At 32.8% G+C, this 144,179-nt stretch overlaps 4 protein-coding genes and 2 long non-coding RNA genes across 7 annotated transcripts; 2 read left to right on the top strand and 4 right to left on the bottom strand.

Moving 5' to 3' along the window:
- Positions 1-23,595: 23,595 nt before the first annotated feature.
- LOC134681947 (uncharacterized) lies at positions 23,596-33,119 on the bottom strand. The gene is made up of 3 exons (XR_010100727.1): positions 33,045-33,119; positions 32,539-32,623; positions 23,596-23,693 (listed from the first exon to the last, which is right to left on the bottom strand). It is a non-coding gene; the product is annotated as an uncharacterized LOC134681947 (long non-coding RNA).
- A 24,943-nt stretch (positions 33,120-58,062) lies between these two features.
- On the bottom strand, positions 58,063-60,756 carry LOC134681946 (uncharacterized). Its single transcript, XM_063541578.1, has 2 exons — positions 60,736-60,756; positions 58,063-59,166 (listed from the first exon to the last, which is right to left on the bottom strand). The coding sequence occupies exons 1-2, from the start codon at positions 60,754-60,756 to the stop codon at positions 58,603-58,605; spliced, it is 585 nt and encodes a 194-aa protein (XP_063397648.1). The 3' UTR covers positions 58,063-58,602.
- Positions 60,757-70,361: 9,605 nt separating this feature from the next.
- On the top strand, positions 70,362-71,543 carry LOC134727712 (uncharacterized protein K02A2.6-like). Its single transcript, XM_063592096.1, has one exon. The coding sequence runs from the start codon at positions 70,362-70,364 to the stop codon at positions 71,541-71,543; it is 1,182 nt and encodes a 393-aa protein (XP_063448166.1).
- A 1,781-nt stretch (positions 71,544-73,324) lies between these two features.
- On the bottom strand, positions 73,325-91,447 carry LOC134681037 (fibrinogen-like protein A). Its single transcript, XM_063540412.1, has 8 exons — positions 91,046-91,447; positions 90,376-90,444; positions 88,311-88,391; positions 86,745-86,819; positions 79,173-79,306; positions 76,935-77,031; positions 75,492-75,653; positions 73,325-74,648 (listed from the first exon to the last, which is right to left on the bottom strand). Exons 1-8 carry the CDS (start codon positions 91,227-91,229, stop codon positions 74,386-74,388), a joined length of 1,065 nt encoding a protein of 354 aa, XP_063396482.1. The 5' UTR covers positions 91,230-91,447; the 3' UTR covers positions 73,325-74,385.
- An 11,663-nt stretch (positions 91,448-103,110) lies between these two features.
- Positions 103,111-113,656, bottom strand: LOC134681035 (perlucin-like). Of its 2 annotated transcripts, XM_063540410.1 has the most exons (7): positions 113,345-113,656; positions 112,341-112,382; positions 111,755-111,826; positions 110,366-110,431; positions 108,206-108,297; positions 103,889-103,979; positions 103,111-103,417 (listed from the first exon to the last, which is right to left on the bottom strand). In XM_063540410.1, the coding sequence occupies exons 1-7, from the start codon at positions 113,499-113,501 to the stop codon at positions 103,188-103,190; spliced, it is 750 nt and encodes a 249-aa protein (XP_063396480.1). In that variant the 5' UTR covers positions 113,502-113,656; the 3' UTR covers positions 103,111-103,187. The 2 variants fall into 2 exon arrangements, with proteins under 2 accessions (XP_063396480.1, XP_063396481.1); XM_063540411.1 differs by lacking the exon at positions 112,341-112,382.
- Positions 113,657-128,707: 15,051 nt separating this feature from the next.
- On the top strand, positions 128,708-139,485 carry LOC134681034 (uncharacterized). The gene is made up of 3 exons (XR_010100556.1): positions 128,708-128,898; positions 136,215-136,295; positions 139,451-139,485. It is a non-coding gene; the product is annotated as an uncharacterized LOC134681034 (long non-coding RNA).
- The last annotated feature ends 4,694 nt before the right edge of the window (positions 139,486-144,179 follow it).

Here is a 144,179-nt window from a genome sequence, read left to right as displayed (position 1 = left end):
ACAAATGTTTTTATGCATAACGATACTTCCAAAGTTAAGTAATGGCGTAAGAAAATTCAAAACCGGAAGTGAACGTCCTGTATTAGCCCTAGGGCTAATACGGCTTTTTTCCCGCTTTTTTCTGTGTTGGCCCTGTTTTTTTTCCGTATTGGCCCTGTTCGAAGAGCAATATTAAATCTTGATTTATATCGACAGTGGAACGTTTTTAGTATTGCACATGCTGATTTATCCATATTAGGGCTTATTTGCTCATATCATTTAATAATATATAGAATAATCCAATTCCCCATACAGTATCAAAGGCTTGTTTTTAAATCAATAAATGCAGCATTAACTTTCATATGGGATGAGAGCGAACATCGAAAAGTGACCAAATACAGTAAATTTTATATGCATGGGGGTGAGTGCGAAGCTCGAATTCCCATATGACAATTATTGACCCAATATATATCGTATTAGGTCACTAGCACACTGTATAACGAATTGATATTACCGACTATCTTAACATGTTGTATTTAAACTAGTGGCCTATCATAGAGGAGCGAAAGATACCAAAGGGACAGTCAAACTCATAGATATAAAAACGACAACAAAAACAACTTGCAAGCTTAAAAAAATAATGTGTGTTTTGAATTTATTTCAATCGTTCATCATTTCTTCGTTGTTGTTGCAACCTGTAAGATTGTTCCTCAACACCGTGTTGTTTTAACAAAGAGATAAGATAAGATAATTTTTATTAACCAATCATGGTGCCCAAAATTTGAGCTATACATTCAAATGAATGAATTACTAAATAAAGCACAGAAAATGATTAGAATGATAAAAGTACATTTAGACAACAAAAAAACAAAAAACAAAAAAACCACAAGAATACACATGTACACTAATTAACCTGATATAAACCAAGTTATTGACAAAACATAGTTGGTATGGGTGCCACTGTGACCTGGAGAAATTACATAATTCTTTATAGTACTAGGTCTATGGGAGACAACTCCTGATCAATTTTATTTCCTATATATATCTATATATATTTTCTTCTATTTTTTTTTTCCCCCTTTCAAACAACAATATTTTCTATAATTTTCTTTCGTTCTTCAAAAAGGGAGTGCAATAAATTAGATAAGTTTGAAGAGATGTACATCCCCTACTTACCGTGTACTATTAAGTCCTATTGTCAGAAACAATTAACGTGTAAACAAACATTTAAGAGCGGGGGCAGGACCTTTTTCGGGACGTCAGGATCTTTTGACAACTGTTTCGAACAAAAAAAATATTTTGAAATGGGAACGCATGGAATATATAGAAACAAAGATATTAAAATAAATCATAAACGTTCTACACGAGATTCTGTGTTAAAATTGCCTGTCGCAGTTACTTTTGTTTACAACTTTAAAAAAAGACATTATTAATGAAATGAAACAAATTTACACTGTGAAAAGGCACCGATTATACTCACCCCTTCAGCGAAAAAGCAAATATTTTATCAATATTCAACAGTCTACATGAACATTATGAACTGCATATCCAAAGCTATGCAGCATAGTAGAATGCAATTCAATGTCAATAAACCGAATGACAGACCTTTTTGTAAGTTATATATTCAAAGATATATTTTCTAAAAATTAACTCTACTGAAGCATTCAAATCTCCTGCACGCTTAAATGTATATAATCAATGAACAACCATTTGATTTTTTTTTGTTGTTAAAAAAATCAAAAACATTTCCTTTGTTAACTGATAATTCTTAATAAAAAAAAATATGACAGCAATACATGTACGATAAGAAGGTTATTTTTGGATCCGCACTTAGCACACACTGGTCACGCATAGCAAATTTCTACACCGAAATCCGAAAGATGTTTAGCAGACTTTCGCCTTTATCTTACATTGGTTGCAATGCAGTATAATTATTTCCTTTAAAAAAAAACCACCCCGATAAGTCTCATCTGAGGGTAATCCTTGGTACCTGAAGCAAAATGTTTTGAAAGACCAGGTACAAATCTTTAAAATTCATACAGTTTTGAATGTGTGAAGTGTGCCTGTATCATGCCTACATGGATATGTGTAAACCAAAATTTGTTCCTGTAAAAAAAAAGGTCCAGTGAAACTAATTTCACAGGAAATATGTTCTGGGAAAACTTTTTACAGACAAATTCTATATAATTTGTTCCATCTCTTTGAAATAAGTTCCACACTTTACCTGGTGAAATAAGTTCTGGGTTGGTGAAATTGTTCCTTATCTAGTGAAATTAGTTCGGGGTTTGTGAGATTTGTTCGTTACTTGGTGAAATAAGTTCTGGTGGTTTTGTGAGATTTGTTCCCATCTTGTGAAACAAGTTTCTTGTCTGTGAAATATGTTCCACTGGTTAAACAAGTTATCTTATATACTAAGCACTTTTCCTCAATGAGTTTAAAGTCATTAGAAAAAAACATGTATTGTATTGATATTATAATAAATAAAAAGTGTAAACATCCAATTGGATCATCTGGGACAGGAGGATTGGGAAAGATCTTGGATAATTTAGGGTGTTTGGCAATAGTTTGATCAAACGTGAAAGGTAAGTAAAGGCTGGATTGTATGTTAGAAAAAACGGGACTATTTTGCTGCGCCTCTTCCGTTTGTACTGTAAGAGGTCATTGCGGCTGTTATTGTTAGCGCGCGCAAACCCCTTATCTATGTCCAATTTCTTATAAACTCGTTTTGTCAAAAATCCGCGAAGTTCCTGTTACCGTTAGTGACAGTCTCCTCAGAAGAGAAAATTCGCTTGACTGTACGGGATACTTTCTGTACAGTGTTTGGGGTGACAGCTTTTGGGGAGAAAGGTACTGATGTTTATCTGTGGGTTTACAGTAGAGGTCTGTTGATATGACACCGTCCTTCATAGATGTGGTTGTGTCTAAGAAAGATATCTTAGAGTCGGAAATTTCATACGTAAATTTATTTGAATGGTAAGCGTTGTTTGCATATATATATTATACAACTCGTCTAAACATCAACCCAACAATGTTAGATCTGTAAATTTGCTTTCGCAAATTTTTGGTTCTTCCCTCGCAGGGATTCGAACCCATGCTACTGTGATATCGTGACACCAAATCGCCTGCACTGCAGCCGTCCCGCTAGACCACACGACCACCTAGGCTCTACAAATAATATATTTAACAAGTCTAAAAGAATACAACATCACCAAAAACACAATAAAACGAACAATATGTTAGATATTTTGGATAACAGATATCCTTCTTCGGTAATTGCACGATGACAAATGAATCATGTCAATTCAAATTAAGACTCTATCCAAATCTTGAAAGATAATGAACATCGCTTTTATAGTCTTCTAAATATCGAAGACACAAAGTGGTCTTTTTAAAAATGATTTAAATTTATAAAGGAAACAACAAACAAAATAGTTCGAATATTTATATTGGAAAAAGTAACGGTGTGTAAATCATAACATTTATTTTATTTCAAGTAAAATCAAACTGTTGAATTTTCCCGCTGCGAGCAAATTTTTAGTTTTGGTCGCATTTTTAAAATCAATAAATCTTGTATTCTTGTTGGAAGCTGCACTTTGTAGTTTATACTCTTTTTTAATGCCACACAAATCAAACACAGACAAAATAAAATGGTAGGTTCAAGAAATAATTGATGCAAACTATACTTTATTGTAGTTTTAACATTGGTAGGCATTATATTCGTGATTATTTTTGCCCGAACGATATCGAAAAACTATTATAAAAAGTGTACTAGTTCAGTGAAAATGTACGTCATATTTATCTCCTAAACAAATAAATAAACAAAAATTAATTAACATACAACTCTACCAAAGGCCAGAAACTCCTTACTTGTATGATTTTGTAAAAAAATGCATCTTTTTAAAATAGTCGAAAACAAAATTGTCTGTCCAATGGAAAAGTCGGAGCCCAAAAAGGATGAACGGTGCATTATAGAAACATAGAAGCTGGTTGCAAAAGTTGACGACAAGATATATTTTATAACTTGAGTATGGCCTAATACTATTAACCTGAAATAAATATATTTATAGCAATTCCCTTATTATGAAAGATCTACATGTTGCCTTGGGCTCTTTTTTTTTGTCCTTTGGTTCGGTTTTTGTCTCAATGACAACTCATTCTTTTCATAGATATAACTGCATGTTAAAATCAGAATATGTAGTGTGATAGACAATCAGACACATTCTTTCCAGGGACCAACAGGCGTTAGCAAGCTATTATAGGTCCCCGTATGGCCTTCGACCATTAGCAAAATACACACTTTATAGAATGAAAGCTACAAGAGGTCTTGGCATGAAAAAAACAAACACAAAAGACGAGCGAGAAAAAAAATAGGGATACCGCATAAAAATTGGAAACTGGTCCGCAACATTACTTTAGTCAACTCACTTAGTTGAAATTGAAGACCTGGCGAATTTTAGCCTTTTGCAATGGATGTGTTTGGACATTTTTATAAATCAAGTCTTGGTTTTAAATTATTTGCAAGTAATTTTTAAGTCATGAACAAATAATCACTCACAGAAAGACGTCAAATCCATCAAAAAAAAATACACGACCGACAACGCACAGAATATCATGTATGTGTTCCGGACCATATGAGTATTTGGACCATACGCATATATCATGACCATACGGATATACTCATATGTTCCAACCATACAAGTATGGTCCGATCGTACGCGTATGACGGGTATTGTCATGCGCGAATGGTCCAAATACTCATAAGGTCCGGAACATATTTTATTTGCGATCACAAAATGCACGAAGACGTCTATTTCTATGTAAATTGGGTCGATTTTAATATGAATAAGATGAATGCGTTTCTGTTGCCAAGTGTTGTTCAAAAGTATAGTAGCAGTATAGCAGAACAGTTTAAGTTTCCTACATACACCAAATGATACATTTTGCCAATACAATAACGTAAATGCATGCAAATTTCACAAGGTTTAATCCAAATAGCTTTCTTACTATCCAATAACTTTCAAGTACGAAAAAGACTGGGCAGAAGTATATTTTGTCTTTATGTTTCGTATTTGCACATCTTTTGAAAGTGGATTATGCATTCGTTCTTAAATAAAATTAGACCAGATAAAAGTTAGAAGATTACATAACTCGATAATAGCAATTGTGAAATCGCTTGGACATCCGAAAAAGATAATCAATCAATACATGCATTGCAACTTTTAAAGCCAGTAAGTCGTTCTTTTTTCTGAAAGAACATGGCTTTGCGATATCATATTATGAAAATTGATTGTCGAAACATTACAAAAACACAAGTAAAGGACGTTTGATTAATCAATATTAATCAAAACACAAATTCCTGATTAGTATTTCGAATTATTTTATATAGGCGTTGAGAACCTTTGGTAAATGTCTATATTAAGGACGTCGTGAGCAATGGGCGTTATAGACGAACGTTCACCTAATCTGTCCCAGTCAATGGGATATTAAAGTGCGCCAATCAATGTCCACAGCCACACTGTTATGAATTCGATTCTATATATCTCCAATTCTTCGTCAATTTATCCCTTTCTGCACCCATTGTATCAAAAATTGAATCAACGTGTGGTCCATTTGATCTCAGTACTTCATTGGCTACAATCCGATTATTCATTGGCTACAATCCGATTATGACGTCGAATTTTCTTGCAAGCCTCGCGTTTTAAATTTGAAAATTTAACTGTCTCGAGTGGATAAATATCGTATTACACTCGATGCAGTGGTAGAATCTATATTTATCATAACTCTACTCATGGGTTTAATACTGCTGCGAAGAATAACTATATATAGGCAAACATTATTTTAAGGCATACATGTACATATATTTTTCAATAAACTCATCACAGATGCCAGGATTAAATTTTGTATTTACGCCAGACGCGCTTATCGTCTACAAAAGACTCACCAGTGACGCTCGAATCCAAAAAAAATAAGAAGGACAAATAAAGTTGAAGGCCATTCAGGGACACAATTCCTAAATGTTTCGCCAAGGTAATCTATTCCTGAGGGAGAAAAGCCTTAGTATTTCAAATGTTTTTGAAAAAAAAATATATAAATAGGACCATATCAATGAAAAATCATGTCAGCTCGATAACATGCAGCCAAACATATGATTTATATCACGAATTCATCTCTACGCCATCATTATGGTCATGTTCATGATTTCAAGGGGGATATGTTATTTATAGGTCTCTAAGTTGTCATAATCTTTAGGTAAGGGATTCTTTTGAAAAAGAAAATTAAAATACCATATGTAACCAACATCATTTCCCCATGTTCCCGATGCACTAAAAACGTACCAAAATCTATATGAGTTCATTGTGTGTGTCCCTGACTAACACATTTAAACAATGTACATGTATCATAATAAACTTATCATAGATTATAGGCTTAACTTGTACGCTAAAAGACTCATTAATGCCATTACGGATAAGTAGAATTTAAAATGCCAAATGAATAAAGTACGAAGTTTATTAAGTTAACGAGCTTTGAGAACCTGAAATGGTTTGCCAAATATAACTGAGGTATAATACATTCATATAATATTAATAAACACATAAATATCAATCAATATCCAGCAATACAAATTATGAGCTAGACACTGAATCTTACAACCAAAAAAAGTACAAAATATACTATTTAGATTTACAATAATCATGTAGACTTTTAACTCGGAATTGGACAAGTTATATAAAAAAAACCTAAAATGAACAAAATTATTTATCAACTACTAGTATAAAGTTACATAAAATGAACACAACTGGGTAAAACGCTGTATATCTGCCGTTTAAAAAATATCGATTGCTTTTGATAGGGACGGATCAACAGATTGACTAGAAACAATTTGAATACTTATAACAGTGTTGGATACATGTGGTTTTGAACCATATATACCAAGACTTATGTAATATATGTTTTGAATAAGCATAGAACACATATATTCAAATTCTGTTTCAACTTTGAACACAGCTTTCTCATTCCCTGTCTTTAATTGATCCACTTGACATTTTAGATTCCAAACGCTTCCTTTTACATGCGCATCCTGCTGACACAGATTCTAAAACTTCTTCAAACTGCATTCGAGAATCAGTTTCATTAGAACATTTAGTGGCTCGCATTACCAGTGGATAATAGAATACCTCTGAACATTCAAAGCTTCTTTCACCTTTATTCACACCATCATTAAGACTACATTCAGAACATCTACATTTCGCCTGAAGTAACATTTTTGGAATTCTGTTATCGTCTACGTCTAGTGCATAATAGTGGGGACATGGATTATCATTCCTTTCAAGCGGACACATTTTGGGAATCCATTCAAAGTTAAGTGTTCTGTTTGATTTAAATTCAGCAGGGATCTGTCGATCTGTCTTTTTATTATGTTTATATAATAAATTAAAACTATCAGAAAAATAAGAACCTCTCTTGATAAAATAGTCTGATTTTATTTTCCTCATTGTTGCTTTGTTAGGACGTTTACACGTTAACGGCATCGCAATGGCAGATACAAATGGTGCAGCCACATTGTACATTACAACATATAAAAGAAGATTCTACAAAACACAAATCTATTGTATTAATAAAGAACATTTTACAGGAGGAAGATACAAATACAAAATTCGATAAAAAATAATGAATGATAGGAATAATGAATTGCTAGATTTTTTATTGTATTGCATGAATATTACCTTTGTACACAATATATCTCTGTGTTTGTCTTGAAAGGTATGCTGTGTTTTAATTGGGTTTTTTTTTTATGCAAAAAGAAATTAATTTCTAAAGATAAATTGTCATTATGTATTTCTGTCTGATGAATTTGTGCATGAGCTTACTTGTGTCATTTTTATAAATGTCGGTACAGTGAACTATTGATTTACTTGCTTTTCATTTTATTATAATGCTTTAATTTATAAGTAGTACATTAACTTCATCGACTGCATATGTTTCCTGAAGTTTTCCTTTGCCTCCCTTATCAATGACATATCACCATTTACTACTTTTAAAATGTAGTGATACATCGGGTCAAATGAATGACACAGCGAGAAAATGCAAAACAGCAAACAATATCTTAGGCTATTTTTCCATTTATGTTAAGTTTTTTCTCCTTATGCTCGCTTCTTGATGATAAACATATTTTTTGTTGATATATGCGATAGTTATGTAATGTTATAAGATTATACATTTGTGTAATTGTTCTCTTACCTTATCTAGTAACATGTTTACTCAATTTGTTATTATGGGATTTTGGTTGAGATAAGATAATATAAGCTTATATACTCGCCATAGTTTAGGACTTTTTACTTTTAATTTATTTTCTTTTGCTTTTAAAATGTTTTCCACAAAAAAGGAACATTTCTCTTTAGTCATTTGCAACTTTTTCTTTTTATCTATTTGTGATCTATAAGTGATCAATTATTAGATAAATTTCTACATCAGAAAACAAATAATATTTTTCTTCCGTGTTTACTATTAAAAAATAATATCCAAGAGATACAGTTCTATAGTACTAGAAATTACTAGCTGCTTGAATCGATCCCCTTGTTATTGAATTATAATTGTATTTCCTATTTTGAAAAAAAAATAAAGATTTTTTTTTGCGGAAGACAATTACCGGAAGGACTTCCTTAAGTACATTTTCTTGTGGTTTATTGCACAAATGACTTGTAACAAATACATATGAGGATTTTACGCTTTTCACATAAACACTTGTCATGAAAGTACAGTATGATTTCCGGATATTGCCTCCTGATTACATAAATCAAATACATAAATAAATACAAGTACCATAAGATAAGATATAACTAAATTAGATATACATAACTATACAATGATTTGTAATTGTTATCCAGGAGACAACTGCCAACCAGAAACCGAAGGACTGGAATATATACAACTATAGGACAACAATTAGCAAGACCCGGAACGCCATAAAATGACCAGCATGCAAATGTTATATAATTCGAAAACCAAAAATCAAAGATTTGTTATAATCGTAAGAATAAAGTATAGAACACCCCTCCTTGCTTATATCTATACCCTCTTCCTCCATCTATTATAAATCATGTACTACTTTCTTTTATTCTCTATCCTGTATTTTGTGTCTCTTACTATTTTTAAAAGTGTCTGTTTTTCATTAGTGAATTACCATATTCCAAATGTGGGTTGAGTAGATTTTTTGGGTGTTTAAAAAAACCTTCATCAAATATACAAGTCTTATATGTTTGTACGCCAGACTCGCATTTCGTCTACAAAGGGTGTAATCAACAGTTTTCTATGACGTCATATGTTAAGGGACCATGTATAAGTGACCTTTAGTGGTGGAATTGTTGACAAAGATACTTGTATAAGACTTGTATAAAATAGTTCTATCGAGAGAAAATGTGTGGGGGGGGGGGATGCCTATTCTGAATATGAAATTCCTGAAATCAGGTCATGTGCATAATATGTAACAAATATTTGTTCCGGCATGACATTTTTTTTCTGTTTTCTGCCGGAACAACCATAGGAAATATGTTCCAGCACTATAAAATTTGTTCCTGAAATATTAAAATAAGTTCCGGAACAAAAATCACAGCTCCATGAGTTTTTTTCCAATATTAATTTAAAAAAAAAATGAAATAAGTTCCTGTGATATTAGTTTTGAACGAAGATATTTCATAGAAATCAATCAATATGTTCTGCTTTAACCTATTGCATAGGAAAATAATTACCTTTAAGATATTGCACAACAAAATATTTTATTGTTACACTTAAAAAAATCATAATGCAAGCTGGATGCTGTACTGTGCTTGCATGGAGTACATTTGCAATTGAAAGCATCAATATAGGATGAAGATAAGGAATAAAAAGCAATGATAATGTACTAAAGTATATGATATTCGACCATCTTGTTTCCTGTTGATCTGTCATGGGTGTTCTTATCATACATGTACGTAGCTAAGGTCATAGCACAGTTTCAAAAGAGTGTGTCTTTTGTTTCTTTTATGTCTTTTATTATTGATAAAAAAACTTTGTCATTTTCAGTTTAATACAAATGTTCATCTTTAACTATAATACTTTTTTTTATGAATGACCTTTATTATCATTGTTTATTCTACTCTTTCCTGGTTTTTAAGTGTCATTTTTAGTATTATTAATTGTTTATGTTATTAAAGTTTTGCTTTACCTTAGCTTTTTCGGAGACCAGCAAGTCTGAAAGACTTATTTTGTTAGAGCTAACGTCTCCTCAAATAAAAGCTGTCTAATTGCAGGATGGTGCAAGTCCTGGGTAACAGACGTTGTCTGACTTGTCAACAAATACTGAATACTCAAACATTTACTTGCCACTCGACGAGGTCTGTGTACAACATATTTTGCAATGTAACTAGCAAAACCCTGAATGTTGTATACCTCCTTCAGTGTCGATGTGGCGAGACAGAGCAGCCATTCAACAAACGCATGATGGTCAGCGAAGTGACTACACTTGTAAGCCCGACCTACCCGTAAGTCGTCATTTGAGATCACCTGGGCACACACAAGCTGATCTCAAAAACCTTACCATCACACTAATAGACCACAATGAGGCTTGGTCAAAGGTCGACAGAGTCGCTCGGGAAAGATTTTGGATAAGAAAGTTGCGGACAGTTTCCCCAGAGGGTATAAATGAAAAAACATAGACTGAGTCCCTCATTTTCCTGTCATCACTTGTTTTCAATTACTCCGGCTTTAGTACTGGCTTTACAGTTCGTTTTATTTTTTAAATACCAGTTTAAATTACAGGGCTCTTTTCATTCGGGATGGATGTATAAGTACGCAGCCACATTCAATTATTTTACCTCATTAGATAAAACTAATTTTTCTAATCATTATTATACTGCTATTCGTTTGGGAGTCTTAAATATGTAGTTTCTGTTGCAATTGCCCTACCGTTGTCAAATTAGAAATATTATATATACCAACTTGGATCGGTTAGGACATTTTTTTTTATTTTTATTTTTTTGAGGACTGCCCTCAATGCAGTTATAACATCTAAACTGTCACAACCTTTGGATTTAGAGTTGTGCCAGTTCACATCGAAAATAACTATTTTCATTTGGCATATCTTTGTAATCTTTGCCCCGTGTTTGGAAATTTTAAAATTGTATCAGCGTCTGTGGTGTTCGCTTAAATTGTATAAATTCAAGATTTAGAAAAAGATTCTCAGTTTGAATATATTGACATGATTCATTTGACATCGTGCTATTATTGAAGAAGGATATCTGTTATCCGAAATATCAAATATTTGTTCATTTTATAGTTTTTTAATGGATATATATATATATATAACAAGTCAAAAAGGGTACAACATCACCATTAAAAAACTATAAAATGAACAAATATTTGATATTTCGGATAACAGATATCCTTCTTCAATAATATCACGATGTCAAATGAATCATGTCAATATATTCAAACTGAGAATCTTTTTCTAAATCTTGAATTTATACAATTTAAGCGAACACCACAGACGCTGATACAATTTTAAAATTTCCAAACACGGCGCAAAGATTACAAAGATATGCCAAATGAAAATAGTTATTTTCGATGTGAACTGGCACAACTCTAATTATATATATATATATATATATATATGAAGCCAAAGGTGATTGTGGGGTCTAGCAGAACGGCTACAATGCAGGCGATTTGGTGTTACATGGGTTCGAATCTCGGCGAGGGAAGAACAAAAATTTTGCGAAAGCAAATTAACAGATCTAACATTGTTGGGTTGATGTTTAGACGATTAGACGAGTTGTATAAAGATAATGTACACAGCCATGTATCAGCATCACTGCTGGTGATCCGATGGATAAATCTGTTGTAGAGTTGTCACTGACTAAGACGTGCTTATAAATATAATTATTTGTTGTGACTGTATCTTTCATTAATTTGTGGGATCCTTTACTATAGATAATTTAGCTGATCTGTAAAAAAAACATTTCCATTCCTTATATATCATGTGTGACGTGGAAAGGTAACACCGGCATCCGAAGGATTCATTTTTTTATGAAGCCAAGGTGGTCGTGTGGTCTAGCGGGACGGCTACAATGCATGTGATTTGGTGTCACGATATCTCAGCAGCATGGGTTCGAATCCCGGCGAGGGAAGAACAAAAATTTGCGAAAGCAAATTTACAGATCTAACCTTGTTGGGTTGATGTTTAGACGAGTTGTATATACATAATGTACACAGCCATGTATCACCATCACTGCTGGTGATCCGATGGATAAATCTGTTGTAGAGTTGTCCCTGACTCAGACGTACTTATAAATATAATTGTTATCGGTGGCTGTATCTTACATTTATTTGTGGGATCCTTTACTTTAGATAATTTAGCTGATCTGTAACAATAACATCTCCATGCCTTATATATCATGTACTGTAGTAGGACGCTAGATTAAAACTGACGTGGAAAGGTAACACCCGGCCTCCGAAAACTTTATTTTTTATGAAGCCTGGGTGGTCGTGTGGTCTATCGGGACGGCTACAACGCAGGTGATTTGGTGTCACGATATCTAAGCAGCATGGCTTCGAATCCCGGCGAGGGAAGAACAAAAAATTTGCGAAAGCAAATTTACAGATCTAACATTGTTGGGTTGATGTTTAGACGAGTTGTATATACATAATGTACACATCCATGTATCCCCATCATTGCTGGTGATCCGATTGATTAATCTGTTGTAGAGTTGCCACTGACTTAGACGTACTTTTAAATATAATTATTTTCTGTGACTGTATCTTTCTCTTTGACTGATTTCATGCTATAGATTAATTCATCGTTCAGCCTGTATGAGAATACTTGTTTGTTGGCTTGATTAGCTATCGAAATGGTTCATCTCCCTTATCTTACTATCCAATGTTGAAATTCTTTTCTTTTTTATGCATGGACCACATGCTGAACACATGCAGAACCCACCTTCACTTAAAGTCAATTGAAAGGTTACGTTTATATGAAGTTATTAAATGGCTGAATTATGGAAGACAACAATACATCAGTGACGTTTTAGCTTAGTTTGACGAAATTGAGCCAAGTTTACTGCTATTAGCGACATTTTGTTTCTTTGTTGCACTTTTATAAATGTTTGAAACAAAGAAAATCAAATCTTATTTTTTTCTAATTCGTTTCATGCACCTGAAAAAAAGGTGTTTATTTAAATTTAAAAATTCTTGTACATCTATTCCTCGAAATTGAAAAAAAATAGAAAAGCAAATCATCAAAATACAGAATGTGTAGTAACTATACCTTATAATACTCAATCTGAAGAAAAGGGAACAGAAAAATAGAATGTATACTTAAAAACGATTTTTTAGATAATGATTCACGATATATCTTTTTTAATCTTATCTGATATTCAAGTTATTTCGATAGAATACTTGTACTGGTTGTTCGTCTACGTGACTTGTATTTATCAATTGTATTCTTTTGATGAGTTATATAGGGACATTTTCAGATTATATCAACCGAGGAGGAACAGGTCCATATATAACGTATTGACTGAGTGAAAGTCCTTAATTTATATATAACATTATTAATTTATAATGTATTGGGAAAATGGCGTTCAATGTTTTTTCTGTGTATATTTAAATTGTAATTTTGCGAGAATATTTCATGTTGAAATTTTAATATTCTTTATTCAAATTCATAGCTTGTGGCATTAACTTTCTTGTAGCCTTACCGTCTGCATTTAACATAAAATTCTTGAAATCTTCTGATAAATTAAAATTTCTTTACGTCTGCTGCAGCGCTTTCTCTACGGTTCATGACGTCATTAATCTATTTTTTTATTATATTTCCCGTCAATATACATATAAATAGAAACATAGAGCCAATACACTTTTAAAAAAAAAAAAGAAAAAAAGCTTTGGATTCGTAAAACAACCTTTAGAACACGTGATCGCAATATCCAATGAGAACAGTATAGTGCTACACCATATGTAATATTATAACTTATATTTCTTTTACAACAAAATCAATTACGTTTTGAGGACGTTGTGACGAAACTGTTATACTTTGTGATATGGTGTGAAAATATTCCTAACGAGCTTATTCTAATAACTTATTTAGTCTAACTGAGATGAACTTGGACACTTTTTTCTTCATCTTTCATTTCGTGTTTATTTGAAATACAGTTAGTTGAAATATTAATTGACAAACAGTTTCGTCCTTCTTTTTTTGTTTGTTAAAGAACTTGATGTAGCTAGGACACATATTTGTGAAAAGTCATGAAAAGGGAAAACATTAATTGGACTTTTAAACTATAAACTATAAATTGCTCTAAGTTCTCGATATAAATACACAAATCCTTAAATTTGCTTACTCTGCAATTTCTTTGACATTTTTCAAGACTGTTTTCAAACAGGCCAACATCCGCTTTTCGGTTTTATTGACTTTAAATAAGTTGTATATCACAAGGAGTATATCTAGTCATTATAGTTGTACAACATTAAAGGAAACAAATACAATATTTGCGTGAAAATTGGTAACTAAGTATGAATATTTTGGTAATACAAATAATCCTTTACTCTAAATTGCGCTTTTTATTTTCCGAGTATATCTTAACAAATACAAAAAAAAACCAGGTGGAACTAAAATTTTGTCAATAATCAATTAAGGATGTACACCTCTGAGGAGCCAAAAATTTCTAGAATTAAACTTTTTTTCTTAACCTGATTTTTAGGTTTATAAGACTGTAACAAAACAATTGGTGAAGAAAAAATCATATGGTGGTGTGCTTCTTTTTTTGCTACGGCCCTTTGAAAATGCCCAATTTTGATGATTTTCTCACTTTTCATCGATTTTTACCTATTTTTGGGCTATTATCGTGAAAAAAATCACAGTTCCACAATTAAACTTTTTTTCATACTTTCCATAAAGATGAAGTGGACCAATCTGAATAAATTTAACTTACAAAAACTATAGGTAGGTGTTAATATAAGAAAGTTTTATCATATTTTGATGCTTTTTTGTGTAAAATTTACCATACTGCCAATTTTGTATTTTTATGATTTTTCTCATTTTAAAGAACAAAATGCATATTAATTAAACTTTTTTGTTATAAATGATTGAAAAAATACATATCTAAGAAATTTGAAAAGACCAAAATGAGACGGGATGTATATTAATCTTGTAAACTCATTTTTTGTATCCCTCACCCATTTTCTCAAAATTTTGACTAAAAATACTGACTTGAATGGTCGTAAAATTTGAAAACTGGATTATTCAAAAACCGTTCATGGTAAATACACAATTTTTTCACAGAGTTATGTTTGATTATAATATTTTTAAAATTCATTGATATTTTCCACTTCTATCATATGTTTTGGAAATAATTTAAGAACGAGATCTCAACGAGATTGAACGAGACTGAAAAGTCAGAAGAATACATCCTTAAGGTGTATAAATTGAATACATAACTAAATGTCTTCCACTTCCTTGGTACACTTTGACCTACACATGGTAGCTTGAATGTGTCTACTATATATGATGAATAGAAAGGTTCCAGACCAATTAAATTCGAAACCATTTCGTAAAGTTCTTCCCAAAGGGTCAGTGACTCAGAAGTGACTCAGAAAGGGAGTCAAGCCGTAGCCGGCAGTACTGCAGTAGGCTCTTCAAAACAACAAAACAACGCCGCAAGAGTTACCGATCAGTGACTTAGAAATGGCGACAGGCCGTAACCGGTAGTACAGCAGGCTCCTAAAAACAACAAAACCACATGTGGCAAGAGTTACCGATCAGTGACTCAAAAATGGAGTTGGGTCGTAACCGACAGTAAAAAAACAATTTCTACAAGAATACCTGCAGTACTAAAGAAAATATCTTTAAGACCTCCTACAACACTGCAAGAGTTATCAGGGTCAGTGAATCAGAAATGGAGTAAGGCCGTAATCGAAAGAAATACAGCAGGCTCTTCAAGACGACTAAAAAACATTTTTTAAATAAATTAATAAATGAAAATAAATATATAAAAAGCTAACAATAAATAAATAAATGAATTCATATATCTTAGTATAAAAATTAAGAAAATAAAATTATTTTTCATTTGCACAAGTATTGACACAGACGCAAATTGTCAGTGGGGTTAAAGGTCGTTACAAATGTATTGAAAGCTAGACTGGAAATGTGTATTAACAAATTGAGTTGATGTGTTCATGTCTTCATTCAAATGCATTGACTGATAAAAAAAAAGGGGGACTTCAACTTCCACCTCTCTCTATGAATTAATTGTTTTGGGTGTTTGAATATGGAGTTGGTTAATAAATAGCTGCACTATAAGCGCATGATATGTCTTGATTCCTTTTAAGCTTGCTTAAAGGTTGAACTATTTTGTTTTGTACAATTATTAGTCTACATGTATTTGTTTTCTCATTTCATTTGTTTTATATTTGTCATTTTAAGGTCTTTTATAGCTGACTGTGCTGTATGAGCTTTTGTCATTGCTGAAGGCTATTTGGGGACCTGTAGTTGTTAATCTTGTTTTAAATTTTGGAATGTAGCTGAAGTCAACAGACATAGACAATTCACCCAAGTTTTATAAAATGATGTGGAAGTGTTTATGTGAATAATTGAGATGGGAAATGAGGAAAGTGTCAAAATGACAACAACCCAACCATAGAGTAGACAACAGCTGAAGGCCTCCAATGGGTTTTCAATGTAGCCAGAAACTCCTGCACTTATAGGTGTCCAAAAACTATAAAATCCCTTCTTTTTTTTAGCATATATAAAAATTCATAACACAGAAATGTATAATCTGAAATTTATTACAATCAAAAGGGACCTTAGGTCAATAGTGTAAACAATTCACCAAAGTTTAATTAAAGGTGATGGATGCATTTTTGTGTTATTGTTCAAAATTGAAAAATTCTCTCTTTTTTAAGGATAAAATCTCTCTTCATAACATGGAAATAAAATTTCTAAAATTTATAAAATCGATGTGGAGCTAATGTCAATAGATATAAACATTTCAACAAAGTTTCTTGAAAGTAGGGGAAAGTGTTTTCTAGTTATTGTCTGAAGTGTGGATGATGGACTGATAGACAACAGTATACTATAATATGTTGTGTGTGAGACATTGGTATAATAAAATGGTTTTGAATGAATAATGATTAGAAACTGTTTAATGCAGTTATTGAGGGAACGACAGTGAAGAAATTGCTGAGATCAATGCGTTTAAATCCTAAGAATTCAATTTTTGTTGAAATGAAACAAAGTTCAATTTTTGACCCTTTGGATCTTAATGTAGACCAATTTGAAAACGGGACAATCCTGTGCAATTGAATATTTCTGGCTATTGGCAATACTGTGCAATTGAAAATTTCTTGCTATTGCGCAATATTGTGCAATTAGATATTTCTTGCTATTGTGCAATACTGTGCAATTGAACATTTCTTGCTATTGCACAATACTGTGCAATTGAACATTTCTTGCTATTGAACAATACTGTGCAATTGAAGATTTCTTGCTATTGCAGAATACTGCGCAATTGAAAATTTCTTGCTATTGCACAATACTTAGTATAATAATTTTTGACCCCGATTTGTACCAACTTGAAAACTGGGCCCATAATCAAAAATATAAGTACATGTTAAGACTCACCATATCAAAGAACCCCAAGAATTAAATTTTTATTAATATCAAGCTTATTTTAATTGTGGACCCTTTGGACTTTAATGTAGACCAATTAGAAAACAGGACCTATAATTAAGAATTTGGACATGGTTAGATTTGGCATATCAAAGAGGCACAATACCGTAATTCATTTTTTTGATGAAATCAAACAAAGTTTAATTTTGGCCCCTTATTCCTTGGGACCAAAACTCCAAAATTAATCCAAACCTTCCTTTTGGGGTCATAAACCATTATAGATTTCTATTAACTTATACTAAAGTTATTGTTCAAAAACCAAGAAAAATACTTATTTGGGGCCTGTTTTTGGCCCCTAAATCCTACACTGTTGGAACTAAAATTACCAAAATCTATCCCAACCCTCCTTATGTGGCCATAGACTTTATGTTTAAATATCATAGATTTCTGTTTACTAATACTTAAGTTATAGAGCAAAAACCAAGAACAATGCTAATTTGGCCCCTTATTCCTAAACTGTTGAGACCAAAATACCCCAAATCAATTCCACCCTTCCTTTCATGGTCATAAATCTTGTGTCTAAATTTCATATATTTCTATTTTACTTTTACTGAAGTTAGAGTGCGAAAACCGAATGTCTTTTGATGAAGACGATGATGCCAACGTGATACCAATGTACAACCAAAAAGTTTGCAATTTTTGCGGTTTTATAAAAATGATCTCAAATCAAATTTTTAATGGAGTTTGCAACAGTAATTATTCAACTACTCATTTTAATACATCATAAAGTATTAAAGTGTAAATGTCATACAGTCATGGTGATGATGCCTCCGCTAGCATATAACGTTATTAAGGTACATAAATCAAGAACTGTAAAAGTGAAGCTGCTAAAAATTGAACTTAAACCGAGTTTAGAGGTACTGGTAATAAGCATTGTGTATATATATTTTATATAGATTAGACCGTTGGTTTTCCCGTTTGAATGGTTTTACACTAGTAATTTTGGGGCCCTTTATAGCTTGTTGTTTGGTGTGAGCCAAGGCTCCGTGTTGAAGGCCGTACTTTAACCTATAATGGTTTACTTTTTAAATTGTTATTTGGATGGAGAGTTGTCTGATTGGCACTCACACCACATCTTCCTATATCTATTGTATACACATTTCACTAAATTTAGTAGAGACAAACTTGAGAAATTTTTCCATTTGTGAAAGGGGATAACCCTAGAATGATAATCAAAGTGCTTGTAATCACTGAATGGCTATTAAAGACTGCTTAAATTTATCAGTTGGTAGTAAAGTGAATTTTGCATTGTATATTGTATATATAGCATTATTTTAAGTCGATTCAACAACTATTCTGGACAGAGAAAGATAACTCCAATTTTCAAAGAAGATTTCATAAAGCAATGGTTTTAGGTAATATTAATTCAACAACCATTCTGGACAAAGAAAGATAACTCCAATTTATTGTCTTGAATCTACAAAAATGTTTGTTTTTGGCCCTCAATTCCTCGACTGTTTGCTCCATAACCCACAAAATAGACCCCAAACTTCTACTTATGGTATTAAATAGTATGGTACAGTTTCAGAACAATTGAAATACTTATACACAACTTGTTGTACTGACACAAGATTAATGCTTGTTTTGGGCACCTTTGGAACCCTTATTCATAAACCTTAGGGACTATATATATATATAACCGCCCCAAAACAATCCCAAGCTTCCTTTTATGATTATAAATATTATGTTATAATTTAATGGCTTCCTTTTTACTTGTACTGAAGTTATTATCTGGAAACCATCTGTCTTGGGAAGACGACGACAGGATACCTACATGTATTTCAACTGCAAAAATTTCTGTGGTTGTATAAAAATTTCAAATATGTACAATGAAATATAGTTTTAGAAATTGATAAGCCTAGATAGGCCTTATATTTTTCCCCCCACATAGTTGAAGGACCATTTACACTCAGGACCGAGTCATAAGTAGGCAGTACAGTCTACAGATGTATTAAAACAACCTAGCATCATATTGCTAGTAGTGGGAGTAGCATTCTCGGGTAAATTTGTTCTTTTTTTTATAATTTAATTGGTTCAAATCAAAATAGAATGCTTTTATCTCCCTAATACTTACATTGTAAATAGAGGTGGTACTACTTTGACAAATCCTTGTACATGAGAGTTTTCTGTCAAATCTTTATTTCACAAAGAATGAATTGTATCTATACTATTAAACGAGAAGACCTCATTTTTGGTGTCGCTTCTCTTCCTTCCACAATAAATCAAGCATCATGCCTCTGTGTCCTATATGTAACATGCATAGTCGCATTTGTCATCCATTCTTATGCTTATTCAGATTGAGTTATTTTGGGAGAAAAAGGACAAAAAAGTAATCCGGAAATGATTCCGTCATCAGACTGACTTTTAGTCATAGATAAGACTTCCTGTTTGAAACATGCACAAATACAACTAATCGTATGATAATAATAATAATAATAATAATAGTAAAAATTTCTATAGCGCCCTATATAACAATAAAATCACTCTAAGGCGCTTTACATATATATATACATGATAAAAATATAATAAGTTAACCACAAAACAAAATGGAATAAAAAATGTTATGTTTAAATGAATTAAAAACGTATATATGAAAGATATATGAACATAAATAATTATATTGATAGAAAAATAATAGAATTAAAATCAATAATAAGTACCAAAAAAAATAAAAAAAATTAAAACATAGAAAGCGAAAATATATTAAAAATTTAGCAGAAAGATTATAATAAATAATTGAAATGGTCATGAAAACTTTTGCTAGAATAAAAATTATACGAAGAAAACAAAAAACAAAAATCACAGCACATTTTCAAATAAAAAGAATAAGAATTAAGATAACAGCTTATTAAACGCAAGTCTGTAAAAATATGTCTTCAATTGTTTTTTAAAACACTGAACAGATTTAGAGTGACGAATTTGTACAGGTAGATTGTTCCATAGGGTAGCGGCAGCACGATTAAATTGTCTTTCACCGTACGTTTTTGTTAGGACATGTGGCAGTTCGAGTCTAAGGCTGCCCTCTGATCGTAGTGCCCTAGTTGTTGTTTGGAGATGTAATAGTTCCTGTATATAGTCCGGGGCAGTTCCTTGCAGTGCCGTGTACGTATAGACAAGGATTTTGAACTTTGGCCGGAATTCAACAGGGAGCCAGTGCAGTCCAGCGAGAATAGGTGTAATGTGTTCTCTTTTCCTAGTTTTCGTAACAAGACGGGCTCCAGTGTTCTGAACTCTCTGTAACCTTTCAATTTGACACTTGTTAACGCCGAAGAGTAGACTATTTGCGTAGTCAAGTCTGGAAGTTACAAGGGAATTAACCAGAGTTTTACAAGCATCCGTAGAGATGAAATGTCGGATTCGTCCAATGTTGCACAGATGGTAATTACATGATTTTACGATAGACGCAACTTGTTTTTCCATGGTAAGACGGCTGTCAAAATAAACACCAAGATTACGTACCGATGTGACACTATTGATGACATTTTCACCTACTTTAAGTTGGAAAACAGGCATGTTCTTCGACTGATGTTTCGATGAAAAGACGATCAGTTCCGTTTTATCCTGGTTTAGTTTCAACAGATTGTTTGACATCCAAATGCCAATTTCTTCCAAACACAATTCAAGTCTTTTAACGTAGTTGTTCCAGTCATCGAGCGGTTTGATTGTCATGTAGACCTGTGTGTCATCTGCATAGCAGTGAAATTTGAAACCATGACGACGGCATATATTTCCAATTGGTCTCGAAAAAAGACAATACAGTTTTGGTCCGAGAACTGAACCTTGAGGAACTCCGAATGGCAGATGACTGGCGTTTGATCTATCCGACCCTATAACGACTCGCTGGTTCCTGTTGGTAAGATAAGAACGAATCCAATTTAATGCTTTTCCAGTTATCCCATACGAATGTTCGAGCCGTTGAAACAATATTGAATGATCGATCACATCGAATGCTGCTGAAAGATCAAGTAATACCAACACCATTGATAATTGTCCATCTAGTGCTTCCACGATATCATGGTTAACACGAAGCAGGGCTGTCTCAGTTGAATGATGTGGCCTATACGCTGATTGTAAAGGATCACGAAGCCTGTGGTTGTCAAGATGCTGATCAAGACGTTTATCCACTACTTTTTCCGACAATTTTGAGATGAAAGGAAGATTAGAGACTGGTCTATAATTCCGAAACAATTCCTTATCAAGTCCAGGTTTTTTTAACAAAGGTCTTACTAGCGCCTCTTTAAATGTTGAAGGCACTACTGATTGTTCAAGCGAAGTGTTAATGATGTTACCGATAAATGGAACCACAGCATCCATATTTTGTTTCAAAATATGCGTCGGCAGAGGGTCAAGCTCGCATGACTTGTTCGGTGACTTGCTGATGATTTTAAAAACTTCATCGTTAGTTGTGCGTTTGAAACAAACCAAAGGCTCACCATTAAACGGAGTGTCTTCAGCCAAAGATAACTCTTTGTTAAAGGAATGTTGCTGACTTAATACGTTTCTGATTGTGGTGACCTTATTGATAAAGAAATGTGCGAACTTATTAGACAGTTCTGTGTTCGATGTTGCGGTTGGTAGAACAATATCATGCAGCTTACCCATCAATGAGTTTGACAATTTAAAAAGTTGTTTGTGATCACCTGAGCAATCCTCGATTTTCTTGGAGAAGTTTGATGTAAAAGTTTGCCAGTATTTGAACATCTTTCTTTGAAGATTTGTCGGTGTATCTCTAAACCAGTTTCTCGCCATTTATATGATAGATAACAAAAAAGAAAAATAGATAAGCCAATCAGAGCGTTCTCCATTTCATGGTGTTTACATTAATATGTTTACATATTGCAAGAACCACAACTATTACACCTCCTAAGAGAGGACAATTATTGTTCGCGTTTATCTACATGTAAACTACGATTATACTTCTTTAATATATAGAGAATCTCTGTATTCTGTCTACTGTTTTTTTTTAAATGTTCATTATTCAGGGGGTCATACCAGTTGCATTTATATTAAAATAAGTAAAACATGTGACACAAGTACAACCAATCGTAGAGCGTTCGCCATATCACGGTGTTTTGATCGCAAAAATCACAACTATTATATCCTTTTTCGCGTTTACGATTATACTACTTTAATATATAGAGACTCTCTGTATTCTGTCAGGCAATTTCTATATATAATTTATTGTTAAAAGGGAAAATAGTGATTTGGCAAAAATGAAAGTAACTTGAAGGTAGAGATTAGAGGGAGGCAGGACCTTTTTCGGGGCGTCAGGATCGGGTGTCTTTAAGCTCGGGATTCGGGGATTGATCCTTACGGGATCCGGGAATATATTTTTCGATTTCGGGATATTAATTCCTGAAGTTTAAATTCTGCATCTCGGGATTTCATGGTTTTAAGCCCGGGATTTCGGGATCAGGACCCCTCCGATCGACAACCCCTCAAATTAGCCTTAGTCGCTATTAGTCATTTATACATGATTTAAATCCAACCATTGGCATATTAATAATGCTCTAAAAAAAAAAGCACTGATGGATTGTCATAGAAGCATATTTTTTAGACTAATAATGGTCTATATATAAGCAGTTACATCTATTTCATGTTGGAAACGGTGCAAATTTTTAATTTGATTTGACTTTTACCAAAAGAAGCATTGTAGCAAAGGAGAAGAATAATTGTGGTCGTAAACCAGAAACACGAATATATTAATTGAATTTAACAGAAAGGAAACAAATATCGGACTTTGGAAAAAGGGATATACCTTTTATGTAATTCTCAATACATAATATCTTTTACAAAAAATCATCCTACAACAGTTCACAAGCTGTATATGCCCGCGATTTCGCGGGTGTTTTCTAGTAACAATGAACTGAGCTCAAAGCAAAGTACTTTAATTAATAATACACTTAGACAAAGAGCTAAATCCAGTGATATACTTTGTACTACAGGTCCTTCATTAACATCCATTGACCAAAACCATATCTCAACAACATTCCATACTACATGGTTGGATTCGGAAGTCCTGAAAAAGACATGATTTTTTTTAACATATTTTAAGTATATATACACAGGTTAAAACTTTCTGGTTGTATAATCATTCCGTGTCTAGCAACTATCAATTTGCTTAATGCACATATTGATATATGTTGAGTGTACCTCTGTTGGAAATAAGAACACACAAACCTCCACCTAGTTTTAGTCAATGGACAAAACATTCAAAACTATAAAATATTATAGATCTAAGATTTGTCAGTGTCTATTTACCATTGCCACTGAATCAGTGATATATGTATTGTACACATAATTATATACATGCAAGACTAAAATTATAAAGTACATACATGTTTGTATATAAGACTAAAACTGACATTCAGTCTTTACAACATCTTCATTCCCAAAGTCATTTTCAAATCTGACTTCATGGTAAAATAAGATTCCATATCTACAACCAATTAAAAGGAAAAATCCCTCTGATAGACTAGCATTTAAATCCGATTTCTAAAATGGAAGCTAGGTCACCTTGGAACTTAGAACTAAAACCAGTTGCTTCGCAGGGCGCAGCATTATATGACCGCAGATGTAGAACCCTGAATAGATGGGACAAGTATGGACACAACTCTTAAGTTTGATACAGCTTTAAATGTGGATTGTGATTAAATAGTTGACACAACATAGGTTTATGTCACATTATGATTTGGACACTTTGGACCTTAATGTAGACCAATTTGAAAACTGGACCAAAAATTAAGAATCTACATACACAGTTAGATTTGGAATATCAAACAACCCCATTTATTCAATTTTTGATGAAATCAAACAAAGTTTAATTTTGGACCCCGATTTGGACCAACTTGAAAACTGGGCCAAAAATTAAAAATCTAAATACATTTTTAGATTCAGCATATTAAAGAACCCCAAGGATTAAATTTTTGTCAAAATCAAACAAAGTTTAAGTTTGGACCCTTTGGACCTTAATGTAAACCAATTTGAAAACGGGACCAAAAATTAAGAATCTACATACACAGTTAGATTTGGCATATCAAAGAACCCCAATTATTCATTTTTTGATGAAATCAAACAAAGTTTAACTTTGGACCCTTTGGGCCCAAAATTCCTAAACTGTTGGGACCAAAATTCCTAAACTGTTGGGACCAAAACTCCCAAAATCAATACCAACCTTCCTTTTATGGTTATAAACCTTGTGTTTAAATTTCATAGATTGTTATTCACTTATACTAAAGTTATAATGTACTGATTTTAAGTCAAATTTCTTAAGAAAGTTTGCAACAATAACTGCTGATTTAAATACATCATACAATATTAAAATGTAATAAAAAGTGCTTGTTATCACTGAATGGTAAAGATTGTTTTAATTTATTTGTTGGCAGTAAAAATGAAAATACATTGTATATTGTATAAAACTATGATTAAAGTTGATTCAACTACTATTCTATACAAAGAAAGATAACTCTTATTGAAAAAAAATAATTGCTATTTCACAATATTGTGCAATTAGATATTTCTTGCTCTTGTGCAATACTGTGCAATTGAAAATTTCTTGCTATTGCACAATACTTAATATGATAGTTTGGAATCCTGATTTGGACCAACTTGAAAACTGGGCCCATAATCAAAAATCAAAGTACATGTTTAGATAAAGCATATCAATGAAGCCAAAGAATTTAATTTTTGTTAAAATCAAACTTAGTTTAATTTTGGACCCTTTGGACCTTAATTTATTCAATTTTTGATGAAATCAAACAAAGTTAAATTTTGGACCCCAATTTGGACCAACTTGAAAACTGGGCCAATAATTAAAAATCTAAGTACATTTTTATATACAGCATATTAAAGAACCCCAAGGATTAATTTTTTGTCAAAATCAAACAAAGTTTAAGTTTGGACCCTTTGGACCTTAATGTAAACGAATTTGAAAACGAGACCAAAAATTAAGAATCTACATGCACAGTTAGATTTGGCATATCAAAGAACCCCAATTATTCATTTTTAGGAATTCTTTGGGCCCCAAATTCCTAAACTGTTGGGACCAAAACTCCCAAAATCAATACCAACCTTCCTTTTATGGTCATAAACCTTGTGTTTAAATTTCATAGATTTCTATTCACTTGTACTAAAGTTATAATGTACTGATTTCAATTCAAATTTCTAATGAAGTTTGCAACAATAACTGCTGATTTAAATACATCATACAATATTAAAATGTAATAAAAAGTGCTTGTTATCACTGAATGGTAAAGATTGTTTTAATTTATTTGTTGGTAGTAAAAATGAAAATACATTGTACAGTCTTCATGCTGAGTGGCAGCCCAGGCTAGTAAAATTGCTCTCGGGCCTGTAAAATTCATATCTACAGGCCAACAGAATCTAACTAAAACAAGTGAAACTGCGAGCTACTGCTCACTGATGATACCCCCGCCGCAAGTGGATAATATTAATAGTGTAAAAATATGCAAGTATTCGGTAAACAGGAAGTTGTCGAGTGATGAATCTGAAAACGCATCACACGGTATAGGTGACTTATATAAATCCTGAAACCAAATTTCAGAAATCCTTGTATTGTAGTTCCTGAGAAAAATGTGACGAAAATTTTCAACTTGGCTATCATGTGTAAAATCATACAAGTGTTCGGTAAACAGGAAGTTGTCGAGTGATGAATCTGAAAACGCATCACACGGTAAAGCTGACTTATATAAATCGTGAAACCAAATTTCAGAAATCCTTGTATTGTAGTTCCTGAGAAAAATGTGACGAAAATTTTCAACTTGGCTATCATGTGTAAAATCATACAAGTGTTCGGTAAACAGGAAGTTGTCGAGTGATGAATCTGAAAACACATCACACGGTAAAGCTGACTTATATAAATCGTGGAAACCAAATTTCAGAAATCCTTGTATTGCAGTTCCTGAGAAAAATGTGACGAAAATTTTCAACTTGGCTATCATGTGTAAAATCATACAAGTGTTCGGTAAACAGGAAGTTGTCAAGTGATGAATCTGAAAACACATCACATGGTATGGCTGACATATATAAATGTTGATACCAAATTACAGAAAGGGTGGATGTGTAGTTCCTGAGAAAAATGTGACGAAAGTTTTGTGGGACGGACTGACTGACGGACTGATGGACGGTACGACGGTACGACGGACGGACGGACTGACAGACAGAGGTTAAACAGTATACCCCCCTTTTTTTAAAGCGGGGGTATAATTATTCAAAAATTGAGCTCCGGGCCTGTAGATTTTAAAGTTCGTCGTGAAGACTGATTGTATATTGTATAAAACTATGATTAAAGTTGATTCAACTACTATACTATACAAAGAAAGATAACTCCAATTGAAAAAAATAATTGCTATTTCACAATATTGTGCAATTAGATATTTCTAGCTATTGTGCAATACTGTGCAATTGAAAATTTCTTGCTATGGCACAATACTTAATATGATAATTTGGAATCCTGATTTAGACCAACTTGAAAACTGGGCCCATAATCAAAAATCAAAGTACATGTTTAGATAAAGCATATCAAAGAAGCTAAAGAATTTAATTTTTGTTAAAATCAAACTTAGTTTAATTTTGGACCCTTTGGACCTTAATGTAGACCAATTTGAAAACTGGACCAAAAATTAAGAATCTATATACACAGTTAGATTTGGAATATCAAAGAACCCCATTTATTCAATTTTTGATGAAATCAAACAAAGTTTATTTTAGGACCCCAGTTTGGACCAACTTGAAAACTGGGCCAATAATTAAAAATCTAAGTACATTTTTAGATTCAGCATATTAAAGAACCCCAAGGATTAATTTTTTGTCAAAATCAAACAAAGTTTAAGTTTGGACCCTTTGGGCCCCAAATTCCTAAACTGTTATGACCATAACTCCCAAAATCAATACAACCTTCTTTTTATGGTCATAAACCTTGTGTTTAAATTTCATAGATTTCTATTCACTTATACTAAAGTTATTATGTGAAGACCAAGAAAAATGTTTATTTGGGCCCCTTTTTGGCCCCAAATTCCTAAACTGTTGGGATCTCAACTCCCCAAATCAATACCAACCTTCCTTTTTTGGTCATAAACCTTGTGTCAAAATTTCATAGATTTCTATTTACTTAAACTAAAGTTATTGTGCAAAAACCAAGAATAATGCTTATTTCGGCCCTTTTTTGGCCCCTAATTCCTAAACTGTTAGAACCAAAACTCCCAAAATCAATCCCAACCTTCCATTGGTGGTCATAAACCTTGTGTCAAAATTTCATAGATTTCTATTTACTTAAACTAAAGTTACTGTGCGAAAACCAAGAAAATGCTTATTTGGGCCCTTTTTGGCCCCTAATTCCTAAAATGTTCGGATAAAAACTCTCTAAATCAATCCTAACCTTCCTTTTGTGGTCATAAACGTTGTGTTAAAATTTCATAGATTTCTATTCACTTTTACTAAAGTTAGAGTGCGAAAACTAGTATTCGGACGGCGACGACGCCAACGTGATGGCAATATACGACGAAATTTTTTTCAAATGTAAAATACTGTATATCCAGTGGCGGATCCAGAAATTTTCTTAAAGTAAGTGGGGGCCCACTGACTGACCTATTTTCTTAAAGTAAGTGGGGGCCCACTGATTGACCTAAGAGGGGGCTCGCTCAAGTCATGATTCAGTGATTCCCTATATAAGCAACCAATTTTTTTCTCAAAAAGCAGGGCCCCCCCCCCCCTAAATCCGCCTCTGATATCAACCTCTAGATGTCTTTCAATTACATTCAGTTTAGTGTGGGTTGATCTTTGATGGTTGTACATGTTACAACCAGATTCCCGGCAGGGGGCAACTTTGTAAGACCGCAGAGGTTCAAGCTTAGATTTTGAAATAAGGGGGAAAATGTTACCTTTTCAATTTATAAAACAGGCTCAACATCATTTCTATACACATATAAACATATTCTAAATTGTGGACACACCTTCATTATATATTCTACTTCAATTAGTGGAGGAGATCAAATTAAAAAGTTGCAATGGTTAAATACTCCAATCACAGTCTTTCCTGCTAAAATCTCATGTGTAGAATGTGATAGACGGTTTTTGGGTCTATATATTGTCCTTGATATTGAGGTTATTTTGACACAGCAAAATATAAAGAAAATGTAAACTATGATCTGGAAATTGACTTCGTTTTCGCAAAATAAGCCCACTTAAACTGAACTTTAAATTCAAAAGACCTCTAAATGGCTAACAGATATTGCTATATAAAAGAATAGTCCATGATTATACATGTACATGATATTAAAAAATTCATGAAATTTACACTGATTCTGTCAGTTGAATGGACTAGAATGAGATAAGTTATATACATGATAAACATAAAGGTTTTTTCCAACAGTTGTGGTGTAAATTAAATTAGTTGTATTTTATGGTTGATATATTTATGTATATACATGTATGTAAATCATTGGCTCTTCAACCAATGATATTTTACAATATCGATTATTTGTTGATTTTTCTATTGTTGGTATTTTCAGCATACTAAAAATGTTTTAACACAACACGAGCGCAAGCTTGATAGGGTGTCCTCACACAGGGTTTCCGCTGGCGGTCACCATTTTCCCAATTTGCGAAAAAATAATACTTGTGGCGATAAAAATTCGTCATTTGCTAAAGAATTTGGCGAAAGAAATATATAGAAAGATTTATTTTCTTCCTTCTTGTTTATTTAATTTTTTCGAGTTTCTCGGACTTTAACTTATCAGACAATACTCGGAATTCACCTTTACCTCAAAGGACTAATTAATAAAGGTGTTGATTGAATTGTTTGACAAAATGATATGGTTGAATGGCTTCCACTAAATGTCACATACAGGAGTTATTTACCACTTTTCGACTCACGTGTTTGAAGAACTCTTTTGACGTCTCCTCTCCATGTAAAGATAGTTTAGAAAAGAAAGCTGTTGTTGTGACAATAAATGTTAAAGGGCAAGAAAAATCTCGATCTAAAACTTTAATTATCCTTTGACTTTGATGTAAGTAATTGATCAGGGAGAATACTTCGTTTGAGTGACACGCATGTTTCAAGCATAGTTTTACGTCTCAACTTTCTCATTTAAGATGGTCAAGAAAAGATGGTCAAGATGGTCGTTATGAAGAAGGGGGGGATGCATTCTGGCGTCACAATTTCAAATGACATAGGATAACATATGATCTGTCCATATACATGTATGAGGGTAGAAATGGGGGTATCTTATTGAAGTATTCTTGCCAAATGAAGATTAAACAGTAATTCTTAGACATGACCATAAAAGAGGGGGGATAGGACCTTTATCGGGACTCCGGGATCGGGTGTTTTTAAGCTCGGGATTATCCCCCCTCATAAAATGTACACTTTTTTCCAGACGATTAAAAAATCAGCTGAATTTGACAAATCACACTATTTGTTTTCCAAAAATAACCGTAATTGGATGGGGGTTCTGTGTATTCACATTATTTGAACAACTCTCCTTGGGCCGAGAAAAAAAAAGATCCGTGTTTCAGGTAACCCCACCGACCCTATTTTTTAGCCCCGACCCTAACTTTTTTATTCGATCTTTCAAAAAAAAAAAAAAAAAAAAAAATTATCAACAGACCCTGTTTTTGACACAGGCTTCTGATAAATGACATAATATTTTTTCTCTCTTGCTTCTTCTTGCATAGAAAGCCAGTAAAAGATTTTATTAATATCAAAAGGTATTCCAAATAGGTTAAAAATCCAAGAAATTTGCACAGCAGGTGCTTCAAAAACATTGCAAATGGCCCAAGACCACAATTAACGAATGTAGTTCCTTTTAATTAGAGTGTATTTTTCCTTATTTTTTTTCTATCCCTTCCCCACTCATTTCTTAGATTTTATTGGGTGGAAATGAAAGATGAGAGGTGAAATAATTTTTTGGATGTTGTATTTAAACTGACTTTGATATGGAATGAGTGATTTGGCCAAGTGCAAAAATGTCATATTTACAGTTTTCGGAACATCTCTTGACTTGTCCATAGGGGTATGGATGTACATTGGCTAAATTTGTAAAAGTGATTGCTTCAATCTTTCTGAATTTTGGATATATTTTTGCCTATTTTGGACTAGTGCTATACATAAGACACACAAAAAATTTGACAAAAGTGCATGGTGCAATGTTTTTAATGATAAAAAATGTTCTAAAGAAATGATAGAGAAATTAATTGTGGTCTGTGGGCAAATGGCACACTTCCGGTTTTTGAAACTAATTATGGATCCGGACTTGGAAAAAACATGATAAATACTCAATAACTCAAATATGAAATTTTTAATCATCACCAAAAAGTATACAGATATTAAGATTAATGTAACTAAGAAGTGTTTAAAGTTTTAAGCCATAATCAAGAATTGTTTTTGAGATACGGTGTGACATGTGAAAAAAACACACCCCTGTTTAAGTTACAATGTGCCGTAACTCAAAAAGTTTTAATCTTATTTTCACCAAAAAGTATACAGATCATGTGACCATCATAAGAAACAACTATATTAAGTTTCATGAAATTTGGATAAGTCGTTCTCAAGTTACGGTGCCACATGTTTACGCTGGACAGACAGACGGACACCGGACATTTGTATACCATAATACATCCCGTCTTTGACGGACGTATAAAAATCAGTACTAAGCGTGCATGTTACGCTAGAAACATATTCAAAGAATAAAGTTTTATAACTTCTTAATGTCATATCAAAATTTATCAAAACCTAAAGGGGAGTTACATGTATCTTACTTCCTATATTTTTTCGTGGATGTCAATACACCTAATCGCTATTTATTCCATACCGGATAAATTCTAAAATTACACAACTTTTTCATCCAGTTGAAGCTATCTTGGGGCCGTTGAAACAATTCACCATGCACAATACTTTTTAATGAGACCCGTTTTAACTTATTGTAAATACTTTAAACAAAATAATTTTTTACTTCAATTTTAATTTCGAAAAAAAGTGGATCATACTCTATTAAAGTTTCTTGATGATCGCTTTCTAAAGTTTTTCCTCCCTCAGCTCTTTACTAAAAAACCTTTATTTTCGGCCGCATGACCCAAACAGGAAGTTGTACATACAGTGTATGACTGTTTTTCCCAGATTGGACTAAATAGCGATAATTAAATAAGGTGTAATTTCCGGGATTGTTGAAAACTTGCATATTCATCACTATCTGATTTTGTGGTTTTAACAATCCAGACAGACAAATAGCAATAAGGTGTTTAGGATAACATGACCTAAAACCTCCTTCATATAAGACAAAAAACATGGGAACTCATACTGAATGGTCAAATGTGTTAAATATGAAAATTTCAGTTAAGATGGTAAAATCACAAATATAACTTATGTAGACTTGTCTTCTAATTCTAAAGACTATTAAAAAAAAACCACACACACACAACTCGGAACTATTTCTAATTCACTTGGACTACTGATATGCAAATCTATAAACAAAAAGAAAAATATCATAAAATAGTGATTGAAAGATTCATAACACTTTGAAAGGATAATTCAGACACGTGTTGTACGGGGAGCATGTTTGTTAACAAATAATAATGTCACTTGATCGCGCACTGACCTCGCATGTTACCCGTATACTTCACCAAAAAATTCAGTTAAGATGGTTAAATCACAAATCAGCCGGTAATGTAAATGGACTATAAGTATGACTTTTGAGCAAATTTAAAGGGAAATGACGGGGAAGGGGCAAATTAGCGTTCAAGGGGAGCAAATGCTGTTTAAATTGGTAAGCGGGTTTTAAATATAGAGGGAAAGTGGAGTCATCTTTTTAGACTTAAGTTACATGTAAATATAACTTATGTAGACTTACCTTCTATTTCTATAGACTATTAAAACAAAAAACCACACACAACTCGGAACTATTTCTAATTCACTTGGACCACTGATATGCAAACCTAAAAACAAAAAGAAAAATATCATAAAATAGTGATTGAAAGATTCATAACACTTTGAAAGGATAATTCAGACACGTGTTACACGGGGACCATGTTTGTTTACAAATAATAATGTCACGTGATCGCGCACTGACCTCGCATGCTGCATCGCCCTTACAATTCACTAATACATGTACATAACCATTTTCATGCAAACATGCAACGTGAATGTGATTGGTTATCAAATAATACAAAAATAATGCATGAACCGTTGAAGAAATTATTTCATCAAATAGATTGGATTTTCACTTTCGACACGAATAGGTCAAGTTGACATTCCTGTCATCGGAGATAGTATTGAGATAAATGGGATAAAACAGACCGTCAAAAAGGTCTAGAGAAGCACATCAGTAGAACCTTAACATAAATAAGTAATACTTACCAAAATTTCTCTAATTGATAACCTATAGAACTGAAATTTCACAAAAATACCGGTAAATAATTTTGTTGATTGTGATGATGCTGGTTAAATTGGCGCTAAATAAATATTCTTACTCCTATTGCTTCATGTAAAAAAAAATGTATAGAATTGAATTCGACTACAGTTCAGCATAAAAAACGTGAATATGCAAAAGCCAGGTAATATGTTAATGATAAAGTGTGTATAAATTTTCGTAAACGAAGTTACCCGTATACTTCACCAAGAATTATATTTGAGCGCAAAGTTCTGTATGTGTGATTTGGTTGGTTTATGTAACATTAGACTGGGATCCTGGCTAATCTTGACCTTACGACGCGCAGCTAGATTGGGCCGGATCCCAGGCTAATGTAATATCGTAGAACTCAGGGTAACGGAATTTTTTGCGTTGCTATTAGATCATTGAGGCCATCTACATTGAGGCCATCTATTTTTATTGCAGGTTCCACATATTTAAATCGGAATTATAGAAAAAATGGAATGTTGTGAGCAGAATCAAAACAGAAATGATTAACACTGCAACATTTCCAGCAAAATATAAATAGGATGGAGGATCTGTGTATTCACATTATTTGTAAAACTCTCCTTATTCATGTGAAGCGTGTGCTTTATACATCGAGGCTTATTATGCTAATCATCGACGACACAGTACTTCAACCAATCAGACAATGTTTATTTGGGGCATTCGATCGATTTTAACTCAGATTTTGGAATATTTCAATCAAAATTATAGAAAAATGGAATGTTGTTAGTACATATAAAATAGAAAATGATGAATACTTTTAGCTAAAGATAATTTGGATGGGGGTTCTGTGTATTCACATTATTTGCACAACTCTCCTTACTGATGTCATATTTTGGAATTTCCGTGACCTAAATGGTTCGCGAAAATTAATATTTTTATATATAGTATAGTAAATATATCTAGTGCTACCTCCAATTAAACTATTGAAGTTATGCTAACTAAACATAACTCGGTTATATAACCTTTTACGCGCGTCTGGCTTACTAAATTATCATCCTGGTACCTTTGATAACTATTTATACCACTGGGTCGATGCCACTGCTGGTTGACGTTTCGTCCCCGAGGGTATCACCAGCCAAGTAGTCACAATTCGGTGTTGACATGAATATCAATAATGTGTTCATTTTTATAAATTTCCTGTATACAAAACTTTCAACTTTTTGAAAAACTAAGGATTTTCTTATCCCAGGCATGCATTACCTTAGCCGTATTAGGCACCACTTTTTAGGAATTTTGGATCCTCAATGCTCTTCAACTTTGGCTTTATAAGTTTTTTTATTTGAGCGTCACTGATGATTCTTGTGTAGACGAAACGCGCGTCTGGCGTACTTAGTTATAATCCTGGTACCTTTGACTATTTAACTATTTACGGTGGGTTTTTTTTTCAAATTCGCGGTACGAAAATTATTCAAAATATGCATACACCATTTGGTTTTTTATTTATTTTATTTCCTTTTTTTACTTATCTTTTTTTTTGTACAAACAAAACATTTTACTAATTATGTTTTGTAAAACTCACATACACATATTTAGGCCTATTTCGAACAAAATATTTGGCAAATTAATACAGATTAATACAAATTAATACAATTTGGCCGGCGTTTTGCATTTGCGCCGATCTGCATTTCATTTGCGCCGATTTTTATAATATATAACTGTTGTCTCCTGTTTTAAATCAAGAAGTAAAAACCTAAGATAAAAGCACTTTGTTTATACTAAAATGACGAATTCAAAATATAAGACAGCATTCAAATCCATAAAAACGGAATACATTCAAATCATTAATCTGTTTTTGCCGAGTATGTATAGTAGGCAAACACATCTAATATATTCCTTTCTTATGATTTCTTCTCTTCTATATTTGGCGTAATTGTCGATAAAGAAGGTCATCTTTTTTTGTCTGACATACGTACTTGTGGGGGCATTTCTAGAGTTCGCATTTTTTCACAAGGGAGCTATTAAACCAAGAGTTCCACATGGTGAAGTTGAAATCATACCTTCGTTAATTTTATAGACGCCATCACGAATTGGTTGACCCTTATGAAATGTGTACTTTTACATTGCCTACGAATGTATGAAATTTGTCATCAGAAGGAGCGGAGCGTCAGACAATGTCAAACGTGAAGCAGTCATCGATTTCATTTATGAAAAGGAATGGTAACCCGAAACATTTGGATAGCCATTTACCAATTGCAATGTCACTTGATTTGTCTTTATACTCTGTGCTCGGCCAATGTAAAAGTATGAACTTACCTGTAACTTACCTGTTAAACAATTAGGAAAAAATATAAAATCGGCGCAAATGAAATAATGAAATCGGCGCAAATGAAAGAATGAAAAATTTCAAAATCGGCGCAAATGTCATACGCCCAATTTGGCATTTCAAATGTATCCACTGTTAGTCTGTTTGCTAAGTCTAGCTTTTCTCCTGTTCCTACTTTTGGTGGCTCCATTTAATTATCTTTTTTTTTCATTTATTTACTTTTTTATTTTTGTTTTCTTTTGTTTTTTTTATATTAGTTCTATTTTCATTTATAATTTATTTTTATTCGTCATTTTATTTTTTTACTAGCTATTCTATCCTTCAAATTTTTTACTCACTTTAATGTTTTATCAATAATAGTTTTTTTCGTATTTATCATTTGTAATGATTCAATTATCTTATGGTAACTTTAAAATTATTTAAATGCAAAAAAGGTGCTACCGAAAGCCGATCCTGCAAGGGCTGTATTATGGCCGGTGTTTGTGTTGTGAATTTCATGCAAAAAAGTCAAATTATATCGCCTCGAACACATTTATTAACATGTCAGTTAAAGGGATCTTGATACTAAACTACAGTAGACTGTATAGAAAAATGATACACAAATTATTCATTTTGCAGATTTTTCATTCGGTCAGTTTTGTACAAATTTCGCACAGTGTTTGATATCATGTCGAAATATGCGTAGTTCGCCGATATTTGTGACTTTTTGAATGATATATTGTAGGAAATGTTGTTCTCGTTGAACAGAGCTTAAATATAAATATATATATATATATATAAGTAGCATTCTACTTTCCGAGATAATATCAATTGATATTTCATGAATTAGAGTTATTATGCCAGCGAAGGAACACCTCGGGTGATAGATTTTTTCTCACCGCTTTGAAGACCCATTGGTTACCTGTTATCTGCTCTTTGATCGGGTTGTTGTCTCGTTAACATATTCGCCATCTCTATTTCCATTTTCCATTTTATTTTAAAATTTATAAAAAAGTATATAATGTATAAAATGAATAAAATGTACGGTGCAAATAAATACCTTAAACCTGCGAAACCAGATAATAAAAATAAATTATCGTCCAATAACATGTGATTTACATTTTTTGCCAAATATACGAATTTATATAATATCTTTATTTGCAAAACAAACACAAACCAATTTTGGTCATGGCAAATACATTTGTACATAGACGCAAATACATTTGTACATAGACGCAAATACATTTGTACATAGACGCAAATACATTTGTACATATACAAAACAAACATAATGAAAAACTCGATAATAATAAAATACATGTTAAAAACAGTTATTGGTCTCCTTTCCTCATGCAGTTCTAACGACTCATTTATAAAAGAAACAACTGTTTTTATATCATTTGGTGTTGATGGATTTAGTATAAACACGAGTTTATCAGTTAAGGTAAGTGTTTTTAAATTGACATATTTTGGTATATGATATTTAAGTAAGATTTACCTTTTATTTTATTAATTTTACAGTTTAAAAAAAATGGAATTCATCATTTAAGATATTACAAATTTTACGTTTTCTTTCGCTTCGTGGTATTTTTGTAAATCGTCCAGTTTCTATAAAAAAAAAAAAAAAAAAAGACAATGATCGCTAAAGGTTAACATTTTTCTTGTTTCTTTATTTGGGTGCGATAGGTAGTATTCCATTTGGTCATTTATATTAGATTTAAGAAATTTATATAAATAAATTTTATTATTTTCATTCAGGTCATTTATATTATCATCAATAAGAGTTTGATAATAGTTCATATAATCTTTTTTTTAATCGGGATATATATAACTGTGATGTTATTAAAGTAAAAAAAATCAGTTTGTATTTTTAACATTTTATTTTGTTTATTCTCTTTCCATCTTATTTTGATAAAAACTTATGATATTGTGTTCCATTTGTTTCCTTTTTGAATGTATATATGTTCCAGACCGTATGAGTCTTTGGACCGTAAGCGTACGGTCTGGACCGTTTGCGTACTTTTTCAAAATACGCATACGGTCTGACTAATATTAAGAAGTTGGTCAAGTTTATTAGATACAAATGTATATAACGGATCAACAAAACTTTTATCTCAAATTAATATAAAAAGTTCAATAGTAATTGAAATAAAAAAAAATAATATTATAACTTTAAAAAAAAAATCAAGCTTATTTAATCTGTTAATCTCCTGTATTTAGCATGTCAGTAATTCATTAATTGCAGCCCAGTTTGCTCATTGAAATTGAAGTTGTCGGAAATAAGCATAGAGCGGGAGGACAATAGTTTTAGAATATTTCGGAACTTTACAAAAAAATGCATATGCAAAGGATTATGCATGAACAAAACATATTAGAATAAACAAGTATTAAAGTTCAATTGTTCGCTTATTCACTGTACCCATCTAACTGTAATAATAACAATTTGTATAACTATAAATATAGATTTTGATAAATATTTGTTTAAATTTAACCCATATGACCCCGGCCAAAACATATATGGTCAGCTGGACCGTACGCGTATACTCATACGGCCCGACCGTACGCGTATGGTCGGACCGTACGAGTAACCTATACGGTCCGGACCGTACGCGTACGGTCCAAATACTCGTATGGTCTGGAACATATACATAGTTAATTCATTAGGTTAAAAGTCACGGCCGACACTCGGCTAACCGAGAGATAGGTCGGTTAATCTATATTGAGTATACGGCTATATCAGCGGTGGGTCTGTTAATCGGGTTGGCTAAAGTCTGTTAAGAGTAAAACTCACAATTTAATGTTAAACTCTGTTAAATAAACAGATTTTTGGCATATTATGAGAATCTCATCAAAAAAAGAAAAGTGTCTGACAAAATGATATCATAGAACATTTTCCACCAGTAAAAAAAATGCATAGCCTGCGCAATTTTAAGTAAAACGAAAAGGCGTCGCGCAAGTATGTGTTTTTTATGCTTGTACGCATAGCAATATTTTGGATGAAAGGCTAAAAATAATTTTTAGATATGATTTAAAGGACACAAAATAGCACTTTGGTTCTAAAATATTAATTGTCATTGATAAATATTTCATAATTGTTATATAAGTCGAGTTATACCACATTTTACTGAATATTAGGGGAATACAGTCTGTTAATGGGTTGGACAATTTAAATCGTGTCAGTTAAGAGTTATTTAGCCACGACAATAGTCTTACTACCTTGAGTTTATATTTTCACATTGAAAAAAATGAGATGTACTTGTGACGAAAAAATTACAATACGATGCAACAGTATCCTTAAAGAAAGAGCACTTTTTAATATTTAAAAAAAAAATTCTTTGCATTTCATTTAAGGTAACACGATACCGAATGACGTTACGCCATGAGTTATCGTTCCTGACGTTATCGAATAACGTTCACACATACAAGCCAATGCAGCGGGTTTTGTGTGACATTTTTAACGGTAACTTTCCCAAGATGCAGAGTGCCGAGAGATGCAATACGTAGCTGTTATTTAACTTAGATTGTTTTATCGTTTTCTGGCAATCATTCTGCTCATTGTTAATCTTTAAAAAGTATTACTTTAATTTTTATAATAATCTGTTTCTTTTATATTTTAGCATCTGCACGCTTTGTTAACTATATATGTTTTTATGCATTACAGACACAGTTTTTTCACTTTATTTTTATTCTTGGTATATATATATATATATAGGAAGATGTGGTGCACTTATTCATGATTCACGCCGTATCCTCGTGAAATTTAGTTTTGAAAGTAGAAATTTAAATTATAGAAGCTTAGGATGATGTGTAAAAAAAACGGGGAATTTTACAAATATTTATTCGTTTTAAAATGGTCATGAAAAACATCCGGCGCTCGTAAAAATTGGAATTCATTTGGATGAGAATACGGATATAATTAAGGGGAAAAGCACAATGCAAGCAGATGTTGAAAATCCTACAGAAAATAGTTTGTTTGTATGGAACTTGAAAAAGTGGTTATTTGGCCGCATAACTTTTCCTATGTTCCATGTGTCTCTGAAATTCATTGGTCTGTACAGAGTAAATTCGTTATAGTTTTTTTTGAAATATTTGAAAATACAGTGCCAGCTTTGTAATCGTATAAACCAGGCCTACTCAGGACTGACAGCAACATCGGAATGAAGCATTCGAAAGTTAACGTAGGCTGAGAAATACATGGGGACTTGATTCGGCAGAAATAAAAGAACAAAATTCAGGTTTCATTACAGTCTGAATAAAGCCAGCCCCGAGTTCCTACTTGCGTCTACAAACGCAAGTTGATAGTTGGGGCTGACTGTAGTCAGACCGGTTCCGTCTTCCCTTATTCCGTTATATTTTTTTTCTCGAAATTTACATGCAAACGACTGACTTTTTATAATTCAAACGGCAAGAGACTGTAAAAAAGCTAGACCTAGAAATCATTTAGATTCTATATTTGTGTTAATTACGCTGGCAGGGGTATTCCGTGTTTTTTTCGTTTTGAGTTGGAAATAATGTACATGTACAAGTTGGGTGACAAAACAACTGAAAGAAAACTAACAAAGTTACCTTTGGCTCTGAGGGGCATTTTGATCGCATACTAGGCGTCAGAAAAGGCCTGGAAAGTTTCTTTCTTAAGATTAATTTTTAGAACAAGTATACAAGTATATATGTACATGTCTAGCGCCGGTTAAAATTTTCCCGACCATCATCGCGGATTCAATTGCAAAACCTACCTATTGTATTTATTGTTAACTTGTTCTCGTCCTGAACATGCATGAAATATTTTCCACTGGACGTTAACCAACCAATAACCAAAGCAATCAATCCTACAATTTACCCCCGTCACTTGGAACTTTAGTTGTTAAAATTTAAATCATTGCCTCTATTTTTTTCAAAAAATTCGACAAAGTTTAAACGCAGACCGCGAGGAAGACCAAAATTGAACAGTAACGCAAAACTAAATATCTACGCTACCGCTTGCTCATTATCGAAGTGGGATAACATGAGACTTTATTTGTGAAAGTACAAGTACAAATAAAAAAAAATATTTTGTACATGTACTTGCTATTTGTACAAAAGTTGGCTGATAGAATGATAAATGGAGATATGTGGTATGCAATTCATAGGATAGCAACAGCTGTGCATTTATTGAACGACATCAACACCAAAGACATCAAGAAAATCGTCACTAATGCCAATTGGAATAGTGTCTTTACACTTCTTATTTGTAGTTTTAGTAAACGTTGGAAAATTTTGAGTATGTGTAGTAAAATTGTCACAGTAACATTTCAGTCTCTTGGTAAATATTAGTGTATGTCTTAAAACTTTTGCTCTTCTCTAGAAAATTCAAACCATTATGAAATATAAGGAGATGCGGTAAAATGTCCAATTAATCAACTTTCCACCAAAGACGAAATGACGGAAATGCTAGCCTTCTTACATTGCTACTACATTTCAGATCTCCAATCACAATTCCATTATAAGAACTGCATATTAGAAAATATACATTGTCACCAAACTACTTATAGAGCACGTATCATCATATTATTTTTAACGTTTGTTCGTTCGACCGTTAATCCCGCACTTAGTATATATAGGGTTAATTCGGCTAATTATTTAGGACTACAGTCATTTTGCTTCAGCTTTAAAACTATGTATCTGGTGTTATTACTCATATTATAGGTGCGCATATCGTCTGGATTTTCTTTTTGTTTCATGACAGGTTTGCTGGATTAGGCATTATGATAAAATACAAAGGCACACAGAGTACAGACTCCGACTTAAATCTTAAACAGGTTGAATTTCAAGCTGGAACTTTTAAATTTCGCAGTTGGTTTACTTATATAAAGAATGCATATATGATCTTAAGATTTGTAACAGTTATTTAAATATTTTTTCACAAATGACAGAATGTTGAAATTTGTGAAATTTTGCATACAGTCCCTCCCCGTTATCGATTTCTTCTACTTACTTAATGTAGTAAGCGGAATATTACCGTAAACGACTGAATTATTTGGGTTAATTAAACAGTTTGCAAGGTTTCTCCGACTTGCGGTGCAAACAAGTACCACATTTACACCACACAGAGTACACTATACTACATGTTTTGTATTTACCAAGTCAAGAATATGACAGCCGTTTATCATTCTTTTGATGTTTTTTCATCTTTTTATTTCGTCATTTTTTAAGGGTTTTTTTCGTTTTGATTTTTTTTTTAGTTAAGTTAGTTTATTTTTTGGAATGTGTATTTTATCAGGATCATTAGTTTTCCTCATAATTTTCACAAATAACAGAGTTTTTAACCTTTCTTGACTGGTGCATCAAATGTTTCTTTTATAAACAACTGTTTTCAAATTGTATAATATCGTGCCGAACATGCATGAACTATTTGCCACTGAACGTTAAACAACCATCACACCGAGCAATTAAAAACTGTTAAATGAATCATTTTTTTTAAATACTATACATCACGGGATGCAGTGATGATACCACCATTGTCTAATATGATTGAGTTAAAAATCAGTAATTCGGACGAATCTCATGTGAAATATTTTATGTAATTTTCACGTAAACTTAACAAAAATCTGGTTTTGTGGTTTTAATCAAATTTTAGATCAAAGATATTATTTAATTAATTTTATTTCAAATATGTACGTGCTTTCAACGTGTACAAAATTCCGGTGATTTATGCATGAACTTTTATCACAAGATTCACATAGAACCTGTTCACGCAAGTTTCAATACATTTAGTATTTGCTCGTTTGATGTGAAAATCAGACGATATTATTAATTCATATGAGTGAAATTCCATGTGCAGGACGAAATAAAATTATATCTGATTCAGTAGAATTTTATATTGCATTACTAGGAACTTCACGACAGTCGACATGGGAAATGAAAATAAAATATACCATTCAGATCCCGACACAATTTTTTCTCCATTTCTTTGAGAAGGAATAACGTTATATTCTGTACGCTATAACGTCACACGTTTTTGGTCACATTTTAGGCCTATCGATCAACTTTGAAGCCATTTATTTCAAAAACAAGGATGGTGACATATGAATTTCTATACGTGTATGGATTCACTATGCAATCCTGGATATTATGTTAGTTTTTTGTTTTCCTCCGTATATAAGAAAATAGCCATCCATTCGAAAATCTAAAAAGGTAAGCCGAAAAAAGGGCATTTCCCCTATATACCTAAGTAAATTTGTCGCCAAAATTGACGTTTTCCTATGAAAATTACAAAAAAACAAAAATGGTGACCCCCATTTTTTATTACATATTCCGATGTAACTCGATTCAAAGTACATGTATGCCAAAAATTTTGGAAATCGGGAGATATGCCATTCGGTATCGTGTTACCTTAAAGGGTGTGTCACTTCAATATAGCGTTATATGGACTGATTGGCCGCTCGAATTCGCATGAATTTATTATTTACGCCAAGTTATCAATCAGCCTTATTTTTTGGTCTGTCAAAGTCTGTAACATCTATGAAACTATCATGTGTTGCAATGCAGCTGGTTAGATTTAATGCGTTTTCTTTGAAATACTAAGGCCTTTCTACCTCAGGAATAGATTACCTTATGCCGGCGTCACACATTGGCATATAGACCGGCGTGCACCAAACGTACAGAGAAAATTGACAAAGTCGGTATACGTTAGTTGCACGCCATAGGAACGCTTAGCAATCGTTCAAAGCGCGTTGCAAAAGTTTGAAGTACGTCTAAATAAAAAGGTAACATTGAGAAAGGAAATGGTGGATGTGTCAAAGCGACGACAACCCGACCATAGAGCAGGCAACAGACAAAGGCCACCAATGGGTCTTGAATGTACATAGAAACTCCCGCATCCGTAGGCGTCCTTAAGCTGCCACCTTACAAAATATGTATACTAGTACAGTGATAATGGGCATCATAATTAACTCCGAATTATACACAAGAAACTAAAATTAAAAATCGTATAAGACTAACAAAGGTCACAGGCTCCTGACTTAGGACAGGCTCAAAATTGCGGAGGGGATAAACATGTTAATGATATATCAACCCTCCCCCTATACCTCTAGCCACTGAAAGAAAGTTAATACGCTTGATAAACGCTACAACCCGAGGAAATTTGTATGCAGCATAAAAAACATACAACATACGCCAACATACGTTTTTTGAACGCCGGATAAACGCTTAGCCTTAGGTACGCTTCTAGTACGCCCAATACACGCTTAAAGCTCGTTTTGCACACGTTACAAATATGATTGACAGGTTAAATGCATCCAAAATTACTAGCATATTGGCAGCGTAAATGATTTTTAACAAGCTGGAGCTATACGCTGATGTGTGACGCCGGCATTAGTTGAATTTCTTCAATTCTTTCTACTTCGTTTTTAGCCTTTTAAACATTTTATCGAGCGTCACTGATGAGTTTGTCGTAGACTAAACGCGTGTCTGCCGTAAATATAAGGCGTAAATATCAAATTTCAATCCTGGTATCTATGAGGAGTTTATTTCCGGTATGTATTTTCCTTTGTACCGAGTCATCATTCTCATTTTCTGCCGCATAAGGAAATGTCTGTACCAAGTTTTCAAACGTGGTTCTAAACAAGAAATTGACATTAATAAATTTTTTTTACATATTTGTGTTGGGTGCTGATTTAATGTGTAACAAAAACACAATTTTATATTCCTGTAAATCACAATAAATGCATAATATTAATTTTATTTTTCGAGTAATGATGTATTCCTATGATATCGTAAGTCATTTAGCCGACTCGCAGTCCGCAAACGTTCTTGTTTTTCTATCGAGTGACCTTCAAGGTGGTGTTTGTTTGCATTTTAAGCATATTTCAGTTCATTTGATAAAAAAAAATCAAAAGTGAAAACTAAATTATGCATATCAACCCTCCCCCTATACCTCTAGCCACTGAAAGAAAGTTAATACGCTTGATAAACGCTACAACCCGAGGAAATTTGTATGCAGCATAAAAAACATCTTATAATATTAAACGTTTAATTTGAGTTTTCCGCGATGTACGATCACTACAAAGTAACTACCAATCGATTTATCAGTACTGAATGAAAACGTTTGGAAACTTAATGTGATGATACAGTGCGTGTAATATCAGATGCATCAATGGCATCATATAAACTTATGTTTCATTGTTCATGTGTTGTTTCCATATAATCTAGCCACTAATCTTGAGCCTATCCCTTTATTCAGATAAAACCCCATATAGCAATAAAATATACTTATAATGTCATTCATAACTCTTAACAGACCAATTAACAGACCGGGTTTTATACATCCGACCCATTAACAGACCATATTTTTATCAAAAATTGATTTATGTCACCAAAATACAGTTTTTCGTGTAGATTTTTCACATATTGATGTTAATATGGTAAACAAACATAATGCCTGTCTCTTTTCGATGTTCAAAAGATTGCATGCAAGTAAACTCAACCAACTTGTCATTTTTGTGTACATTTTGTGTGTTAAATGTGTATAAATTTACTGATGAGTAACTCGCCTTTTCATTTTATAGATCGTTTATTGAAGCTAGAAAAAAAATAATTACACCACTGGATTCAGTACTTCAAATCATTTTGTCAGACATGAATAGTTTTTATGATATAAATAAAATTAAAAAGTTATACAATGAAACGTATAGTGACCTTGCACTGATTTTCACGATAAAACCTGATTAACAGACTTTAGCCAACCCGATTAACAGACCCACCGCCGATATAGCCGCATATTCAATATAGATTAACCGACCTATCTCTCGGTTAGCCGAGTGTCGGCCGTGAAAGTAATCCCATTGGCATTTAGATTTGCAGAAGTATTATTGTTTCATTTAAAGTATTGATTTAATTGATTTTGTGTGAAATTCAAGATTAAAACATTATCTCGCTACGTTTCTTCACATATTTCTTTTTAAAGTGGAATATAGTTAATTTTCAAGTCAAATTCGCATTGAACAACTTGATTTATTGTGTGTTTTCGCTACAGTGACACATATTTCTGCGAGATCAAGGATTTGTATTGGTGGACATACTTTACAAATCCTTGGTCTCACTATGGATTAACAAGGCGTTGTCGTGGAAATATTTTTGTCACATGCTGGATTTTAGATTTCCACAACCCTGCCCTATACATCAGCTACAAATTCTCAATAATACTGTTAATATAACTTTGTTTAATTGTAATTGCAGTAAGGATAGATGTATCGTAGCAGGAGGCGGAGTACAGCACTGCCAAAGAAATGTAATTATTAAAAAAAAAAAACACGTCGTGAGTGGTTTTCAGCGCTGCATTAATCGAAATAATCTTTATTAAGATTGATTTCAAGGTTGATCCCCTAGTGGATAATCTGTGATTATAAGTTTGATTATTGTTTCCTTTTCATGCATCTGTTCTAATAACTGCTTCTATCTTTTGTTCTGCAGTCACATATGTAATGATTATATATACGATATCAACCAATAAAAAGATCGATTACATCTTTTATTATGCAATAATATCGGAAGTTTAAAACTGTATGTGTATTGGGGTGTCAGTTTAATTTAAACAAACATTATACCGGAAACTAGGTAAGTTTCCCTTAAATATTATGTTACTTTTGCCATCATATTTAAAGTTTGTATCAGATACAAATCTTCAGTTTCACTTGAAAGTGATTAAGATAAAAATGTACTTTGATTATTTAAAGGTAAGGACCAAGATACCAAAGAATTGAAGATAAATCCTTTTCCAGTATTTGTTATTGCTCTACTATATGGGATATAATTTAACCTCTCTATCTCTCTCTTTGATAGAAATATGTCAAATATGCATTTTTTATCACAAACATGTTATTCTATTAAAAAAAACCTTACATTACATTTTTTTTAATTATATAAAAAAAAATTGAACTTATCAATATGAGAATAAAAAAACTAAAATCCATGTCAAAAAGGCGCCACACTATAAAAAGAATCTCCACTTACGTAGTTACTAAATTTTTAAGTGCAAGACCAAATAATTACACCAAGAAAAGTGTTGGTAGATTCTGTTCATCTGTAGATTTTACTAAAATTCTAAATATTTCATATTACAACAAAACCTAATTATCAGGATGATTATCGAGAAAAAGTGATTAAATATTTATTGTTAAAGTATTTTTTGGCGATAAAACAATAATTATTTTTGCTCATTTTCACTAATAAAATTGAAATATATAATGAACACATTCAATTAAAAAAAATTAATGCTATCTTTTCAACTGTAGAAATGTTCTGCTATATTTTTATCACTCACCTCCAACTTGTGCCTCTATCTAAACAACGAATTTTATCAAAAGTCCCGGAAAGTAATGCCATGAATTATATTTATAGATTATCGTTGATTATCTCAACGAGATTGATTTTCTCGCTTGAACTGGTACAGCGAAAGTGAGAAAAGCAATCGAGTTGAGATGACCAATGATAATCTGTTTATCGCTATTTTACCTATGACGACGTTGTCAATTTCAATGTTAATTTCGTTAACAACGCCACGTGGCCTCCTTAGTTTCTAGCGATAATTTTTCCATCTCAAGCGAGAAGCATGATATGAAAATTATCACAAAAAAAGATCAAAGGAAAAATGCACAAAATAGCGATAAATAGAGAATAATACATGGCAAAATCCGTATCATATGTCGTATCATCCCGAGACATCAATATCAGCCAAAGGGCCTTTAGGCCCGAGGGATGATATTGGTCGAGGGTGATACGGCATGTGATACGGATTTTGCCATGTATTATACGCTTTATCATATATTTCAACAGTAGAGTATTACATTATATGAACTGTTTTCTGATCCATAGCTTTGGGTAACCTTCAGTTCTACTTTTGTCTTGTTTCAAAGGCCTTAAAAGAACTGCTCCATTACTTATCCGAAGCACCTTACAATTTGCGTGCTGTTGTTTTAAAAGAATATTTTGTTTATTTTTGTATTTATTTGTGTGTTTTGTAATTTTTATAGTTGCATTTAGTGTGCCAAAAATATGAAAACTTGACGTTCGTGACGTCACATACCTAACAATGACGTCATTCGAAAAATTGACCTATTTTGAGGAAAAAATTTCTTGAGCCAAAAAAAATAAAACTGACTTTATGTTAAAAAAAAATTAAAAAAGTAGGGGTGTGATTAAGGGTAGGAGTGCGATAAAGGGTAGGGGTGTGATAAAGGGTATGCGATAAAGGGTGCGCATCAAAGTTGCGCGATATGGATTAAACAGCAGGCTATTTATCACATATGCAAAACTACTGTATTTACTACTAAACATATGATAAATAGAGAATAATACATGGCAAAATCCGTATCATATGTCGTATCATCCCGAGACATCAATATCAGCCCGAGGGCCTTTAGGCCCGAGGGATGATATTGGTCGAGGGTGATACGGCATGTGATACGGATTTTGCCATGTATTATACGCTTTATCATATATTTCAACAGAAGAGTTTTATATTATATGAACTGTTTTCTGATCCATAGCAATGGGTTACCTTCAGTTCTGCTTTTGTCTTGTTTCAAAGCTTTAAAATAATTGCTCAATTATTTATACGAAGCACCTAGGTTACCTTACAATCTGTTGTTTTGAAGAAAAAAAAAGGTATGCGATACGGATTTTACCATGCGATACGGGGCATGCGATACGGGTTTAGCCATGCGATACGGGGTATGCGATACAGGGTAGGTGATACAGACTGGAAAAAAGAACCTTTATTAGATATACAAAATAGCTGTATTTTGTACTAAATATATGATAAATATATATATCATTTGGCTGATCGTTTATTTCTTTGTAACTTGCCCACTACACTTGACTGCAATATTTAATCTTCACTAAAGCACTATGGAGCGGACATTGTTTCAATTATGGGTATAAAAGATCACGAATGGATTGCACTTGTAAATATTTCCACGATAGGATCAAAATGGCAAATTGTTTGTTTTATATATTGATTTACAAATATTACTTTTTTTGCAGATTTTTACTAGTTTCAACGTAGTAATTATAAATATTATGGTAATATTGATACTGCAAACATGTGTGGCTTCAACATCGCCCTGTAGACACCCAGAAAAAAGGAAGTTGCGGAAAATTAAAACTGAGTTTTTAAAAAATAGAAGCAGAACTTATTCTGATAGTTTTAATATGTTATATATAAATGAGAAAAAGAACTATTATCAAATTGACGACAAGTTTAAGTCTCAAAGAACTATGCATATTAGCTGGCTTAATAAAAATTGTCCAAAATACGATTATGAAAATCCTTGTCCGCATTACTTTGCACTCGATGTAGACGACAATAGGATTCCGAAAGTTTTATTGCAAGCAAAATGCAAATGTTCCGAATGTTTACAAAAAGACGGGAATAGACCAAAACATCATGATCAGACAGGATTAGGTTGTCGTGAGATATATCATTATTCTGTGGTAATGAGGGCAACGAAATGTTCAGATGAAGGGGAAATGTTATTTGAAGAGGTATATGAACCTATTTCTGTTGGATGTGCTTGTAAACGACCAAAACGAATAACAATGTCAAATGATTCAATTGAGAATCGAATTAATTGAATGAGCAAAGATTTGTAAACCCTACCTCCGTATTTTCCAAAGGTTACCTGAAAATTCCTACCGTAAAATGATATGGTTACAGGAAACGAATACATATCAAGTATTCCACGAATTTGAGTTTCAAGGAGTAGCCAAGCGATGACAAGATGAAAGCACCACTGCCAAAGAAATATGCAATAATTTGTGTATATGGTTTTAATTGTTTTGTAAAATGTTAACAGTTATAGTTGATATGTTGATGACCCTATGACAATATGGCTCTCAAACTCAGTATATGTGTTCATGTTATGATTTTATGTGTTCCTTTTTCATTTGTGTGTAATAAAGTGTTATTGCAAAACTGGTGTTGTGTAATTGATTATATTTTTGTACTTCTACTCTTACCGCGAAACTCGAACTATTTTTTTTTATCTAAAAAACTAATATGTAAATGTTGTTTGCACACCTTAAAAACTCTAAACGAAGAGATATGCAACGCCTTAGGGTCAGGTCAGGAAAAGAGTCCTTATACGATATTATGTGTATTCAAAAAATTAGTATATATACTGATAAACATAACGGTTTGAGGAATTTAAATGTTACCTTGATCTGTTTTATCAATGTTAAACATCCTTGGCATAGTCACGGATACTTCCGTATTTACAAATGTATAATTATGTACGTCTCCTATTTTAAACAAGATAATACGGATAGTTACCATTACGTATATGTTTACATTATATTTTCTCTTTGATGCGTGTTCCTATCGTTTGAGTATATCATGGAAGTAAGGAAGGAGAATTATATGACAATCAATTTTCATAATAAAGAAATAATTGTATCGCGTATAATATGATTTTAATGTTCATACGAGGCCCTTTTATACCTGCGTATAATTAATTTTGTACGAGGCCCTTTTATACCTGCGTATAATATGATTTTAATTGTGTACGAGGCCCTTTTATACCTTCATATGCGTGTTTGCCTAAATGAAAGGTGAATATTATTTAAAACATCTTGATAAAAATATGATTTTTGCAAATAATCTACCAAGCTTATTTGCTTGTGTGAATCATGACCTGATCCCCGTTGCTACTGTTCATCATTAACCTTCTGTTTTTCTTTTAATAAATGTAACTATAACTTAAAAGGATAATAAAATCAAAATATACAATTGTCTGCTTTAGAACCAAACCAACTGGCAAGTTTTTCTTGCAAATACATAAAATTTGCAAATTATGATTGGTTCATAGTTTTTATACCATGTGCTACAATTGAAGGACGTTATGTAAGTTCTTACAGAAACACCTTACAATAATAAAGCGGCTTCCTGGGTAAAAAAAAAAGTGATATACAGATACAGTGATCTCTACTAAATCAATTTACCTGTTGTTAAACGACACAATGAATTAATATTTGCTATAAACAGTCACTTCCTCTTCCGGGTAACTAAACGCTGTTTCCGATTAATCTTATCTGGATTATAAACTGAACACATATGACAATTTAGATATTCAAAGCTTATTAAAATAGTTATTAAAGGTACCATGATTATAATTTTATAACCAGACGCGCGTTTCGTCTATATACAACTCATCAGTGACGCTCAGTTTAAAATAATTATAAAACCAAACAAGTACAACTATTTTTAAGTTGGCGTTCCTGCTAGTAGAACTGCCTTTTATCTGATAATATATATTTTTACAATTGATTATTTAGATGGTAACAACATGTTTGTTCCATTGTTTTTTGTTTTTTTTAATTTTGTTCTCTACCTTTTTCGGTTGATTTCGTATAACTTCTGTACGGATATGATTTATAACAAACCTTTCTAATAGTGTCCGTTCATACATTTTTTAAATTATAAGAAACTAAGATATCAACTTCCTCTGGTAAAAAGATTACCTCAGTCGAATGAGTTTATTTTTAGGTCCTTTTTATCATAGACCTCTCCATCGGTTTAGGTTACATTGTATATCACATTCTTGGCTTTCTTATATTCGGCTTTCATCTTTGCTGATGATGATAAATCAAGAAAAGCGCTTCTCACGCATACAGTTTTTAAAGAGCTGTTTTAACATTTTATAATGTTTATATCGTACACCGTCCTAAATTTGCGCCCTTAATCTAGGTCGACGAACTATGCATATAAAAAACTACATTTGTACGTTATATGGAACACCGTAACTGCCTTATGGTACTTCATTCTTTATCATGATGAGGTTTTTCTCTATTATGATAAGATTTTTCTCTATTAGGATGAGCTTTTTCTCTATTAGGATGAGCTTTTTCTTTATTATGATGAGCTTTTACTTCATTATGATGAGCTTTTTCTCTATTGTATAATGAGCTTTTTCTTTATTATGATGAGGTTCTTCTCTATTATGATGAGCTTTTTCTCTATTAAGATGAGCTTTTTCTTTATTCTGATGAGCTTTTTCTCTATTATAATGAGGAAAATTTCTTTATGATGAGGTTTTTTTTCTAAAATTATGATGGGCTGTTAAAAGGGAATCATGGGAAATTTAGAGAATTATGATCAAACAAACAAAAATGGCAGAATCAGAAATGTTGAAATTTCTTCGGAAAGTTGGATTGCTCCATGTGCAGGAAATGTTTGATAAAGAAAAATAACACCACATTTTGTCAGCTAGTTTTCATAATATGAACTGCAATATCTTGGAGATACCATTCTAGCGCATATGATGACACTGCGAATGGAATGCATCAAGTACGGAAACATGAATCCTGTGAAAACTGATAGTTTAGATGACCATCCAAAATACCATATTGACAAAAATGTACTAAAATCGTTGTTGGATTATGAAATCAAGATAAAGGACATTTGAAATCTGTAAGAACTCGCAGAAAGAACAATATATTGACGGATACAATATATTGACGGATGGCTCATTTTGGACTACAGAAAAGAGATTTTTCTGACATTGAAGATGGCAACTTTGACAGTTTACTTTCTTGCATTGTAGTTGACCTTTTTCGTTGTGGCGAACGCACGTTGCGTGAAATACTGAAAGGACAAAGAATTAAAGTACAAAGATTGAGATTAAGAGGTGCCATTCATAGCAGATACTTCGCTGGTATACCCAAGAGAGAAAGACCGGTCGATTGCACAGACGTGTATGCAACGTTACGGCACCGAATCAATTATGGCAGATAGACACTTACCATAAATTAGGAAGATGGAGATTCATCATACTGGGTGGAGTTGATGGGTTTAGTAGGCTTATTATGTTTCTAAATTGTCGTGACAACACTTCCGCCACTGTATTGAGTAGCTTCCTCTCTGGAGTGGGTTTTTGTATAGGTTCTGTCAGCTGTGGCGAATCCATAAACTTTCATAAATGGATCCCACTGACTGCCTTCGAGGAGGCCCCCTCTAAATCCGCCTCTGGTCAGATAAGATACTAGAAAATGTATCGGTGGCGGATTTAATGTTGACAAAACATGGTGGCGGCAGTATGATTACAGACCAAATCGTTAACGAGGGTGTTTTGTGCTACATGTTTTTCAAAAACCAGGGAAATCCCGATCCACTATTTTAACTGCATCTGATAGCCGTGCACTGCAATTACATGGATGAAATTAACAGAAGACTTGATATTTGGACTCAAACATGGGCAAACCATAGAATGAGAACAACAAAATCATTTCCTGTCAATTTTTGAATCGCGTCAAATACAGAATCCAGTTGATACACAACTCAGTGAACGAGATTTAGTTGATTGTGGATTAGAGGGAAACATTGAGGCGTCTTATCTTATGGACAATGGAAGGCCAATTATTGAGCCAATGAACATTGAAATTAATGACCGACGAACAATGAGAGTAGATTACAATAGGACAGGTACCAACTTTGACATTGATGACTTTCTGCACAAGCCTGATTGAAATTTCAGTATTTTTTTGCGTACAATAACAATGCTATAAATGATCATTGTCTATTACCTGGTCTGTTTCCCCCAGTTTTAGTCTTGTTTTTGTAATATTCATCATAGAACTCATCTGGTACACCTATATAAAAAGAAAATGTTGTATGATTGCCAATTAGACAACTATCCACAAGATACTAAATGACACAGAAACTATCAACTATAGGTCACCTTACGGTCTTCGACAATAAGCGAATTCAATACTGCATAGTTCGCTATAAAAGGCCCCAAAAAGACAATATAAAACACTTCAGACGAGAAAACTAACGGCTCATGTATGTAAAAAAAAATGAAAAGAAAAAATAACACATATGGTACACATAAACAAACGACAACAACTGAATTCCTGGGTCTTGATTTTGGACAGGCACATACATACAGCTGTCAAACATGTTAGCGGGATCACTTCTTGTCCTTCTTAACAACAAAAAGACAAACAAAAACTAATAAATAAAATCATGCATCTAAGACTAAATTATCAATCAGTATACATCAAACATCCAAACGTCAATAAAAAGTCGGAGAAAAACCTGACTTCAGTGTGCTATGCTAAGATACAGGAGTCGACATACTGCAGATCCATGAATGTGTATATGTATATAAAAATAATATTTAGTTTGCTTTAAATTTTACTGATAACAGAATCAATATCAATACCAATAAATCTATATTTAATGATCTAATTACAGTGCTGAATTGGTAACCTTCCAGAATGAGTTAATTTAAATGATTAATAAGCCTGGTGTCTGCTCTATGGTCGGGTTGTTGTCGCTTTGACAAATTCCCCATTTCTTTTCTCAATTTTATTACCAGGATCGTTTAGAATTTTTTTGGCACGATAAACAACATTTCTGTAAAAATGAGGATGTGCTACAAGTATCCCGTTTGAAATAAGATTTAAGGTACAAGCAAACTTTAAAACCTAATCTTTATATCTATATATTGAAGTAAATGTTTTAAGTATTTATGGTAACGAAATCCCTAACTTATGCCTAGTCGTGAGGACCATAGTTGATTGCAGAAGTGAGAAGCAGTGTCATCATATGCGCTGGAATGGTAACTCCTAAATATTCCAGTTCATATTTTGAAATAGGTATTATAAGAAGATGTGGTATGAGTGCCAATGAGACAACTCTCAATCCAAATAACAATTTATAAAAGTAAACCATTATAGGTCAAGGTACGGCCTTCAACACGGAGCTTGTCTCACACCGAACAACAAGCTATGAAGGACCCCAAAATTTCAAGTGTAAAACCATGCAAATGGGAATACCAACCGTCTTATCTATATAAAAAAAACGAGAAACACATTTGAAATACCCAAACAAATGACAACTGCTACATCAGATTATTGCATGCTGACAAAATATGGTGTTTGATCTTAATTCTCTAAATTTCCCATGATTCACTCTAACAGCTCATCATAATAGAGAAAAACTCATCATAATAAAGAAAAAGCTCATCATAATAGAGAAAAAGCTCATCATAATAAAGAAAAAGCTCATCATAATAAAGAAAAAGCTCATCATAATAGAGAAAATGCTCATCATAATAAAGAAAAAGCTCATCATAATAAAGAAAAAGCTCATCATTATAAAGAAAAAGCTCATCATGATAGAAAAAAAACTCATCATAATAAAGAAAAAGCTCATCATAATAAAGAAAAAGCTCATCATAATAGAGAAAATGCTCATCATAATAAAGAAAAAGCTCATCATAATAAAGAAAAAGCTCATCATTATAAAGAAAAAGCTCATCATGATAGAAAAAAAAACCTCATCATAATAAAGAAAAAGCTCATCATAATAAAGAAAAACCTCATCATAAAAGAGATAAACCTCATCATAATAAAAAAAAAACTCATCATGATAAAGAAAGAAGTACCATAAGGTAGTAACGGCGTTCCATATTATGAGTTATCACAAATATTTCCGAGTTTGTATGGTTTCAGATAAATTTCGGCACAATGAAATCGGTCTGTTACTGAAGAAGAGTAGATACAGCTTTGATAAGCTGCTATTTGGAAAATGTAAATTTTAGTTTCCTGTACCAAGTCAGAAATATGACAATTCTTGTTCATTCGTTTTTGAAGCGTTTTGTTATTTGATTTTGCCATATGATTTTGGACTTTTCGAATTGATTTTCCTCAGTTCAGTAATTTTGTGATTTTACTTTTTCCTCGATATATTTACCTGCTTGTTGTATTATTTATATGGTTAGTTCAGTCTGCATCAGATGAGATTGCGACACCTAAGTACTTGTGAGTTATCAACAGTTTTAACATTTTAACCATAACATATGTGTTATAATTGCCAACTCTTTGATATATTTGTTTTACAATTACCCATAATTCATCAGAGAGTCAACCAATAACTTACTTGTTATTTGGATGGAGAGTTGTCTCATTGGCACTCACACCACTGCTTCCTATATCTATTAAATCAGTTATTTTTGTTGTTGTTATTTTTTTTTTTTATGTCACAAGTATCATATTACTTAGATGACAAAAAAAGAATTATTAAATTATAAAATTTTGTACTTCTATTTTTTCTGCGAAACTCGAACTCAATTTTTTTTACCGCTTGGATTGGAATTATCTATAACAAAATAATACGTAAATGTTGTTAGCTCATCTTAAAAACCTCGAAACGACGTAATATGCAACTTCTTTGTGTCAGGTCAGGTAAAGAATCCTTATATGATCTCATGTGTATTATAGATAACGATTTGAGGAGTTTAATTGTTACCTCGATCTGTTTTATCAATGTTAAACATCCTTGGCATAGTCACTGATACTTCCGTATTTATAAATGTATAATAATGTACAAACGGTCGACAGGTCTCCTCGTTTAAACAAGGACAGTTACACTTTCGCATATGTTAACATATGTTAACATTATATTTTCTTTTTGATGCGTGTTCATACCGTCATGCAAGGAAGGAAGGAGAACAATGTGATAATCAATTTTCAAAATTAAAAAACAATTGTATCGCGTATATGATTTTTACATCGGACGACCGTGCGGTCTTGCTCTCTTTCAATGACCAATTACTCTGCATGGGAGATTAAACGTTTGGCGGAAAAAAAAGGAATACCTACTGAAATCCAATCTATTAGGAATATCGAATCATAACAGAAGAAGGTCCACCATGCTCTTTCACTGCACTATTACATGCATTAATAAAGTAAAAATGAATGATGTACAAATGATTTTTTTTTTATATATAAATGTAAATATATATCATACTAACCATCACAAGTGACAAAGTCTGTGAAATTTTAATTATTTAATGTTTTTTTCATTATTTAACACAAATAAAAACGGAAAATATGCTAAATCAGATGGATCCATCTTTCAACTAACCATTACATTAAACTTGTTCGTTTCGCTGCTGGAAAAAAGCCACATATTACAAAAACATAATTAAATATCCGATATAAGGATAATGAAATCAAAATATACAATTGTCAACTTGCAAACCAAACGGTAAAATTTATCTCGCGAATGTATAAAATTTGGAAGTTATGATTGATTCAAGACAGTTTTTATACCATGTGCTACAATAGAAAGGACGTTATGTAAGTTCTTACAGGAACACTTTTTAATGATTAGAGGCTTCCTGGATTAAAAAAAATATATATACAGATACACTGATCTATACCAAATCAATTAACCTCAATTAACCTGTTGTTAAACGATACCATTGAATTTAGAAAAAACTTTAACTTTTTAGTTGACGTTTTACGTAGCATTTTCTCATCAAGTTGGACTGACTTTTATCAGCTAATGTATATTTTACATTTAATAGTATTATCTAAAGGATTATCATGGTTTTGATATTCTCCGTATTGGTATTTTTTTGTACCTTATTCTTTTGATAATGGACAATTTCTGAACTGACATGATTGATAAAAATATTTTCTAAAATTGTCCGATTATAAATTTTGAAATTAAAAGAAACGAAGATTTAAACTCTTTCTGGTAAAAAAAGACCTTAGATGAATGTGTCTTTTTTATTTAATTTTATCATAGAGCTTTTTCTGTGGAAAAAAGATTGTTTTAAAGACAAATTTAGGAAGTACAAAATACTACAATTGTACGTCATATCACTAATATTTCCGAGTTTGTATGGTTTCAGATGATATTCGACTGAAAGAAATCGGTCTGTTTCTTAAAGGAGCACTAGCTACGATATATATACAAACATAAAGTATGATTTTTTTTTAGATTAATCATTAATTGAATTGGAATAATGAAATAATAATTTGCTTTTAGCAATCAATTTGCTTTAATTTTGTTGAAATAAGCGATTATACATAATTTTTGACGGATTCACTTGCAAGTGAATACGTCATCATCATTCTAACCGATATTCATGTGAACTCAATTTAACCCCCTAGCTAGAGACTGACAACGCATGCATTGTACGTGAACTGGTTATTTAAAGAAACAAAATGTCAACAATGAAAGTGAAACTACGGTAAATCATTTGATTACTAATTCGATCCACATAAATCATTCTTATACGGTTAAAAAACAATAAGAAACTTATATTTGTAATCTATAAATTCAAATCAAACAGACCTATAAAAATCCAATTGCACGTGCTGGTTTAACCTATTCATATCTTTATTTGTGTTTACATCGCTTATATGGTCATCTGAGGTCAAATCAATGGTTAATTAGATGGCATCTGGATTTTAATACACACGAAACGAACCTACATATCATCTACCCCATGCTCCGTAAACTGTTTATTTTAAACGTTTGATAGATTGGATAAATGTTTTACATTGTTATTAATCAAATGTGAGAATTTGAGTCAAATTGGTGACCATGAATTTGACAGCTAGTGCCCCTTTAAGTAGTATAGATATAGTTTTGATATTTGAACTTGTTTATTTGGAAAGTGTGAATTTTGGTTTCCTCGGTTTATTTACCTGTTTGTTGTTTTATTTGTATGGTTAGTAGAAGAGATTGCGACACCTAAGTTGCGACACCTAAGTACTTGTGATTTGTCAACAATTTCAACATTTTAAATCATCAGACAGTCAACCTATAACTTACTAAATAAAACACGACATAATTACATAAATATAAAAAAAATCTTTATTTCTTAAATCAATAAAACAATCTATAAATATATTTGATGACTAGAAATATAATGTTTGGCAGTGAAGGCAAGTTTAAACAATAGGTCATATAAAAGGTTATAGGAAATGGTCGATTTTACCATCGTTCCAGAATGAGTCGACATGATAACCTTTTGTAATGAAATCTCTTTTCCGGTTGACTGATTAGATCTGTCTTTGTCTTTTCCAGTAAAGTCTAATGGTATAATTCTTTCTTTTTACTCTATTTTGTTTATGCGCTTTACTTCCTACTCCATTGTCGAAACTCAGTAACGAAAAACAAGTCTTTTCTTGTTTGTTTCTAAACTTAAATTCCAGTGACAATTCTTTCAGGGTACATTTGATTGACAATTGTATTTTTAGAGTAAAATTTTCTGGATTTCAACTAGACTTAATCGAAGACGTGGATTTTTCATGGACGTATCATTTTACTCAATAAACGTCCGCGATTTATTCTCATATAATGAGTACACATATTATAACTCAACTAGTTAATATTTGATATATCTTCGGTATTTTCTGAAAAAGAAAAATTGCAAGCGTTCTTGTTAATTCTAATACAGAAAACCCACAAGCATACTTTTCTATTCGTGTACCCGAACTTGACGTCGATTAGTACAGCGACATGCTACAGCCACTGGTTCCCAAACTTCGCCATACTTGAAATAACCATTTACACAATCGGTAACACGAAGAACACGGCTGTAGTAATCTACAGTTTCACATCCAGCATATGAACTGTTTTGAAATGAGCCATATGAATTGAGCTCCAGGCACTTAGAACATTTACATCTAGCTTGGAGAATTACTTCTGGTATCCTATTATTGTCTACATCCAAGACAAAGTAATGCGGACACGATTCTTCTACATATTTATTTCTTGGGCATCTCCCTTCTTTTGGGTCATCACTAATGTTTCGTTTACGGATATATTTTTGTCCTTCATTGGTTGACCTTCGAAGAGTTTGTTGTGTAAGGTGTGTTAAAGATCCAAAACTATCATGTAACCTTCTCTTAAGTTTATGAAAGAACTCAGCTCGTATCCGTCTCATTGTTCGTCTACTTGGCCGGGAACATTTATTGATACTGGCACTTGTAACAATCATAATGTAGTCCAACAGTAAAATAAAAACAATTAATGTAGAAATCTGAAAAAAATAAACAAAAGATAAAGTTCGATCCTAATCACAAGCCAATGTGTTGAATTGTTAAAGTTAAAGAAATGGTGGCGTAAAGACACATAAATTATTTTAAAAGTTTTTGTGTACGATGTTAAAAAAAACATCTTCTCCAAACCATTCCCTCCTTTCCAATATTTATCATTCAGGTGTCCATTTCTGTTTCCCCCTTTCTTCAGTAGTTTTTGCTTATCACGGGTTTTTTTGTGCTCCAATTTCTCTTTTGATTCGGTGAAATTGTTTGTTACTAATAATGTAACTAAAATATAACCTCGGTTTTGAAAAAAAATCCTTCAAAGAAGCGGTATCTACGAAAGTGATGTTTTGGAGATAGATCGCGGTAATTTCAAATTATGAATAAAAACCATACATTTCATTTCAGGGCATCAAGTAACGTAATTCAGGTGGACAGAGTGTCACCATGGTAACAATATACATTTTTTAATACTTTTAATCTGCGTGAAAAACATTATGTGTTTTATCTTATTATGACAACTGTTTTAAATATATACAGAACATTTTATACAATTTAATTTGTTTTTCTAATATGACATATACGGGGAAAACACCAGATGACCTTTAAATACTTTCATAAAGGAATGTGATGATTATTTATTTATTTTGTTTTGAAGAAGGAATACTATGAATATAGTTTTTCTGTTTTATTGATAAATTTCTTTTATTAGTTTTCTTACATGTACAATAATAGTTTTCCGTGTATAATCACACACACACATTCTTGCTGGTCAGGAAAGGTTATGTAGCCTCGTACTGAACCAATATGTTAGTTTTTGCGTTTTAACTCATCTACAAGTAATATTGAATCCCTATTAATTTTATGCAACTTCTTTTTTTAATCTAAATTCGTCGGTCTACGACGGCTACAATAACCACGATTAAATGTTAAATTTTAATAATAAAAAGAAATTTAAAATAAAAGCCTTGATTACAGTTAAAAAAGAGTAATATGAATATGAACGAATTTTTAACGCAGTTTTTGTCGAGACGATATCATTTGACCTTCTTGGTAAAAAAAAAATGACCTCGAAGGGTCGTTAAGATTGGCTTTCTTTCGTATTCTATTTACAATTTGTACTAAATCGTGGGAAAAATTATTAACTATTTATTTTTTTTGAAAACCATAAATACTGCACATTAACTACACGAGAAGCGAAAAATAAATAATCACAAGAGTTAAAAGCAATTTTTTTTTATCTGTACGAAAGCCGAGAAGGCTCACCTTTATTAAAAAACATATTTCCGAATTCTGAATTCCGAATTCTGAATTCTGAATGCTGAATTTCGAATGTTGAATTCTGAATTCCGAATGTTGAATTCTGAATTATAGGTGAGCCTTATCGACTTTCACATATCTGCCTGTAACTCCGATAAGAAAAACCAGATTTTGTTGTATCTGCAGAATAGGGTTTAAAGTAAGTTCTTTCCATAAGAATTCATTCAAGATTATTTTTTTTCATTAATACCCAGCGCAGCGTCCACATTACAGTTATTCAATATACCAGGTATGATCGTGCTTACCTGTTGCAAACGAAGTCTCATTATTAAATGTTTACCTGTACTAAAGGTAGGTATCTATTTATATAACTCGTTGATATTGTACATCCTGATTTTCTTTTTTCTCATTTGACAAATGTTCGTCCATTGAAAGATAGTTGTTATGACCTGCCCGTTTTCCCCCAAATACTTATCATTGGCTCGTACCTTCCGCTACTTTTGAACAATTAATTTTTTTTTTAAATAGAGTAACAAATAAGTTATAATAAATAGATTTCGTACGTTAATCAAAAATGAAATAAATCAAATAGTTCGATGTTATTCCATCCCAGTAAGAAGCTTTGAGTATACTTAATTAATTGTTAATAGTAACCGAGAGATCTATATACATAAGTAATGAGATGTGGTATCATTGCATTCGAGTTCACAAACTGTCAGTTAATTCCCCCCCCCCTTTTTTTTCTATCTCTTAACAGACTTCAAATCAAAATGTCTTCACAAGTGCCTAAAAGCTTAACATCATGAATGCATACGTATTAATCGCTAACAAAATAGTTCCGCCTGTTAGATAATTTCATTTGTCAAATCCGTATATAGCAACCTACAATCTTAACCCATCTACCTCATGTTCTATAACTGTATAAACTATGATACAAGTTTTAGTGTACTCAGTGGCGGATCCAGAGGGGGGGTTCCGGGGGTGCGCACCCCCCCTTTATTTTTGCCGATCAATGCATTTGTATCGGGACATATGTTTTGCACCCCCCCCCCCCTTTTTGCCCTGGGTTAGCACCCCCCCCCCCTTTCGAAAATTCCTGCATCCGCCCCTGGTACTGGTGAGACTTTATTAATAAAGGTATACATTGATATTTGCTGTAGATCATATGGTTATTGTTCATATCAATATATGCACTTGTGTGTATTATTAGCTTTAAAATTGAAAAAGGAAATGGTGAATATGTCAAAGCGACAACAACCCGACCATAGAGCAGACAACAGCCGAGTTAAAGAAATGCTAAAGGCGAAGCTGAAGGTAATAGTTGGAAATGAAAAGACAGAGTTGCTTGTATCCTAATTGTCAGTGTGTTATTAAACATGAATTAACACATTTTTCAATATACATCATCTGGAGAAAAGGCAAGCACAGGATGCACATAAAGATGACATTTTGTTGTTCATATATTTTTTGAAAGTATCTTATTTATAGTAATCAGAATCAGGAGTTTTGTGTTAAAATTTCATTTCATATCATTGCGGCTTAGTAAAAAAATTATTACTGTGCACCAAAGTATACCGATAAATGACGAAGACGACTTACTACAATTTTGTTTTAGTTCTATTAAATTGTAACTGTGTATCATGATTTTCTTCTTTTTTTATACATAGCTCCTGATTAGAAATTCATTAATTTGAAAGCAGACTTCGAAAACGACGATTATTGAAACTTGCATTCATCAAAATCCCTTAAAATCCAAACAACATGAATATTCAATGATTTAATTTTTGTCCGATCAAAAAGAATTCTGAAAAGATCTTTTGAAGTATGGTTGCAACACAATTTACCTGGTAAGTAGTCTTTGAAAACTTTAACTGGCAGTTTATAGCATTTGGAAATATTAATTGACAATTAGTCTGTGAAAGGATTATGAAATAGAACAAATATAATACATTTATTATTATTTAAATAAACAATCTTGCTATAACAGACTGTAAGTTAGTGTGTTATTATACAGAAAAAAGCAGAATCACGATCGTCTAGTAATTTCTCAAAATGTGTGGTCTTCAGAAAAACTCGGAAAATGTTTTGCGCATGTAATAAGTATTTGTAACTCTCAATTGGTATAGTCTTTTTCAGACAATTTCGTAGAAATAGTTTAAATTTATTTGTCTATAATTAAAAAAAAAAAGGAAATACATATTACTGAAAACTCTTATATGTTTTATGAATCAATGGCATACTATTATTCTTTGCATTAGGATTAACATAAATAATGATAAATCTTCTATTTGTATCATAACCAGTCTTTAGCAATCGTTAATATCAAAATTGTGTTTGAGTCACATTGAATTTTGAAGCAGTCATTGCAGTCTGTGCTTCAGATCTTTTGCTAGAATATCTTTAAAAGTCCATATTTTAAAGCAGATTTATACGCCTTTCTATCTTAAGATGAAAAAGAGACAAACGGGATATTCAAACTGATAAGTCGAATGAATCTAAACTGACAATTTTACTGCAAAGGTTTAATTGGCAATGAACCAAATGCTATATCTAGTTCTTTGCCATGCAATCAGCTAACTATAGTACAAATAACAGGTACACAAATACACTTTTGCTTAGTATTGTTTTCAATTTTACATAAAAATGTAGATACTGCTGTTGGTAGACTTTAAGTCCCCGGGGTACAATCAGTTCAGTAGTCAAATTTATCGGTACTGACATGATTTATGTCAAACCTTTCTTTTACAAATTTGAAAAAAAATTGAAAAGACTACGGTTTATCCACTTTCGGGCAAAGTTGATCTTTGGTGGATTTGGCTATAAGTTGGGTTTCTTTTCTCTTTCATATAGATCTTAAAGCCCCAGTCCCTCTAGAACACGATCGCACCACGATTACCGCAATCTAAAATAAATTCCGATCGCTGTGATGTCGTGGTATAAGCGGCATGAAAAAGTAAATTGTCGTTGCTTACACGATGCTACTTCGTCCTCATTACGCTTCTACAATAATCCCGCTACGTTTAAAACATGTTCTCACCGCGCTTATTCTGTGACCTTGCTACGCTTATCAAGATCTTTCTACGCTCATAACGTTCTCACTGCGACCATACCACGAGTTCTCCGATTGCAACACGATCTTACCACGCTTCTACTGAGATTATAGATCGTTCTTACCACGATTAAACTACGTTCATACCGCGATCTTACACGTTCTCAGCAATAACGTCAACATCGTGTTCCAATCCTTCTATTTTTTATTAATACATAGATTTCTCAGAAACAATACAGACTAAGTCAGTCAAGCCACCAAAATCCGCTAAAACACGTGGGCATGGTGGTAGGGGTTGATATAGAGGTAGAAGGAGCTCTGATAGAAACGTATCCTGATCAACCAGAGATGTCGGACCGACAAATCCAACCTAAATTACAACCTATTGCTGGTCCATAAGGCTCAAATGACGATATTTTAGTGTACGATAGCAGAGATGACACAGATATGTTATTGATATAGGAAGATGTGGTATGAGTGCCAATGAGACAACTCTCCATTCAATTAAATAAAGATAGACAACAGTAGTATACCGCTGTTCAAAACTCATAAATCCATGGACAAAAAACAAAATCGGGGTAGCAAACTAAAACCGAGGGAAACGCATTAAATATAAGAGAACAACGACATAACACCGAAACGTAACACACACAGAAACGGACCAAGCATCAGACAAAACACCACGAGAATAAAAAATATAACATGAAAACCAAATACATGAATTTGGGATAGACAAGTACCGTGCCGCGTCTTATCTCAATATCTCAAAAATAAGAGAAAACACAAACGACTCAACGTTAAAATGCAACACACACATAAACGAACCATTATATAACAATGGCCATCTTCCTGACTTGGTACAGGACACTTTTAAAGGGGAATGAAAGTGGTGGGTTGAACCTGGTTTTGTGGCATGCCAAACCTCGCACTTTAATGGCAAAATTAAATATAACATTGAGATGACAACATAATATTACAGGACTACAATACAAATAAATAGGAGAACATATTAGACAAAGAAAAACATGATTAATAGATAACAAAAAGCATCAGGTTTACAATTCAATACGCCAAAAACGCGCCTTGTCCACACAAAAATTAACAGTGACGCCCAGATATAAAAGATCGAAAGTGAAAAAAGTACAAAGTTGTACAGCACTGAAAATCAAAAGTTGAAAAGGTTTCGCCAAATACGGCATTGTTTTTATGCCCGGGATAAGAACATTCTTATTATATAAAGGTTTCGCCAAATACGGCATTGTTTTTATGCCCGGGATAAGAACATTCTTATTATATAAAGGTTTCGCCAAATACGGCATTGTTTTTATGCCCGGGATAAGAACGTTCTTATTATATAAAGGTTTCGCCAAATACGGCATTGTTTTTATGCCCGGGATAAGAACATTCTTATTATATAAAGGTTTCGCCAAATACGGCATTGTTTATATGCCCGGGATAAGAACATTCTTATTATATAAAGGTTTCGCCAAATACGGCATTGTTTTTATGTCCGGGATAAGAACATTCTTATTATATAAAGGTTTCGCCAAATACGGCATTGTTTTTATGCCTGGGATAAGAACATTCTTATTATATAAAGGTTTCGCCAAATTCGGCATTGTTTTTATGCCCGGGATAAGAACATTCTTATTATATAAAGGTTTCGCTAAATACGGCATTGTTTTTATGCCCGGGATAAGAACATTCTTATTATATAAAGGTTTCGCTAAATACGGCATTGTTTTTATGCCCGGGATAAGAACATTCTTATTATATAAAGGTTTCGCCAAATACGGCATTGTTTTTATGCCTGGGATAAGAACATTCTTATTATATAAAGGTTTCGCCAAATACGGCATTGTTTTTATGCCCGGGATAAGAACATTCTTATTATATAAAGGTTTCGCCAAATACGGCATTGTTTTTATGCCCGTGATAAGAACATTCTTATTATATAAAGGTTTCGCCAAATACGGCATTGTTTTTATGCCTGGGATAAGAACATTCTTATTATATAAAGGTTTCGCCAAATACGGCATTGTTTTTATGCCCGGGATAAGAACATTCTTATTATATAAAGGTTTCGCCAAATACGGCATTGTTTTTATGCCCGTGATAAGAACATTCTTATTATATAAAGGTTTCGCCAAATACGGCATTGTTTTTATGCCCGGGATAAGAACATTCTTATTATATAAAGAATTCGCCAAATACGGCATTGTTTTTATGCCCGGGATAAGAACTAACAATTTATAAAAGTAAACCATTATAAGCCAAGTTTCTGCTTCCAAAACGGAGCCTTGGCTCACACCGAGCAGCAAGCTATAAAGTGCCCCCAAAATTACTAATGTAAAACCATTCAAACGGGAAAACTAACGGTCTAATCTATATAAAAACAAGACGTATTGTTGAGCCTTTAGAGAAAATGGACAAGAAGTCCTAATTACATACAGACAGATAAATCCTAGAGAGATTTAATATATTTTATGTAAAAATGACAATTATAATGGTGGTCGTAGTATGAATGTAGTGAGATCGTAAGAAAAGCGTGATGAGGACGACAAGGGCGTTCTACACTGCGACAGTCGTACTATGATCGTGAACAGCGTGGTATAGTCGTAGTGGAAGTGTAGTTGGTTCGCGGTGAGAACGTATTGGTCGTAGTGAGGTCGTAATAACGTCGCTGTGAGATTGTAGCGCAGTTTCTCCAAATAGAATCACGCTTTCGCTACGCTCTCGCTACGATGGTACAGCGACTTTTGCGATCTTAGTACGATCTTGGTGCGCTCTTAGTACGATCTTAGTGCGCTCTTATTACGCTTCTACTACGATCTGATTTCTCCACGACTGCACCACGATTGTTTTGAACATGTTCAAAGTTGCCCACGCTCATCACGTTTTAAAGAGCTCACCACGACCGTGATACGACCTTACTGCGATCTACACGATCGTACTTTGATCATCAAAAATTGCATTTCTTTCACAGATCGTAGTGCGATCGTGGCCTAGTGGGACTGCGGTATTAAAGAGGGACGCAAGATACCAAAGAGACAGTCAAACTCATAAATCGAAAACAAACTGACAACGCCATGACTTAAAATGAAAAAGACAAATAGATAAAAAAAATAGTACACATGACACAACATAGATAACTAAAACAAATAAGCAACAAGAACCCCACCAAAAACTAGGGATGATCTCAGGTGCTCCGGAAGGGTAAACATATCCTACTTCATATGTGGCACCCGTCGTATTGCTTATTTGATAAAAACCCGGTAAATAGTCTTATTCGATAGGTCACATTCATGAAAGGGAAGGGGATTGTAGTTACGACGTAAGGAACATATCCGATATCATTTGTGAAACGGTATTTTTAGTTCTGGTACCTATGATTAGTTTATCCATAACGGTCAACCTACTCGTGATGGCGTCCGTAAATCTTACGAAGGTGTTATTTCAGCTTCACCATTTGGTTTAATAGCTTCCTTGTGAGCATCAAATCTATCAAGAAAATCATGCTAGAAAATGCAAGCAAGGGAATATCGTATCAATTGGGAGATATATACCCCGTATGCAGGTGCGGCTGGAATGTTGCTACTTAGAAATGGAAAGCTGAAATCATCTCTTTTGTCGTAAAGTTTTGTTTTCAACCGACCCTCATTTTTAGGTGTAAGTCAAGATATGAGACCGACTTAACTGTATCTGTAGTATCCTGTATCTCTAGTTCGATGGGATAGATGCGTTCCTCATAGTTACCAAATTTTGAATTGTTTAGTGAAAGAACATCATCTATATAGCGGGGTAGAGTTAAAGGATGTTGCTAACTTCTTATCTTTCTTCCCAAGAAGTTCCTGTTTGAAGTCTCATAATCATAAAGCAACAAGTCGGAAAGAAGAGAGGCCAATTTTTTCTCATTGGAATGCCGATGAAAAACACGTCTTCCGAACGTAACAAATATGTTGTCAGTCAAGAAATCAAGCATCTTGATAATGTCAGTTTCAGAGAATTTTTTTGTTTGAATCAGAGTGATCCTTTACAAAGCAGGATTTATCCCTCCCTAAGACAAAATACTTGTATCTACGTTAGCCATTCTTTTTTATGAAACAAAGCAATACCAACTCTTGCAATTTGTCTTTTAGTTTGGAATGTGTAACATTATTCTTACATAGTACTTAACGTACTTTGATTTACGTTTGTTGAGTTACTTCCCTTTGGTATCAGTCTGAACCCCATACATTATTTTATATATTATTCGTGTGGAATACTAATGAACACCTGCTTCTTGTCATTCTTATTATCGCCATATATTATACGGCCTCAGAGAATATTACATGGTGCCAGATAATTACGGGAAATGGATCTTAACGGAGTACCACAGCCTCAGATGAACTGGGATTCAACAAATCTAGTTGATATTTGGAAAAAATTCAAACAACACGTGGGACTTATCCTCGATGGACCGCTCGCCGAAAAAGACGAGAAGGTAAAAACTACTTATCTACTATTGTGGGTTGGTGAAAAAGGAAGAGATATTTATAACACATGGCAATTAAGTGAAGACGATGCAAAGAAACTTTCTGTCCATTTTGACAAGTTTCTTAGATATGTTCAACCAAAGCATAACTCTTTACTTTCAAGGTGTACATTTAGACATGAAACACAAAGTAGTCACACTGTTGAGCAGTTTTTTACTCGACTGAAGCTCATTGCTAAAGACTGTAATTTTAAGGACACTGACGAGATGATCAGAGACAGTCTTATTTTCTGGACAAGTTCGCCTAAAGTGAAGGAGGAACTGTTAAACGAAGGTGACACATTGACATTGGGAAAAGCCATTCAGATCGCGCAGGCATTTGAGTATAGTCAAGGACAACTAAAGGAGATGAAAAATTTAGAACCGTCTACAGTCTTACACGAATTAAATTTTCCGAGACACTCGCAGTATAACAGTGCCTCATCTAGAAAGAACTACAAGACGTCTGACCGAACTAGGACGGGTCCAGTCAACCAAGATCGTGTTAAAGTCAAACCCCATCGTTATTATTCACAGCAAGGATGTGGAAATTGTGAGAAGAATCTCCAAACACGAAGAATGTCCGGCGAAGGGAAAGAAGTGCAACAGTTGCCAAAAGTGTAATTATTTTGCCAAAGTATGCAGATCCAAACAAAGGGTAGACGAAGTAGTGCTAGACACAGATAGTTACAGTGACCAAGAGTTTTTTATTGATAGTATAAATGAACATAATACCTTCATTATTGATAAGAATAAGGTAAAGAGAGATCAAGCTTTTGCTACAATTAATGTTTGTTCAAAACCAATTAAGTTTAAGCTTGACACTGGTTCTCAAGTAAATATTTTGCCTAAACATATATTTGAAAGTCTCAAATTCAATGGCACTCTCAAAAAGTCCCCTCGTATCTTGACTGCTTATAATGGTAATGCCCTGCCCTCACTTGGCATCTGTTGTCTCCCTTGTGAACATGGTTCTGTTAATAGTAAATTAGAATTCTACTGTCTAGATACTAAATCCACACCAATATTAGGCATGCAGTCTTGCTTGGATTATGAATTGATAAAATTGGTATACAGCACTGAAACTACGTGTACTTCTGACTCTGACCCAATGACTAAGTCGTCAGTGTTAAAAGAATATTCAGATATTTTCAAAGGTGTCGGTCTTGTTTCAGGCAAAGCAACAATACACATTGATTCGGAGGTACCCCCAGTTGTACATCCCCCACGGCGCGTTCCTGTAGCGTTACGTGGTCGTTTAAAGTCCGAATTAGATCGCATGGAGAACGCAGACATCATTTGTAAAGTAAACGGTCCCACGCATTGGGTTAATTCCCTTGTCGTTGTCGAAACACCTAATGGTAAGCTAAGAGTATGCCTAGACCCAAAAGATCTGAACTCTGCGATTCAGCGTCCGCACTATCCGATGCGAACATTAGAGGATATTCTGCCTCAATTATCGAACGCTCATTATTTTACTAAACTTGATGTCCGATCAGGTTATTGGACCATTAGTCTTGACGAGCCGTCTTCGTATTTTACTACCTTAATACACCGTACGATCGTTACCGTTTCAAGCGTTTGCCATTTGGTCTCAATTGCTCACAAGACCTTTTTCAAGCGAAGATTGACGAGAACTACGCAGAACTTAACGGTGTGGTCGCGATCGTCGACGACATACTGGTTTACGGATCAACCCGGGAAGAACACGATTCAAACCTGCGGCGAGTATTACAGATCTCTCGCGAAAAAGACATGAAACTTAACGATGATAAATAAGAGGTTGGGGTCACTGAGGTTACTTATTTTGGTCATGTTATAACATCATCTGGTCTGAGGGCAGATCCTCACAAGGTCCTGGCTATCTCGGATATGCCACCCCTTCTAACAAAGCTGAAGTTTAGACTATATTGGGTATGGTCAATTATCTTTCAAAATTTGCGACCAACTTAGCGGAAATCACTAGCCCAATGCGAGCCATATTGAATAAAGATGTTGAATTTGCATGGGACGAACCTCAAATCGCGGCATTTCAAAAGGTCAAGGAGATTTTGACGAGGTCACCCGGTCCGATTCTTTCTTATTATGACCCGACCAAAGACTTAACTTTACAAGTTGACGCATCCAAATACGGTCTAGGTGCAATCTTTCTGCAAGACGACAAACCGGTAGCTTACGCTTCAAAATCCTTAACAACATCAGAAATAAATTACGCACAGATAGAAAAAGAAATGTACGCAATTGTTTTTGGGTGTACCAGATTTCACCAATACATTTATGGCCGTAGTATCAGGGTTGAAACGGATCATTAACCGCTTGTTTCAATTATGAAGTAACCATTATTAGACGCCCCCGCAAGATTGCAACGCATGATTTTACGGTTACAGCGTTATGAACTCGATGTTGTGCATTTGCCCGGAAAATGTATCCCCGTGGCTGATACCCTGTCGCGCAAGTTTCTATCGGACACTTACCCTGGTCTTTCTGATAGTTTTGAGGCACAAGTTCACATGATTTTTTCTAGTCTACCGATTAGTGATAGAAAGATAAAGGAAATCGAAAAGGCCACGTTGTCAGACCCCCAGTTTGATATTTTAAAATCTGTTATTCTTGAAGGTTGGCCACAATGTCGTAGTGAATGCCCAGCACAAATTTTAGAATTTTGGAACCATAGAGATGAACTTTCTGTGAATAGTGGTATTATTTTCAAGGGACACAAAATTGTTATTCCAACTAGTTTGAGGGCCCTCATGTTAGACAAAATTCATACGGGGCACATTGGAGTAGAGAAATGTATTCGCAGAGCTCGTGATGTTCTCTTTTGGCCTAAAATGTCATTGCATATCTCGGACATGGTGTTAAAGTGTTCAGTTTGTTTGGAACGTAGAAATTCTAATGTTAAAGAACCATCAGAACCGCACAAAATTCCACAATATCCTTGGCAAGTTGTAGCAACTGATCTTTTTTATTGGAATAATGCCGATTACATTGTAATAGTTGATTATTATAGTCTCTATTTAGAGGTCCATAAACTTTATGGTACTACAAGTACAACTGTTATTAATAAGTTGAAGGGAACATTTTCTAGACTTGGTATTCCTGAGACCGTTGTTTCTGACAATGGTCATCAGTATTCATCCCAAGAGTTTAGTGAATTTGCGAAAAAATGGGATTTTAAACATGTAACATCCAGTCCCCATTACCCTCAATCTAATGGGTTGGCAGAGAAAACGGTACAAACTGTAAAAAACATGTTTAATAAATGTAAAAAGGATGGTAAGGACCCATATGTAGCGCTCTTGGAGCATCGCACAACTCCTTTGGATATCGGATATACCCCTTCACAGTTACTGATGTGCAGAAAACTCAGATCAGTTCTACCTGTCACTCAAGAGGGACTTATACCAAAAACACCTATTTATAACGAAGTTCAGAATAAAATTGATTGTAAAAAGTCTTATGAAAAAAAATATTATGACAAGGGCTCAAAACCACTAAAATCTTTAAATTCCGGAGATTCTGTCAGAATAAGGGGAAGTAATGGACTCTGAAACCTGCTATTATCTCTAGCCAACACCCTGCTAGTAGGTCTTACATCGTAGAAAGTCAAGATGGTGGTATTTATAGACTCAATAGAAGTCATATAATAGGAATCAGAGAGGACGTACCCCTTACTACTGTTGAAAATGCCCCTGTTCGTTACGAACCGCAGTGCAACTTAACTCCCCCTGAAGTAGCCGAACCTACTTTGAACATAAATAACTCGCCCCAAATTACGAGCGATACAGAAACTTCAGAAACCCAACAATTTCTTTCTGATGGTTTATACATTACAAGATCTGGACGTAAAGTAAAGCCTAAAATCATTGAGTCAATGTATTTGCCTGTATATGCGCATATTTTTTCTAATTCATATATGGTGTATACATGCATTTTGAGTATTTTTATGCTTGTGTTATGAACTTTATTATGCTAGGACAATTATTGAACACTGACTTTATATTGGAACATTAATTTGAATGTGTCTATTGTATTTGTATAGCTTGTACATTTTATTTTATTTTTATTTGTGTTGAGAAGGGAGATGTATTATTATTCTTATATATAGTACTTAACGTACTTTGATTTACGTTTCTTGAGTTACTTTGGTATCAGTCTGACATGATTTATGTAAACCCCATATATTATTTTATATATTATTCGTGTGGAATACAAATGAACACCTGCTTCTTGTCATTCTTATTATCGCCATATATATACGGCCTCAGAGAATATTACAGAATGTGGAATACTTGTGTAAAGTGTAAAAAAGTCAAATGCGTTAATACTATAACAAGATGAAAGAGAGTTTGATTGTTTGTACTCTAAAAGATCTTTTGAATTTTTAAGTATCCACATTTGATTCACACCACCTCTAGAAAAGGTAGTTTCACAATAACTTTGAAACCCTTCTGTGATTGCTGTTAAAATAGATGTTAATAATGTAGAAAGAGGTTTCGTGGAGCCCTTGGAAGTTGTTTCACGTTCCTGGTGAAACCACTAAGTAAATTTAGAAAAACGCGTCGGACGCATGCAATTTATATATTTTTTCTCTCACTTTTTAAACACTCACTAAGTTTTTATCCCATGATAACATAGATGTGCTTGACACTTAGGCTTAACAAATTATGATTAAACTATAAATACGCCAATAGGTGAGTTGTGTCAAATACGGTTCTTCCTAGGAAGTATTTTCGTCTTTACAAAATTATGCAATTCGACATTTAAAAGATTATAAACGTATTTGACCTATCAAATGTCTTTTGTTGACTTTAAAGCAGGTAATATCATAACATGTCATGTACAAGTGGAAAGATAAATATAGATTAGAATAACTCGGGATTTTAAAAAAAAGGTTATACAACACTACAGGAATTATCGGTTTGGTTTTTTTAAATATTGAGACACAAAAACACATCTTCAGGAATCAACCTGAAATTTGAGAAGGATGAACAAAAAGAACGAGCATTTTTTTTTAAATTTAATTTTGATTTAAGCATGCACACTTTGCAAAGTTTTATCAAGTTAGATCTATAAAATGTTGGCAGCATTAATGTCATGAGTCAAAGCCATGTTCATCATTAAATACGTGTCTTTTCCTCAAATCTATTATGTGACGTAATGACACTATAAACATAACACATATCTGAGGGGGTGATAGAGCAGACTGTTACCTCGAAAAAACATTGTTAACCGCGGCCAATCAAAATATGGCACTTTAACGTAAAGTATAATAATCAAATCTGTGTCCGTTTACTAAAATATTTGTCCTGTAACATATTGAAACTCAACAAGTGGGGCTGTATGTTTATTCAAATCCGTGTCCTTTACATAAAGTAGGCTTTCAGAAATGAGACATTGGACAAGGACATATATAATGCGGTGTAGGTCAAGCGCTCAACTGTCCCCTAACTTGAGATCGCTGTAACACCTCACAAAGAGTGTAAACTAAAAAAAAATCCGTTTGAATACATTTTGCTCAACAGATCAGTACAAATAACGAAATATAAAAGAAACATCAAACCAAAAACGAAAAGACACACAGTAACGACTAATGAGAACTCAAATTTGTTCACCGTTTACCATTCAATGATTTGTTACATATTTGAAGAACCGAAAAAGCAAAGAAAATGTTTCTGATTTAAACAAAAATATAGTAATTTGACAATAAGGTAAGAACTGACTGACAAATTACTGTTAAGGATAGAAAATGCTTTGATTTTATAATTTATGCGAGAAATTGTAAGCTCCTGATATTTAAAATATCAATTTAATTCGAACATAAACTCGTACTGATTTCTCTTTCTCCTATGACGATTTGATCATTCTGACGTAAACTCATTGGTAATTATAACGTTAAAAGGGACAGATTTGAGAGAAAAAAAAGACATACATTTGTATATATCTGAAGTAATGGCGCAATATACAATAGGACAGAGATGTGAGAAAAGGCCGAATAAATCTTTGCTTAACGAGAAAAAGATACAGGGAAGATTGGTGATACATTTTCTCTTTGTTGTTTTATATTTTTCTAAATGCTTACTATGAAAAAAGTATAATCACAAAAATACTGAACTTCAAGGAAAATTCAAAATGGGAAAGCCCCTAATCAAATTGCAAAACTAAAAGCTGAAACAAAAAGACAACAACTGACATTTTCCTGACTTATTTTGGTACAGGCATTTTTTTTACATAGAAAATGGATTTAATGCATGTGTTAAAAAAGTATTAAATATCAAAGAAATAAAATTCAGTATAAGTATTATTCATTATTAAGTTTTCTTTAACACTTTTTTTCATTTAATGCATCGTCGAAGTGTGTCTTTAATATAAAAACCAACATGAAGTCACAGATCAAACTTTCCGGCGAAGCTTCATTGATGCAGTTTTCATTGAGTAGTAGTCACCCTTAAACTTTTCCCAATTGATACCCATGTTCTTTTCCACCATCGCGGCACCATCGGTTCCTTTGATATATTGGCCATTGAGAGAGGAATGGCTACAGTTCTCGTACCACCATGCACCTTTATTTGACCCGGCGCAGTCTTTACGCTGTACATCATTATCTTGGTCGCGCGTACTGAACTTCACCTCGTGGTGTAAAGCTAGGCCATCACCTGCAAGGAAAACATATACAAATTTAAATGTATTTACTATCCATATTTTCTTTTATAATATTATAATTTATATTTCAATTTCAATTTCATTAAAATTTCAGATCATTGTAAATCAAGAATTGTATTTCTCCATCAAGCATAGCTCCTTATAAGGGTTGAACTTTATTTTTTATTCTGTTTTGCTTTATTAATTCTAAAATGCGTGTATCAGATTAAATATTTTAAATATTTTGGCCCAGAGCATCACTGAAGATATGTTGCTTGTCGAAATTCTCATCTGGTGAAATAAATTTATACTATTAATTTTGTTAATACTGAATGAATATCCTCTCGTCCAAATTGACCAACCATCACCTGATGATAACCCCGCCGAAATATTTCGGTAAATAAGACGTTGTTCAGTGAGGAATCCTTGTATTTTAGGTCCTTGGGAAAATTTTACGAAAATTTCAACTTGGCTGTCATGAGTTAATTGATACAAATGTTCGGTAAACAGGAAGAATAACTGACTCATATAAACCTCGAAACTTAATTTCAGAAATCCATGTAATGTAGTTCCTGAGAGAAATGCGACGGAAGTATTCAGGAAAAGTTTGAATAGAGAGGAAAGTTGATACTTAGCAGATTTTCTTAATTTTTTATGAACTGAAAAAACTATTGTAGTCGATTATATTTGAGTTCGATATTTTATCAAGATGTTAAACTCTCACTGTGTCTTTTATTGTGTTACATCTTTAGGATAATGACTCATCAAAGTATATATCACACTTTTATATTTTTCATACTTATCCTAAATCGTGATACTTCTTGTGAATTATTCGGAATAATATCGTCTGCTCTTACCAGCATCTCCACTGTAACCTTCTACATAAAGTGTATACTTTGATGAGGAATCACCGAGCCTAAATGTTGAGTATTTAGCGTATCTTGTCTCGTTGTCCCAGGCCATTACATCAACTCGAAGTTCTGTCGGTTCTTGTGTGAGTACATGTAGCTTTTTATTGCCTGGAACGTCAATTAGTAAAAAAAATCATGCCCATCGATACTGTACTTGGATTTGTAACAAAATCATAATCTACTAATTAAAAGTAATGAACATATATTGTTTATAAAAAAGTACTACTCTGTCATGTGACATATTAACGAGCATCAGTGTAATAGAAAGTAATATTGTAACACTGTAATACTATAAGTATCACATTTAATGGTATAGTTTTCAAGTAGAATGGCAGCTTGAACCCTCAATACATTTAGAACTTAATTTGAACAATAATTAAGTTAGTTCAGATATTGTGTTTCATTATTATACATTTATTTTGATTGGCTAACGACAATCTTGCGTCATTCTTCATTTCAAAATGCATGATTATGAACCGATTCAAAAATAAAGTGCACAGGTTAATAAAAGAAAAACTTGATAGTAATCGTGGACTAATGATTATAGCGAAAAAATGTAATTACATATATTATAAGTATTGAAAACATTTATTTAGTAATTTTATAGGGTTGTAAAAGAATTGACCGTGCGTACAATTTTTAGAATGAAGCGCTTCATACAAAATGTACTTCGGTCAACGCTTTTACATCAAATGATTTTACAAAAAGAAGCATTCAATTCTTAATTTAAACAAAAGGCGTACACAAAATGGAAGAATTCATGTACCGTTAATTGTATTGCAACTTATCGATCTAAAATATACTATTTTAACAGATATTTCAAACGTCATTAACATACAACATATAACTTGCGTTTCTCATTTGCTTATTACCAGGTAATGGGATTTCAATTGTTTGTTATTTATTCATATATATGTTGCAACATTCCCGCAGCTCCTTCATATATATAGTGTTTCTCTCAGTTGATTAGATATTCCGGAGCTTTCGGGTTTTTTTTCATAGTTTCATTAATATAGTGTTGCAAATATCAAGTAGGAACAACTTCCTAAGTTTTACGAATGTCAACACGATTTGGGTGATCATTATGGAATATCTAAGACGCAGATGACAACGAATATGTGCAAATTCTCGTACCCAAAATCAAGTCTTCTTTTCCTCGAATGTGACATCACCGAATTAGACTTATCACATAATGTACTTGCATGCAGACAATAAGTCACAATATTACTTACCTGGATACATAAGCTTTAGCTATCCTGTATAAGTATATTATATACATTTGTTGTAATAAATTAATTTAAAAATAGTTTCATTATACAGGTTATGTTTTCATTGTAGCATTATAAACAAAGATCTAAAAACAATTCTGAATGTTTAAAAAAATATTACCTAACCAGAATTCCCTATTGATGTCACCAAACCCGTTTTCATACGACACCCAATCTTTAAAAAAATCTATTGTGCCGTCTATTCTCCGTTGAAAAACCTGTAAAAAAAGAAGCAAAACTGTTTGTCCATATCTAAATTAATCCGTTGTTGTGAAACTCAGTCATCACCGCAGAATTATATTTCCTCCCAATCTTTGCTTTTTTTTCTTGCTTTTTTTATCCATAGTTTTGTATAATATCCAATAGGGTTAACCTTGCTACATTATGTCGGACTTGTCTCAAAACAGGAGCCTGTGTTTGAAGTTGGTTTATTTAATTTGATTTTCGCAAATTGTTTTGTACGTGAACTTGACTCGTTTGACTAGTTTCATCTTCGATTATATCGGAGCTTTTCATAGCCAACTATGCGCTGTATGATTTACTCAATGGGAAGGCCATGCCGGTTTCGTAGAGTCGATTGCATCTTCGTTGGTGTCTGGTTGAAATTTGACTTCATTGGCAATGAAACCACATCTTTTGTTGATATTCTTTTTAATTTTGAAAATTACTTTGTCAACAGAAGTATCAATCACAGATTTAATCGACCATTTTTTACATTTGAAAATGCCTGTACCAAGTCAGGTATATGCCAGTTCTTATCCATTCGTTTTTGATGCGTATTATCATTCGATTTTGCCATGTGATTATGGACTTTCCAAATTGATTTTCCTCTAAGTTTAGTATTTTTGTGATTTTACTTTTTTCTAGATTAGGTACATCTTTATAAGCTGATCTTATTAGGTAACAAAATGAAACTACGTACGGGAAATTATAATAATTACATAGTAAATTGTTAAGTTAATTTTGAAAGGAGTCCGTTAACCTTCAAAATAGGATGACATTATTTGCAATTAGCGCTATGTTAACAGGAAATTGTTTCAGCAAGTATCAACAGATTGAACAATATTTAAAGGCAATGGGTTTCTTCCATTTATCATTAGATATTTCATATAGTTTTTGTTGTATAATGTGTTTTCGCATATTGCCCAATATTGCCCAATATTGCATTCCCTATTCTCTTTCCTTCAAGTTATGTGCGAGTTATAAATGACATGAGTATAATTATATTTGTAGACAAGTAGCTGAGAGATGAACAAGTTGGTGGAAATGAACATTGCGTTCTTACTTCAAGTATCAGAGGGGTTTTTACGAAAAATATTCCAACAAAATGGGATCGCACGTTATACTGAAATGTTTATGACTTACAAAATGTACGAGTACTTTTTACTAGAACGATTTTTCGTGGAATTTATTGCAGAATTACATTAGACAAATAATCCTCAATGGTTTGAAACATTTGGTATCGTGTTGTTATTTTAGAAAATTTTGTTGTAGTACTATTATATAATTTGGACCGCACAGGATATCATATTGCACACGCAATCTCGTGAACATGATATACTGCAGCTATTATAAAGTTTTGAAGTTATAAAGTAGTTCATACTCGAATGAACTGGAAAAAAAACATCAGTTATATAGCAATAAGAATTTATGACATTGCATGGTAAATTCAATTATATGTTCAAAACTGTCGCTTTCACATGACCGGTTGTAAGAACATTACTTGTACCAGTTTGTGTGTAATAATGTGGTTTCGGATGCATGGAATGTTTAGAGTAACTCTTTGTGCATGCATGAGATTTTTATGATTAAAGTAAATATATCTCCAACAATAGTTTATTTCTGAAATTAGAATAAACAAAAACAAAAACAAAAACAAACACAAACTCAAACACAAACACAAAAGCGAAAACAAAAACAATAAACAAATAAACAAATAAAATATAAACAAACTCTTTATATAGATTTATTTGGTGTTACCGTTTGAAGGGTTTTACACTAGAAATTTTGGGGATCCTTCATAGCTTGCTGTTCCGTGTTGGAGACCGTACTTTGACCTTTAATGATTTACTTTTATAAATTGTGATTTGGATTAAGAAATGTCACATTGTAACTCATACCACATATTCTTATATGTATATACTTTCTTTAGAGCAAAGAAGAAAGGAGTCTAGCTTGAGTTTTAATTGGTATAAAACATGTTCAGAACACAGAAATGTACTGAGGGTAAAAAAATAAATTAATATAAATGTGCGATGTTAGGGCTTTATGTACTTCATCTTTCAATAAATTTGTAGAGATCGACTTAAAATCCGATTTGCTACTCATCTACATTAATAATGCATTTATAACTACTGACCAGCCATCCTCCACCATCATTTGTCATATCACAGTACACATCAAATGGTTTGAATCCTATTGGTGTTATACTGTAAATACCATTTGTTGTCATACCACTCTGTTGCCAGTCAACACAATCTCTCATTACGTCATCTGTATAAAAAGGAATTTTAAAAGTGTGACATAGGACATTATATACGAAAGCCTATAAGGCCCATAAAGACAATTAGAAAACTCTCGCATACTGATTACGAGATAACTATCGCGTTATTACGAGATAATTATAGCGTAATTACGAGATAACTATTATTACTATAAATAGCAGCAAAAATGTCCAACCAGGAAAGATCTACAAATAAGTCAAATTATTTCTAATAAAATAAGAATAGTAATCATTTCATTAATGATTGATTGCTTGATTGTTGGTTTATTAACAGTGGCAAATATTTATGTATGTATTCTCAGGATGAGAAAAAATTGATAATAAATATAAAAGATGGATCCTGTAAAAGGAGTCTTCCGCAAAAAAGGTCGAGGACATTTAGACTGCCACTTGATAATGAGGGTATATTGGATAGGGATAAAAATTGGTCACACCTTCTACACGAGGCACCAAATTGTATACTAGTATCCTGCACGGCCAAACGTACGCTTTTTTTTTTTATATTCACTGGTATATAGAACATATGCTTACAATACAATAGAAACCTTGTTAAAGAGGGCATTTAACATGAATATATTTTTCACACTTGGGTTTAAGTTCTCTTATTTTTTTTTTAGGATAAAACAAAAGTTTGGAAAATAATAACAATCAACTGTATGTAAATTTACATTATTTTCCTGTTCTAAGAAGTTTGAGCCTTTGAGTGAAATAAGTACACTCAGGTTAAATAAGAAATACGTATTTGCCATTATTTAGATGAAGTCAAATATAAATATTGTATGTGACGTGCATACGTGAAGTTTGATAATATTTTTTATGAGATAGAAAATGATGATTATATAACGGAAAAGTTCCAAAACGTTGTTAAGCCAAGGGGTGGAGTTGGGATATTGGGTTTTCAATTCCATGAAAATGCTCCTTTCGGCATGCGTCTCATACAGCCTCTGACAACCAAAGTCCAACTCCAACCTTCACGAGTGGTTTATTATCTGTTAACCTGGTGGAACTGTTTCAACTGACTGGAGAAGGGGCGCAGGCGATCCACTGGTGCCTCAAAACCAGATAGCCTTGGGCAGATAGGGCTCGTCAACCTTGGAGGGTAGCCCATCTAGGAGAAGGAAAACTTGACTCAAAACCTCCGTTGCCTTGCGTCCATACCCTTATGACAGGGAAAGGCTTCAGGAGACAACCTCGAGAAAAATCCAGATTAGGAATCTGCGACATCCTTCCTTCCTGTACTTCCAGGATCAGAACATTTGTTCAGAAGTTAAGGGCGAGGCACCTTTATTTCGTCTTGTAGAGTCAGGGGACGAACAATGAGAGCTACTGGTCGGAAAAACACCAAGCCAAAGTTGAAAGAACAACCAGTCATTAACATCATGCACTCGCATGCAGAAGGGGCATCTAACAAAAAAGATGAGCTGCAGCATTTTCTACATGAAAACAATGTTTACATCTGCTGTATTCAGGAAACACACTTGCAAGAAGGAAAACCTTTAAAATTTTAAAGTCAGAGGATACCAAGTTTTCAGCAGTGACAAAAAAGAAAGAAAGAAAGAAAGAAGGTGTTATGACTCTAGTAAGAAACAACATAAATGCCACAGCGATTAGAACATTTATTGAGGAAGCAGAATATCTTGAAAGCAAAGTCACCATCGGGCAAAGCTCTTACAATTTTGTCAACTTCTACTGTCCAAATGATAAAAAAAACTTTCCCTAGGTACCATACAGATATCAGACAGTAACTTTCTAATGGTAGGAGATTTTAACAGCCCATCTCATGGCTGGGGATACAACACAATAGATAAAAGAGGAGAAAACATAGAAGATTGGCAAGATGAACACCATATTATTCTTGTTAATGATCCAACCTTCTATTCTCGCCGATGGCACACTACAACTACACCAGACCTAGCTTACTGTACTGACGATATGCACCAGAATATCAGTATAAAGGTGTTTGACCAATAAGGGGGCAGTGACCATCGCCCAGTTATACTATTAATCAGAGGAACAAAAACACCTAGTAATGCTCAATTACTAAGATGGAATTACATGAAGAGAAAATTTGAAACAAGAGCCAATGAACTTACAAAGGACATAGTTACCGAAGGAAAGAACATCAACAATGTTGTCAAGATATTCAATGCAAGCATAGTTAGAGCGGCAAACGAAAGTATACCAAGGGGTGTGAGAAAGGACTACAAGCCATACTGGTCCAATGAAATTCAGGAAACACATGATGCACTCACAAGACCAAGAGAAGAGGCTGAATCAAACCCCAGCAAGGAGAATAACATCATACTCCAACAAAGCAAGGTAAAACATGTCAAAACAAAACTTGAATGCATGAGAAGAGGATGGAGAAAAAAAATCATCTCTGAATATGGAGAAGGATACAACAAAGCTGTGGAACTTTACAAAAGCTTTTAATTATGAGGGAAGTAAAGGCCAAAAGGATAAAACAACTAAATGATTGAAAGAAAAGCTGCTACAAATGCATTTGCAAAAGGTTATGAAGAAGTTAGCAATACCAACATTCCAACCTCACGAAAAAAAAAGATAAGAACAGAAATTAGAGAAAGACAGAAAACACCAGCACATGAGATCATGCAGACTGACATCACAATGTCTGAAATGAAACAATCAATAATGAAAGTGAAAGAGTGAAAAAACAATTCGCTTTTTGCAGCCAAAAAGGTTCAATTTTGTCAATTTTGACAACCAAAGTCCAACTCCAACCTTCACGAGTGGTTTATTATCTGTTAACCTGGTGGAACTGTTTCAACTGACTGGAGAAGGGGCGCAGGCGATCCACTGGTGCCTCAAAACCAGATAGCCTTGGGCAGATAGGGCTCGTCAACCTTGGAGGGTAGCCCATCTAGGAGAAGGAAAACTTGACTCAAAACCTCCGTTGCCTTGCGTCCATACCCTTATGACAGGGAAAGGCTTCAGGAGACAACCTCGAGAAAAATCCAGATTAGGAATCTGCGACATCCTTCCTTCCTGTACTTCCAGGATCAGAACATTTGTTCAGAAGTTAAGGGCGAGGCACCTTTATTTCGTCTTGTAGAGTCAGGGGACGAACAATGAGAGCTACTGGTCGGAAAAACACCAAGCCAAAGTTGAAAGAACAACCAGTCATTAACATCATGCACTCGCATGCAGAAGGGGCATCTAACAAAAAAGATGAGCTGCAGCATTTTCTACATGAAAACAATGTTTACATCTGCTGTATTCAGGAAACACACTTGCAAGAAGGAAAACCTTTAAAATTTTAAAGTCAGAGGATACCAAGTTTTCAGCAGTGACAAAAAAGAAAGAAAGAAAGAAAGAAGGTGTTATGACTCTAGTAAGAAACAACATAAATGCCACAGCGATTAGAACATTTATTGAGGAAGCAGAATATCTTGAAAGCAAAGTCACCATCGGGCAAAGCTCTTACAATTTTGTCAACTTCTACTGTCCAAATGATAAAAAAAACTTTCCCTAGGTACCATACAGATATCAGACAGTAACTTTCTAATGGTAGGAGATTTTAACAGCCCATCTCATGGCTGGGGATACAACACAATAGATAAAAGAGGAGAAAACATAGAAGATTGGCAAGATGAACACCATATTATTCTTGTTAATGATCCAACCTTCTATTCTCGCCGATGGCACACTACAACTACACCAGACCTAGCTTACTGTACTGACGATATGCACCAGAATATCAGTATAAAGGTGTTTGACCAATAAGGGGGCAGTGACCATCGCCCAGTTATACTATTAATCAGAGGAACAAAAACACCTAGTAATGCTCAATTACTAAGATGGAATTACATGAAGAGAAAATTTGAAACAAGAGCCAATGAACTTACAAAGGACATAGTTACCGAAGGAAAGAACATCAACAATGTTGTCAAGATATTCAATGCAAGCATAGTTAGAGCGGCAAACGAAAGTATACCAAGGGGTGTGAGAAAGGACTACAAGCCATACTGGTCCAATGAAATTCAGGAAACACATGATGCACTCACAAGACCAAGAGAAGAGGCTGAATCAAACCCCAGCAAGGAGAATAACATCATACTCCAACAAAGCAAGGTAAAACATGTCAAAACAAAACTTGAATGCATGAGAAGAGGATGGAGAAAAAAAATCATCTCTGAATATGGAGAAGGATACAACAAAGCTGTGGAACTTTACAAAAGCTTTTAATTATGAGGGAAGTAAAGGCCAAAAGGATAAAACAACTAAATGATTGAAAGAAAAGCTGCTACAAATGCATTTGCAAAAGGTTATGAAGAAGTTAGCAATACCAACATTCCAACCTCACGAAAAAAAAAGATAAGAACAGAAATTAGAGAAAGACAGAAAACACCAGCACATGAGATCATGCAGACTGACATCACAATGTCTGAAATGAAACAATCAATAATGAAAGTGAAAGAGTGAAAAAACAATTCGCTTTTTGCAGCCAAAAAGGTTCAATTTTGTCAAATTACGCTAAGAAACATTATTCACTTGCAAGTGAATGAGTCTACCTCCAAATCCGTGTTCATGTGAACTTCAATTTAACCCCTAGCTAGAGATTGACAACGCATGCATTGTACGTGTACTGGTTATTTAAAGAAAAAGAATGTCAACAATGAAAGTGAAACTACGGTAAATAATTTGATTACTAATTCGAGGCACCTAAAATCATTCTTATACGGTTAAAAACAATGAGAAACATCTATGTTTAATCTATTAAAAAATCAAACAGACCTATATAAAATCCAATTGCATGTGTTGGTTTAATCTATTCATATCATTATTTATGTTTATATCGCTTATATGGTTATCTGAGGTCAAATCGATAGTTAATTAGATGGCGTCTGAAGTAAAATACACACGAAATTAACCTTTATATTATCTACCCCATGCTCTGTAAACTGTTTATTTAAGACTTTTGATAGTTTGGATAAATGTTTTACATTGTTATAAATCAAATATGAGAATTTGAGTCATATCATTGACCATGAAGTTGACAGCTAGTGCCCCTTTAATACTTTGCTGGACATATTCAATCTTAGCTGGAGACAAGGTCAAGGACTTTGTACTTTATAAATATTTTGATTTGAGCGTCACTGATGAGTCTTATGTAGACGAAACGCGCGTCTGGCGTTCTAAATTATAATCCTGGTACCTTTGATAACTATCAAGTCCCACAATGCTGGAAGGAAGCAATAATGATGCCAATACTGAAGAAAGGAAAGAACAAGTCAAAATCCTCAAGTTATCGTACAAGCAGCTGTTGTAAATTGTTGGAGCGCATAATAAACAAGCGCATGCACATGTATTTAGAATCAGAGAACATTATTGGACACGATCAAGCTGGTTTTAGGCAATGCAAAAGCACAGAAGACCAGACTACACATTTATCGCAGGTAGTATAAGAAGCCTTCCAATCAAAGAAAGTAACATTGGCTGTCTTTGTATATCTTCAAAGAGCATTTGATAAGGTATGGATAGATGGAGAATGGAATGCATAGATATAGCATAAGTGGAAGAATGTACAAATGGACCAAATGTAACTTGTACAGTAGAAGAGCAAGAGTGCTGGTAGATGGGCAATGTGGATAGAAAATACTCTTAAAACAAGGGGTCCCACAAGGAGGAGTATCGCCATCAACTCTATTCATACTCTTTATGAACTACATAGTACCAGAGCTACCAAAAGGGGAACAATCAGCACCTTATGCAGACGATCTTGTTTTATGTTGCTCAGATGAGTATGCATCTACAGCTAAATACAGAATACAAACAGCCTTAGATATGATAGTCACATGGGCTAAGCAGTGGTATGTTACCACTTAAAATGGAAGACCAACAAACATACCTTGGGGTAACTTTTGACAAAAGAATGAGGTGGAAGCAACATATAACATCAACTGAAGCTATGGCTAGGAGAAAATTGAACATCATGAGGAGACTTGCAGGAACAAAATGGGGTGCAAATGAAAAAATCTTGAAATCTGTCTACCAAAGAAATGTACGACCACACTTTGAATACGGATCTAGCACATGGATGACTGAAGCCAAGTCTCATCATCAGACTTTAGACAAAGTTCAGATTCAGGCACTACGTATCATCAAGGGTGCTATAAATCAACACCAATATAAAGTATGGAGGATATTACAAACATACCACCATTAGGTAGGAGCAGGGAGTGCAAAGCCATGATACAGGCCACCAAATATCAGTGTTCACAAGACCACCCAATAAATACTAGACTGAAACAACTCTCATCAGGCAGATTCCAAAGATCCAGCTTTACATTAGAGACAAAAGCATTACAAAGAAAACAACCTAAATATATAAAACCCATAGCTTTCACACGGGATAATGACCTGTGTGAAGATAAACTTTGAAATGTCACCATCCAGACCTCAGTTCCGCTCATTACCACCAAATATGAACAGACTAGCAATGTAAATAAAACACTGACAATGAGCATGCTTGAAGATGAAGAAGAGTACCCTTCAGAAACCTGGGTTAGAGTATACACAGATAGGTCTGCTACAAGTGCATCAACAAAAGGAGGGGCCGGTATATACATTAAGTACCCAAATGGAGATCAACAATCTGAGGCAATACCAACAGGCCTACATTGTTCAAACTACAAAGCTGAAGAACAAGCCCTTACTCATGCTGCACACTCCATAAAAAAAATCGATAATACAACTCCTGTAGTATTCCTGACTGATGCCCTCTATGTGCAACAAGCTTTGAAGAACGACAAACTACCTCAACTCCTACAAGCTTTATACAACATCAAAAGTCTGACAACAGTAATTCAGTGGATCCATTCACACTGTGGAGTTTGGGGTAATGAACAAGCTGATAAGTTAGCAAAGAATGGTGCTGAACAACAGGAAGAAAATCCAGCCTGTATCACTGAGATGAAGACTATTATCAAATCTCTGTTCAACACTCCACAGCAACAAGACAGTTACCATCAGCTCACAAGATCTGAACAAACCATCATATTCAGACTGAGGACAGGACACAACAGACTTAACCAACATCTACACAAAATCATGAAAGTCGTCCCATCTCCAATGTGTACTTGTGGAGAAGCAGAGCAGGATACGGCACACCTCTTACAGTCATGCAAGATCCATCAGGAATTCAGAGAGAAGATATGGCACTCAGAAACAACAATCAAAGAGAAACTATACGGATCAGTGGATGCCCTACAGAAGATCACTAGATTTGCTGAGGAGATTGGTATTCCAGTGTAAGGCGACCGATAGGAAAAAGAAGACGAACGGACTTGCATACTGAAATCCATTTAACTGCACCCTTCCTAACTACATGTATCACAAGTATGGAATACAAATCTAAAAATGTTAAATGTATCAATAGAGTACGCGTATATCATATATGTAACATACTGTTTGAAGTTTTGTTCTTTATGTCTGCTAGCAGCTTAACTATTTCTTCTTTGGAATCCTTCATTGATAGTAAAGCTGAAAATAAGTGATTATGCATACTTAATTTTAACGCTCTTTAGACATTTGAGGCATAGTAATAAAACCAAAATGATAAAAACAATTTAAAGCAAGCATTACTGCATACATTTATAATCAATAATTGAAAACAAAATATTGTAAGAGTGGCACTAGCTACAATAAACAAGATAGGTTATATAAAAAATCTAAAGTATGATTTAAGGGAAATAGTGAAATAATAATTCACTTTTAGCAGTCAGTATGTTTTAATTTTGTTAAAGCTCAGAAACATTGATGATTAGTATTCCCTTGCAAGTCAATAATTCGACCTCCTTGAACCCGTATTCATTCGAACTTCAATTTAACCTCTAAGATAGAGATGGAAAATGCACGAATCGTGCGTGTTCGGTTGTTCAAAGGAAAAGAATGTGAAACAAAGGTGAATCATTTAATTGACCGATTCGATCTTCAGAAATCATTCTTATACAATTAAAAACGACGATTAACATATATTTTTAATCTATAATATAAAATTAAACAGACCTAGAAAAAAGAACGAAACGCAGCTACATAAAATCGAGCCTATGTCCTGTAAATTGTTTATTTAAGACTTTTTATATTTTAGATATAAATATTTTACATATGTACCCATATTTTGAATATTTTATTTATTGTGTTTGTTTATTTAACGCATCAATGTAAATATAACGGAATTTGATGAGACTGTCATTAAAGTGAGAGGGTAAGCGCTATAGAACCAGGTTTAATCCATCATTTTCTACATTTGAAAATGACTGTACCCAGTCAGGAATATGACAGTTTTTGTCCATTCGTTTTTGATGCGTTTTGTTATTTGATTTTGCCATGTGATTATGGATTTTCCGCATCGATTTTCCACTAAGTTCAGTATTTTTGTGATTTTACTTTTTACATGGTTATAAATCAAATATGAGAATTTAAGTCAAATCGGTGAACACGAATTTGACAGTTAGTGACCTTTTAAATCATAAACCTGTGACATATTTTGCAAGAAACTTGAAGAGTAATGTGTGTGCTTCAAACATTGCTTTGCAGTGGACAGAAATTTAAAATCCACAATATTTCATACAAATTCGAAAATTAGCCTTAAACAACAATTTTTAGAGTTATGCACAATGGGGAAAAATGTATGGAAACTAACATTATTGATTCAATTGTTGGCGATCTTTAAAAATATGCTACTGTTTTTGAAAGATATGTATTTAAAATATTTTGTTTTAGTTAATGCCATTTGGCAGATAAAGTGGAGATATCTTTTTTACTTGTGATACGGTAAGGGTTTATTCATTTCTAATAGTTGCTTACTTTTATGTCATTTGGTGTCTGGAGGAAAGTGTTTTCACTTGCAATTATACAGCATCTTCTATTTTACATAGATATATAGGAAGATGTGATGTGAGTTCCAATGAGACAACTCTTCATCCAAATAACAATTTATAAAAGTAAACCATAACGTTCATATGTGTTTACCTTTTTCGCTCTCATTTTTGAATTTGTGGAGCAAAGCAATTAGTTCAGCATGATCTTCTTTTGAGTATAAAATATAATTATCTGAAAAATAAAATTTTATTTAGTTCCTTAAGAATGAATCTGCATGAAATGTTAGGGTGTTGAATACCTACGTATTTCCGTTTCTTTTTATTTGCTAACCAAGTACATTTTTGTAGACTACCAGATTCTAATCGTCAACAATCCCTTGGTGTATTGCGTCTATTGATATACTTTGTTTGGTAATATTTTCATCTGTTCACAATTAATATATGTGTTCCTGACCTAGGAGAATTAACTGAAGTAATCTATCTTCTTATACATAGCTCTGATTCGTTGTCATATTCTCTTTACCTTTGGTCTTTTGTTTTATTTTATTAGCTCTTCAATATTTGTATTAGGTATTTGAATTTAAGTTATAACTGCCTCAAATGGATGCACTCACCGACTCTGTTATATATATTTTTCGACTACAATAGGACAAATACAATTATTAATAAAAACTTAAGTCGAAGTTTAATATAAAGTGCTTGTTTTTATTTTTTGTATTTCCCTATTTTGTGCCCTTTTGTGCTACTAGTCATAAAAAGAAACCACACTTTCATCATTTCGTTTTATTTATGTTCATCAGTAACGCTGTCAATTCCAAAATTATGAAAGCCATGGATGCATTACTAAAGGCTCTAAAGAGTCATATAGCTCAACTAGGTGTATGTTTATGTACATCTTCAAAAATGGAAGCTCTCCAACATTATGGACTAGAATAAAGTACATGATCGTGTATTGCTGATCATCTTTTCTGTTTACATTTTCTCTGTATTTTCAATAGTTTTGCCCAAAACACAAAAAACGGTAAAACAAATTAATCATTTAAATCTTTATTCAGGGGTAAACATTCCTAAATGGGATCATAAGACGATTTGAATCATTTATCCGCTGAAGCTTTTGGATTACCACACTTTCATTTTTATAAATTTTCTGTTTACAAAACTTTGAATTTTTCGAAAAACTAAGGATTTTCTACCCCAGGAGTAGATTACCTTAGTCGTATTTGGCACAACTTTTTGGAATTTTGGATCCTCAATGCTCTTCAACTTTGTATTTATTTGGCTTTTTAACTATTTTGATCTGAGCGTCACTGATGAGTCTTATGTAGACGAAACGCGCGTTTGGCGTATAAAATTATAATCCTGGTACTTTTGATAACTATTTGCTACATCGATTTTCCTCTATATATTTTAATTTTCAAGATGGGAGGCAAAACATGAAACCAAATTGTAAAATTCGTCATTTAAGGTCAATAACTATTAAAAGTCAGTGATCAAAACTTGACATCCCACATTGGAGACGAGCTAGAAACCGAAAGACCATCGAACTTAGATAGTTATTTATAGATATAGGTACCACGAGACCATCGAACTAAGATAAATATATATCAAATGCGCAGTATCAAGTTTATAACAAAATATGCTAATGTGTCATAAATATTTGTGTCATTTACAGAACATATGTATCTAGACATATTCTTATTAATTACTAAACTTCGTATAAGTGACCATGCATGGTCTTGAAATAGAAAATAATCGTTATAATAAAATTCTTCGAGAACAAAGACTGGGTAAAACCTGCAAAGTCATCGAAGATGAATTTCATTTCATTTTTTATTGCAGGATGAACGAAAATATCAGACAAAATTTATATAATGATAAACAATTAGATGATAAACGTTTTATTCATTTTCCTGATGATCAAAAATTATTTTATATATCCATCTTCATTAAAAGGTTATTAGAATTGAGGACAGAGATCGTATTGTAACATGGATATTGAATATCGTATTATTATAAATTTATCACTTATGGTTTTATGTCTATTGATTTAACTTTCGTATACATTATTTTGTTTTTTATGTTGTTGTTTGTTTACAATTGTATTGCCACAAACATTGTGGCAATAAAAGTTTAAACATAGCTGTTTAATGACAATTAATAAAATTATTAAATATATAATTAGTATACAATTTTGTTTTATAGATCAACTTCATTACCTTTACTTATCGTTGTATTTCCATCAATTGTTTCACTTTGTTGACGTTGTGCTGCATTCATTGATCCAACTGCAAAAAAATCGAAACGTTATTATATTACAGACATGTACAAGTCGTAAACAGTCATATTTTCTTGACCAATAAAAGGTAATGACACCTATTTCAAAATTAAACAAAATGGGAGCACAATCAAAAAAGTTTTCTAAATTTCTCTGGATTTATTTCACAACAGGTACATTTTTAAAATAATATCTTCCAACCCGGCTTTCATATAAATTTGAGTTTCACAGCCCGACAATTGAAATCTCCATCATGCTGAACCAATTGATATCTTGAAATAAATGTAATGTAGTTGTCTGAGTATTTCATAACGTCATTCTATCTCTATCGCCCCTCGGATATAATTAAATCGATCATGTGACTTTTGTTTACATATATGGATCAACAAGTGGTTGAAAAAATTTAGTTCTTCCGTATTATAATTAAACTCTGCTTTTTTTTTAAGTATTCTCTTGCACAACGATTTAATTAGTTGTGAATAAGTTTTAAAAAAACCTTATAATTCATGTCAAGAAAACGGCAAAAATTGAACCATGGATTCAATAACAAAAGCGTTGCTTTTAGTAGAGTATCATAAATAGAGTAGATAGAAATATGAAAAAATTCTCACCATTTGTCTGAACGTTTCCTTGTGCATTGTTCTTTCCCAGAGAGAAGAAAAGATAACTTATTCCAACAGTTACAAAACATCCAACAATCAAACCACCAGCAGTGTATATAAATGTTCTATTACGAACCCAGAATGTACGTTTCTGACTTTCAATGAGATGTTCGTCCATACCCAAATTATCCATTATATCTATTTCAGTATACGCTGGTCTACTATTTACTTCAGAATCAGGTTAAAACATAGGTGGTGAGGTGACGTGTATATACTTTAAAACTCACACGTTACTTTTCTCCAGATGGTACTTAAATTACATTTGAACGTGGTTTGTTAAGAGTACCAAGTAAGGATTTATAAAATGACATCCCGTAATAATACACATTCAAGCAGTTACATCCGACGATGATAATCTTTAAGCGCTTTGGTTAATACACTGGGTCAAATTCGTTTATTTACATTAATAAGACGATGGACTTTAAGTCGTTCTTAAAACTGATCACAAACACATGAATGTGATGAATAACATTATATCATATATGTAAATGACAGCAGCCCATTGAACCACTAAACACAAGTGTTATCTTGTTAGATGCTTTTAACAAACAGTTGACAATTTTCTATTCACAACTGATTTCGAAGAGGGGCCGGTTAACACCAGTATTTGTGCACTAACGTTTTCCCGACAAACAATTCAAAGAAGTCACCACTTTGTTATAACATGGTGCAGTAATTGCCACTGTGACAACATCGCAACATTACATCAATACAACAAAGCTATTTTATTGACTCCAATGTACATTGTACAACTAAAACACAGCCATTGATGAGGTTTCTGAACTTGTAATAGAACTGGATTACACCAGTGAATGGACACTTACCCGAAAAAAAACCCATTAAAAGTAAATTAACCATTTAAAACATCATGATTTAGTAGTTTACCGTTGTGATAACATGGTAAATTACATAAATACAACGTCAAAGGTAACTAAAAAAAACACGTCCAGACGTCCATCTAAACAACGTTGTCACAACTGTTCATTCAAAACGTCAACTAGAAACACTATTTAAAAGATATAAATAAATTTAGCATGTCTCTTTTAAACAGGAGAGCATCACCAATAAACACCACCAGTAATTTTTTTTCGGATTTCGTAGAGAGGCCAGATAACACCAGTATTTGTGTAAAATCCCGACTACATCGCAAGATGAGGTATGATGTCAATGTCACATCTCTCAAAAAGACACAAAAAGACACAGAAATTAACAACAACTTGTCACCGTACGGCTTCCAGCATGTCTTTTTAAAACAGGAAAGCATCATTATACAACTAAAAAGTAAAGGAACAAAAATACCGAACTCCGGTGAAAATTTCAAATGAAAAGTCCTTTACTAAATGGCAATATCAAAAGCTGATACGCAACAAACGAATGGATAACATGTGTCATAATTTTGACTTGATACAGACATTGTCTTATGTAGAAAATAAGGGTTTAAATCTAGTGTTATTACTAGCTTAACCACTTATATGAGAGTTGCATAAAATTCCGTTATATTGACAACGATGTGTGAACAAACAAACAGACATAATAGTTGAAATTGTCCAAAATAGTGGCACAGCAGTCACTATTTTGTTACAATGTTAATCACTTTAATATAAACAAATATGTCATCAAAGAAAAACAAAAACGCATATAGACAAAGCACATTAAAACAAAAGAAAACACAAAAATTACCCGTCTGATTTGTTAGCGGGACCGGATTACACCAATATGTTTGCACTAGCCCGACCAAAATCTCAATGTAGTTAACACTTTATAACACTATTGTGAAGTAGTTAACCGTTGTGACAAAATCGCAAAATTTAAGAAATATAACGTTATTTGGTGGACTCCAGGAGATATCCAGACGACCGACCAAACACCTTTGTCGCAACGCAAATATTTAAGCTACTATATACGAATCAAGAATTTTATTGTACATTTGTGACTATCATTTATTTTTTCTAAGGATGCTTCTTTTGTGGGAATACCTCCTTCAGAGTCATCATTCAGACAACACACTCTTCGAGTTTCACTCTAAGCGAAAATCTTGATGAAGGCTATATTCGTCTAACCACCATCTAGATGATGGAAAATGGGAAATAGCTTCATAGTATACCAGTATACTTTAAAGGTCCACTGTCCTCTGATATATCACAGGATCCTCTTTGTACATGCAAGGCAACCATATTCGTAAAATCTTGAAGATGCTACGAATATAATGTGGCGTGACCAAACATCTTTTGTTGTCAGTGAAGTGGTAATTGTAGAAATCAGCTTACTCAAAAGGCTGTTTTAGTTGATTTATACGATTAGGATGATGATTTAACTACCGGTGATAAATCTCAATTCCTAAAATTTTATTGGGTTTATTTTTGCTGTGGCCGCCGACTTTACTTGGATTCGGAGTAGATTTTTCTTTCTCTTAAAAAAAATTACAGCAGTCTCCGAACTTGACTAGGGTGATGCACTTTCATATTAACTGGAAATATTTGTGTATTGAATATTTCAGAAGTATTTCATACCAAGCAATTCTTTCTTGGTGATCAGTAACCGTTTCAAATGAAATAGCATATTGCGAATCGTGATAACTTGTTATTAACATATACATCGGGCTTTAAAAGTCCGTTTTATATTCCATTGTAAGTGTTGATTTATAAAAGGGGGACATTTGCAATGTGTCATTGCCCTTCCATCAATTGCCTTGTTCAAATAAAAAAATATATCTTAATATACTATCGTGTTCATGCTAATGTATCATATGTGCATCAAGAATATTTTTTATAGAAACAACATTATTTATGGTCGATATAACCAATAATGAATTTCATCACCTTTTCCTTGAATCACGGATCGGGTGCTAACTTTACAGTTCTTATTTCTCCTATGTTTATAATGCATGTTAAGAAAAAGAATTTCTTTATTTTTTGTCAATTATTATTGCACAGCTGAATAAGTAATATATATATTTTTGTCGATAATTGCCGTGAATATTTTTTTTCTTAATTTCTTGTTGAAAGCATTACTAGACTCTAACACTCAGTCATAACCATGACAAGCTGAATGTGTGCAACATATCCAGAGCATGATTCCATAGAGTTGTGTGCTCATTTATCAAGCGGGATCACTGACACATTGTCAAAATTGTCCAAAATAATGCGATTTTTTAAAACCAACTTCTTACCTTTGACCACAGTTTCTCAAATCGGCACTCTTTTGGCAGTCTACGAGATGCTTATATCAAACGGCATAGTATTTATCTACAAAATTAGACCAAAATAAGCCGTGAGTTGTTCCCGTTCATTTTTTTTGGTGATTTTAATGGCTTTTCACCTTACAATGAAACATTAATATTTTCTAATCTGTAGTGAAAGAAGGAAAATAAGAACTTCGTTTGATAATATAAATTTCAATGATCTATTTCTTTATTTGCATCTTTCTTTCGCTACTGAGAACTGGACAAATACTGTCCCGAATCCTTTTGTTCAGTGTTTTTTTTTTACTTCCAACTTTACCTACAGTACTTAAATTATTTGTATTAGCATTAAAATTAAAAGAAATAAACAGTTAAAAGTCTTTTACTCTCATACTACAAAAGTACGTTTTCTAGTGGGCAGTGGTAAAATTAGTCGGAATATGTTACTGTATACCGTTTAGTATACCATTCAATCATTTCTGCATGTGATATTGCAAGATTCAGAGGGATTCGTTTAACTTTAATCTGAAGTAACAAACATTAATACATTAATTCATCTTTTACGAACAAAATATACATCTATTATTACTTTTAATAGCTTTAAAAGGGAATTCAAATTAGGAGAGATGTTTTTAAAAAATAACAAAAGAAAGCCGCCTAGAAATTATATAAAACTGTCAGTACTATAATTAATTAATCACACAAATGAGAAAACAAAAGGTAAAAGAATACCACAGAATTGTGTTGCATGCATATTAACACCGAAACTATTCATTACCTGCGAAAACAAATGTCTTCAAAAGAATGCTTTTATTTCATGTCTAGATAAGTTTTGCCTTACGTCTAACAGCGACCTATAACAAAAAGAGATATTTCGTGACATCAAAGTTGCCCTTGTAATATATGTTGGACTAATTAAAAAAAAAGAATCACAACAGCACAAAAAACATTTAGATTATAAATTAATATACTTTGAAGAATCTTTAGTTTGATTTGTAACAATATATCATTTGTATCAAAATTATGAAGTTCCGGATGCATGTCTTCAACATTGTGCTTTTAACTCACGTCTAATCATTCAATCAAGAATCTAACCAAGCTGATAAGGTAACATACAAATAGACACATACTGCATTAAAGTCTCACCTGATGCACATTGATATAAAACATTGACATGTAGAAAAGGTAAACAACATTGTATACTTAAGCCACTCTAAAAAGATGTTACGAGAGACTGATATTGTATTTTTATTTCATGTTTTGTTAAAGTACCGATCAAGGTTTGACGAGTACAGTGTTGAGATATTGGAAATCCATACATACCCTCAAAGTGTTATCCATGAAGATAAATGGTCGGAGCCATATATATTAGAAGTCCTTTATTCTCCCTTAGTACAAATTTTGAATAGTTTTGAAAACGTGCGTCTGGCCAAAATACAAAATTTCAAGCCTGGTGTCTGACTGGTTTATTTACAACCACTGTGTTGATGCCACTGCTGCTGGCGTTTTATTTCCCGTGGGTATCACCAGTCCAGTAGTCAGCATTTGTGTGTTGACATAAATTATCTTTGATATGCTCCTAATTATAAATAAACTGTTTAAAAAACAGTGAGAAATACTAAGGCCTTTTTTACCTCAGAATTACCTAAGTTGTATTTAGCAAAACTTTTAGGAATCGTTGGTCCTCAATTCAATGCTCTTTAACTTCGTATTAATTGGCCTTTAAAAAAACAATATTCGAGTGTCACTGATGAGTCTTTGAAGTCGAAACGCGCCAAAATACAAAATTTCATGGCTGGTGATAATTGAAAAATAAAATAACATTGTCCAAGAATGGATGAAAAACAATAATATGTCATAAGAAATGCAAGATTATGCCAGAAATAAAGCGTCCGAAAGTGTCAATGACTTTAAGTGCGAAATAAACCATCCTTTCAACAGATTTATAGTAAAATTATTTGCCTCAAACACTCATAACATCTGTTTTTGATGTTTCGTTTTTATTTTTTGTGGTTTGGACATTGGCGTTTACCTAAAATATCTTTTACATTCTTCTTGTGTGTATATGAATAAAGAGAAACGCTAGATTAAATTCAATGATGCATTAACTCATAACACAATAAAAGAAAACAATTGTGAGAAGGTAGTGTCATGCAATGTTTCTAGTTTTTAGTTTGATGATGTTTTGTTAATGGAAATAATCAAATCAAATCAAATCAAACTTTTATTGCCATATAAACCCACTTATAAGATTTGTGAACAAAACACCATTAACATAATGACAAGAAAAAAGCATATTTAATCTTATTAAACAAACTAATGAAAATAGTTCCAAATTTAATTATGAGTCACCTATCCTTAGTGCCAATGTCTTTTTATATAAAGGAACCTATGCTTTCTACCTGTTTTTGTTTTGATGGACAAAGAATATTTATCAATTTTTCTATTTCATTGGGCTATTAAAATTTTCTATACTTTTAGTCTTTGTTAATTTTTCAATAAAAACTGGTCTAAAAAGTAAAATCACAAAAATACTGAACTCAGAGGAAAATCAATTTGGAAAGTCCATAATCACATGGCAAAATCAAAAAACAAAACGCATCAAAAACGAATGGACAAGAACTGTCATATTCCTGACTTGGTACAGGCATTTTCTAATGGTAGTGTTTTTCCTGCAAAACAAAAGAAAATGTTTTTCATCCTCAAGTGTATTGCAGGACTGACACGACCGGTTTTCACTGAAATTTTTTAGGTGTCTCCCTTTTTCTATTGATAACTTATGATCCCTTAGTCTTAATTTAGTGATATAACCTCTATTTTCAAATATATTAGAATTCAGATATGTTTCTATTGTATAACTTTGTTGATAATATTGAGCGTGCCAATGTTCTAAACACAATTTAATTATGCCTCGTTTATCACTATTCAGTTATATATATTTTCCTTGCAAGTTCATAGGACATTTACCTGCGATTTTATTAAAAGTACAGGTTTTGTGCTATTATCTTAATTAAACATCGCATTTTAGCGATATTTGTCTGTGAATTTCAGTAATTTTTGGAAAATGTGACCAAATGAAAAAAATAATCTTTAGTTGTTCGATTATACATAATAAAAGTGATATAACTGTAACTTATTTATAGAAATCACATGGGCAAAAGAAAAATACTGAGTTCCGGGAACTGACTCTTATTTATTCTTGTTGCGCAGTTAATATTGTTTTAATATATCAATGTGTAATAGTATGTGATGTAAGTAGGTAAATAAGTGTTTCAAGGTCAGATTAATCTTGCAATTTTATTTTTTTCTAAAATATGGAGCTGAAAATAGAATTAATGAAATGACTATATTAGTAACCCGAATTTAGTTTCATCGGTCAAAAAACTATTAACCCTATTTGAAAAAGATTACTATATTTGCATTAGGTGAACAAAGATCCTACAGTTTTCAATTTATTTTTATTATCAACAATATACAAAGTATTATGTTATTATACCCCAGTATGTTTTTTTTTTATACAGAAGAATAACAAAATTGTGGTATTTGATTTCACAGACTTCAATAGTTGTATAAACAAATTTACAGTACTTTTTTATGCTCAGTTTTCATTGGGCAATCATAACGTTATTGATTATTCTGCATATTATTATAAATACAAGCATTACGTTTGGCTTCAGTAATTCTTGTTTTCATACGATTCATCGTTCCCTATTATTATTTTTTCTTTTTTGGATGATGATGTTCCTTTGACTCCTTCTTACTGTGTTTATATATCACAATTCGATCGTTATGCCCGTGCATGTTGTGACATTTTGGATTTGAATAAATGAAATCTTTTTATTACTGGTGAATTATTATGTCAGACAGCCCAACAATGTTTGATGTGTAAATTTGCTTTCGCAAACCCTCGCCGGGATTCGAACTCATTGTACTGAGATATCGTGGCACCAAATCGCCTTGCGCTATGCCCATTACTGTTATATAAATATATCTATTCTTGACTCTACAAATCTGTTAATACATGTATATTGGCATTGTACAAGGTCATGGTTTTCTCTGACTCTTCATACGAATGTTGGATACGATTAATTGATAATTTAAAGTCTTGGATGCATAGTTTTTATTTGTTGTCAGTAACTGCGAGTACTCTCAGTCTGCTCTGGTCGATCAGTTGAAAACACATTAGTAGTACATCTTGTCAGTGTAGAATGACCAAACACAAAGTATACACATTACTGTTATATAAATATATCTATTCTTGATAAAGATGATGTATAATATTTGGGTATCTTCAATGTTTGTCTTGCAGTTGGATGAATTTTTAAATCCTATTAAGGAACAATAGTTATCAAAGGTACCAGGATTTAATTTAATACGTCAGACGAGCGTTTCGTCTACATAAGTCTGATCAGTGACGCTCAATATAACTATAAAGCCAAAGAAGTACAAAGTTGAAGATCATTGAGGATCCAAAATTCAAAAACGTTGTGCCAAATACGGCTTAGGTAATCTATACTGGGATAAGAAAATCCTTATGTTTTTTTTGAAAAATTCAAAGTTTTGAAGACAGGAAATTTATTAAAATGACCACATAATTGATATGCATGTCAACACTGACGTGCCGACTACTTGGCTGTTGATACCCTCCGAGACGAAACGTCCACCAGAAGTCACATCGATCCAGCGGTGTAAATAGTTATCAAATTACCCTTAGTTTTTCGAAAAGAGTACTCTGTTGAAATCGTCAAAATTTGTGTCACCTTACAGGACAAATATGATGAAAAAAAGAGATCTCATATTGTGCTGCCATCAAATCAGAACGGAAATAACTTGGCAAGAACTCGTCATCGTTCATAGTTGACCCAAGTTGAGGTCCAATGATGATATACATGATATGCTTTTCGAGCTGAATATGTGACTATGACACTATAAGAAAGTCAACCGGTATATAGTTTCAAAAATATAGAAAAATCGTTTATGAAGGTATAAAGCAGTTTTCATATGAAGCAATGTATGTCTCCTTCTACAGTGCATACTTCAAACTATTAAACCTCTATTTAAGAGTTTGTTTATACAGCTGATTAGTTTAACCAAATTTATTTAAACATAGCCGCAACTGAACCAATTATTTGCCTAAACAATCAGATAGTTCAGTTCCTGTTACATGTATCATAGAAAAGGAGACAGAAGTTCAGGATGCATGTAAATCTAATACCAACTATAATAACTACAGAAAAACTGTGTACCAAACTTGATTGCATAAATGAAGATACTGTTAGTGATCTGTGTGACCTATGCAGTCGTGTCGATAGAATTAGAAGGTGAAGGCAACAGAGTGGTGAGGTTTTGGAAAATAAAGTAAAATGGTAATAATGAGTAACCAGATTCTCAGGCAGATGAATTTTCACGAAATATCTATGTCAATTATGATCATTATGTTTCGTTCATGTAATCTTTAGATAGTGATAATTATATATTTTCGTTTAATATTCATATCTGACTGATTGTTTCCTTTAACAGAAACAAACCAAGGGGTGAAACATTTTTGTAGACCGAACGACATTTTGTAATATTCACTGACATTAAAATTACAAAAACTCATCAGAGTACAAAGTTTGTGCCAAGGGATCATTTTAATACAGAGTTTTGGTTTCTAGAAACAGTTGATAACTCTTTTGGTGCATAAGGTTTATTATTGAATAAATTTTGGGGAAAAAAGAGGGACGAAAGATACCAAAGGGACAGTCAAACTCATAAATCGAAAACAAACTGATAACGCCATGGCTAAAAAGGAAAAAGACAAACAGACAAACAATAGTACGCATGACACAACATAGAAAACCAAAGAATAAACAACACGAACCCCACCACAAACTAGGGGTAATCTCAGGTGCTCCGAAAGGGTAAGCAGATCCTGCTCCACATATGGCATCCGTAACACTAGCAGGTTTAAAATTAGATAGATCAAAAACAGAGGGCATTTGGTAAGGGAAATTAAAACATTGTAAAGATAAGTTTGAAAATATAACACGGAATAAAGGACCAATAAAAAGTCTAGGAGTTTATTTTGGAACAAATCGAGCTGAATGTGATAAGCTGAATACTGAAAAAAATAATACAGAAATGTGACAAATTAATAAGTAATTGGAAAAAAAGAAATCTTACAATGATAGGTAAAATAACAGTTGTAAAATCTCTTCTTATACCAAACCTTATATATTTAGCTTCTATCACAAACCTACCACATGAATTCATTCAACAGTTTAAAACTCTTATCTACAATTTTATATAGGATGGTCAACAAGAAAAAGTCAAACAAACCACACTAAGAAAAAATACTACTGATGGAGGAATTACGATGACAGATATACACAATTATATAACTGCACTACAAATAGCATGGATCAAAAGACTTTCTGTAGATGATTTTGCTAACTGGAAAGTAATTCCGACATTTTACTTTAATACATTTGGTGCTACTTTCATGCTTCTTTATATGAATTCAGACATTTACTCTATACAAAACCTACATAAAACTTTACCTAAATTCTACTTAGAAATTGAAAAGTCTTGGTTTAAAATACAAAATTTAATTAATACGAAACTCAATAAGAATTTTAAAAACATTAGACAACAAATCTTATGGGGAAACAAACTGATAAAATTACAAGGAAAGTGTTTAGTTTTTACAAAATGGATAAAAGAAGGTATTATATATGTTAATGATATAATTGACCAAAATGGTAATATCTCTCAAGAAATAATATCTAATAAAATATCGTCAAAATCCAATTCAAAACTTAAATATGCTATACCAAATGAATGGCTCAAGGTACTAAAATCAGAAAAATCAATAAAATCGAAAGTAAAAAATAAACTTAACCTTTGCATTAATACAAAAGAACAAAAAATAATAAGTTTACAAGTAATGGAAACAAAACAGATATACACACACGTTAATAGTGGAAATGAAGATACGCCTTCAGGTTTCTTTAAATGGAAACGTGTACTTAATTTAGAATCTTTAATCCCAATTAAATCAATGCCAAACTTTGTATTTACTTATTCAAAAGATAACAGATTAAAAATATTTAAATGGAAATTGCTGCATCATATCCTTCCTTGTAAATAAACTCATCATAGATACCAGAACTAAATTTTATATATACGCCAGACGCGCGTTTCGTCTACAAAAGACTCATCAGTGAGGCTCGAATCCAAAAAAAGTTAAAAACAAACAAAAAACAAACAAAAAAACCAAACAAACAAAAAAAAACCCTGCTTTTTAATGGAAGATTAAAGAAGACAGTGACTTATGTAATGTAACAGAAGATTTAAAAAAAAATCTAGAATGTCAATACTTAAAAACTTTTTGGGAAAAGATCAAAATACTATTAAATAAAGTTAAAATTTGTCATCATATCCTAAACTACAGAAATCTCATAATAGGATATAAAATCTGTGATATCAATTATTTAAGAAATTATTCATGGAGGCTTGAATATATATCGTTATTTTACCACGGGTTGGCCCTTTATGACAAATATTTTACCCTGAGCGATAGCGAGGGGTAAAATATCGGCATAAAGGGACAACCCGTGGTAAAATCTAGATATATTCAAGCCCCCATGAATTATTTCGATTCTAATAGGACAAATACGGCATTTTTTTTTTAATCGAAGCGCTCTATGTGAAAGCAAATATTTGCCTTTCCAATAAATTAACGCACTTTTAGATTGGCGTAACAGAATAAGTGACATGCTCAAACTATTTACAATAACGTATTTAGACGAATTTTAATGATAATTTACTTATATGTCTTCCATGTATAAAAAAAATGGGCTTATACCACATTTGAGCATCGTTTGTTTACGTTTCCTTGTTGTGATGATTTTCTGTATCAGAAGCGTGTATTTCCCTGTAAAATGCTTAAATTATAACGTCATCATTCTATGACGTCGGGTAGTTCATTCATAAAAAAACATATGACGTGGGAGTACGATCGGATTAGCCAATGCAATTTATTCACATTTTACTACGAGTGTGTACTCCAAGCGTTTGAAGGACGTCATGTTAGAATATGATATAAATTTCTTGGTGACACTCATAACTATTTCTTTCTACAAGTGCACACACAGTTCAAATTATAAAACTACAAATTTTGACGTATATGCCCTGTTCAAAAAGATTTTTGAACTACTTAAATATTTTGACACTTTCAGGTGGTAAACATGGTAAATTTTTGAAAGAAGTAAGCTTTTACATATAATTATTATTCTTGCATATGTGTTATATGCTTTATTAATTCAGCAATACATGTGTCTCAACATTAGTTAATCTTAAAACTACGTGTTGTGGACTTCGTCATGATCATGATAAAAGATAAACCCCTACTATCCTTGAAGCATCCTTGAAGCATCCTTCATTTGATATATCACATATTCATAAATATAAACTAATATAATAAACTTCAATTCGCAACCAAGTATGTACACCTACATAATTAATATATATACAAACTGCTTCACCAGTTAACTTGCCTCTATCGTGTGATCATTGATCAATAGGTTATGACCAGGTCAACTAGCATATATAAAGAGCCAAAGTGGTTCACGAATGTAATGTTTTCCGGAAATTAATTTCTGTAGCAATCTGTATACATAATATTGATACATAGAATGTTAATCTAACCATTTATTATCTTTATTAATTTACTGAACAATCTCCCTATTTGTTCAGTAAAACTAACACTACAGGGGTGCCCTGTCAAATACTGTAGACATGGTATTCCTTATAACAGCAATAGTGCAATAAATCAGATTTTAGATATAAAAAAAAATAATAATAAAAGGTTTATTATTTTCTTAAAACAATACAACTTTGACTGAAACTTTTGAAAGACTATTTACATTAGAAATAATCCGCAGCGCAAATAAAATGTTGTTTACTCGTGCATGGATAATCGTGCCATTTAAAATTGTCTTCACCATCCAATGCAATACAATTTTCATATCCGGGATTAGGCTGTCTTGTTCCCCAGTCGTTGAAATTCATGTCCATTTTACTATGGTCCCAAATCCAGGAGTAATTGTTCTCTATGTCGTTGCAACCAGTAAAGTACACATTCTCATTACCTAAAACTATAAAGAAAACAATATGTGTGCCAAAAAAATACAAAAACAGTAAACAAAAAATAAAAACAAAAAATAAATTTGTATTCCTCTCCTGCATTTGGAAAGTTCCTTGTCTTAATATGAGATACACCAAAAATTATTGGATTTTTAACTCGACATGTATAATCCTGTAATGCAGCTTTATCGTATAAAGTCGGTCAACGGGAGCAAAAGAGACGCTCTATCTGTAAGTCATCCGTATATACTTAAGTATCAGCTCAAGAAGTTAAGTCAGGAAATGTACAGATTGTAGGAAAATACTATCAATGAGAGTACAAACAAAATGCAAACTCGATCTATAAGTTATTATTAAATAGTTAATTACCCCTACCAAAAAAGCTACAGAAATGCAGCGAAAAAGAAAAAAAAAGAAATGTCTGATTACAGAATGGTGTCTGTAATGATTTTCTCGTCCTCACCTTTGCAGATAATTCTTACCTTGATTCTCACTTGCTAGCCCTTTCAAGTATACGTTTTCTTTTTTATCATATATCTCAACTAAATAACCTCCTTGTTGTTTACAGAAAAGCTAGAATAATAGAATAATGAAAAAAGCAATTGAGCAAAATTACAAAATGATTCTGTTAAACATAATTAGGCAAACTAACTTAATATTTGATATTGGCACACAATTCAAATTGTAACTCTTCTTACCACTGTTTTAATTTGATGCAGAGTTAATCAAAGAATCTGACATGTTGTAATGGCAATTCAATTTGTTCTATAGTGCTTTGGGTACATTAACAAATCAAATAGAAAAAAATACTTTGTTCTCAACTAAAGTGTGCATTAATTATTGTATGTACACTTCACAGTTCAAATGCAATCTTGTCTTTGAGTTACGATACACTAGTAGTAAATTAATCAACAACTTTTCCCAGACTTCGTCGATTCATAACTTCGTCGATTCATAATATGAAACAGAAAGTTGCAAAATTATCACTTCTTCATAAATTAAAAAAAAAAGTAAGTTTTTAAAATCAAAATAATTTAAGTCTTATTTCACTGGCATTTATTACGACTTTTTATACAATTGTTCCTTTTAAGACATGATTTCAAGGTCGAATTAAATTGGGTTCATTTTTAATTATTTGCATAAAGAGGGAATATATATATCGGATGTTGATCAACAGACTTGGTTTTCAGAGGCAGTTCAATACTGAATACTAATAGGATTTCTGTTCACTCTCCACATTATATTCATATTTAGGCACATCTCTCTTCGATAAATCTTCCTTTGTGCATTATCTTGAGAGAAACCGTATTAAATTTGTACTAAATAACCCGTCAAAGTTTGATTTGTCATGAATCGATTTAAAAGTAGACCAAACGGAATGCACAACTAAATTTTACAGTTTGTTTATATGTTGTACTGTTACTGTACTCATACATCTCGTTATTGTGTTATTGTGCCATAGTAATTTTTTCTATTTTTTTGTCTTTCATTTTTGGTAGAGTGCTTTGTCTATATTCCTGTTTGTACTTCTTGGTTATATATTTATTTGTTTTAAAGTGATTATCAAATATTTACCGCTGTACTCTTTTTTTTTCGTTTTTCGTTTTTCTCGTTTCGTCCCCGTCACTAGCTCAGTAGTCGAGATATCAATTATATTGTCATTTTAATAAGTTTCCTGTTAACAAAACTTTTAATTAAAAAGTAAGGATTTTCTTATCCCAGGAACAGATCACCTTAGCCTGAGTTGGCACAACTTTTTGGAATATTGGGTCCTTAATGCTCTTTATATTTATACTTGTTTGTCTATATACCTATTTGGGTGTCACTGAAAAGTCTTATGAAGACTTAACGCGCGTCTGGCGTTTTAAAATATAATACTGGTACCTTTGATAAGTATTTGACATTTTACCTGTTATGTCTATTTGTTTTGTTCACACATTGTTGTAAATGACAAACAACAACTATACAAGATTAACAAAGGACTATTAGTAGTTACTGATCTGACAGCTCCAGACCTCAATAAAATTGATTGAAATATTATGTCTTCGTTAAATAAAAATTAAGCACAATCCCTCCTGTCAAGGGGTTTAGTATCAAACCATCATAACATATACGAGGAGAAAATAACCCGTATTATGCCATAAACAGGTTTTAAAATAAATGTGTTTATTTCCGATGCAAAGACCCTGTGGGTGAATCAATATTATACAAAAATATTGCACTCTTAATTACCTGGAAACAGTATCGTAACTATATCCCTTCTGCATACGTCTGTTTTAAAGGTTTGGCTATATTTTGGCGTGAATGCCGACATGTTTGTGCTTTGTAAAGAATATTACCATAAAGTATTGGATGTGAAATACTTGATCGTATCAGGTGTTTGCAATGTTATCCATTGAAGTTATTTTTGTTTTCCTGTTAGCTAAATTCCTATTCAAATTGTCCAATATATCTCTCCATAGTTATTCCTTCCAAAAATATATATTCTACTTTAACTGTCTATTTTGGAATTATGTTATTTTCATAAAGGCATTCAATTTTTTGAAGGCATCCCTTTTTGGCTCCATTTTTGAAAATTGACAAGAAATTATTATTTTCATAGGTCTATCAGAATGACTTTGAACGACAGTGTCTGTTTTAAAAAGGTCAATTTGATTAGGCGTTAATGAACCTTTAACACGGCTCTATTGTTCTATCCAGTTCCTTTTATATTTTACTTGATGAAGATTCTAATGAAGTTTTAAAAGATTTATATGATTAGTTCTATATATCTTTTCTTATTCCACTGGAGGCAAAATTTATATAAGAAAAAAGCACCACCATTGACCTTGAATTTATAATTGCCAAATATGTTTTCTTCTACATGTAAAAGGACCTCTCATTTTAATTTCGAATCCAATCATAGACAGTATGAATGATATAATAATTAAAACTTTTCCAGCAAATGTGAGATTGATTTCCAAACCCCTATACTTTATTTTTTCTTACCCAATTTGATCGCTTACCATCCCATATTCATTTCTTAGAACATATGATTTGGTTGAATGTGTGGGGGTCGCCACCTGACTTAATACATACACTCAGTCTTTTCAAGATTCATTCTGGGCCCTAAGGTTTCTTCGTTCAGTTTTAAATTTTTAAATGTTTCTTCCATAGAATTCTCATTTGTATTAGGGAGTTGAGTATCGTCAGCAAACATATTTCGCTTTGTTTCAATATAGTTCCCGGTTCTAGTTGGAAGTTAAATTCTATATTAGGATTGTTTCTAATTGATGCTGCAAGTGGTTCGACGAATTGAACGAATTATGCTTACAAATGAAGAAGTAAACCAATTCGAATGAATACTCGTTTAAGCGTACATTATAAGCATTTTTACTAAAATCCTTATTTTTTTCCTCACACCCCAAACAAATCCATCCATTGGGCAATCAAGTGCTTTTGGTCCAAGAATAAGACCACATCTTCTTCATTTTCTAATTCACAAAATTCGATTATATCTTGCAATTATCTATTGCCTTGGAAAAAAGGTGTTTTTAACAACAAACAGGTCCAAACAATATCTCATATTCTAAATAGTGACCAATTTATATACAATTAGCGATAAAAAAAATCCAGAAATATTCATATATTTATTGGTACGAATTAATCCCAATTATAATTAAATAACGATACCATTTAGTTAATAGACTGAAATTTAAATAAATGTTAATTATTCAATAAAATTAACCACCCTTTTTCTTCTTAAAGGCGAATTTCCCCTTTCTACAGGTGAATTTCCAAGAACCCTAGAATAGGACGCCGTCAATATATATCAAACATATCCTTGTTAATTGATCTCGTTTTGTTTAAAACAATTTGTCCAATCAAATCTTCGTTGATCAGTAGGGTCAATCGAGCCGTGCAGATTATTTGACAAATACTGATTTGTTTGTTCAATATCTCAACCCTGATCCCAATGAAACTCGTTCACTCATGAATATCAATAAATATTCAAAATAAAAGAGAGCCGTGGAGTAGTGGTTAGGGCATAGGACTACAAACACAAAGGTTCCTAGTTCAATGCCCGTTCCGAGGAGAAAATTTCAGGGACCATTTTTCGGAATCCCTGCACTTTGCGAGTATGGTCTTGAGAAACGATAATAGTTCGTCGGAAGGGACGATAAATGGCTGACTCGTATTAAGAAAGAGAAATATCTCTCGTACGTAAAAGACACCCTTGAAGATTTTAAAAACGAGCAGGCAAAAGCCGCTACAAGAAAGCACAAGCACCAGCAAGGTGGAGAGGAATTAATATAAATTGCAATAACTTGTTTCACAATCCATCATAAACGAATTTTTAATCTAAAATAAATTATGATACATTTAACGACCATTGAAACCCTTGTACATCACGAGTTAGCCTGGTTTTTCAAAAAATTAACAGTTACTTTTACTATTGATATCAAAGTTATTGTCTTGGTCCTGAATCTGCCCTGAAAATTTTGCGGACAGGATCAACATTAATAAGTGTAATAAAATTATTAAAATAAACGGTACCAATTAATAAGTGTAATTGAGTAATTGTCACAACGAAATATAAAATCGGAGATCTTGTGAGTTAAACATGTTCTCTTTCAGCAGTTGTCAGGTTAAGTGGACAATAGATATGTAACACTCACTAACAGTCTTAAATAGACTTAGTGCTAATTCGTGTACTATTCTTCAATGCTTTGTATACTGACATACAAAAAAGTCATCCAGATGTCAATAGAAATTAAGACACTTGTCTGGTGTCCAACCTGTAGTCTTACTTTACTAACCTGTGCTTCAAACCAATTTTTTGTCGTTGAAGAGAAGTAGTAACACCTATTGTTCTTCTTATACTTTCCAATTCTGCAGATTCTTGTATTATCTAAATAAAAACGGTTGGTTATAAAATAAGACAAAATCCTTAAAACTAAACATTATTGTACTTAATTTTTAATTGCTGGAATACCAACAGTTTAACACAGTCATTCCACTGCGAATATAAACGCATGTTACGTTAGGGACCTTGCTAACCAAGAACTCATTTGATGCATGCTTGCCTATATATGTTATCCTGAGTTCTTTAAGTACCAACAACACAATTGTACTCTTAAATTCCCTACGACAAATATAACGGTTCATTTAAGTGAATATTTTTATTTGTTACAAGTTCTTTTATCTCATGCATCAAAAGAAAAATTTATCGCACCTTAGAAAACCTCAAATTAGAAATATTCGCGAATGTATTGTTAAAATAATTCGCTTTCAAAATATACATATTCTATTTAACTAATATTTTGCCATAAAATAACAATGTAGACTTTATTTTTTTCAAAAAGTAAACAAACGGCCTTCATTCTTTGTCTACAATAGAAATACTCACGAAAGGCAGTGATAATTTAACAAATGATCTGGATAAGCTCTTTGTAAACGCTGAGAACATGCACAAAGTATGTACATGTATTGGTGTATTACTTTCCGTTACATGAGAATCTCGAGAAAATTGTTTCATATGACTTTAAAGAGGGGCGAATGATACCAAAGTGACAGTGAAACTCATAGATTGAAAATAATCTGACAACGCCATGACTTAAAAAAAAATTTCAAAGAGACAAATAATAGTACAGAAGACACAACATTGAAAACTAATGACTAAGCAACACGAACCCCACCAAAAACTGGGGGGTAATCTCAAGTGGTCCGAAAAGGTAAGCAGATGATGCTCCATATGTGGCACCTGTCGTGTTGCTTATGTTATTATACAAAGCCGGAAAATAGTCTTATTCGGTAGGTCACATTCGTGAAAAGGGAAGGGTATTGTAGACATACAGAAAATATTCGGTATCATCTGTAAAACGGTTATTTCATAACGGTCAACTAACTCGTGATGACGTCCGTAAAATTTACGAAGGGATGATTACAACATCACCATTTGGAATTCTTGGTTTAAAAGCTTCCATGTGAAATCATCTCTCTTATCGAAAAGTTTTGTTTTCAACCGAACATCGTTGTCAATTTCTAGATTTAAGGGCATACGATACAGTTATGATCCTGTATTCAAGTTCATGAAAATTTGCTTATAGGCTATTTTTTACCTGATGAAATCAAATATGTAATAAAAAAATATACCTTCATGTGCTACTTTTTGAGTAAAATGAGGTCGAAATTTTGTATATTTGCTCGAAATTCAGATTTGTGGCCGTAATTTCTTTTCGAAAGAAAGACATAACTTTTTTGTTATAAAAGATAAACACAAATTGTTTTTTGTTAAATTATCGGTAATTTCTGTATTTCATAAATATCATAAAAAATATGCAATTTTTTATTCAGAAATAACTCATATTTATCAAATGTTCATGAATTGAGGAAAAAACGTCATTTTTTACTGCATGTTTATCAAAATTAAAAAAAATCCTCTATTTACAGTTTTATAAAATTTGGGTCACATAATCTCCCTGCAAAATGAAACAAAATGTCGTTTTGAAAAATAGGGGTCCATGAACTCGTTTTCAAATGAAATCAGTTTGAATGATAAAAATCAGTCGAAAAATGCATCTTTTCCCGATATGTCACAGGTTGACGTCGCGAAAATAACAAATTACGTTAGCAACGTCATTACCTTCCCTGTAACTGTATCGTATGCCCTTAAGTCAAGATATGAGGCACATTCGACTGTGTCTTAAGTATCCTGTATCTCTAGTTAGATGGGATAGATTTGTTCAACATAGTCACCAAATTTCGTATTATTCAGTGAAAGAATATCATCTATATAGCGGAACGTAAAGTTGAAGGATATTGCTAACTTCCTCCTCAGAAGTGCCTGTATGAAGTCATAAATAGAGTCAGTTTAGTCCAATGTATTCCCCAATCTACTATTTAGAACAAATACTTGATTATGTTGTTTCACAGTAAATTATATGATTATATAAAAAAAACAAATATACTAAACCTACCTTTAATAACACTAGTATTCTTGAGTTCATTGATCAGAGTCTTTGTATCTGTCATAAGATGTTCTTCTGTAAGATAAGATCAATGTATTTACAATACTAATTATATTTGCGAACTGAAATAATGACTAAAGAGATTGTTGAATATTGTCTGGTTTCGAATTTTCAGCGGAAATCTTGCGAAATTCAATGTTATTGTCCTGTCATATTTTAGAAATTGTAGTAAGACGTTCAACCTACATGTTTGAGTAAATCAGAACTTTAAATTAAGAGTTTATAATCTAAACATGCATAACATATCCTACCGGGTATTATGTTGCACAAATAACACACATTGCATATATAATTGCTTTTGAAGCACTATTTTGCATTCTTATTAACATACATAGAAACATTAAAATTCCAAAGTTTTTAATACAACGTCAACGTTAATAATTTACAAATTACGTTTAGTGCTTTTGAATCCAGTACATACATAAAATAACACAGTAAATTTCAGACAACACCATTTGCATAACAATACACACATACAAACCATGATATTCTTCATATACATGTTTAAAGAAATGAAAGACAAAGGAATATATCCACTAAGCAGTTGTAAGCAACATGCTAACAGTTATCAAAGGTACCAGGATTATAATTTAATACGCAAGACACGCGTTTCATCTACATAAATAAAGGCAACAGTAGTATACCACTGTTCAAAACTCATAAATCCATGGACAAAAATCAAAATCGGGGTAACAAACTAAAACCGAGGAAACGCATTAAATATTAGAGGAGAACAACGACATAACACCGAAACGTAACACACACAGAAACGGACCAAGCATCAGACAAAACACCACGAGAATAACAAATATAACATGAAAACAAATACATGAATTTGGAATAGACAAGTACCGGGCCACGTCTTATCTCAATATCTCAAAAATAAGAGAAAACACAAACGACTCAATGTTAAAATGCAACACACACATAAACGAACAATAATATAACAATGGCCATCTTCCTGACTTGGTACAGGACACTTTTAAAGGGGAATAAAAGTGGTGGGTTGAACCTGGTTTTATGGCATGCCAAACCTCGCACTTTAATGGCAAAGTTAAATATAACATTGAGATGACAACATAATATTACAGGAATACAATACAAATAAATAGGAGAACATATTAGACAAAGAAAAACATGATTAATAGATAACAAAAAGCATCAGGTCTAAAATTCAATACGCCAAAAACGCGCCTAATCCACACAATAATCAACAGTGACGCCCAGATATAAAAGATATATAAAACATAAAACTTAAACAGAATTTAAGCGATGAATAAGTACTAAAACTACGTGTAATAAGCAAATCATATATACAAACGGAAATAAAAATAATACCTTGTCTTATTCTGTTTAGTATATCATCAAGTATTGTTAGTGCCTCATCTAACCTCTCATGACTTGTAAAGCCTACAATACCCCCTGAAATGTTAAACTATGTTTCCTCATGTAAATAATATCTTTTTTATATATTCCCTATATTACATGCAAGAAACGTTGTTTGCTGTAATCTTAAATTTTGAACTAACTATGAATGAACCTAGATACTTAGTTTGGGATTTGGAGGATAATGATTTTTGTTCAAATGTTTCCCTTTGTCTTTCTATTTTGACATGGTATTTCGTAACCTTTGACTTATAGTTTCTAACTGTACTTATTTTTTTATCTTTTAAAACATTTTATTATGAAAATAAAATTTCCCAACGCCGACTCTAGAATCACTCAGATTAAAACAATTCAAGTAGCAAAAGATCACTTTTAAAACTGATGAATCCGAAATGTTTTAATGATTTTCCGTTCTTCTCTCTAAACACACGTTCACACTTAGTCAAAAGCTTTAACAATACTAATGGAACGTTTTAGTAAGCGAAAAGGTTTGATATGTGATGTTACCAAATTAACTTATTATAATGATCTTTATTACCTTCAGTCCCTAATATGCTATTTGATGTTTTCCCTTCTTTTCCTATAAAACAAAAGTAATTTTTCCAAAAAGTATTACCAAATGACAGACATGAACAAACGAAAACTACAACCTGACTTGTTACAGGCAAATAAAGGATGTGGCGGGGTGGTTTATGTTGTGAGAGCTCAACTCTCCCCTATCCTGGGACAGTAATAAAGCAACAAAACATAAGAACAAACGATAAAAATCTGTTGAACATGGCTTACTTCATTAGATCGATGAAAAAACAGGTTTTGATTGACGACCAAAACCGGATACGACTTGTACGCCGCAGTTTCCTGGGGCACCAAAATGTTGCACAATAATTTAACTCGATGCCAGAAATAGGATATGGACTTCAACTAGTTTTCATAGTTTTGAATTTAGCGGATAAGAAATAGGCTAACCGTTATCCAATAAAGCCGAGTTAATGTCAAATATGTTATTCGCAGATTTAAATGTTTATCAAATCAGAGTATTTACGTTGCGCTCGTTTGGTAGAAAGAGGGCAAAATTTAATTTAATGAAATCATTGCTTCGTCATGCTTCATTTGACACTAAATTTGACAGAAAATGTCTTTCGAGACAACCCTGTTAAATGTTTATCGTATCTCGACTTTACTATCTTTTGGTGTTTATCAAACACGTCTACTAACACATAAATAATGATAAGTGATACTGGAATAAAACCCTTAAAAAATAATTACAGCCAAATAGACCGCATTTAATATCATAAGTGTTGAATAAGAGATTGGAAGAAAGACATGTGTCTCCGCCTTTATCCGTGATTCTACACTCTCGTATTGTTTTTTCTATAAAATAATGATGTTTTTTTTCAAATCTGCTGATTTTATTATTTATCTATGAAAATATTCTTGCTTAACTTTATCTCTATCCTAATGTATTGTGTCGAATAGACAAATATTTTTTTTTCATGAATCCATGTATATAGTTTAATATCATATCAACCTTAATGAAATTACCTGTTGATTCTTCACCAAGAGCAAAAAAAATGTAACATATCCCCAGAACTGTCAGACATCCAACAATGAGAGCAGCAGAAATGAACAGTCGCCTACCATACCGTTGTAGAAATAGATGAATTCGACTCTGTCCTGGTCGGTCGTCTTTGTCTTCCATTATAAAAATGGTTACACACCTTATATATCCTCGTTCTTTTATAAGATATCCTACATCTATTACAACAATCTATGAAAGTGTCAAATGTCAAACCTTTCGATTTAATAGCATGGTAAATTTCAAGAGCAACACTATCTTATGGTTAAGTGACTGTCTAGGATCATTTAGTGGGATTTCCCTAAGATGATTGACAGTTAATTTTACAAAGATGAAAATTGGATATTCGGACCAGAAAGTTATCATCGATGATTTTAATATGCACTGCAAACATTTAAATTAAAAGTTTTTTTGGTAAATTTTGGTTTTGGTCGATTGAGTGTTGGAACTATGTTACGAATTAATTCCAACACATCCCTTACTTTCCATGTCATAGTTCTCTAACTTAAATAAATGTTGGATTTTTTCGGTTCCTAATCATCTACGCATTTTTTAATTTTAAACTTTCTTTCATTCTTTTCTTAGTTCTTCTTTACATTGCCAGATACTTTTTGCATGTAACTGTCTACTTGTTCAACTCGACAACATTTGAAAGCCATTTTCATACAACTAATGATATAATTTGCAAATACTTCAGCAGATGGTTATGAAATTTGTTGACTACTTTCGTAGCCTAACTTCTTTGCGAGCATGTAAGCAGTTTTCTGTATGATCACAACTTCATTTACACCACTGGGCCGATGCCACTGCTGGTGGAAGTTTTGTCCCCGAGGGTATCACCAGCCCGGTAGTCAGGACTTCGAGGTTGATATTAATATCAATAATATGGTCATATTTTAGAACTTTACTGTTTGCAAAATTTATGAATTATTCGAAATACAGAGGGTTTTATTATCCCAGGTATAAATAACCTTAATTGTATTTGGCACAATATGTAAAAGTTTCCCGTATTTAACCCAAAAAGAAAAAAGAAGGATTCCAAGTTGCATTAGGTGTAGAAGAACGAACTACAAAATTTATAAAAATGATATTTTCACCTTGTTTGACATAGACGGAAAAAAATTGTCTCTGTTCCGAAATCCAATATTTTCTATTTTTCTTTTCTTCATAAATCAGTCGTAAATTTCACAAAACGACTTCATCCGTTAATTTATCTTCTTTATTATTATACAATATAATATACAATTCAAAATAAACCTATCCTACTTAACACTAGAATTTGAAGTGTTTCAATTCTACAAGTATTTCTATGTAAGAGGATGATAATTTTACATAGTATCAATTTTATCACAAAACGAACTAAATTGGGTCATACTGGGAATGGTTTTTGGTTAGAAAAGGTTTGGTGGATAAACTATCAACATTACATTAAATTTATAAATATCTTATAAAAGTTGTGCATTATTACCTCAGAATTGTCCAAAGTTTTCATACATTTCTTTAATCTAAAAATCAACTAAAGACTCATCAGTGACGCGCACCAAAATTAAAAGATGAAATAAAGGACGAAGAGCAATCAGGACCCAGTAACTATTTCCCTTTATATTTTTGTTTACCAATTTTGTTGTTGTTGCAGCTATTCTAATAGTAAATAGATATAAATATAAAATTGAGAATGGAAATGGGGAATGTGTCAAAGAGACAACAACTCGACCATAGAACAGACAACAGTAGAAGGTCAAGAATAGGTCTTCAATGCAGCGAGAAACTCCAGCACACGAAGGCGTCCTTCATTGTATATCATTGTATATATTGCGATTTGTTTTATTGTAATGTTGTGTACAATAAGTATTCTAACTTTGAAATACGAAGTTTAATTATACTATTCCTAATGAAGCCATTATAGGCATTGATGTTTTTTTCTAGATGTGTCGTTAGCCTCTCATGTGGCCACGACAACGGTAAGTCAAATAGTACCTTCAAAAATACTTATAGTCCGTGTGAACCTTTGTGGCTAGTAATAACGACCGGCAGATTCTAAATGCCGGCACTGTTGATAATGACGTTTGTGTTCCTACCATTCCCACTGTTACCCACACAGTGCTTAGGTCAACATCGGTTCAGTTTCATTTTACCCTGGTATCTCTATGGGTTAAGATTTACCTGGTTCCTGATCCCAAGCATCGTATTGTGGCTTAAACCCAGGATTAATCCACAATTTTCTACATGAGAAAATGCCTGTACCAAGTCAGGAATATGATAGTTGCTATACATTTGTTAGAAGTATTTTTGCTTATGATTTTTCCATTTGCTTAGGGACTCTCCGGTAAGAATTTTCCTTGGATTTTGGTTATTTTTTCATTTAACTTTTTACTTTGCGTGCTTCGACTAATAAATCCGTGTCATGGTCTAGACCTCCTGGTCATGCTTTCTAGCTTTTTGGCCTATTGTGGTAATTGTGGACCAGTCATAACCCCTTTTGTTGATACTCCGACTACTCTGTAAATCCTTATCTAATGGTAGTGCTCCTGTCCCTACCTATTCTGATCGTCCCAATGCTATGTTGTATTCTAGATTCTTTAGCCGCCTTTGTAAGTTAGAGAATAACGCCAATAGTCTATCTCACCAGTAATGTCATACCCTCAAGATCATAATCATTTAGTGATCATGGGGACAGTGATTAGGATCTCATAACGTTTCACAACATTTTCTCCGGTTACTCCTACTACTTCAAAATACCTATTCCAGTAAGAATCATTTCTTCTGTTAACTACTACGAGAGCTGTAAACAATGTACCTTTCCATCTAGATTCAAAAAACCTATATGTACTTTCGATGCTTCCTGCTTCCTGGTCAATTAAAAGGCAATATCAAGTCACATACGAATTACCGTCAATCAAAATCTTACAATATATTATCAATGGGTCTCAATTTTCCAAAGTAATGTGATTTGTTTAAATTCTCCTCATGTTTAAGGAACTGCCGAACATTTTTTGTCTGCAGTAGCTCCTGTGCTGAATGCCTCATTACTTCCACCTGAAGTCAAGAATATAAGTGATATTCAGTTATTTATAATGTGTTCTATGGACAACACAATCCAAAAGATTAGAATTTTGGAGACTGCAATAGTCTCAGATAGTCTCAAAGATGCTCTTATTAAGTCTGCTTTAGACGATGAGATTTTTGGCTTGCCACTTAACGAGGTCCAAAACCTCAATCAAACCCTAAATCCACTAAAGGTAAACATTTCTTTTTGTGGTAGTATTTTTATTCTGCTGAATGCTCACCTTAAATCCTTCGAAATCTCTGTAAAGCAACTTTCAGCTTTCCTTTTATATTTTTAGAAAAATGATTATATCTCTCTATCATTACAGGTTATCGATTAGCAATTCTAGGACTATTTACTTGTCTGGTGGTATGGTTGGTTGTCTGGCGTATAGGCGTTTTGAGCTTTTTTTTTACCGAATTCAATAGTCAAACGTGTTATAATTTGATCACAAGATATGAAATTTGAGACAAAGCAGTCCAAGAATAACTGGACCGTCTACAAATAATTACGTTTGTCAAAACAATAAGGTTGTAATACCACAACACGATTATCAGACAAGACAAGACAAGACAATTTAATTCTTTAAAAACCACTGTATACATATCTAAACATCAACCCAACAGTGTTAGATCTGTAAATTTGCTTTCGCAAATTTTTGGTTCTTCCCTCGCCGGGATTCGAACCCATGCTACTGTGATATCGTGACACCAAATCGCCTGCACTGCAGCCGTCCCTCTAGACCACACGACCACCTGGGCTCTCAGAAAAAGAGCTTTCGGTGGGCATGTGTTACCTTTCCACGTCAGTTTTAATCTAGCGGCGTACTACAGTACATGATATATAAGGCATGAAGATGTTATTGTTTACAGATCAGCTAAATTATCTATAGTAAAGGATCCTACAAATTAATGTAAGATACAGTCACAGAAAATAATTATATTCATAAATACGTCTGAGTCAGTGACAACCCTACAACAGATGTATCCATCGGATCGCCATCAATGATGGTGATACATGGCTGTGTACATAATGTATATACAACTCGTCTTAACATCCACCCAACAATGTTAGATCTGTAAATTTGCTTTCCATGACCACCTGGGCTCTCAAAAAAGAGCTTTCGCTGGCCATTTGTTACCTTTCCACGTCAGTTTTAATCTAGCGGAGTACTACAGTACATGATATATAAGGCATGAAGATGTTATTGTTACAGATCAGCTAAATTATCTATAGTAAAGGATCCTACAAATTAATGTAAGATACAGTCACAGAAAATAATTATATTGATATATATATACATCTTCATGCCTTATATATCATGTACTGTAGTACGCCGCTAGATTAAAACTGACGTGGAAAGGTAACACATGCCCACCGAAGGCTCTTTTTTTGAGAGCCCAGGTGGTCGTGTGGTCTAGCGGGACGGCTGCAGTGCAGGCGATTTGGTGTCATGGTGAGGGAAGAACCAAAAATTTGCGAAAGCAAATTTACAGATCTAACATTGTTGGGTTGATGTTTAGACGAGTTGTATATATATATATATATAAGTACGTCTGAGTCAGTGACAACTCTACAACAGATGTATCCATCGGATCGCCATCAATGATGGTGATACATGGCTGTGTACATAATGTATATAGAATTTAAACTAAGTTTCCAAAGTTTACAATATTCACTAAATGTATTAAGGTGAGATTGAAGAGATTCAGTTGATTCAGCAAATAGAACTGTATCATCTGCATATGATAAAGCAAACAGTTTAATATAAATATTCATCTCATTCTCAATTTCTTCAGATATACTACTTAGACTTAAAACATCATGTATTTGTAAAAAAAGATTCCAAATCATTCAGATATAAGGAGAATAAAAAGAAGAGAGATTTTCTCCTTGTCTTACACCAATATTACAAGGGAAATAGTTTGATGATTGTCCATTATATACAATTCTTGATTTTAAATACTTCTATACACATATTGAATATAACGTTATAAATTTTACCGTCAATTTTGTTTCCAAGCAATTTCTTAAACAATCCATTTCTAAGATTCAAGATTTTATTTGAACACTCAGACACAGATACATGTGTAACATGAGTTCATACATAATAGCACTATATAAACACGACGAAGTAATTATGTGGTATTAATGGCATAGTTTAAAGATATAACAATAACATACAACATGGGTTTATTTACATTTTCAGAACATATTGGTAATGGTTTGATGAATGCAGAAAGTCGTTTATACAGTTGTACATTACATATTGAAAGAAGACCTTCCATTTTTTTTATAATTAGGGTTCACAGTGTAATAGCTTGGCAGAAACTTTTCAAACAATATTTTGATAAGTACACTTAAATAACAAATGAAATTCATCACCAATATTACTCTTACACAAAGTATATATTCTATCATGCCTCGGAAAATTTTGCCATCTGCCTGTTTCTATATAGGCAGACGCAGATTTGAACACCTAAAGTTTGTGATTCAAAGCCTGCAATATTCAGGAAGTTTTAGCAGGTATGTTTCTAAAGTAAAATATTTTTAAATATTGAGCAAAATTGTCCTCGTGATGAGTTTTCAATATCACTAAACCACTGTTACATACAAATTGATCACAAAGTATTTGTTTTAAGTACATTTTATCACAGTAGCCTGTTTGATTGGCAAAAATAAATCCATTGCCAGTATCGGTAAAAATTGCTTCTATACAATTTACCCATTTAAAGGTGTATTTAGATTTAGGCCTTAAACCAATCATTAGTGTATACAATAAACTGCATAGTTTTGATTCATTATTTACAGTTTTACACCAATATATAATCATTCTAATTTTCACCATACACTATTAAATGCTTTAGCAAAGTCTTTAAAGGCACAATACATTTTTTTCTTTTTACTTTTCATTAAATTAAATAACATGTAAATAACAAATAAATTATCTGTAGTACTGTTTCCATTCCTAAATCCTGACTGATTTTTACAAATAATCTGACAATCATCAGAAAATTTGTTTTATCTTTGTAATAGGTATATAATTTGCCAAAGCAGCTAATAATAGTGATAGGCCTAAAGTTTTGGGATCCAATTTGTCACCCTTGTTTTTATATACTGGTATAATATTTCCCAATAACCAAATCTCGGGAATAATGCCACTGTCAAATATAATATTAATAACAGCTTTACTAATATACTAGATAAAATATGAAATGAATGCTTTAAAAACTCATTTATAATAAAATCGTCACCAGAGGCTTTATTATTTTTCAGATTTTTTACTGCTTTTTCAATTTCATCTACAGTTATGGGCACATTCAATGACATGTTTAATCTATCTATCGTCGCTGTTATGCAAAAACCTCGTATCTAAGGTTTTGAAAATTTTACACCAGGCAGTAAAAACTGAAATCTTTTATCGCTTTTTTAGAATTAAATATGTATGTTCCTTTGTATGCCAAATATCTGATCTTTTAACCAATCAATTACCAAGACGAGCAAAACTTTCTGCTACTATATTGTATTTTCAAAGCTTTTCCTTATTCTTAAGCTAATATATTAGCGTTGCGATACCGAAATTGATTAAACTCTTCCTGTTATAATGTCAGCTGCCGGGCAAAGTGTTTTTCTTTTGAAATACGATATTTTCGCACAACATAATGTCTCACCAATCCGACTACACTTTTTCGTCATATGTCAGAATTCGGATTAATGATTGGTTAGAAGATCAGATATTTTCGCATACAATGGAACATACATACTTAATCCAAAATAATCGATAAAAAGATTTCCGCAAAAAATTGAGATACGAGGTTTTTGCATAACAGCGACGCTATATCGTTTTGGTTGTTTACATTTTCATCATCTTCATTTGCGCTACCAGCATTTAATGTTTTAAAATAATTTAACAATATGTTCATAGGTATATTCGGGCTTTTCTGGGTTTTTTTTACTATTCAAAATTTTCCAATATTCTTTTGGGTTAGTGGATTTCAAATTATTTATTTTATTTCTAAATTTTTCCCTATGTTTTCTCATACTTTTATCCATAGTCCTTTTATATTTTTTCTCTAATGATTTAGTTTCGGCCTCCTGAAGTTTAAATCGATTTCTTCTCAACTTTCCTTTATATGATTTTGTATTTTTCCTGGCTTCTTTAAAATCATCATCAAACCACGGTTTGGATACCTTCTTATATTTTTTAAATTTGAATTAAGTTTTTGCTGGGTATATGTGCCAAAAGTACTCTTAGCTGCATCGGTTAGTAAATTACTTATACTCTCAACTGCGGTATTTATGATTATTTCATTTATTGTTGCATTATCAACCATATTTACTAGTTGAGTCAGTATTTCGTTTACTCTTTCTCTGTCTATATTATCAATAAAGTCTCCCAGTCTTTAATCTTTTCATGTGATGGTTCATCTACAACCACTTTATTTTTAACTACTTCGGCTTTAACAGTTTATGATAACGGATTATGTATATCCGAAAATAAAGTATTCGTTTCTAATATAGAGAAATTTTCGATAAGTTTGAGAAAACATGGGGAACATATATTATAATCCAAAACACTAGCATTTTTACAAGTAAAGTGTCCACTGTTATCACCAACTCTACATTAACAATAAGCATATTGTTGTATTTACAAAAATCTAATAAATAGTTACCGAAATTATTCTTTTTAACATCCATGCTTTTCCTCTTGATGGGTACACCTAAATTATGTAATGTATTACTACAGGTATTTTCAATGTCTAACATCCCCGAGAATTCATCGTATTCAAGATCAATAAAATCTGAATATCTGCTAGTTCTAGAATTGAAATCTCCCATAAGACAAATGAAATTAATCAGACAGATGGTCCTTCAAAATATATTTCCGTTGGAACGCCTATTACAGGACGGATAATTTGATTTTCCGGGGAGAGACACGGAAGCAGGAGGTTATTTTGGGGTCGGAATACCCATGTTCAGCTATGTTTAGTCAGATTATTTTACATAGATATAGGAAGATGTGGTGTGAGTGCCAATGAGACAACGCTCCATCCAAATAACAATTTAAAAAAAAGTAAACCATTATATGTCAATGTACGGCCTTCAACACGGAGCCTTGGCTCACACCAAACAACAAGATATAAAGGGCTCCAAAATTACTAGTGTAAAACCATTCAAACGGGAAATCCAACGGTCTATTCTATATATAAAAAAAAAAATCAAAATTCATACACATTTATTCCCTCCATTTTTATGCAGAATATTTTCTATAATTTATAATAAAAAAAAATGCGTTCTTAACAATTCGTAATATAAATTTCCACCTCCATACCAATTATCCGACCATTCTGCCCCTCCCCCCCCCCCTTTTCTGGCCAAAAAAGTGTGCGAATAGTCCTCTTCCTAAAAGTATACTTAAAATCGTATTTTTGATATACAAATGATATATTATACTGTCTGTAGTTAAATTAACCTTCATTTGCCATTTTATCTAATGAGATATTTTGAGTACAATCTTTAAAATCCTTTAGTTAAATGTACCTTTCATTTGCATATTGGTGCACTTAAGCGTTAAGAAACGTAAAAATGATAACCATCTCCAGATTCACAGGTTATGAAAACAAGTAAAGTATGTCAAAAACTCATATGCCATGCTGATTTCATTACTTTAATTGATTGTTATACAAAATGATTTTATTTTGACTAATATTAAATCAATAATTAATTTCTCTTTCCATCCTGCGAAAACTTCAGAATGATCATACCATCAGACAATTAATTGTCTGCAGCCTTAGATGCAGGTGTGGATAAACCAACTGAATGGTAAACAAATGATGAGGGAAGTAACTTGACGTAGAATAGCATTTGTCTGTTGTTATTAACTATGGCAATGATGGATAGTTTAGCTGTTGAGAGAAGAATTGTTGTGATTGCTGTGGACGATAGTGACCATTCGGAGTTTGCATTTAACTGTGAGTAAGATCATTTATATAGTTGTGTTATACAAGTTAAAGACAAAAGAATTATTTATTTCAAAATTTTAAAGAAAATAAGCAAATGTGTTAAAACTTGGTGTTAAGAAAGTAAAAAAGGATAGTTTCCGTACTTTTTCGGGTACTGATGAACTTGAGTTTTAAACTATGTAATTCTTGGTTAGTTGATTTTCTGAGATATAAATATTTAAAGTACCGTGGGACTAGAAAAGTAGCATTTATTACTGTAGTTTTTGTTCTCTAAAAAATGTTTAACAGACTATGTCGTAAGTCTATAATTTATAAAAAAAAATCACGTATTTTTTACAGTGTAAAAGGGCATGTACGTCGAGCAGTCATTATAAGTAGTGTTCCTCTTTATGAAATACGATTGTGATTTAAAAAAATAGTTCTGCTACTTTGACTCTTTCTAACGAGGGTTTAGTTTACATTTTATATAGAAAATTATATTCGCGTTTGTTATTCGTGAAGCTGTTCTCTTTCTAAATTTATAAATAATAAGATAATTAAGAATAATGATATTTCTTTAAAAAGTCGCGTTTTTTAATTCTATGATAATCAAATCTCGACTATTAACAAAACTATTTATTAGTTTGAAAAATATCTGTCTTCGTTTTTAGAGAGAAAGAGTAGATTAAGATTATGTTGCTTTAAATTTAATCATTGCTTCATCATCATATTGGTTATCGAATACTTTTAAAATTTTAATACATGATTCTTCCCGTGGATTCTTCGCAAAACTATTATTTTCGGGGAGGAATTGGAGTGGTAGATAGTTGTCTTTTGTAAGTCATGTAGATTTTTATAGTTAGACAAAATAATATTCATAGACGGTCAAGTTTTAATCAATATACACAAAATACTTCGCAGCAACACTAACACAGATGTACGGTGTTATTTTTGTACTGTCTTATCTTTGGCACTGAGAAAGATAGTATTAATCATATTTCGCTATAACTGTCTTCGAAATTTGTTAACGTTTTATCAGTATTTACAGAAGATTGCATGAAATAGCTACAAATTATCATATTTTGTCATTAATTTTCCATGACCAGACAGACTATGATTGTTTTCAATAAATACGCTATTCAAAAGCAGTCCGGGTGTTTACACATAATATCGATGCAATAAGATATAACTTTTTTCTCCCACAAATGTGAAAGTTACTTTTATCAATGAAAACTAAAATCACAAAAATACTGAACTCCGAGCAAAACTCAAAACGGAAAGTCCCTAATCAATGGCGTGATAAAAAGGTCAAACATGGTCATAAATGATAACATGTTATGACCTGCTTCACTTATAAAGAGGAGATAGACGACACCGTTGTCTTCTGTGACAGAGATCATTACGATCAACCAATCCATAATGGTGGCCGTAAAACCATCTTTAAGTCATGCATGATTTATTGGTTATAATTGGCTGTGAACTATTGGTAACTGTCGGTAACTGCGAGTACTCTAAGATCTGTACTTTGTGTCTTGTTTTGTTTTGAGGGATGTTTTTTTTTTTGTATCGTTTTGATGAGTGTAGCCCTTATCAACTATTTTTTATAGTTTATTCTTATAATTTAGTATCACATCACTGTCCCAATTTAAAGGGAGGGGGGTGAGCAAGAAAACATGATGAACACTGCAACATTCTATAAGTGCTTATCTCAAGTCAGTAGCCTGTAATTAAGTGTTCATCTTTTTTCTCTGTATCACATATTTGTTTTTAGATATTGTTTGCATAGTATGTTATTTGTTTGAGCAGTAACGGTAGGTTCGGCGCTTTCAAACATGTTTTACCCCGCCACATTCTTTATATGCAATTCAGGAGCCTGCAATACATTGGTTGTTCGTTGTAATATTTGTTTTTCGTAATTTTTTTTTTTTAATAAATTATGTAAATTTTCTCAATTGAAATGTTTCAAATTTTCATGTAAGAGCCTCTTATACGACGGTTGGGTTTTTTCTGTTATTGTTTGAAACCTTAAAGCTTGTCTATAATTCCTGCCATCCATATCATTTGAACTTAGATGGGTTGGGTAGTTGTCTCGTTGACAATCATACAATTTATCCTTTTTTAGCTCACCGAGACCGACGGGCCCCATTCGAGCTGATGCCATCACTTGGCGACCGTCGTCGTCCGTCGTCATCTGTCGTCGTCGTCTGTCATCGTTAAGTATTTCAAAAATCTTCTCCTCTGATACTACTGGGCCAAATACCTTCAAACTTTATGAATGTTCCTTATGGTATCTAGTTTATAAATTGTATCCAAAGTTATGATCCATCAACAAAGCAATTGCTAAAAAATAGTAAAACAAAACATAGGGGTCAAATGCAGTTTCTTGCTTAAAAACTAAAGTATTTACAGGAAATCTGGCTGGAGTAAAATGTTACATAAGTCAAGATCTTCCATACCTAAAATTTTCAGACAAATCAAACAAACCAATGTTGGGTTGCTGCCCCTAAATTGGTAATTTCGTCGTCTGTCGTCGCAAACTATTTGAAAAATCTTCTGAAACTACTGTGCAAAATACCTTCAAACTTTAAGTGAATGTTACTTAGGGTATCTAGATTATAAATTATATCCGGAGATCCATTAACAAACATGGCCGCCATGGCTAAAAATAGAACATAGGGTCAAACGCAGATTTTTGCTTTTATCTCAAAAACTAAAGCATTTAAATCAAATCTGACATGGGGTAAAAATGTTAAACGGTTCAAAATTTACAAGCCCTGAAATTTTCAGACAAATCAAACAAACCATTGTTGGGTTGCTGCCACTAAATTGGTAATTTGAAGGAAATTTTGCAGTTTTTGGTTATACCTTGAATATTATTGAAGATAAAGATAAACTGCAAACAGCAAACTTCTTTAGCAAAGTAAATAAAAATTACCAAAATTGTATATTGATCCCTTAAAAATTTATTGCCCTATAAATACAAGTTAACACAATTTGTTCAACATGTTTGCTTACATTTAAAAATATTTTCTCCTCTAAAAACTACTGGGCCAAATACTTCTAAACTTTAACTACATATCTTCCTCAGGGTAACTGGTTTAAAAATTGTATCTGAAGTTTTAATCTATCAACAACATGGCCACTGTTGCTAAAATTAAAACATAGGAAACAAATGCAGTTTTTGGCTAATAGTAAAACAATTAAAACATTTCAGCCTGTGCACTCTTGTTCAGATAGTGTAAGCTATTGGGAACTATAATTGGTTTATGGAATATCTTTATAACTGAGAAACATATACATGTACTTTAGATGCAAATTCTACTGTAATTCTGCTACAGATAAATAGAATGTTCGCAGAGGGATGCGTTCAACTTAGTCACAAAACTTTGAGATGAATTATTTATTGAAAGAAAATCATCTATTTAGCAGACTATATATATAATGTGAGGTGAAAGTTTCTTGTAATGATGTCATTTGATTTTATGTCTAATCTAGTGCGTTGAATTATCTGTGAACACGCGTTTAAGCTATATGTCTAATTTACAATTTTTCTCTCGATTTATAAGTTCTCTTCAATCTCTGTTATTTCCATTCTAGTATATACATTATACAGACATACATCAAATGAGACAACTACAACAAATACATCAAATTATATGCATAAGACCATGTTTCTCCTGGTTTTTTCTTTTTAACTAACCCAGTTTTACCATGAACATAAAATTATAAATTGCACATTTTAAAAACAAATACATATCGCTCGCTCCAATTGTAGAGCACCCGCCTCAACAAATTTCTTTTCAAGAAAAAAATACATTAAAAAAAATCTCTCGCTCGTCCAATATTTTTTGGACTGAGCTTTTGTCCGAAAAACTTAAAATCAACCTGGAGTCGGTAACGTCATTGTTTCACTATAATTGGTTACTTTTACTTTCTTAAAAGAAGGACTTTCCCCTTACCATCTACCATTCATTTAATGTTGTGTTTCTCCCAACAAACATGTTTTCAACAACAATACAGGACAATTTTTGTTCAATAAAATACAGGAACAAGTATTTTTTGTTTGGTAAATAAATGTGTATTTCGTTATTGTCATTCTCAAATATTTTGGTATGTCTGACGTGCGTTACGATAACATAAGACTTCTCTGTGACGTCAAATTAAAAATGAAGTAGTATAAGTAAGTAGTACATGTTTGCTTCAAAATCTTTAGAACAATTTTCGTTAAGATTCAGCTGATGAGCTCGTCAAATTCATTTTGTGAACCGTTTCTATCAATATTGTCCTCGTTGTGTTCTCAATCTTATTTAAAATACATTCACACCATCATCTTCGGAAGGTTTGGCCAGATATTTTTAAAGGTACACTTTACATTTTTATTCATTATAGTATTTTCGTCTTCTGTGTGCTTTAATCTGATCGTGTGTTTATCTTATTTTAGAAGATCAGATAGACTGATGATTTAGTCTAATCATTCACCTTTAGAAAGTACCAGATAACTTGGCATCAACAGATATTTGTTTACGTTTGTGAATTGTTTTTAATTTGTTAGTAGGAAAATACAGAACTTTTGTAAACGAACTGATCATACGAAAAAGTCTTCTACATATTAAACTGAAAAAATAATGTAAATATTTGAAAAATATGGCTAATTGTTTACTTGCCTCATAGATTTGTGTTTGAAGTTTAGCATGTATGTTCTACATAATTCTGTTTTACTCTGATGCTACAGGTGTGTCTTCAATTGTACCATTAATATTTATATATATTAGGTATTTGCACTAAACAAATAAACTCCATACACCAATTTATCATCATCATGAAAAATTACTGAATGAATCCGAAGAAATGTTGACCCTCGTTTTCCTTTTTATTGTTATGCTGCTGTCACATTCGCGGTATATCAAACATTATTTCATGACATAAACAAATGACGTTAAGTTTGCACTTGTTTTTCTATTGTAATCCTATACGCCATGGCATTTTCTTAAATATTTTTTTTATTTTTTTCTTGAAAAATACGTGTATAACCATGAAATGCGATATCAAATACTGCCCATCCTCAGTACAAAACAAATAAAGCATGCACGCTTATACAATGTGTATTTTTATCAGGAAATATATTGTAAAGCAAGAATACTATTTAAATATATATATATATGAAACAAACACATATTTAACATTTATAAATCAGACATGTGCATTGTACCATAGTATAGTGTGTAAATATGAGAGAATTCAATATGGAATTATGTTCTTCTTATGTACATAATCGCGAAACAATTTCTTCGGGGGCAATATTTCATAGAACACTATTTTGCTTTACATATTCATAGTATTAACGTTACCATTACCATTGAAAAAATGTAAGTTGTATGAGCACCAGAAAGGAATATTTCTTTGAACTGTATCCACTGATTTTCGAATTTCCAAGTACATTTTTCACCTGTTCACTATTTGAATGCACAACCCTATTTATAAGATAGAACGGCAATCAATATATAATTAACAAATTAAAGCAATTCATTCAAGCACGTACACAATTTTATACATCACATAAATATGAATATGATCATTATTACAGTATAATCGATTATATTCCGTTATATTCAAGTGTCTCTAATAAATCTATTAATTCCCTTCCATTTCGTTAAATTGAAAACGTTTAAAAAAGCTCTAGTTTAATTTCATCATATTGCATTTTGCTTAAATATGCAATATGATGAGAAACAAGTTAACAACACCAAAGAGGTTATACATGTATAACCTCCTTGATAACACTTATACAAATTCTGTGACTAGTTTTCAATAGTTAACTATAAATATTTTCGGATTGGTAGTAAGTAATGTTTTTTATCTTTTTGTTAGTATTTCTTTCTCTTTTTTTGTTCTTTTTGTACTTCGTCCCGATCTGCTGAGATAAACCTTGTCAGGTGTTTTTTGACATTCTGTTCCTGTTTTGTGTTGAGGAGAGTTTACATACATGTTGACCTAAATAATGTGATTCAGATTCAATATTTTATTTAAGTCTCACCACATACAATTACATATATTTATACAATACAATATTCATTCAGGTACATTAAACATAAATGTATAACAAGTACTATATATACCATGGTTTTTACGAGTTAACATATTTAAACAAACGAATCCGAAGGATGAGTTTGTTTAAATATGTTAATGAGTAAGACACATGGTATATAAAATTTGTAATATAAATAAAATGATTGACAGCTTCAAGACCTTCAACTATTATTGGAAATTGATCACGTTACAGTTTTATCCAATGAAATGGAAGCTCGCGCAAGTCACTTTTGCACCTCGTGTATGATCTTCTGTGTCTTTCGTGTAATAGAACCCCTGAATTTGCAAAAGGGAAAGAAAATGTCAGATTTTCCCGATTTTCATTTAGTTTTGCGCCCCGTGTATGGTTGTTTGCGCAAGTAATTTCATAATGTCATCAGACTGAGGTAAACAAAAATATCGGATTCCAGCGTCGGACAAGGATTAAATAATTATTCTAATGACGGTAAAAATTGTTTTTGTTTGTTTGCAAGTATCATACAAATTAATCATATTTTACAGAATTTTCATCTCATTGAAAATTGCATAATTATACATTTCTAGTTTTCGTACAAACTGCTTTCTTCCGTTATTTTATTGATTCGATTATTGGTTAATTATTAAAACACAGTTTTAATGATAAAACACTATTTAAACAGTAGCAGATCCAGGGAGCGTAGATAGTGTACGTTCCCCTAATTGAACGCAAAAAATCATGTTTTGTTCACAGTTATTTGTAGCCGATATTTATTCCCTTTTCTATAGGTACCCCCTTTTTAAAATCGAAATTTAATTGGATTTTCGCAAAGGAAATGATAATTCACATTTCATTTTTTTACAACTTAAAGAAGAAACATTTAGTAATTGTTTCCAAAATTAGGGGAATTCGTAACAATACAAAATAGTTTGAAAAGGGTTTCTTAAGATTTGGGTACACATAATTTATTGCTTTTTGTTATGAAATGAAAACAAATGAAGACCTTGACCTTTTAGTACGTTTAACTGTTTCCTAAATATTTAAGAGGCGGATACATTTTAAAAAAAAAGGTGGAGCTTCAGCCATGGAATAACATGAACATGAATATTATATACCATGGCTGAAGCTCCGCCTTTTTCCCTTTGAATTCTAGTTGAGTTGCATATTTAATTAGCAAAGTATGGTACAACATTAATTTGCATATAATATACCATGGTCTTCCCTCGCCACACTTTTTAAGCAAATTATTTCATAAAAACATCAAACGAAAAAATCCAATTTATGTTACAACAAACTTTGAATTCACATTGTATGTGCCAATCTTAAAACTTACACTAATGTGTATACCTGTCGTACGCCCAGCGCTTGAAATCAAGTGGATGTTGTTATTAGGTGTTGTCTGTCGTATTGATTTTGATCTTTATTTTTTATACATAAATCAGACTTTTTGTTTAGAACTATTTCATATTTTGGTATGTCGGAACCTTTTATTAGTTTACTATATGGTAAGGATTTGCTTATTGTTGAAATTTAAAGCCTGGTTTGGCATTTGTAAATTTTCAGCTTAAAGGTGATGTCTTCGTGTGCATGGTGAAGTTTATACGCGATGCTGATGTTGGGCGCCATATATTTTCTTCGTTAAAGTACTTCTTAGAATATTTTGGGTGATAAAGTAAACAACGATTAAAATAAGTGAGTGTTAAGAAAAACAAATAATTTCGATTCTTTTCATGTTAAAGATAAACGATTTGCAAACAAAATGCTCAAAGATTACAGGTTAATCATGTTTTATTTCCAAGATTACAGTAAAAGCAATTAAACACATGAAAAGGACGTTTTAGTTTACTTAGAATCTGAGATACACGTGCAACTACTTAATACAAGCTGTTTTACACACAACACAAATAGCTAGTAATAAAACAAATAAGATAAATTGGCAGTAGTATATATTCTTAAAACGTTTTTGATGAATCGCGAATATTTGTTCTCATATATTCTCGTTGCACTTGTATGCTGCTTTCAATATCATCATAAATTAATTACATTTTACTTCCCAGGATAAATTTCATCTTCATTTTAGCTGTCTCTGAAACATTCGTGTTGAAACTTTCTTTGTATTTTGTCAGCTTCGCCAGCCACTCTGTTTGTTAAAATGCTAGTTCGCCTGCGACCCTTTATGATAAAATGCTAGTTCGCCTGCCACCCTTTATGTTAAAATGCAAGTTCGCCTGCCACCCTTTAGGTTAAGACTAGTTCGCCTGCCACCCTTTAGGTTATAATGTTAGTTCGCCTGCCACCCTTTAGGTTATAATACAATTGAGAAAGGAATGTGTCAAAGCGATAACAACCCGTCCATAGAGAAAACAGGAGCCGAAGGCCACAAATGGGTCTTCAGTATAGCGAGAAATTCCCGCACCCGTTAGTGTCCTTCAGCTGGCCCCTCAAAAATATCTATAGTAGTACAGTGATAATGGACGTCATACTGAACTCCGAATTATACACAAGAAACTAAAATTAAAAATCAAACAAGACTAACAAAGGCCAGAGGCTCATGACTTGGGACAGGCGCACAATTGCGGCGGGGTTAACCATGTTTATGAGATCTCAACCCTCCCCTTATACCTCTGGCCAATGTAGAAAAGTAAACGCATAACAATACGCACATTAAAATTCAGTTCAAGAGAAGTCCGAGTCCGATGTCAGAAGATGTAACAAAAGGAAATATATGAAATGACAATAATACATAAATAACAACAGACTACTAGCAGTTAACTGACTTGACATCTTCAAACCTTAATTAAACTGTTTGAAAGGTTATGTCTTCGTCATATGAATATCAGGCACACTCCCTCCCGTTAGAGGTTTAGTATCATGCTATCTCAAAATATATGAGAAGAACATAACCCGTGTCATGTCAACAACTGGATGGTTTTTTTTTTAAATGAATGTGTTTAGTTCCGATGCAAAGACCCTATAAGTGAATCAATATTAAAGCCAAAATATGCAATCTTTAATGACCTGACAACAGTATCGTAACTATATCCCTTCTTAATAAATCTGTTTAAAGGTTTTGTAAGCTTTTGAGGTGAATACTGACATTTTTGTGCTTTGTAAAAAATATTTCCATAAAAGATTGAATGTGAAATACCGGAACGTATAAGATGTCTGCATGTTGAGTTTTAGTTTTTTTCTCTTGTACTCTCAATGTGTCCGCGGATAAATAACGACTTTTGAACTTGGAACTTTGAAAAGATTTCCTATAGGTACTATGTCTAAGTTTACAGGTATGGTTACAGTTATAAAATATTTTGTTGAACGTACGCTGACGTCTTGACCAGATGTCCTGTTGACGTTTCATGTTTAAGAAATGCTGCCTCGTTGATCTATCACACTTTCATTTGCTGAATTTAGAATTATCAATTTCCTGCAAAATTCCATATACTTAAAGATACTTTGCGTGTCCCATGAAATTCTTATAGCAAATTCAATTATAAAACTAATGTTTTGTTTTAACAGGTGTCGAAGTTATTTCTGTTCATGTCAGCTGTTGACACACTCGATAGTGGTGTATTCGTTGGTTATATAAGGTTGACTTTGAACAGGGTATTGATTTTATGTCAGAACAAATGAAATTAGCGGTTGAAGGATTTCAATCAACTCCTTCGTATCACTGATACTAATTCTATGAATTTCCATAGGGAAATGTTTGACTGTGATGTGAAAATGTAAACATAATTGGGAGAATACAGTCTGGAAATACATGATTTATTCGTTTGTTGTTAAAAGGCCTGAAACTAGCTCACAAAAGCAGAGCGTACTCGTATATCATTGATGTGTGTTTATTGTTTCTGTGCTAGCTGTATAATTTTTGCTTCGTACAAACTGATAGAGTTGAGTCATTATCAAATGATTTTATTTTACAATTTTTTCTTAATTTGAGCTGTAACAGTTACATCAGTGTCCCATGTTACAGTGTTAGGGGCGGTCTGCTGAGCGCTCACAAAACATATTTAACTCTGGTACCTTCTTTATCTGTCTGTCTCAAGACAGGATCCTGTAATTAATTGGTTGTCCATGTCTGCCATATGTTTTTCGAAAATTTACTCAACTTTTAGATTTGTTCAACTAGCGCAGCTTAATTAATAAAAACCTAAATAAAGTTCCATAGCTGGTTCCTTGCCGTATACCTTTTGCTAGCACGCGGAAATGGTTTATATTCAATTCATTCAGTCGGCAATCCTCGGATGAATCTGCTATTCTCCTTCTATGATGAATCTGCTATTCTCCTCCTATGATGAATCTGCTTTTCTCCTTCTATGATGAATCTGCTTTTCTCCTTCTATGATGAATCTGCTATTCTATGATGAATCTGCTATTCTATGATGAATCTGCTATTCTCCTTCTATGATGAATCTGCTATTCTCCTTTTATGATGAATCTGCTATTCTATGATGAATCTGTTATTCTCCTTTTATGATGAATCTGCTATTCTCCTTTTATGATGAATCTGCTATTCTATGATGAATCTGTTATTCTCCTTTTATGATGAATCTGCTATTCTCCTTTTATGATGAATCTGTTATTCTCCTTTTATGATGAATCTGCTATTCTCCTTTTATGATGAATCTGCTATTCTATGATGAATCTGTTATTCTCCTTTTATGATGAATCTGCTATTCTCCTTTTATGATGAATCTGCTATTCTCCTTTTATGATGAATCTGCTCTTCTATGATGAATCTGCTCTTCTATGATGAATCTGCTCTTCTATGATGAATCTGCTATTCTCCTTTTATGATGAATCTGCTATTCTCCTTTTATGATGAATCTGCTATTCTCCTTTTATGATGAATCTGCTATTCTGAATCTGCTCTTCTATGATGAATCTGCTTTTCTCCTTCTATGATGAATCTGCTATTCTCCTTTTATGATGAATCTGCTATGATGAATCTGTTATTCTCCTTTTATGATGAATCTGCTATTCTCCTTTTATGATGAATCTGCTCTTCTATGATGAATCTGCTATTCTCCTTTTATGATGAATCTGCTATTCTGAATCTGCTCTTCTATGATGAATCTGCTATTCTCCTTCTATGATGAATCTGTTATTCTCCTTTTATGATGAATCTGCTATTCTCCTTCTATGATGAATCTGCTCTTCTATGATGAATCTGCTATTCTCCTTCTATGATGAATCTGCTATTCTCCTTTTATGATGAATCTGCTATTCTCCTTCTATGAGGAATCTGCTATTCTCCTTCTATGATGAATCTGCTATTATCCTTCTATGATGAATCTGCTATTCTCCTTTTATGATGAATCTGCTATTCTCCTTCTATGATGAAGGTATGGATTCGGCCGAATTGTGACGAATGACAACTCGACCCACTGAAACTAATTATTACAATTAGCATTACTTTATTAAACTCGTACTTCTAAAAAAAAATATAACAAACTCGAAGAAATGTGTTTACTCATTAGATTGTTACTTCTTCTCATAGTAAATTTATTCTACAATAAACTTTTGTTGTGCGTACATGTATCTTAAAATCATAAATAGTTTTAAGTGATTTTTGGGTTAGGCTGATAATGTTACTAAAATGATAATAAAATAGAAGTCATCACGGAATAAGATGATTATAAACTGTCCTTGAGCTTGTTCATCATAATTACGCAATGACAAATGCTATTACTTCTTTTCTAGTAGGAAATACCTTCTGGCATGCAAGCTTCATATGAAAGATTGACATCCAATTCACTATAACTGTTGTAAGAACCATGCAGTTAACCTAACTAGCATTGTAGCCGTTAAGATCAATGTCATATTTAGAAATGTAAATGTGTAAATTTTGGATACTTCGTTTGGTTTATCTATTTAATAAAAACATTTTTTTTTACTTCAAACTATAGTGGCCTGATTTTTTTTTTGATTTTTTTTATATCTTTTGTGTTTTTTAGGAAGGTAGGGGTATGCTATAAAAGCACCCTTAATCAGCTATATATCAGCTAATAGAGAAGCTTACTAAATTGTAGGCGTATTCTGAAATTCAATGTTCACATGAAAATAGATATAAAAAGATGTGATACGAATGGCAATGAAACAACTCTTCATCGAAATCACAATGTGCAAAAAGTAAATCATTATAGGTCAAAGTAAGGCCTTCAACACATCGAACAGCAAGTATTATATTTTTTTAATTACTACAAACGTTTGTCATATTAACAATTTGGAATTAACTCTCATAGTCCTAATTTTAAACAAGCACTTCCAAGGGAAAGTTAACTAGTTTCACCAGGTCTTAAAGCACAAAAACATTCCAACATTGAAGTATTCAATTGGTAACCCTAAGTTTTCTCATTACTGCTGTTAAAAGCAGTAAAAAGGATGTATGCTATCATACTAAATAACAGAGTTCTACATCTGAAAAAAAGTCACACTGATATATTCAACCCAGAGCAAACAAAGCACAACTTATTTTAAGTTCCATACGGCCCCTAGCACCGCTTTTCGGGCAATTATCCGTTGATCACGCTACATATGTATATCGAAGAAGACAGACCATATGCACTTTTATCTTACCTCCTATACAAATTTGACGGCGTGCACAAAGTTGACGGCAACTGTAAAATGCGCGTTTTCAGTAGCTTTAAACATATAATATTTATATGTATTTTTTATATTTTTTGAAGAAGCATTGTTTTTCATGATAAAATGATGAATGCATACAATAAGAATCCACATTACTAGTAAGGTAAATTAAATTTTAATCGATAAAGCGTGAAACGGACATATAGAAAACGGCAAAAAATCGGAGTAACTTGTAACATTAAATTAGCAAAACATAGAAATTTGACCTAAAACTTATACAAATTTAACATTGTATCCCACATTTTCGTATCATAGAATTGTTCAGATTCGGGCTCTGACATTATATGAAAATTACCGCAAAAAAATAAAAAACGACCGTAGTAGATATGCTTGGAATGATCTTCGTTATGTGTAAGAGTAGTAATTTGGAAGGACTAATAATCAAAATGGAAGAATCGGAAAGAAAAAATATGTAATTGCTATCTTTTATTTTCAAAATAACTTGGTATTCGAAATGTGCAAAACCAGAGGTTTAATAAAATCTGCAACATATGAATGATTCGATAGTCCAGACTGAACACCTGAATTTTTTAAATGTCCAGCTATGATGTTACAATCCAAAGAAATGGCGTTTTGACGCTGTTTTCTGAAAAGGATCCACGACATTGTCGCTAATTATTTCCATTATACTGCTTGTAGCAAATATTTATTTATATTTTCAAAATGTGCATTTGCTGCACTTTTTTGTTCGAAAAAAAAAGAAATATGTTGAACGTGAATGTTTAGAATTATGTGGTAAACTAAATGTCCAGTGTTTTTGTTACGATTACGTTTTCTGAGGGAAAATACTGACGTCGTCAATGGTTTTTGTCATTTGAAGACGTTGCATTTGTAGACTCAGCTTTGTGCACGCCGTCATTTCTAGGAATATGATTGGTTAAAATCGACCTCGTGGATACCGTGTATATTCAATATTAAGTTAGTAGGGTAAGTAAGTTCCATATGGGGTTCGAGCTTCGCTCTCAACCAATATGGAATTTACTGACCCTGTATATATCATATTAAGTCACTAACACACTATGTAACAAATAATATCGGACAGAGTTGTCATGTACGTCTTTTGTTGTAAGATGTACAGATTCACCAATTCATATCTAAACAAAGAATATCCGTCAAACCAACTAATGTATTGCAATGTTCTTCTGTTTCTTTTACAGTTTATTTAACAGAGATAAAGAAAAATGGAGACATCCTTATACTGGTGTATGTTCCAGAGTATCATAAAGTGGTGCAAGCTCGTAAGTTTAACCGAAACACAGTATTTCTAAAAGACTTTACAAGCCAATGAAATGCACACAATAGATTTATACTAATATTGTTAATTCGTATATTTTAAGAAATTGGATTCGTTTGGGGATAGTCACATGTTAAACTATATTTTCGAAGGTAGAGAAAAACGGCTGATAGCAAAAAGCATATTGCGCAGAGCATATTGCACGGTTATTTTTAGAATATCTAAAACTCGATTTACTTTGTGACGTCATGTAATGAATTTCAGGATATCGTAAACGTTTTGAAACAAATGATATCTGTGATCGATTATTTGACGAAAAAATATCTTTAATTAGATTGCAAATACATAAGATGTCAAACAAACAAAAAGAAGTAAATTAAAAATTCGTCCTCAGTCAATATACTTCTTTCAGGTCAATATACACTTGTATCGACCTCATACAAAGGCTATATTTGTATAATATTTTGTTATTGTCATACATGTATCTTTGAAATTCCAACAAAATCAAATGACGATTTTGATACAAGTATGGTCGAAAATAATAATATAACAAAAATAGCCTTTGTATGAGGTCAATACAGGATATATCGACCGAAAGAAGTATGTCGACCTCGGACTTCGTCCTCAGTTAATATACTTCTTTCATGTCAGTATATCCTTGTCATAGGCTATATGTGAATAGTATATGTAAATCATATACGGTAATATATTCATACTTTTCAACTTAAATCACAAGCGTTTCCGCATTATACAATTCAATTTGATTTGGTAGTAAACTTATTCACAAATATTTCTGTTGGAATATTTATTCACTCGGAATGTGTTCTACGTCTTTTAAATGTTACGTATGTGAGCTAGCACCAGTCTTTTCTCTACGATCTTGCGAGCTTAAAACGATTGTTAAAATAGGATAGTTCTAGATCATTGTTTCGCAAGCTCTTCTTGCTTGCTCATGTACAGTGATATGCAGTGAAGTTTAGCATTTGATAGTTCATTGATAACATTCTGGCGTATCATAAACAAACAACTTGTAACGTCTCATTTCATTGGCCGAAAGATTTAGATACAACAACAATGTAGTCAGTCTAGTCAGTGTGCACGTGAATTGACACAGGTGACCGACAATGGAATTTACTATGTTACTACGAACGTAAAAACAATGATTTATATAGTTTACAAACCTTTGGCCAAAAGATTTAAATAAATGTTTTGCTAACTTCAAATAGTGGGGTCGAAAAAGTATACTGATATTCTAAGTTCTTTATGCATGCAGCAACTCAATTATCTTGTACCCGGCATGATGAGAAATATAAGGATAAAATAAAATACATGTGCCGCTTTTATACGGATGAATAAATGAACCACTTTTAATTTCTTTCATACCTACGATAGGTTATAATCCTTACAATGTCGTAGTCACTTATAAAGTATTTCATAATACTGATCCTGCTTTACAATAATTAATGATGGGTTGCACTGACATTCCTCCTTTATTATTTTCACGCTAAAACATACACACAGTAGCTACCATAAAAGGAGGAAGTTGTTCCCCAAAGATAGAAACAAAATAACTAATCGTATCATTTGTGCACCTGAATGAATTCAGTGAAGATTATTTCTTTTGCATGTTTGGAACTCAATAAATATTAATACTTGTGAGAAATGTCGTAGTTTATAAGGAACAACTCCCGTTTGAATTGTTTTTACATTGTCATTTCGGGGCCTTTTATAGCTGACTATAGATGCGGTATGTGCTTTGCTCATTATTGAAAGCCGTACGGTGACCTTTAGTTGTTAATTTCTGTGTCATTGTGGTCTCTTGTGGAGAGTTGTGGCATTGGCAATCATAACACATCTTCTTTATTACATATAAATGTACTGTTTTCGATTATGAATGGGTGAATATTTATTTTTTAAATTTATACTGTAACAATAGAGTTGCATAATATTGTTGAACAATCCGCTAAAGTATATGTAGTATGTATTCGTATTTGAAATAAATACAAAACGAAACGTGTATGATAAACTGATAAAAAAAATATCAAGAAATTAAGGATGACTAAATGTATGTACAAGATGAAACTCACCTTTTTATAAATACTTTTAAATGATTTAATGAATACAGACATTGTTTGTTTCTATTTACATAGATATAGGAAGATGTGGTGTGAGTGCCAATAAGACAACTCTCCATCCAAATAATAATTTATAAAAGTAAACCATTACAGGTCAATGTAAGGCCTTCAATACGGAGCCTTGGCTCACACTGAACAACAAGCTATAAAGGGCCCCAAAATTACTAGTGTAAAACCATTCAAACGGGAAAACCAACGGTTTAATATTTACAATATATAATTTACGTTCGTTTTTTCAACCGAGAATAGTAAAACCTCATGAATTATATCGTTTGTATAAACTTCATTTAATTATCCGCTGTGCCATGATTGCCCATCTCCATTTTTTCTTAACAAAGCGTGTTTTAACACATGTTATGAATTTACTTACAATTTCGGAATTTATTTTTTTCCTTCAAGTTAATAGAATCAGAAAAAAAATCACTATTCTATGAAGAATATCTAAAACTTGGCAAACAATATGAAAAGTGTTTGTAGTAAAGTATACAGTTTCATTTTTCAAGTACAACGTTAATTCATCGAGTCCGTTGAGAGAAGGCAGGATAAGCAAATTGGGTGTGTCAATGAAAAAAAATATGTGAATTGAGGTTTTTTTTTATCCTACGTTAAACTTTTGATGTAGTCCCTTGATTTAGAGGAGATATTTAAATTGAATATTTTAACTGTTAAGATTTTAAAGTATAAACTTTACTACCAATTAATTGCAGAAAATTATAACGCAAATCAATTTCACATGCACATTAAGCTAGAATTGTGATATCATGTATGCGAATACGACGATGGAAGCTGTAATCGACCTTGACCAGCTACGTGAATATTAATCAGTCCATTCAACGTTAAAGTACGTGTGTTCTATTTTTGCAGGTGTGAGGTCGAAGGTTTGAATTGACCAATGTAAACGATCGTTTCTTAGAGAGTTAATCTAATAAAGTTTGTTTGTCTGATTATGTCGTACGACCTATCGCGAAGCTTGGCCGCAGTTGGGTATAAACAAAAAACCAAATGTACATGTTATTTTTTCTAGCTGTTTTACTCACAGATCCAGGTACTGTTTCGCAGCTGATAAAAGAAGAAGAACAGCATACATGTAAACTTGTCAAAAGATACTCTGATAGAATGCAAACAGTTGGTGTAAGTTTTGCTTAATTATAAAAACAAAGTAACGAACTAAATATGTATTCCTTTACGAACTAAATATATATTCTTTAATACAGCGGAGTCGATCTTTATTTTCTCTTAATTTCAAGTGAAAATAATCATTATATAAAATGATTCCATGATTCAAACGGTCACATTTAGTTCACAGCGAAATATTGGACATTGTATATCTATACTACTAAAATGACTAGGTCCATTTTGTAAGCATGACGTCAGACCAACGAATCAAAGAATTCAACTTTACAGGTCTCCTACCTTTGACCTGGAAATCAATCTTCTGAAATCTCTCCGGTTTTCCTGTTTTACAAATATTCATAAGTACAAAGTCGAATCCGATACCAATACCAATAGTAGCCCCTATAATTCCTCTCCCTCATTATCATAAATCTCCGATTTTACAAATATATATCAGTAAGTTGTACCATATGAATCCCAATTTGCCATATGTTTTATCCGAACATACATTCTTATCATATATACTATCAATATGCCACTCGACTATATAGCGTTCGAAAATTCGATGTCGCATGTATGTTCAAGTATAGTTTTACAATATGAAAATAATGACACTTTTATATGATAGTAAATGCGTTGGTTACTAGTATCGAACAAAATAGGGGATGTAACTAACTTTAAGCTACCGGTGCGGCTTTCAACAATGAGAAAACCCTATACGATGAATACATGAAGAAAGCCATAGGCCCTAGCATGTCAAAATGTTAAAACCGACAATTATACAAAGTTACAATCAACGAAAAATAAATGATGACTGACAGTACTGAATTACATGCTCCTGAACTAGGACAAGTATATTTTATAACACCCATTAGCGTGTAAAAGTGTCATTATTATGCAATTATTTATTTCACTGCATGTTATATAGCCGCTTTTATTATTGAGTTTGTAATCTCATTTTAAACTGATCAACATGTACATTGAACCAATGTCATTTGCAAATTTAGCTTCCGTTAGCCGAACAACGTCTCGGCATCAATTGTACTAACACAGTATACATATATGACATTAAAAATGCTGAACGCATATCGTATATCCTTTATTACGCGACCCGATAAGTATTAAATTTGTTGTTGGCTATTTCAGTGGTTGAGTTGATAGTTTGAAATATGAATCAACTCGCGATGTTTAGCATTACGTAATTGGTATTCACAAACATGTCAAATCATTATTTATGATGTTTTTATTTCTTTTATACAATGCCTTTGTTACAGTTGAATTAATAGTAGGACTGTTTTACAACTATTTAAAAAACAATGCATGTACACAATTCTACAATACACTCGGAATTGATGCCTTAAAATTTGCGACGCTGCCAAATCAATTACAGTTACAAAAATGTTGCTTTAGAATTTCTCATAACGGTTTCAGTGTGTCAACATTGACGTACTCGCTGTATTGAAGACCCATTGGTGGCCTTCGGTTGTTATCTGCACTTTTGTCGGGTTGTAGTCTCTTTGACATATTCTCAACTTTTATTCCAATTTTATATTATAATCAGACATCTTCGTCTAACAATATAATGTAAAATCGAACCTGGACAACAATTACCTTTTGAGCTTATCATAAACTCGTTCTTTATTCGTCCAGCGTCATAAACTTTCTTGATAATTTTACCTTGAAATGATTTGGTCAATCGGAAATGAACTGTATTATCTTAAGGACAATCAGTTCAATTATCGTTAAGGTCCTATATTCCAAAGAGTAAAGAAAAATACCAGAGGGACATGTAAACTCATAGATAACAAAAAAACTTGACAACACCATGGCTAAAAAAGAAAAAGATAGACAAACTATAATACACAAGACACAACAAAGAAGAGTACAGAGTAAGCAACACTAATCCCACCAGATCTGGGGATGATCTCTGAAAGGATAAGCAGATCCTATTCCACATGTGGCACCCGTCGTGTGGCTCATGTTATTACAAACCCGGTAAATAGTCTAATTTGGTAGGTCACATTCGTGGAAAGGTAACGGGTTGTAGTAACGACATACGGAACACATCCGATATCATCTGTGACACGAATATTTCGTAACGGCCAACCAACTCGTGATGGTGTCCTTAAAATTTACAAAGAGATGAAATCAACTTCCCCATTTGGAACTCTTTATTTAAATGCTTCCATGTGAGGAGCAACCGTCTAATAAGGAAATCATGATAGGAAATACAAACCCAGGAATATCGTATCGATTGGAAGATATATATTCCGTATGCAGGTGCTGCTGGAATGTTGTTACATAGAAATGAGAAGCTGAAATCATCTCTTTTGTCGTAAAGTTTTGTTTTCAACCGACCCTCATTGTCAATTTCTAGTTATAAGTCCCGATAAGTGTAACGGTTATATCCATTATTTCCAATCCAATATGATTACCGTTACTTTAAAGCCGGAATGAGATCAATCGTGCGCAATTATTTGTGTATGGTTATTCCTAAAATGTTTAGTACAGTATCAAGAAATTGTTGTGTCAAATGTCTTTAAAGATATTCAAGATAACATGAGGTTGATCTTGTTGACTATTTGACTTGATGACAGCCTATAGAATTAAAACGTTCATGTGCACACTCATGTTTAATTATTGTATTTGCTTCTAGTGATGATGTGTGAGTTGCGATGAAATGTTTAGGGCTCAAATATTAAAAACAAAATTCGATTTACGGTACAATTTATTACAGATATATCAAAAGGAAATTCTCCTGAACGACTGCGTACATGTTGTTTTTCTCAATGGGACCCTAAAAGAGATTTTCTTAACTTTTGTAGCTCCGACAGTTGCATGCCATGCTATCTCTATGTGGTATAGTGTTGTGCGTTATGCAGTGTAGAAAAAATAACAATCAATCATTCATCATTCATCCTTTTCAATTTCTGAACCATCTTGACTTTTTTTTAACAATAGAAAAAAACACGAAAAAAGGGACGAAAGATACAAAAGGGACCGTCAAATTCATTAGTCGAAAATAAACTGACAACGCCATGGCTAAAAATGAAAAAGACAAACAGACAAACAAAAGTACACATGACACAACATAGAAAACTAAAGTATTAACAACACGAACCCCACCAAAAACTAGAGGTGATCTCAGGTGCTACGGAAAGGTAAGCAGATCCTATTCCACATGTGGCACCCGTCGTGTTGCTTATGTGATAACAAATCCGGTAAACAATCTAACTAGGTAGATCACATTCATGAAAGGGAAGGTGATTGTAGTTACGACGTAAGGAACATATCCGGTATCATTTGTGAAACGGTTATTCCATAACGGTCAACCAACTCGTGATGGCGTCCGTAAAATTTACGAAGGGATGATTTCAACTTCACCATTTGGAACTCTTGGTTTAATAGCTTCCTTGTGAGCAAGAAAATCATGATAGGAAATGCAAGCACGGCAATGTCGTATCATTAAGGGGATATATACCCCGTATGCAGGTGCTGCTGGAATGTTGCTACTTAGAAATGGAAATTTCACAATTGGAAAGCTGAAATCATCTCTGTAATGTCGTAAAGTTTTGTTTACAACCGACCCTCATTGTCAATTTCTATATGTAAGTTAAGATATGAGGCCTTGTAGTATCCTTTATCTCTAGTTCGATGGGATTGATGCGTTCCACATAGTCACCAAATTTTGAATTATTTAGTTAAAGAACATCATCTATATAGCAGAAAGTAGAGTTAAAGGATATCGCCAACTGATGGTAAAGATGCCAATTGAGTTTATCTTACTCCTTGACTTTCAGATTATAAAGACGATATTGTTTATCATTATTCTGTTACACCGTTCCGTAATTTATTTAGTTCGTTTGATTATATTCTTAATCAGTTTATGTGTTCCAGTCTAGGAGGATTACTCATCTTTAACGTTAAAACATCATACCGTCGCTACCTTTCCCTCACTCTCACGTATCCGTTACAGGAAAACTGCAAGGTCATTACGATCACCAGGAACATTTCGTTGAGACGTCATCTTGGACACAATTCGTGGCTAACAACAGAGTGAGTAAATTCTACAACATTGTATTTGAACCGTTCAAATTGCTCTCTACATATTTGAACCTTTTCTCCGTGAAATACTTGAAATGTAACCGTTCTTGAAGTACAACATTTTCTTGCATTCAACGGACTGTGCTATCAATTACCTTTGACATTTCGTTATAATAACATTAATTGAACACATTGTAAAATTGTATTTTATTTGTTTTTCAGCTTTTTACCATTTGTTAGATTGACTCTTGATTAAAGTATCAGCACCTGATAGTCTTTTCTGCTTGAGCCCAATCGTCGGTTATACTTAGTGGTCAGGCCATTACAGTAAAAAGTCTACAACTTGCCTGTTGTGTCTCACAGATAACGCCACTCCACATTAGTTCTACAGCTACAGAACAACCTACCTGTTGAACCCTGCATTAACGCGTCATACCTTGACGTACAGTAAATTGACGACAACCTGTCTTTACATATCTAGACAAGGAACGACAACGTAGCAACGTACATACCTTTACACTGTCAGTGGACTACATAGCTTGTGTATACTCGACAGCAACCTAACAACGTTGAGTCAACATGGATCCCAGTCATGA

The sequence above is a fragment of the Mytilus trossulus genome, chromosome 8, assembly GCF_036588685.1.
Source record: "Mytilus trossulus isolate FHL-02 chromosome 8, PNRI_Mtr1.1.1.hap1, whole genome shotgun sequence".
NCBI lineage: Eukaryota > Metazoa > Mollusca > Bivalvia > Mytilida > Mytilidae > Mytilus > Mytilus trossulus.
This window is presented reverse-complemented; position numbering and strand designations above follow the sequence as displayed.

Excerpts from the sequence above, each read along its gene's own strand:
- LOC134681946 (XM_063541578.1), bottom strand. The coding sequence starts at position 60,756 with ATGAGACTTCGTTTGCAACAG. Across the intron at positions 59,167-60,735 it reads TGAGACTTCGTTTGCAACAG|ATTTCTACATTAATTGTTTT; the intron begins GTAAGCACGATC and ends TATTTTTTTCAG.
- LOC134727712 (XM_063592096.1), top strand. The coding sequence starts at position 70,362 with ATGATTTTACGGTTACAGCGTTATGAACTCGATGTTGTGCATTTGCCC.
- LOC134681037 (XM_063540412.1), bottom strand. The coding sequence starts at position 91,229 with ATGGATAATTTGGGTATGGACGAACATCTCATTGAAAGTCAGAAACGT. Across the intron at positions 90,445-91,045 it reads AGGAAACGTTCAGACAAATG|TTGGATCAATGAATGCAGCA; the intron begins GTGAGAATTTTT and ends ATTTTTTTGCAG. Across the intron at positions 88,392-90,375 it reads AAATACAACGATAAGTAAAG|ATAATTATATTTTATACTCA; the intron begins GTAATGAAGTTG and ends TTTATTTTTCAG.
- LOC134681035 (XM_063540410.1), bottom strand. The coding sequence starts at position 113,501 with ATGGAAGACAAAGACGACCGACCAGGACAGAGTCGAATTCATCTATTT. Across the intron at positions 112,383-113,344 it reads TCTTGGTGAAGAATCAACAG|GAAAAGAAGGGAAAACATCA; the intron begins GTAATTTCATTA and ends TTTGTTTTATAG. Across the intron at positions 108,298-110,365 it reads GAATACTAGTGTTATTAAAG|ATAATACAAGAATCTGCAGA; the intron begins GTAGGTTTAGTA and ends GTTTTTATTTAG.